Genomic DNA, 144,179 nt, shown 5'->3' with positions numbered 1-144,179 from the left:
GGAAACTATTGCTGCATATGGTTTGTTTGCTGATTTTGTTTTTAGCTTTCTCTAAGACATTACTTGTCAAAATTCTTTGATTTAGGCCAGGCAAAGCCATGCCAGGGTTGAAACTGAGAGGGAAATCCTGTTCTTATGAAACTCTACAACCCCATTAAAATTCTAGCTGAAAGGCAAAATTAAGCACATGCTTAACTTTAAACATTTAGGCAGACTTGTTTTGCTGAACTGAGGTCTAAAGCTCCCAACTTGTAATGGACAACATATTTTAACTTTAAACTCAGAAACACTGCTAATGAGATAATACAGAAATCAATGGTAAAACCTAATGGAAAGTGAGAACATTTGAAGTTTCATTTTTTCTTTTGTTTCCTTTGAATATAATTATTCCCTTTTAGTACTGTTTTTCCTCAGTCTTCTCTTACTACTATATCATAATTATAAACTCACATTTTAGAACGCTAATTAAGAACATATTCACAGCAAGAATAGTGAATGGGTGGACACACAGAAAGTATTCAAGTGCCAGAAAGCAAATTAACACCCATTAAAAAAGAAACAGAAACAGGAGGGAGAAAAAGAAAGGAAGAGAAAAAAATAGCTTGCTCTGTGCCAGTAAATAAAGGCAAACTGAAAATTACATTTTCAGAGGTACACCCATAGGCTTTTCTGTCAACATTGCACAAATACTAGTCACATGGTTGAACATTACATGTATTTTTTGAAGTTTAGAAAATTTTATGTTAGCATCTAGCAAAAAACTTAAACAACCCCTCTGAGCTTCACCCATAAAAGTGCTGTAATATCTGTTTTTGCAGAATAATGGGATCCTAAAGTATCCCTGGAAATGCCTGTTTACCTGCTAGATGGATGTGCACAGTCCTAAGTGTAGATACAAACCCTCCAGGAACAGCTTTTCAGGTGTCAGTTTAGTTGACGTTCAGTAACAGCACAGTGTGGCTGGGCAGAACCTGGGTTGCTTTGAGGAGACTGAACAGATGCAGAAGACTGACTGCAATTTTCCTGTTGTAAGGTCAAGAACTGAAATGTGTAGTGTGGAAAGACTGAAAAAAAAAAAACATGGTTGTAGACAGCCAGTATATCTTAATCATCGGTAATTCTGATGAAAAAAAAAGAGTCTTTCAATTACCTTGAAGAACGCTTGCTCTGAAGTTTCATTCGTGTACACAGATATTTGTATTCAGGTACATTAATTTACTAACATGGGATCATCCTGCTGTATCCCATGGTTATTAATATTTGGTAAACAGAAATACAGAAATGTGATTAGGAGACATGCTATCCATTTCTCAGGAAATAAAGAAAAAACACATTTGATCATATTTGATTTCAAGTCTTTTCTCAGCCTGTTCAAAAATTATATTTTAGACATGCGTGTAATCAAGAGGATTTCAGCTCAGTCTTTTTTTCACATGAGATTTAGAATTTGAAACCAACATTTTCTTAAAATTTAATTGCCTGGGAAAATATCTAAAAGCAATCACAGGTAATGTAGAAATAGCAGCTCCCTGTTCACACTCAACAAAGTAACAGGCACTGTGAGAGCATTATTGTTATTTGAAATGCTTTTGAAGTCTTCAAAACTATTTCATAGTGACCATCACAAACTTAGCCTTAAAAAGATGAAATGGAAGGTCAATACTTAGTGGATTATGTATGAGACCAGAGAAGACTATAAAAATGACAGAGGTAATTTTTATTTGGTTTTAGGGACGTATATATAAGAGACTCATTACAGAAGACACTACTATCAGAAAACATACATGCAAAGGACAATATGCTGTAAAAGGTGTTAAAATGTGCTCTGAAAAAGTACTGAAGGTTTGTATTGGCAGCTTCCCTAAATGCCAGAGCTGTGAGCTGTCAGGAAACCCTTCCACCTAGTTTCCCAAGTCTAAGATTGCTTTAAAGTACTGGTGCAGCTTAAATAACCAAATAAAGTTAAGCTGGACCTGTATCCTTAGCTGGAATTAAAGCTAGAGGCCCTCTCACACAGAAGAAGTTTTACTTTAGCCCCATTTTCTCCTGGAAAAATTGATGAGTAAAGTCCCTTTAGGGCAATGACATCTATAGGTTGAGCAGAGTACCAAACCTCACTGCCTTCTATTCCAGCTAAACAATCCAGTAACGATCTTCCCAAGGAATGCCAAACCAAACAGAAGAGACCCTTGTAATGAAAATGCAACCCTCCTTGCTGACACTCAGCATTTTCCACACCACACTGATATGTTCAAATTCTTTTTACAGAATGAGACTGCCTGCAGCAAGTGATGATTTTGAGTCCCAGAAGTTTTGATGCTGAATTTGTGAGATGCTGTAAAGGCCTTTCAAAAGAGCTAAGACTCCATTTCCTGAGAACTAGCTGCTTTGAAAATGCCTTAAGTTTAGGAGCCAAAACCATAAGTGTCTTAAAACTTAGGCAGCTACACTTTATTTAGTTTCTAATGGGGAATGCCAAACATAAAGCTTTTACAATATTTCCTAACAAGTTTGGTGTGGGGTTTTTTTTGTTGTGTTGGGCTTTTTATCGTTTTGGTTTGGGTTTTTTTGTATGCTAAACCTGGCTATGGAGACTACATGTCATGTAAAAATTAGCAAAATGGGCAAAATTAGAGGTAAAAAAAACCCAGATTTCATTTACCTCATATGTAAGGTGTACCAAGTACGGTGGCGTGTTATGCAATAAGAAAGCACAGTATGGCTCTGAAATATTTCCAGGGTCTTTGCAGGAGATACCAGAGAACTCAATTTGAAATTAGATATTTGATATTCAGTCTTATTTATGGACAAAATGTTTAATCCTTTGGCTTCAGACATGGTTTAGTGGTAGAGTTGGCAGTGTTAGGTTTACAGTTGGACTCTATCATCTTAAATGTCTTTTCCAACCTAAGTGATTGTATGATTCAAATAAATGTTCAACATGAAGAACATTTTAACTGACCCTTTGGTGCTCTTGATATGAGTCACTTCCTGATTGTACGCAAGTATCTTAGAAAATCAGAGTCCCAATGCTTCATTCACAATTCCAAATTTAATTGCTGTGATTGTTGCTTCAAATGGTCTGTTTTGACTAAAACTCATTGCCTTGCTCATAATCCCATAGAATCACATAATCACCAACTAACTCAGCCCAAATATGAAATAACTCAGTGATGGATGTAAAATATCCTCCATCAATTTAGACGACAAGTTTCTACAGTAAAAGTCCCAGGGTCATGTTCACCAGGACCAGCACAAGAAATCACATCCAACTACTCCAAAGACAGGAGAGGAGATTCATTTGTAGCTGTACTCCCTCTGCTCTCCCATTTACTGTGTTTCCCACTTGCAAGCACACTCCAAAGGACAAACCCCGGTGACCCACTGGTGTGTCCTCTGGCGATTGCTTCCTCTCACAGCCGAGGTGGCAGCAGCTTCTCAGCTTAATGTTTTTCAACACTGTCTCTACCTTTTTCCCTTCTACCTTTCCCTCCATTTTGAGACTTCCAGTATGAACATGACCCTGGGTAGCTGGTGGAAAGGTGAAATTTTCATTAAATAGTTTTGCTCTTTGGCAGTGAAAAATAATTCTCTCACCCATGATTCTTCAAACACACAAGTAAAGTAGAATAATTTGGCATCAGGATCCTTTCTTTCCCCTCCCCCCCCACCTCCATTGTGCCGTGTTGATAGATGAAAGGCTAATTTAGCCTCAAGAGTGTTCTGCGTCCACCCCAACTATTCCATTTCAATAAATAACCTTGCTGTGAATGCATTTTAATTAGTGATTTTGTTCTTAGAATTGCACAGTAGTGATACGGTAGGCGTGAGGATCTATTGAAATAGTATAAAAAAAGGCATAATTATTTTCAAAAGCCCTGTTGGAATAATGCAGGTAAAAATTCCCCTGCTGGTGTCTGTTTTCTATGTGCAATGTATCATTAGCACTTCACATTCTCTCTGTATTTAGAAAAGGGTAGATGCTTAGACTTCAGGTTGTACAGGATGCCCCCACATTCCTGGAGATTTTTCTTTCTTTATATGCTGTTGATTGCTGAGATCATTGTAATGAAGACATGATTTTTACTTCATTTGATAATTTCAGTTTAATTGACTGAAAGTTTTCACAAAGAAGAACAGGAACAAACCAATGAGATTCAGAGGGATTTTCATAACTCTATGGGCCTGGCCTGGGATATATTCATATGATGTGGAATAAAATAAAGTTGGCCTAGGAACAAAAAATCAAAACCTTGTTATGCTTGCTGAAAGCAGGCTGACAAAGAAGGATTTTTGAAGAAGCATTGAAAGAAAAACTTTGAAGAACCACAAGCTAATTTCAGAACTGAATATGAACTCACAAACAAGATGCTGGGCTTCAGCCTAGAGGAACGCCGTATAAAATTAAAGGGGGTGACAACATATAACATGATTCAATGAGCCATCAGTTACATTTACTAGGAATGCTGCTAAATTAATTTGGCCGTTGCTCTTGGGACATGCACTGTGACACAGAACAAAAAGAATGATAAAGGCCAAATGGATTTTTAAACACTAAGTTAAGCTGCATTTGATGTTTAGGTTCCCTTGATGGACCTGGTCTTTTTTTGCAAAATTATCATGTTTAAGAAAACTGCTAGAAATTCACTGGCATGTCAATGAAAACAAGAAAGTGTTCTCAAAATGTAGGCAATTTACACCTACTTACAGTAACTATAGTTAAGGAACACATACGTATAAGCTGTCATATCTACTCCCTTCAACTCCCTCATAACGTTGATGTGGACATTTTGGCAGGTTTCCTGACCCGCACACAGTCTGAAGGAGTAGGCTGCCTTCAGCTGCCATATGTGCTGGCATCTGAGTGAGGCTGCTCAGCCCAGGGAGCAGCAATACATCAGTAGAGAACAAGGGGAGGAGCAGCAGAGCGCCCAGGGAGCTCAGGAGGGACAGCTGCGGGAGGCACGGCATTGGTGGTGCTCCATGTCTCCCCAAAGAAGAGAGCGATGTGGTTTTCCCAGGCCGCTCCTAATTTCAGTGAAAAAGATGATGGTGGGAACAACCGGCAAGAGCGTATCTTTGCTTTCCCACCTCCCTTAAGCTTTCGGTCTCTCTAATCTAGGATTTAAGAGAGGAGGAAGCTGCATGGATCCAGCCCATGTCTAAGTTCAAATCCTTCTCTGACACAATAGCGAAGCCTCAGCTGGCTCTTGAGCATGACGGTGATTCAAAGTGGGAAGTTTCATGTTTGTGCAGCTGTTCTGCTATAGAGAGACCATGACAGTCCTCTGGATCAACAATGGGCTCAGAGTGGCAGCTGCCACTTAATGTAGTGCGGTAACATTACATATAATGCAACTGATGGCAGTAATGGTTTAGCCGGTAGCATGGTGGCTTTGTCACAGAGATACTGTGTTGATAGCTCCAAAGTGCCTACCAAAAGTCAATGCGGGGGGGTAAAGCTTATGGTCTCAAAACAAATTTGTAGGAAGGTGAAATGGGAAATTTAGTGAAATGGGAGCTTTGATATTACATTTGAAATTTTATTTTTTCAGAAAACAAGACTTTTAAAACCTTGTAAAATTACAGATTACAAAAGCAATTTACTGAATCTGCCATGCCTTTCAATGTCTCTTTCACTGAAAAGGCTTGACAATGCCTCCATTTACACATTCTGTTGCAATGCAGACCCGGCATTTGTTTTATTCATCCCTCATTTGTATGCCATTTTTTCAAATTGCTCCTGACCAGCTCTTAAGCTTCTAAAATTTTAAACACCAGCATTTCCAAATGAGAAGGGCCTGCCTTCCAGGGAGAAGGAGCTTACTTGTATACTTAAGGCAAGCACAGCAGCATCCCTCCCCATGGCAGCACATTGCTGCTAATTAATTACCCATACATTGCTCAAGGCAGGAAGGCGCTTTCATCAAGAGCACCAAACAAGTAGTAGTTTTGTTTCCAGAGAAACCTCAAGGTGTATTTATATACAGAGAGTGTCATGAGATCACCTGTCTGAATTTATCAATATTACCAGCTTTGAAAAAAGGGGAGGAGGGTTGGAACATGAGGACTGAGAGTTCAGAAAACAATTGGGTCACCCGAAAAATAGCAGTCCTACAACTTGGGGTCAAAAACAGGTGAAAAGGCAAAAGTTAAAAAAGAGGAGTCCCAGATGTGAATATTTAGTCAGTGATGGAAGAAATTAAGACTGAAGTGTATTAATCTGGGCTTTTCTACCAAATACTTGGGAAGAAATTTGAGAAACCTGCATAAATTTGAAAGGAATGTGTAATAAAGTAACAAGCCAGTAGAGAGTTCAGGGATTAGAGAGGGGTGGATGAAGAGATAAGATATAACGGTCACTATTCAAGGACCTCAAAATTCTGTATTGTATGCATTCTTGTCAATCTAAGTTTTAAAAGAGGAGAAAAGTATATTGATGTTACAATGTAGAACAGAGTATGATCTGGTTTGTGCAGATAAAGCTTACGAATTGTTGTGTATCACTGAGGAAAACAAAGCATAAAAGAAAGTTCTTCTGGGGAAAATAAAGACTGAAATCCAGAAATAAACAGGAAATAACATTTATCCACACCTGCTGCCTTGCACTTTCTGGAAATTTAACATCTTGGATGTGTCTGGCTGCACTGGGCAAATAATTGCTGTTTAGGTTCCTAGGGGAAAGTCTGGAAAGCACAGGGAGATCAAAAACCCTGGGGCATATCCTTCCTTTCCATAAAATACAGTCAATGAAGCTATGATCACTTAGAACACCTGATGACATGCCTCCCTAGTGACCAAACCTCTACCTTATGGCAATCTTAAAAATAGAAGAGCAGGAAAACTGTCCATTCAATTTATATGGCTGAAATCTAAGAACATGTACTTCTCATCCCCCAGGAAAATCGTTTCTCTTAATATCCTGGTAAGGGATTCAACCCTGAGAAATGTGTGTGCTCCACAAAGCTGTTCAAGAAAAGGCAGAGGGACACACTGCCTTTTTTTCCACCTCCTACTCTTTTCCTCATTTGACTCGCTGTGCATATCAGGAGTAAAAGAGAGAGGTCAGGTTTTATTCCTGCCTGACTTTTCAGTGTTCCAGATATGGGCAAATACCCAAGGCTGCACACCCATTTTAGTTCAAAGCAGCACATTCTGGTCCTGTATAAAAATTAATCCTATCCACCTTGAGCATTATGAATGCAAAATGTAGGTGATGGTCCTATCTGGCTGATTGCAAGAAAAGCAGACTGGTGAGGCACTCTCTACATTAGCACAGCTATAATTTTTGGGTCTCCAAATTAGGATGCAGAAGAAGAATGCAGTCTACCTTAGCCAAAAGCAAAGGGAACACTTTTGCATATTTTTGATATGTGATCTTATCAGCAGACAGCTTTTTCTTTTCAGTACAGTAAATCCTTGTAATTCCACAGTACAGAAATCTGACAGTACAGAAAGTAATCTTTATGATTGCTAAAAGTCTTTGCGCAGTATATATTGCAGCTTACGATAATTATTTATTACTAGTTTTACCATTACTGAGTGTTTAATGCACTTGTGGCCAGTGGGTAGAAAATAAGCAATACCTGATGACAACAGTAAGAACACACTTCTTCACAGGGCAAGTAACTTTTTAAAGTTCCTGTCAGGCTGTAATATTTTTCCTCTCCATGCAAGAGTATTAAAATAAAAACTTTGGATATATAAATCAGAGTAGGGAGAGTTCACTCCTGTGCCAAGAGGGAGGTGAATGAATCCTGTAGATGTTAAAGCTGAAAGGGGCCTCCTAGATCACTTTGTTCTGCCTCCTTTCCTATTGCTATTAACAAATGCTGGTGTCACAGGAGTAGAATCTTAAATAGCGAATGTACAAGAAAAGAAATACTTGGCTCTCGCCTTCATCTACTCATCAGTGCATTCATGTTTTCTACAAAATATTCACTAATATTTAATTTTTCTATACCTTTCTATTGTCTCATGTACCACACCTAATATTCACCTCATCTTACCTCTGTAGTGACAGTGAACTTTTGCTAGATAAATTGTTCCCATCTGAGTCTAATCTTACCTTAAGAACACCTTTTTCTTCTAATGCATAACATTTTTTTTTTCTAGTTTCAGCCCATTACATCTTTTAAGTATGCAATAATTTCTCACCATCTTTATTATTACTATAGTTAGATAATTATAGACAAGTAGACTCTTTCCTAATTGCTTCAGTATGGAGGCATAGAAGTGACAGCCATATGATAAACAGTAAATCCACTTGATAAACTGAACAATCAAGAAGGATTAGACTTTCAAAGGCATAAAGAGGAATTAACAATCCCAAGTGTAAGCATATGCGTATGCACACAAATGTGTAAAACAGGAAGGCAAAAGAGAAATTGTTTTCAGCATAACTAATAATCCCCTCTGAGGGATGTTTCTTTTAAGATGTTTTGAGAGAACTGAGATGTATCTATCAGCATAAGATATTATTTTCATATCACAGAAACAATCAAACTGGAAATGAAACAAGGCACATGAGATGATCCTGTCCACCTCTCTGACATTCAGCATTGCACAATAATGCTTCATGTTTTCCGCATTTGGCTACACAAGCCTTAAACAATAAGATTTCCCCAGCTTCCCTGTGTTAGAGACTGAGCCCAGGTTGACATGATCTGACAGTGTGTGGCCATGAGGGAAGCTCTGCTGTGCTTCAGTACAACACTACATGGCTGAACCAGGACCAGAGATACACAAGTGTCCATTACAAGCTTCATCCCCTTGTCTTCCAAGTCTTCTTCAGCGCCAGTGCTCAAGTCTTTTACTTCCATTTTCTCCTTGTGTGGAATTCATAATTTCACACATGACTCTCCTTCCTTCTGTTTTAATACTACCTTTATTCCCCAAAGAGGTTATTGAAAACATGTCCTTGAAAGGGATCTATCATGACAACTTTATGCTCATAGCTGACTGCAGTTCCTAGTTTTCCAAAGGGTGTGCTTTATTTCCTATATATTTTATCTCACCAATATGCTTATTAAAGCTTTTGAATATCTTTAAGACCATTTGCCTAGTATTGGCTTTCTGAATACCAGAGTACTTGCGTAACACTCTTTTGATATATCATCTGAATGCAGACTGTTTTTTTCCTATTATGCAAATTATCTTTTTTACTAAGAGTTGGATGTGTTTTCACATATATTAAAGTGTATAATAGCTATTACTGTTATCAGTAGCTGCAACTTGCATATATGCTGAAACAACTAATATTAATATTGGTGGTATAAGTTTAGCAAAAGATATTATACATAAAAAGTGTTGGGAAAAACAAAAATTGACCGCCAGGCTACAAGGAAATGGCTGGTTGATTCCTCAGACTGACCAATTTAAACAATGATGAATATCAAGTTTTATCCTCTATAAAAACTTTACATGATGGTCTCAAATTTGTTTTCAGTTTAGTTCAGGTCTGGATTTGGTTTTTTAAAAGGCTTTTTTTGCTATGATTCAAAGTGCCATAAAGTAGGTGCAGAGAAGGTAGCATAGCAACCACAAAAAAAGTTTAAACACTGAGAAAATGAGCTTTTTTGCTTTCTAATAACAAAGCTTTCATGTTCATATCTTCTTGCCGGGTTTGAAACACCTGTTTCGATTTCAGTTGACTTTGTTTATTTAATTCTTTCAGCATAGAAAGCTGTGTGGCGGTCCTGAATTGCAATTACATAAGCCTGTTTTCTGTGAATATTCTCTGGCCATCAACAAATGGTGGCTAGAATTTTGAATGGTCAGGAATTCATGTAGTTTTTAAATTAAATTAGTATTTCCTTGAAATATAAGTGGTTTTTGGTATGAAACACAAGTGGTTTCCAGGATGGGTATGAGAATAAACCTCTGTTTGGCTGCTGACTCAGGAAGATTATAGTGATCATATCAAATGAATCCAAGAAATGGCCACTGTGATTTTTAAAATCTGTTTTAAGGCTGTGTGTCCCCTGTCTTTAGAATAATGTGAACTCTGCCCAGGCAGGTGTAAGACTGAGGGTTCCATGTTTGACCACATTGTTGACTTCTTCTGTTTACCCGAACTGGGCTTAAGGCTGTGACTCACCTCAAACTTACATCTTTGTTTTACAAGTTCTTGGTGTCTGCAGCAGCGGATGTGAAATGCTGACTTAAGTAACATCTCTTGCTAGCGACATCTCATCTGCATGTCCGTGCAGCCACATAACAAGAAAAGCAGTGGAGAATAATCAATGAAGGCTTTTAAACTCTTTCTTTTTTGAATCTTCATTTAGTTAATCTTTAATAATTTTGCATTCTCTATTATATTTTTAATTAGGGTAACTTTTCCTGCTGATATATTAACTGCAACAGACACAAAAGATATCCGAATTGTAGAAAGTATACTATACCAGGTGCACCCCCGAACTGTTATTTATCGCAAAATGAATCAATTTCTACCAAACTGGAATCTCACAATCCCCACACTGCAGTTAATGACAGGTGAGGTTTTGGTCAGGTTTATCTGCATTTCCCTTCAATCTCCCCTCCAAGCTGTCAGCCTCCCAAACACACACGAGAAGGACTCTGAACATATACTAGAAAAAATAGTTCCAAATATGCCTTTGCAGATTTTTCAATTGTGTTGGCTTCTGTCCAGTACATTTGAAGTATTTTGATGGACTTGTGATTTTTGGACACCTCTGTGTTCCTGGTTAATGTGGGAATGTGTGAGGCTGAAGGGACTCGTTCATGGAAGCTGGGCCTCTGTCAGATGTATTGCAGTGCCTATGAAAGGCAAAAATGAAGATAAAAAGGCAGGAAATAACTGAATGGACCTTCTGATTGTTAAACCTGATGGCTTCACTTCTCTAGGACCTGGAGGGCTTCCAGACACCAGGATTTTGGATGAAAGGGTGAAGAGTTGACAGCTTGCTGTACTTGACCCCACGCAATTTCCCTACTGCCTGCAGGGCCCCAGCTGGGGACAAGGGTGCTCAGGGCCTCTCCAGGGCCATCACACCCTGATGTCCCCTGTCACTGCTGCTGTCACACAACACAGCTGTGCCAGATGGGCAGAAGCTGTCACACAATGGCAGCAGGACAGGTGGTTTTCTTCCTCTGGCAGGACCACAAGGCAGGACAGAGTTTCTGCAATGCCTCAAAATGAGCTTTGCCTCCAGGCTTGCATAAAATGAAAATAATTCTCTATTCTTGTACCATAAATACAAATATTATGGTCTCTCTCAAGTTTTTCCAGCACTGATTTTCCATGAAAAGCAAGGCAAAATTAGAAGTCCTTAAAGAGATTTTTTTCCCCATCAGTTTGAAGCAAAAAGCTGCTATGAGTTCAAAAAAAGCAACTTACAACTTCAGTGAATCTTTTGCATGACTAAGCTTCTAGGACACACTTTAGTACGTAGTTTTCCATTACTAATCAAATCTCTCTTTGAGTTTTCCTCTTCCAACTATAATTCAGTTGGCGGCATTTCAGTTGTTGTAGATGCGGTACTATAATACTTCACACCAACCCGTGCAAAGCCTTTAAAATTGTGGAGCTTTGCAATGGACCCAAAATTCTTATGTCCACATTACAGCAGGATTATCCAAAGCCCAGAGGTTATGCAAATTGGGCAAAGATATGCAGAGCAGAGCTCTGAAGAAAATACTAATACCCTTACTCCACCTCTCACTTATCTGATGGAAGATAGATCCACTGCCATAATTAGTGCTCTTATTTATGACTCACATAATGTTTAAATACATGCAATTGATATGTCTTCATTTTCCATTTATGTTTTGCATTGGGATGCAATCACTGATGACTTCTTAGCAGTAAAAGCTACAACACTGTTGGAGTATTACTGAAAAATACGCTGTTAAAAATGTGTTATTTTTTTTTTTTACAAGTGTATTAGAGTCAGTAGTTCTATAGTTAAAGCTGAGGTTTCATATTATAAGATTTACTTATCTAATTAATTTTTCAAATAAAATCTGTCTTGGAAAAATATATGCTTTGATTAGCTGCAATTTGCTAGAATCTGCATCCTGTCAAAAAATAGGAACAACTTCATATATTTATATAGTATTGGGGACTTTCTCATAGATTATTACATTTTCCAGTTAACTCTTGGAGGGAGAAAGGGAAGAGGTTCAGAAAGCAACTACAGCCCAGTCTAAAGTAGGAAGGAGAAAGGCTGATTGGAGTCCTTTAAAGCAGAACCTGAGTCAGAGAAAAACAGCAGACACTTTATTCTTGTCTCCCATTTAACAAACAGGAATAAGGAAAGAAAGAAAGAAAAAGAAAGCAGAGATTTCTTAAATCAGAAAGTTCTTTGTTCTTTTTCTCCCACATAACTAAATGCTAGAACTACCTGTTGCTCAGCGATAATGTAAATTTTCTGTTAAGGCCATCTTCAAATCCAGTGCAGTTGGAAGCAATTTCATTAGTGACACTGCATTTGAAATATCAGGCCTTAATTTAGCCCTAAAAAGAACAAAAATTATAATTGCAAAGCTTCCTTCTTTCTCATCCTCCCTTTCTATATGACCATTAAAACATGTCATTTAAGAAAGCCTTGAATAAATTTGACTTCATTTTTTAATTGTGATTTTTAATCCAATGTAAATATATTCTTATATTTCCTAAGACAGAGGGGTGATTGCAAATGTTTTCATTACTGCATTTATAAAAAGCTGTAAACGATAAAGTTATTAAACAAGTGTATAAAAATTTGTCCATGGAGAACATACAAATATTCAGCTCTAAGACGTGATGCAATATCATACAGAAAAACTCCACTATATTAACTAAGGATAATATAAATTGATAGATACAAATGCAACAAAATGTCATTAACTCACTTCTAAATAACCATTGAACATGCAAATTCATGAGACAAGAACGCTACAGAAATGCAGAAAAACACAATCTCCAGAATATTGAATTAGTTAACAGCTGAAAGTTGTCATTTACAGGACACAGACCTTCATATGAACTGTAAAGTTTCCCATACATTTTCTTTATCGTTGAATCTATCTGTTTTTGGAGTCTATCTAGTACAAACAGCTACAACCTGTTCTTTCAAGATTCCTGAAGTAGCAGAGGGCAGAAAATGAGGCTGGTGGCTCCTCAGAGAAGGTGCTGGCTGCCAGTGCACCTTCCATGGCAGCAAGTGGGGACCCTACAGCTGCATCTGGACCCCCAGGTGGAGACCAGGCTTTAAATACAAGATCTGGATGGAAATTTAATCCAGAATAAAAACATGCTCATTTATATGCCAAAATATTTGATAACTCAGATTCACTTTCTAGATAAAGGATTTTTTCACTCCTGACTGTACTTCTAGGGTGTCTCCAAGCCAGCTTTTGGGAACAGGATTAATCTTGGCACTTATCATTGTAGAAAAACAAGTTTCTTTGAACTTTGTAGATGTTATACAAAGATAAAGAAAAAATAAGAAAAGAGAAATAAGAATAATTTAAAAAACTTACCCTTATCATTATTAGATTTCTACACTAAACATCTTAGATTCGGTTTTATTAAAGTTGTTAGCACTAATGGCACTAAATACCAGTAGTATTTATTGCATAAACTTTAACTTTCCCTTAAACTAGATGTGAGATAATTTTTTTTCACATTTTTGGTGGAAGTCACTTCAGACTTGCTGCTTTCCCTGCATTTCTCAATAGAGTATTCTTGCATCTGATAGTACGTTTGTTTTCTGATGCCACATGGAGTGTGAAGATCATCATTGCTGATGAGCTCTACTTTGCAGTCAATTCTCACACAATATTCTGCTTTTCATTCAATCTGCCCCTTCTGTTCATCTCCTGTGATGCCTCCTTCTCATGCCCCACCCACCCCAGATGTATCACAGACTCATGCCTATTTGACACTCAAGGGACCATCATCCCCCACATACACACACACTGTGAGCTCAACTGAATGAAAACTCACGAGCAGAGATGGAGAAGGAACCCAGCAAACTCCAACAGGTTTTTCTATCCAAATGATGAAGGACCTTGAGGTGATGTCTACTCATCTCACATGTTAGACTCAGCTGGTGGTTTTACTCTCAGGAGAAGCTACATGCTAATAACATTAATAAAAATGCAGAAACGTGGCCCTAAGTGACCTAAACACATTTCAAAGAAGACATCTCATTTCCTGTCTAAAGCCAGTCAAGTGCAATGAATTTAAAGTATAGATCCCCTAGAACATAAGTAAATATTTCCCATTAAACAAAATTAATTTTTAATGGAGGTTTGAAGCTAAAGAGTACTACTCAGTACAATAATTATTACTCTTTAATTCAGGACACTTACATCAATACATTAACCAATCTGATTTCAGTCAAAATCTGGGAACATATCACCTCTTGAGACTTAAATAATTCAGTTAGATTGGAGATTACTCAGATTAAGATATTTATAAAGGATTTTTCTCCACAATAATTTTATTTTCATTGCCTGAAATAATGTTACCTGAAACACCGGGGACAATTCATAATTGTAGACATACAACTACGAGGCTTTTCCACTCTCCTGAAAGTTGAACTCACTTCTGTCCAACCACTATACAAGAACCTGGACTTCCATACCCTCACACTCACTGCAGACAATTTTAACAATTCATTTTGACACAACTATACAACAGTGCTTGTGAATCAGGCAAATAAGAATAGGAGAAAAACTGAATATATGAGGTCATTTTAAAGGAGCATAGATCATCTGGGAAAGACTTAAGTCCAGGGCCTTGTGCTGGCAGCACATCAAAATCAGCAAAGCACCAGACTAAATTAAAACATTATGATAAGTTCACCCATGCATTCCACAGGAAAAAAAATACCAGATAAAATACAGAAATGCTGATGATTTCACTGTACTCGAGACATATCTATCTAGAAATCCTCTTCCCAGAACTGAAAACACAAACCTGTGTCCTTTTTCTTATGACTTTGTTCAATCAACTTTAAAAGAGAGTACTTACTATGACTCAGTTACTGAACAGAAAATTGTAAGCCAAAATGTAACTTTTTTTTTTCCCCATTACAACCTACAATTAGGTAATCTACAAAATTAATTTCCTTCACCTTTAAAGGGGTTATTTTATGTGGTTTTGTGTGCGTTATTGTGTGTATTAGTCATAGCCTGACCAAAGGGAAATGCAGCATAAAGTTTATTGTAACAGTGATTTTCCTTAAAGTATATTAGCACAAATGAATCGGTAGGTCCTTAATACATGGCTTAAACTGATCTTTTATGCAATATTGCCCTCTATGGGAGCACAAGATGTAACAGTTTTGAAATAAGCATGCTGCTGTTCTGTCTTTGTTTTGTTTTTTGTTTTTGTTTTGTTTTGTTTTTTTAAGTATAATATCTACTTACTTAAAACATTTTTCTTTTTAATATAGTGGCTCTATGCCATCAGGAAAATCAACTTGATCAGCTTGGTATCCTCTCATCATTTATTCTTGTTCTTTTGAGCCTACATTTCAGGTTATAACAAATACCTCTATTACTGTTGTTTGGCTTTTATATCGTTATTTCAGTCCACAGAGTCACTGCTCAAAGTGTGCGTGCCTTTCCAACACTTAAAAAAAAATACAAAAACCAAACACTTAAACCAAAATGCACACAACCAAGTAGTCACATCAGTGGTATACTGAATTCTGAATACCATTCTGAATTCTGAATACCATTCTGAATACTAAACATTATTTCTAAAGTGTCCACGAGCTTTCAGAAAACAAAGAGATAACTCCAAAATATCGTTATAGACTGAAACACGTATTTTTAAATGTAACCTGTTGAGTGGCATGAGAAGGGAAGGAATGAGTATGACAAACAAGGATAGTGGTTAAGTCAAGTATCAAGAGCTTATTCAGTTGGAGTGCTCTTACTTTTGATTACTCGCATCCATGATTTTCTTTTATTATTTTAATTAATTAACCTTTATTTTATTCCCAAGATAAAAATATATTTCTAAAAGGAATATGAATCCAAAGGTGATTATTTGAAAAGTAATGATCATTGTGCATTTTTCACGCTGAACTGTACCATATCTTATCCCCCAAAAATTCCTTCTGTTACCCTACTAATTTTTTTGAGAGCACTGCTTAAAGTCTGTAATTCTACCTCAACAGAAATTAAACAATAATACTCAGACATTTAAAACATGGCTCTACCTTATTAACTCTGTCCTCCTTACAGACATTACAGAGACATTACATATTTCTAAAGAAAGTAAATATAAACATGAAATATTTATCTTGATTTCCTTTGTCAGACTACAATTTCTTAAAGTACATTAGCCTCCCTTTTGTTGAACTTAGGTTTGTGTGGTTTTTGTTGTTTTTGTTGCTGATGTTGTTTTAACATTAAGGCACAGCATAGTTTCATTAAATTAAAATAGACCTCAGAGGGAATACTTCGATCTTCCTGTTTCAGGGTTTTGTGTCACATGTCATGGTTTGGGGTGGCTTTTGTAAAGTGGCACAGTCCAGTGTAACATGTTGCAGCCCAGAAAAGAAATTAGAAGAGCACTCCCAGTGTACCACCATAAGGTAGAGCGTCTGCCAGGCTGGAGATGATGCCAAAATCCCTGCATAGTTTTGAAAGTTATGATACTGGAACTGTTCCTGTAATGAACAGCTAGTGGTTATTGTAACACAAAAATATTGTACCCAGAGTATTTATTTTATTTACACAATTAATCCCACTGAAGCTAGCAGAGTTATCTTGGGGAAACAAACATGTTCGCACATCTAAAGACAAATAAAATTTCCTCATATTTTTGCCAACCTTAAAACAAAAAGCTGTACGACACATTCTGGAGACCTTTCAAGTGTAAACGTTCATGTATCCAGAAATCACTAGGACCAAATCAGTTAAAAGAGGGAAGACCAAGTCTCTCCAAGTACCATGGCCCTAGCTCAAACCAGTGGCTAATTTGAAAAAAAAAAAAAAAAAAGCGGCAAAAAAGAACAGAAAGTGATTTACAAAAGTTTCATTCAGTACTGAGATTTCCCACACCACCTGGAGCATTAGCAGAAGTAGCTCATAAGCATGAGGCCTCCTCCTATAGGACTAGATGAAACAGAAAGCAAATGATAATGGGATTGTCTAAAAGAAAAGAAATTTCCTAAGAGGTGAAACAAAATACTCTGTACAACAGGATTCATTTATTACAATAAAGCTAGAATACCAGTTTGAAAGTGGTTTGATAATGGATTTTTCCACTTTGAGGGGGTTTTTTTTAGTTTCAAATTAGAGTATATAAAAAGCTATGTTTGTAAGATCTAGCCTAGAGAAAAGCTAATCCTTAAAATGTAATGGAAGCTTGATATCTAGATCGCAAGGACAGAAGAGTAAAAAGAGAAAGATAAATGCCCTTTGTAGTTTCTCCTTTGAAAATATCATTCCTGGTTTCACCTTTTATTCAGAAGTGGATTAGAGTATTTAGAGAGCCTTTGTAGACATGTTAAAGGGGACTCCCATTGGAGTTATAATCTAATTAGGTTACCTTACGAAACCTTCCACTCAAGTATTTTTTTTTTAATCACTTAAGATATTAAACCAAGATTTCAAGCTTCTTATTTTTTAATAATCAAGGAAGAAATACTTAGTTTTAAGATTTGTTCACCATCACTTAGTTTCATGGATGATGTTCTTTGTGATAATGGCTTTGCCGACAGTTGTTTTGGACTTCACTGTTTATACTGTTTGTTCTCTTGCATGAGCTGTTACCCATTGGATCTTCAAATAACTGACCTGCTAATTTATCCATCAGGAAAACAACATGCTGCAGTGATGTAAGCCCATTACTCTCTTTTTATTTAGCCACCAAGGCTCAGATATGCAGCTGGCACATGACAAGTGAATGTTGGTATTATACAGAGATAATTGTTCTCATCTTCCCAAGTGTTGTGATAGAGCAAGAATGAATTCTCTTTTTTTCCCCAAATAACATGGTAATTTTTTATATAATTGCTCCTTAAATTGCAACGGAAGAAGAAAGAAGTGCATACATATATTACTTCCCAACAGCCAAGTTAGAGACCTTTCCTTTGAGCACATTCTGGTTTCCTCCCTTAGTTCTATTTTTTCCAAAAAGAGGCCCGCTAAGATTGTACTGGGAGAAAGCAGAAAGGCTCGAAGGGCCTTAGCAGAAGAGTGGCACATCAGGGACCAGTCCCCCTCTACACCAGCAGCATTGCCAGGTCTTATTGGTTAGTTTCTTCCCTCGCTGCAGGCAGAGGTGAATTGGACATTTTTTACCTGGTTCTTATTGCAACATATACTCTGCAGGTCCAGGTGGATTCTTTCCATTTTATGGAAATCACCATTCGGTGCAAATCATTTTGTGTTGTCTGGAGATCGTCAGCAGATGGTAAATAGGTCTGCTAAAGTTCATGTCATAGAAGATGTACTACACAGATGTACAGAGAAGAATAGTACAGAGTCTTCTTGTAAGGAATTCAAGCTCCTGTAAAACAGTTCTGTACAAAATATGTTACCTGTTTAAACAAGTCACTTCACTGGCCTGAACTCAGGTTGTGGGTGAGCACTGGAGAACAGCACCATAGCTGATGTACAACAGGATGAAAGCACTTCTGCTGTTTGCAGGAGTAGGGATGAAAGAAACTATAATATACAATCCTCTCCAATGAAGGAAAACATTTGTGATTCACAGAGGATAAAGAAATACAGTAAATTATTCTTCATACTACCACAGACAGTGGAAATGTGAGCACCACTGAAATTTCTGGATCAGCCAACTTCCATATTTGTGACAGTTTGCAATGCAAACTGGACCAACTTTTAGTCTAGTACCTGTGAGGATTTACAAATAGAGATTGACTTACTTGTCAGCAAGAACAGTGCTCATGAAAGCAGACCAAATGAGATAAAGCTCCCGTACATGTCTAAGGTGTTATAGGTACAAATGTAAATGACAACAGGGCTGAGCAGAACATAAAACCTCTCTAGTGCTTTGGTCTCTCCCACTGCATGAAAGCGTGGCCTGAGAAAAAGCTCTTTTCTTTCTAAACTCCAGTCCTACCCCCATTTACTTTACAGGAACTTTCTGCTGACTTCAGGCCAAATCTGAACCCAGGAAGTACTATGTAAAAAAATTGTGGGAAAGAACCCAAAAGGCTTTGCAGGTACGCAAAGACATGTTTCTCTCACACAACATGAACTCTTCTCTCAATGTCAAAATGAGCTGAAGAAAGTGGTGACACAGATCAGACTGTGCATTAACAAACTCTTTATTTGCTTTGATAGTATCTTGATAACAGTACTTAAAAGACCAGAGTTCATATTTTTAGAGTTGAGTAATCACTTAAAACATAAAACAGTAACATAATTAGACAGATGTGGAGCATCTCTAATGCTCAATGTTAATGACCGTATGTTGGTTTAACAGATACTTCAACATTAGTATGTATCAACACACTCTCAGAAACTAATACATCCAAAGACTTACGGTAACAAAAATATACTAAGATATGGGAGTTGTTTTATAAAAGAATAAAAGGTTAAAATAAAGATCGTCACAGAGCTGAGCAAACAAAAACTGGAGAGTAAAACAGAAGCTGAATAAAAACTGCATAGCTGAAGAAAGTCAACAGTCAGGGAACCTAGTTCATATTTTTGCCTTTTTCTTTATTTTATTTTGCTTGCAGGACTTTACATCATTTTTGCCACTGATGCTGTTTCAAATCAGTGCTTCATGCTTAAGTGGACTACTAGCAGCATATTCTCCACTGTCATCTGGGAAATAATAATAACCCACGACAAGGCAGGCACTTTCCGAAGACACAAACGCTTCAACTGAGTTGTGATGCATGAAACTCGGCTCCAAGTGTATCTATATTTCATCTCTACTTTTCTGAGCATATAAAACCTCTAACACATTTTGATTCAGAGCCAAAATATTCAGATTAAAAAACCCAAAAACTTATAGAGGCATCAAAAAGAAAAAAAAAACCCAAGACAGACTTGTAAAGTTAAATATATGTTTGAATACTCAAAAAAAGCACGTTCTGCTATGCCTTTATGTTTCTTGTAGTTTTGATGTGAGTATAATTAAGTTCTGCATATCTTGAGGAGCTGTTAAAGAATTAGAGGCTAATCTGTAACTCTTACAAGTTGTCATAGTTCCTCTGAAGTCAATGGATGTTTTGAAAATTTACACTAGCTGAGCAACTACTCTCTGTGTTTAATAAAAGACACACAGTTGTTTAATTATAGGGAAGTTCAGAAGAAGTCTCTATAGCTTAAGTGAAACCTAGTCCTTTCAGCAAGTCATTTTTTGTTCTTTTAAACTCATTATGAACTTAATGTCAAAAGCCATATTTCTTTCAATAAAGACTGTAAGAATGTCTTTAGCTGAAAGAAACAGTTATATGTATCATAGTCAACTAGATTTTGAAGTTTGGCCTTCATGTTGCAAGGTAGTTTTTGAGAGAAGTAGGGAGAACTTGTTAAAACATCAGAGAACTGTAATAACAGGTGAAAAAAATGGAGACACAGAAAACAAGCTCTACATAACCACAACACAACAGCAAACCAAATATTTCTGTAAAAGTTTTCAGGTATTCTAGAAGGGTGAATCAGGGAGATATATACTATACTTACTAACTTCTGAGAGTATTTGCTTACTCTGTGTCATATTTCTAAGCTCAGAACTGCTGGAATTGTGTTTTTCTACTTCATAATGTGCTGTGAAGAAAAATACATTAAAAAAGATGTGCAGACATAATAGTGGTAGTAGAGTACTTAGAGATAACTATGAACATCAGAGTCTGCATTAAAGGATTTAAATAGAGGGATGCTGAATTTTCAGCTACTGCCTCTATTGTAAATGCAGATGCCCCTTTAAAAAATAAATCTGATTCAAAATCTTGTTAACTTACACAGTGCTAAGCAGAGAGTCTATGTGAAAGCACTAGGTTTAGAAAAGTAAAACATTTGTATGCCTTGTAATGTGTGTAAGCTCCAAGAACATTTGGATGGAACAGAGCAATGCTTGTATTCTGGAGCTGAAAGTAAAAACAAACAAACAAACAAACAAAAAAACAAACTTAAAAAGAGCTTCACACTTTTGAAAGATAACACCAGTTTGGGGCAGAGTACTAGCAGGTTTCGTCTATAACTTTTGAACTACTGAGGTAGGAAGGCTAGGTGGTCAAGATTCCCTACCTGTATACGGAGGAAAATAAATCACACAAGTTTTAACCAATACAGAATTTCCACAAGCTAATGCAAAATCCATGCCCCAAGTAAGACCCAGATAAACACATGAATGTGGTACCTCACTAATATGGTATTTTATTACTAGGATTTCCCTCATTTCACTGTTTCTCTTCATCCATACTTCATTTCTATTTCTTGCTGTCCTATTTTCTTTTCCGTATATTTTTTCCTAACGCAAAGCATGAGAATAATACCATGATTGAAAGGACATTCTAGGTAATGAGTGCATTTGTGTCTGAGCAAGAACAGTTCAATTCTCACTACTACCCAAATGAGAGAGAAGTGAAAATTCAAATTGTACTGCCTTTTTCCCAAGGGTTGGTGTGCTTTTTGTTCCAAGGAGTTGGAACAATTCTGACAACAGATTTCCACACACTTCTAATAAGGGCAGACTCTGGCAAGAAACCATAATAAGTCACCTGATACTCCACTTAAAATGAATCAGTAACAAAGCAAACAGATAGAGGCAGTGTGAATCAATGGCCACGCTTCTTCATGTTGAATTCATCTCATGTGGCACGCTATTAAGCTAAGGATTTAAGTTCAAAGAGCCACTTAAGCATCTGAATTAAAATACACCCTCAACAGTATGCATAACTACTTGGCCACCAGCCCACCCTGGGAACATCTATGGCAGGGCCTCCAGCTGTGGCTTCAAAGGGACAGACCACTGTTCCCACCACATCTGGCAGCAGCAAAGAGCCATCCTGCCGCACGCTCGCACTCCACAGCCCAACCCTCCCACCCATGGGATGTTTCTGGTGAAGTCCAGCTGGGAGTCAAGTATATGAGTAGAAAGGCGAACAAAACAACTGGACTTCATCTTTCCACAGAACTGAAGCAAGCCCATTAGCAACAGGAAGCTCTTGCATTTTTGCGGTTTTCTACCAATTGCACCAGAAGTCTTCCTTATGTTGGGAAGAAACTCACTTCATTCGGAGAATTCAGTTTATAGCCTGACGCAAGATCTGGTGTTCACAGGGGGTACAAGAGGGCACCCGCTCACCACCCAGCTCCAGTGGGAACCCCACACCCCACCTGCGCAACAGTCTTAGGAAAACAAATCCCAAATCCAGAGCCAGCCATAGGTGTAAGGCATTTTTAAAAGACCCCAGCGAGTGCTCTGTAATTAGAAATTGCAGGAAATTACTCAGACATACTTTGAGTTTTAATTTTCCCTCAGTTTCTAATTTAGCCAGAAGGAATAAATTAGTCCCCAGTTAGGAATACCCACCATCTTTGAAACTTGGATATTCACAGAGAGCAAATATCTCTTCATGTAGAAGGTCCCAGCTGAAGGATGTAAAAGGTAAACTGCATGGAACACCATTTATTTACACTATTTTGGAAACATGAAAGGTTGAGCTGACCCTCCTATGATTCAAATCAGAGTTTACAGCATCATTCATCATCTCAGAATGGGTTTGTTCCAGTCTCCTTGAACAAAACTATTTTCTCCTCACATTTGCTGCACAGAATTGGCTGAATTTCAATTCCAAGGTGCATTGTATCAAGAACAGTTTTAGAGTGAAAGGTGTCAAGCGGGGAAAAATTGAAAATTAGATTGGTATAAAATCTAATTTTTTTAAATATAGAAAGTGTTTAGGTTTACCTCTGTAATATAATTTAAAGTCGCATAACAATCATGTTTCTTGGCTATGGATGTAGCTTTCATCTCTAGATGGAGGAGATATAGGATTTTAATAACATATTATGCAACAAATAGATGGAATTTTTTTGCATGCAGTAGAAAAATACTTCACACCTCTGAGCACCACATTTTAGCTGGTATCCACCCAGAGGCTGTCCCAGGGAGAGCCTTTGTAACCAACTTGCTGGGTGACTTCTGCTTGATTGTGGTCATGCTATGCTGTTGCATTAAAACAATGTTTTGTTGTACCAGTTGATCTTATCAGTGACTTAACAAGAGCAGTCTTATATTGTGATTTTCCTGAGCCTTTCCTGAGCCTCATTTAGTATCCGGGGATGGTCTGGGGGCTCCCCTCTGCACACACTTGCCTCAAGCATTCTCGTGTCAGAAAATGACTCTTTCAACTTTTCCTTTTTCCTAGGTTTTCGGTCGCAAGCTCCAGGTGTACAATCAGAAGCTGCAAGTGGCATTTCCCTCCCGCATTTTGGGCGGGCGGGCAGGAGGGGAGGTGGTCCAACTGCACAATGACAGATTATGCAAATCCTCCCGGAGCATCTCATCAATCACGGCGTTGGGAGAGGAACGCAGCTCATCTCCGAATTAGCCTCCGTCGCGTTGTCCCGGTGTGAAGCATCCCCCCGGTTGGAATGACATCAGAGCAGCTCCGAGTCCTTGAAAGTCTGGGGGTTGATTAGCTGGAGGAATTGGCCGCTTCTGCCAATCACCACCCTGCAAAGCCGCCTTGATACTTGTGTAGATATGAGGGAGAGGGAGGCTGACTACAGCAAACAGGAGGCACAGCGGCAGCGGCACCAGCGGCAGTAACAGGAGCAGCTGGTATTTGGGTGATTAAATAGTTCTCATAGCCTTTTTGCTGTAGCTTGGCTGCTCCCTGGTGTAATCCTCACGTCCAAGAAGGAAGCTGCATTTTAACGGTGTGCTGAACAGAGGTTTGAATCATTCCAGCTGGCTGCTTGTTTTGAAAAGGACAGTCTGTGTATAAATGAGATGTGACTGTGCCGGTAGAGTTCAGTTGCTGGGGCTGGAGCAAGAGGAACCTTCCTGGGATGCTGCTCAGACAGCTGCTATCAATTGAGAACTCTCCCTAGTTTACCTGAAGCCATGTGAAGAGATTTGAATAGCAGATGTCTCTTTTCTGCGCGCTAGGAAGAGAAATTCTTCTCTAGGTAAGCAATTGTTCAGCTTCTGCACATATTGCTAAAGTAGGCTGTGCTTCTGGTTATGTATTCATACAACTGTATAGACAGTATCTGTACTCAGACAAGAAAAGAGTTCTTGAACAAGTATAATATCCACATGGTTTGTAAAATGGTTTGCCGAGAAGCTAGTTAGGTATAGCAAGTACCTCAGAAAGCTGCCTAGAGCCTGGCATTCAAAGGATTATTCGAAAGTTTGAGATCTTCTTTACCATGTTTGCATGCAAGTGCCCTCGATGTAAACACATGTACATCCTCTGAGGAGAAACAGTTGTCTGACGAAATATGTAAAAGACCACAGAAGTTAGAGCATGGGAGGTTATGGGGGGAAAAAAGAAAAAGGCTGCAATTCTTCTTTAATCTATTCCATATACTTTACTTTCATTTGCTACCATCTAGCCATCAAAGTTAAGCAAAACTAGTGTATTAAAATGACAACATAGAAGCTTTCTGTGAATCTATAGTAAGCATGCGCTATTTAAAGTAAGAGTAACTGTACAGTGAGGAAGCCAAGACCTGCAGATCTGTTCTCTATCAGTCAGCAACATTTTGTTGTTGTTGTTGTTGTTTTCTAAACAGCAGCATCATTCATAGTGTGGAAGCAAGGATTGTTTCGGGTAATAAGAGGTAAACTGAAGAAATCAGTGTTTGTTCTTCAGATGACTACAGAGTCAGAGCACAGAGGCAGCCCAGCGTTTTTATCTTAGGACTGACATGCAGTCTCCAAGTCATTGCTGCTGGGAATAAACACTCGAAGAAGAAATGTTTAGAGGTGAATAAGTCTCTTCCTACAAGCACTACACTAATACAATCACCCATACATACAAAAACCACATTAAGTTCTCTTTCCCCCAGGGAATTTACCATGGAATTTTTTTTACTAACTTCTGCAGCTCTTAATCACATTGATTGGATTCACTGTGAATAAATGTTTCAGAATCTGGCCTACCCCGTGTAGCCGGTTATTCTGCCTTTCCTACCCCTGAATGTCATCATACCAAAAGATTTAAAAAAACATATATATAGATAAGTAATTTTCACTCAGTTTCTTCAGTAGTTTCTAATTATGATCCTTCTCCTGCTATAAGATTTTCAGCTTGTGGAAGAATAGCAGAATCTCCTTGTTCATAAAGTTCAGACAGTTGCCAATGTTGCCAGGTGCTTCCCTGTCTTGCCCTATCATGTCTGTGTACTTTCATCATGCACGTTTTACCACCAGCCAAGCTGCACTGTCTGACTTGCTGAGCAGCTGACTTGCTGCTTTCAAGAAGGGGGTAGATGGGAAAAATGCCAAGTTGCATTTAACTAAGGAAATTCTTGGCTTCCAATTTTCTTCTGAATCTTATCAATCCAAATAACACGATCTTGCTCAATTAGATTAGATGTTCCTAATGGCATTGCTCTCTGCAGAAGTTTAGGGTAGTGTATTAGTTTTTGTGCCATTTCCTCGGAACATGGCCATTTTTGATTCATAATAAATATATAACATTTGAAAGCCTCAGAAATGAAAGCAGGTTTATCTTGATGTGCTGTTGACACCACTGTTTTCTTTTTTTGAGGCTGGAGATCCACTTCTCTTTCATTTTATAGGAGTAAATGAAATGCAAAATATTAGATTTAAGCACAGAACTGGATGCTTGGGTGACTGACCACTTGCACATACACATATATATACATACATTTATATACTTCCATTTCTGTCTGAACGCTCTTAACTCACACTGTAAAGTTCTGGAAGTCCTATTAAAACTTTATGGATGTTATGGTATCTGCTATATCGCTCTTTGTAATGGCACTGATCAGACTTAGCTGATTTGGCAGTATGCAGGGAATCATGACCTACTCTAGAGTTTGACTATCATTCAGTATGAATGGGGGAAAATATGCTAATGGTAAAGATTATTTTTTGAAGCCTTAGAGTACAGAAATTCTCTCAGAAGTATAATGAGATACTTTACAGAAAACATGGCCACATATTGCAAACCCAGGGCTATACTGATCAAAGAAAATGTTCATGAGTTACTGGGAGTCACGACTATGATTTTTCAGTTAGGCAAACAGAAAAACATGTTTAGCCACATACCAGAAAGAGATTTGTTTCTCATTTTATGAGAAGCAATAAGAGAGAATATCATGATCATTTACAAAAAAAAAAAAAAAAAAAAAAAAAAGTGTTTCAAACCTTTCCAATGTAGCCCACAAACAATTTTGATTTGACTGCTTCTGTGACTGTAGGGCTGGATGAACTTCAGCTGCATGTATACACTGATGTTTGCTTCCATCAAGTGTTTGCTTTTGCAAAGCTTTCAAGAAGCTGAAGCATTATAGGTGTATCCAAGAAACTGTTTTCCATACTTGCAAAATGGGCTTTTTTGAACAAAGCAAACCCTTGGCTAAGAGCAGCAAAGCATTTCAAGCTGGGGCTGAAGGAAATGATAACTCAGACTTGTGCAGAAAGCTGCAATTTCCCCAGTCTGTGGGGTCATTTCAGGAACAGGGCATTTTAAATGAGCCAAGGGCTCTCCACACTTCCCAGGGTGAGGGCAGCCTGGTTCTGAAACCCTCTGCAAGGATCAAGCAAGTAGTGTAGGGTGGCAGCTTAGCAGATCCCTTATTCTCAGGCCCAGGATGCAGATGAGGACCACTGAGGCAGATCAGTAGCACAGCAGCGCCTGGTAAGGAGCCTGGTTTGAGGTGTCAGACTATGGGAGAAGGAGGGTCTCTGTTTTGGAACTTGCTTGGAGCATTCAGTGTCCTGTCTCACATTTTGAGACAGGCTGAAGAACGTTCATATGGCAGCAACAAGTCTACTTGTCCTATTGAGATGTTGAAGCTATGCCCCTCCTGAAGTGGAAGCCATCCAGAAGGGTGCTAGATACAAATACAGAATTTATTTTCCATTTATGTTGACATGTAAATCAGAAAAATTGTTTGAACTATAAAAAAAATCAGGTGCTGGAAGGAAATGGAAACCATGCGCGTCAATTCAAACCATGTATTACAACTACTGTCAGTAATAATTACAAAGAAATCACAAATTCTTCTGAAATTAACAGTTGCCATAGAAAATTAATAATATTTTATCTGAACAGTAATGCTACCAGAATCACATGGCAACAGCACAACGGTGGAGAAACCATGTCAGTATTTGATGAAGAAAGCATGTTGGCAGCAGAAGTAATATATTGTGATTAGATGATTGAAACTCAATTCTGAAAGAAGCGGAGAAGTATTTAAACCTATTTCCTTCCCTCTGCCTACAGGAGGGGTCACAACTGTTTTCCCCAAGTGCAAGCAAGTGGAGCAAATTAATCCCCTCTCGTCTGATATAAGGATGTGTTTTGCAGAGAGCAAATGCAGTAGAAGGCAGAGCAGGGTGGGCTTCTTTCATGAAAAAAGCAGCAAAAAGGATTCCCTTTTCTTCCTTGGAAGCTGACAAAATGAAAACTGTACTTGGCTTACTTAGCTTGACCAAGGGAAAACCTGTTGAATCTCTCAGATGTTTTTCGCAACCTAGGGAAGTCTTTGTTTTCCCCGCTGCTTCTGTCACGTTGAGGCAAAGCAAGTTTCTTTCTACCATGCAGGTTTCTTTCCTAAAACATGCAAATACAAGGTATCCCATAGCACAGCCTCAAAGCAAACAGAATAATGTAAACAGCCGTTTAAAATCTGTACACATATATCTGCTGACACATTGGTCCCAGGCCACTAAACTTACAGAGCATGTGCTCTTGCACCCAGGGCTGCTGTTGCAGAATTTTGACCAGGACAATCTTGCAACTTTAGTTAGTCCTTAAGCAGCTGTGGGATGAGAAAAGCATCTGCCATCCTCTCACAGCCCACAAGAGCACTGAGAAATAGCTAGTGCCCAGGGCTGATGCATCTACATATATAGAGTTTTACTAATGGCTGGATTTTAATCTCCCATATGTATATATCATTAGAGACACACAGCAGATAGAATAAAGTGAACAGGATCTTCCCAGAGCAGAACTGTGCATGACACATTCTCCTGAAGGACTATCTACAGCTACTTATTTCAAGCCGCACTCTGCCAGGCTTCCATTGAAAGGATTGCATTTAGCTTTTAGTGTATAAATAAGTGCTCTGATAAATAATTAATAGTAGCTGCTGGCCATAAAAGAGGTGACTGTTTGGAAAGTTAAAACAGTCTGTCATGAAATATGCACCCACCTCTATGTTCCAGTTTCAGGGGATGTTTAATCCAACATCCCTTCCTTTTGCACGGTACATATTTTGCAAGGAGAAGGCCAGAGCTCAATGTGTAGAGCCTTGGGGTATTATTTGAGATTCTTTATTCTCACTGGGATATTTATCACCTCTTAAACAAACAGAGGGGAGGGCAAGTGGTCAGTGATTCACAGAGAAATTTTTAGATATGAGTGGAAAATACAGTGGCGTCTAGTCTTCTGGATAAGATATAGAAATTACACTTACTGGTCACTTTTTTTTTTTTTTAATTTAAACAAAAGCAGGGCCATCTGCCTCGACACTTTTGCCAGACTACCTGCATTATCCCTACCTAAACAGCTGATATAACAGGCTAGGGCATTTTTATTCATCACTAGTCAGCAGACCATATTTGTTGTGTCATTTAAAAAGGTTTCACTATTCTACCCCTGTACAACTGCATTGTTAAAGGTGGAATCATGCATGTACACACAGTTTGCAATCCCTTACTGCACAGGGCACTGCACAAACCAATAAATACTGTAAGTGAACATCTAGGTTGTTTTTGGTTTTTTGTTTTGTTTTTATTGATATAATGACCGCTCTTCCTTCTTAAGGTCTATCTCACTTGTAACTTAAAAGCAGTAATTCTGGAACTCCATCTTCTAACAAAACATCAACTGAGTCTTGTTTCCCCATATATTACTGTTTCTAAATTACCTGCAGGGGTGAATGTTACTGTAATTTGTACCTGAAAAATCACAACTAAAGGTCAGGACACCTCTGTGGTACATACTGTCCACATGAGAAGCAAAGCAGGCAGAGGTTGCCTCAAAACATTTGACACTCAGACTCCCATAAGACTAACTCTACATCAGTTTTGGAGGTAGCAAGGTCCATGTGCCAGCATGAGTCAGCAGCAGTCATTCTGCATATTTGTATTTTAAACAAAAGTACTTCTGAAAATGTTTTATCCTCTGTGGAACAGAGGTAGAAAATTAAATATCTAGCTATTTATATAATACCTAAGACAGAACTTTATGGATTACAATGTATCATTTTGTCAACTAATGAGACAACATTTGTTGGCTATAATCCCCTTCCAATAAACCAGAACGCCAAGCTGGATTTCCTCTTCCAAGACGCATCCTGGAAATGCATATCAGAAAACACAGTATAGTTGTGCACCCAGTCCACAGTAGAGAATAGGAATATAAAGAAATATAACAATAATCCTCGGCTGGTGCAGTGGCAGTATGTTCAGAAAGATTTTGACAAGTGGTTGGATTTGATTTTTTTAATTTTTTCTTTGGCGGGGGGGAACAGGGACATGGGGCAGGGAATAATTTAATGCCTCAGTAGTTCAATAAGCAGAGATTTTTCACAAAAACAGCTGTTTAGTCAAACCCTTGCTAATTCTATCCTATAGCTCTAATAGTATTAGTTCTATCTTTCCCAAAGTCTTCCAATCTCCGAGCTTAGTGTGACTCAACAAAAAAAATCCCTTGAATTCCCAAGTAGGACCCTTATCCTACTAGTGGCATTTCTAAGTTGAGCTTCATCTAAGCAAAACAAAGAATAAATGCTTTGAAAAGAAGCATTTGTTTATATTTTGAACCAAAAGAAAAACTGTACCTATAGGTCATAGATGACACACCAGAAATCTCAAAAGAGATCTTCCACTTGACTGACAAAATGACTTCTTTCAGAGAAAACCCATAAAACAGTGAGAGAAATAAACACAAGGACATCTAACCAGGGTATGAAGAATAAGAGGAAAAATGAAGTAAGCACTGCAAATATATTTGGCTGTGCAAACAGAAATATGGATTTCACACTTTCTTAAACGTACTCCTTTCAATAACTATGCTACGGACATTTGAACCAGATATGAAATGTCTTAGAACATTTTACAGATAATGTTCACATAAAGGTAGAAAAGGTATTGCTCCCACACCACAGACAGCAAAATTAAAGTACTGAAAGAAACCAGTGGCCCCCAGGGGGCAAAACACCATGTTGGTGGCAGGAGGAGACACAACTCAAAGTTTCATCTCCCTGTCTTATCCTCTGATCACTAGCAATTTTTTCCTCTTGATATGCAAACAACATCCATCCAATCATTTCAAGATTTTAAAAAAAAAAAAAAAAAAAAAAAAGTGATTTTGTAATAACATCTTCCATAAAACTTTCTTGTCTGCTTGGCAGTGTCTGAAATACTTAAATACATTAAAGTGAGATACAGTCTGTTGGGTATTGTAGTATTTTTAGTACATGATGAAGTTTCTCTGTCTAGATTAGTTTTACTGACAACCATAACATGTGCAGCCATAATTGGTTCCCACAAAAAGCTAATCTCTCCTGGTTTTAAGCACTGGTAAGAAGACCCAGGATTTTCTGCAGGACTGCCTGGAACCTGGTGTAGGGCTAGGAGTCCAAATTAAGCAATTCAAATATATATAGTAAAGACAGGATCAATATTACAAACTTAACTTTCTGCCCCCAAACTGTCATGCAATAAAGCAGTGATAAATGAAAGTATTTTATAAGCAAGGTAGAAGTGACTGTCTGAATTTTCCTTTTTAGAACAATGCCATTTGGAAGTCCAAGAAGCTATACACACACAGGCATGACTTCATTCACTCTGCTCACACGTCCTTGCTTGAAAGCTATTAATGGACATTATCACTTCTTGCTGGCCAGACCTGCCAGGTTGCCACATTATCCTGCCCAGCACAGACCAGCACCAGTGGCTTAGATGATGCTCTGGCCCACATGCCTGCTCTGACCAGAGGCTGCAGGGACCAGACTCATTAGGTATTCTACACCTTTTTCTACCAAATCCTCACAATGATAACAAAACCCTTCAGCCAACAAAGATGAAGATGGGGAGAGGGGACTCCAGTAGAGTTGACTTAAAGAATAAACACAAGAGAGCTGTTGAAGTACTCAGAGCTTGAAAACTGTCGTTGGCTGGCTGGAACCTGGCTTGAATAAATTCAGAATATACCTCTGTTTAAATTTCATGTGATAAATGTGCTGTTCTAATGATTTAAGTACAAAGTCTTTGTTATCTGGGTTTAAATAGACTTCTTTTGCAGTAGTAGTAGATCATTACTACGTGACAGCAGTAGTCTTTCCAAAATAAGTTAGTGGCCTCCTTTTAATTCCTAGCACAGATGTGACCACATTAGACTTTCTCACAACTAGTCCCTATGACAGGATACAGACACCACAAAACATGTTATTCAGTGAAATATATTGTCATTGATATAAGGGTGGAGACGTTTTAATTATCTTGTACGGTGGCAAACACTTTTAGGTTGCATGAAAGCAGTAGGAAAACAAAGTGTGGAAAACATTTACTATTAAAAAAAAAAAAGTATGAAGTCCAAAGAGTTTAGCATCTAACAAGCTATTACAGAGCCTGTGACTATGTCTTGTAGGCAAGGTGCCTCTTAATTAAAGAGAGCTTTTAAACTCTTTTGTTTAAGAAACCTCCAAAAAGTAAGATTTCAATAGCTATCCAGAAAATCTGTAATCCTTGGTAAGTTTACAAAATACATACAGAAAATCTGCAGTTATTTAGATGCTAATAGGACTATAAAAAGATTTTTTTTTGTCTTAGCTTTTGTACATTATCAAACAAGACATACATATTTTGACTATTGAATTGATTGACTTTAAGGAGTTCTAGTTAGGCAACCATTCTATTGCACAATGTTTTCTCTCAACTGAATTCACAACACAAATCATTCTATTGAAACTAGATAGCTAATTGACAGCTTTATAAAAGTAGAAAACAGTAACAGAATAGATGGATTGTAATAAAACATCTGATACAGCATCTCACAAAATTTTTATTTGAAAAGTTAAATGAATTCAAATTGGCTTCCATTGAAGCATTAAACTATGAATTGAAAAGTGATGAAGAGCCATTAACCAAGTGAGATGATAAGATTTGTTGCATCAGGTTAGGAGGAATGTTTTTCAGGCTGCCTCAGGAAAACACGTGAAGTGTTTTATTCATCAGCTCCATTCAAAGGGACTGGGGCAATCACAGAATGTTCATTACATCTGCAATCTCTATTAATCCCACTGGGAAAGCAAAGAATCAACTCCAAGGACTTGATCCTGTAGGTCACACACAACTTGCACCATGGGATTCTCTGCTGTATTTTCAACCACCACAACTTTCTGCCATGACATTTTGGCTCTGTCATCATGGCTTAATCAGTAAGCTTCTACCATTTAGATCATCTCTCAAAACCTTCTTTTCATCCCTGGTAGCACACTTTCTACAGATGTTATGAAGGTTGTAAAGACAGCTATCTGTTGAAAAGCGTGATGTAAGAACAAGTCGCTATTCTTTCCGGGTCAGCTATGGGTCTGCCAAATGACTTCAGACAAGTCAGGCCTCTGCCCAAGAATAACAATATTTAGCTTCTATTACCATCACTCAGGTAAGATGAACACTTGTTGGAAACAGCATTGAAAATGTTTTGGGTTTCTTTTAAATGAAATCGGGCCACATAACTAAGGTGCTTTGCCTGATGACATCAAAATATTATGTATATTTTGATAAAGTAATGTATTTTGCTATCACTACATAAAATTTTTGCCTCACATGAAGATGAACAAAAGATGAGCAGGGTCATTAACACCTACCCATTGTGATGGTGACTAGAGCCACTCTGTTAAGAAACAAGAGATATAGATACATATAGACATACACACACATATACATATATATATATATACATATATATACACACACACATATATATATATATAGGTTCTCCATTATACTTAAGTTGTTAGCGATTTCTTGGAGCTTCCACACCCGACATTCAAGGCGGGGAACACGATGGTGAGGACAGTCATTGCTTTCTGAGAAAATACTACAAGTACTTATTGTTCTAAAGCACTGAAGTGTTAGGTACTGATAAACAGTGACAATTGGAGGAAAGGTGACTGAAACATCACAATGGGATGTTTATGTGCATTTCTGGGTGCTCCAAAGAACCATGAGACTATTGGAAGTTAATGGATCAGAATAAAGAAATGTTGAGGCTGACCATGCAACATTCAAAGTGTCATCTAGTTAAGACTTAGAATAAATTTCTACTAGGAGTTAAGAAACTTGAAGCGTTATATACAGGCTGGAGAATCAAAGGAGGCAACAATTATGCAAGAGAAGAAAAAACAATACCTTCCTTATAGTCTCATTAGTTCACATTTATAAAAGCATCCCACAAACTCAGAATATCTTGGGGGGGATCTCACTAGCAGAGATTATAGTTACCTGTCTAAAAGCATCAATAACAAAGAAAACACTTGGTGATTCAGCAACTTCAGATCACATATGAATTAACAAGAACAAAATGTATCTGCTTACTTGCTGTTATGACAGTACAGCTATTGTACGTGTTCAAGAAAGTGAGATTTGTGGCAAGTTAGTGGTGGCTATGACACACACCCTTTGGAAGCACTGAAGCAAGGATGTCAAACTCATTTTCACCAGGGGTCACATCAGCCTTCCGGTTGCCTTCAAAGGGCCAAATGCAATTTTAGGATTGTTTAAATGTAACTACTACATTTATACGGTCCTAAAGGAAGGAACAGAGACCATTATGACAAGGCTTTCTTTAATCACAATTCCCCTATTCTGTCAAAAGATGGGAAAACACTGAAAACAAAGAAAACCCCTCCACTAGTATGCTTCAAATGACACCTGACAATACTAATTATGATAAAAACAGAACAACTTTGGTGGTCCTGGAGTTAAACAAACTGTTAGCTTTGCATGAATCTGCCTGCAGCAGTCAGATGTTATCAGTTTATCAAGTGAAGAGTTTGCAGACTTCTTAAGCACATTTACACTACATTTCCCAGCCATCATATATACATAGTAAGAGGGCTGTGTGTGTGTGTATACACACATATGTGAGAGTATGTATATGTTTAAAATCTATTGCTAAATACACCTATAGCTGCCCTTCCACCAGGGAGGGCTATTTTCCTTTAAAGTTCCAAGTTTTGAAATCATCTGGAAAAGTTTAAAGCCAAAGAAACATAGCTATCTGACCCCTTTGACTTCTACCTTTCAAGTATTGTTTCATGCGGAAGATCATGCCACCCTTCATTGAGTGCACAGGTTCAGGTATCTGAAACATCTTGCTTTATTTTCATTGATTATCAACTTCAACCTCTTGCGTCATTTAGCTTTCTGGAATCACACAATATTATATGTGCACTATAGACTGATCAAATTGCTGAAAATACTGAAAAACTGGTGTTTTAACTTAGAGATGATTATGCATTAAAAACAGACAAAAGAGGTGAAAGAGCTGAGCAGCTTCTCCACTCAGAAATGACTAGAGAAAGTTAGAACAAAGTCAGCTGAGAAGCTGTCCCTAACATTTAAAAGCATTTTGTAAAGCCTTGAGGTAAGCCATGAGCAGCTGGCATGGCCACCACTAGTGGGCAAAGCCAAATTTATAAACACAAAACACATTGTAACTTCATTAAGCTTGAAGAAGAAGAAAAAAAACAATGTTGCTTTCAAGAAGTACCCAAGTTTCATGAGCTCTGTAAAAAACCTCTTTGAAACCTTTCTTAGACAAAAAGCTGTTCTTTCTCTGCAGTGAATAGAAAGCCTGAATTTTTGCTAATGGTCAACAGGAGTCATTCTTCACTTAAATCAGTTTGCTTGTCTCTGTATTGAATGAGCAGTCATATGTAAGGCGCAGCAAGTAGGTATCATGGATCATTGGACTGCTAATAAATGGCAGGGGTCATATAAACTTAGAAAGGAAAGAAAAGAGGAAAGAGTTTACATTAATTTTTTTTAGCCTAAAGGGAAGTTTTATATATGGAAAATAAAGGCATTATGACTCTTGATTTATACGGGAATAAGACGAGAGGAAGACTCTGGCACATGTCCAGATGAACTACCTGCAGAGAATTCCACATAGTGCTGCACTCCAGAGCAGGCAGGCGATCAGAAATGACCATGTTATAGAGAACTGACAAGCATACTGCTCCTCTACTCTGTGTTGTAACCAGCAACACGCTCTTAATCTGCTGCAGATGTGAAGTAGGGTGGATAAACACAACTCTTTGCTTAACATTGAGATCCCTGCTCTCCTAAGCTGAACTAGATCAGAGATTCTGAGCCTACAAGGAGAGATGAGGAGCAGAGCTTGTAACCCTTGGCTCAGGCTGGCAACCCAAGCACCAAGTACTCTCCACTGTCCTTGTGCCCAAGCCAAACTGCTCAAGTGTCACATATTTCTCCTGACAGATGATGCAAGGCAGCAACTCCCACTCTTAATGGAGTTTTCCTTATTTACCCAGGCAATAACTTCATTATTTCAGCTACACCTCATTGGCAATTAACAGCTACCTTTGCAACATGTAACTGCTTTCTGCAGTGTCTGTATTTCCCCACTGATTAGTTGCACCTAATTTGGTCAAGATGCTTGTTAAATCACTAAGCGCTGTGAGAAGCTCTGTGTATAGTAACTGGATCATGAGACAATCGGCTTTAATTCCTGATGCAGTGTTAATAAGCTGTATTAATAAGAGGCTCTTTCTTTTCACTATTGTGCTATTGGTCTTAAATAGTTGAGTCCTAGCCTCCTAACCAATCATTTTTGAAAATCAGTATGCTTTGATCTTCAATCAAATCCATTTGTAGGGAAAGCAGGAGGTAATATTTAGCAAGGCAGCAGCAATATTTAAGCCTCTCTTTTTATTTGGCTGCCTGAATTAAAGAAAAAATTACAGTTCCTGCAGATGCCTATAGCATCACAACAGTTACATTGCAGATTTCTGCTCTGTCTGGGGAACAGCCCCACATCTAGGAAGCTGGCTAAACAAAAGATTGAAGATCTACTAAAGGATCAACTCTGGATGAATGTAACCTGGACTCCTTGATCAAATGCACACAACTTTAGACTCTACCCTTGAAGAGTCAGTGAATACTGACCAGTGACCACAGGACCTCAAACACCAGTTTCTAAAATGAAACTACATTAGTAACACTAATCAAGAAATATGGCCAATTTTCTTTTTTCTTTTTTTTTTTTTTTTTTCAAATTAGTATAGCCCATAAATACTCCAAAGGTATTTGAATTTCTGAGTGAATGTGAAGCTGTTGAACTTTAAGGGGGAGAGTTTCAAAGGCACAAATGGCAGTTAACTTCCAATTATGCCTTGGAAAATGTCCCACTAATGGCTAATATAGCTGATTTATTTTCATAAACTTTAATTACTTCACACTTTTTTTTTACTGAACTGTATAATCAGTTCAACAGAGCAGTTCAAACACAATGCACAAACTAAAAAGGGGATCTGCTCCAATGCCAGGTTTCCATATGAAAGTTTTAATTCCTTACCTATTCTATTACTTACACAGCTAGATCAGAGTAAATACTTGCACCTATAACATGTGCAATAAAACAGATATACTAGTTTCCATTAAGCCTGTTTGCTAATATTTTAACTGGAAAAGATTTTACCAGTGTTCCTTGGATAAAATAATTTGGGATGAAGACTGTATTTTTATTTTGTCTAGCAGAAAGTTAAGGACTTCTCATCTTTGAGTAATACAAGATAGGGTAGCAGCAAAGATGCAGCTCGCAAAGCATGTTATTTTGGCAGCTGATGATACCAGTACCTGGGACATCCAGCAGGACAGAGCAGTGAGGAAAAATGTGCAATTTTGGGTCTCCTTTGTGCTATTCCTTTGTGCTATAGATGTGCACTGAGACATTTGGTAAGCATTCAGTGTGATTCAGCAGTGTGATTTCTTATAACAGGATTCCTTTTCTTTCTTAATTTATCGACCACAAGAGTCTTAAGTAAGGTGTTTTGCCTGCTCTGATTTTTCCAAGACCCTTCCAGAAAGAGCCTGACCGCAGGCAGGGCTCTCTGAGTCCAAGTGAGAGCAGGTGCTGTCTGCCGAAAAGCAAGAAAATATTGCCCTCTAGTGCCGAAAGCAAGCAGAGGATGCAAAGTACAAGAGTGGTTTTTAATTACTGCTTCTAAGATACCTGCATATCTGATGCTAACAAAACTAAGGCTTGTTGCAATTAGCTGTTTTGTGGGCAGATTATGCACGCAGCAAGGCTGTTCTTCCCACGGAGACCAATTCTCCTCATCCGATAAACCCTCAGCGTCGGGCTGAGTGACTCATCAATGTCACCAAAACTGAAATGCAGTCTCTCAGAGAATGCTTCACTTGATCCAGTCTTATCTTTTGGTAAAATCTTAATTGAAGGTTTAATAAGAAGCAAGATCCTGACAAGCAAACATAACTGCAGAACAAGGAAAGCACCAAAGTGGGGCAGATACTCTTACAATTACCAGAATTATTTTAATTTCCTAGCAATAGCTGAGATTTCTTTTGTATTTCTTCTTTCATACATAAGACATCACTAAATATAGAAGACCTCTCTCACTTCTGTTCACTTCCATGGACCAACCACCCTCCTTGTTCACCTTTTTGTCAATCGCCATGCACTCATCATGGTCCCTGGTGGAGCAGCCCACCATACAGCATTATGAATTTCCAAGAAAGCTTCCAACTGAGAAAGGTAAAGCAGATGAAAACCCAAATCTGGCAAACTCACAAATGGCCTCAGCAACAACTCCCTCTCTCTAAACTGCCAGAGAAGGAACAAGCCACTCATGAGCAATAGACCTATTAATTCACAATTACCTCAGCATTATGTTCATTGCTTGATAAGCTCCCAAAAGCAGTATGGTACTCTAATACTGGGAGAGTGGCGTATGAGGCATTTAAAACAGAATTAAACCTTTTCCTAGTGTTTTTAAGATCCTGAACTGGCAAAATCAATAGGTTTCTTAGAACTGTACACCAGGGTCATTAAATATAAAATATAAACAAAAATACCTTTCTTACAAGCTTTTTCTTTTAGAAGTGAGGTTAAAAATGAATGAATATTTTCAGAATAAAACTGAAAATCATAATGTGAGTTAATGGAGAAGGACATGTCAACTGACAAGTATCTGCCTGGAAAGGGTGTTTCATCCTTGCAGTTCAAAACTCATCCATTGTTTACAGTCTCAAGTGGTTCCGATAGGCAAACAATATAAATAATTCAGAAAGATGTTAATTCCTATTTAAATCCATAGAACAGCATGGCGTATTTATTTAGGTAGCTTTAATTGCGTGTGAGTCACATGGTTTATTGTTAGCAACAATAAATTTTCATTAGTTTAGGTAGAACTACCATGAGCTGCACAAGGGCTTCAGAGCTGGCCAAGCAGTCTGGTTTGAGCACCTCGTGCTTCAGCCACACAGCCCAGCAGGGATGGACTGAAGCCCCAGTCCTTTAGCCAGAGGTGCCACGGCCCAGGGCACACATCTGCATGGCCACCCAGCACTCACTGGACTGCTCCTTTGTGGTTCAGCAGCTCTAATGCTGTTTTTGCCCCATGCCATCCCCTGTTCACCCCGGGAGGACAGAGGCAGGAGCATGCACAGGTGCATCCTGTAATTTCAGTGGCCTACTTGCTCACTTGGAAAAATCCATATGCATAATTTTTCTCATTCCAGACAGTCCTTAAACAGACTGTAAATTCAAGGTACAAAATAGAAACTGGAGAGAAAGAAGCCCTGCAAATGTTTCTTCAAAGTCTTCTCATGTCTTTCAAGTTGCCTTCATTAGTTTCACAGTCCAATACAGAATTGGTTATCCCCTTCAAAATACTTATCTGCAAAAGTACGAGCTTGACATGGAGCCCAATATTTAACAAATATTTACTTTGTCCTAATTTTGCCCTATAATCTTCTGTCACTCCCATTTGTAATATCAATGAAGCCTTTTAGATATGAAATTCCCATAAATGAAGAGATACATGTCCTCAAAAAGTTATGTTTACACTTGATTTTTATACCCTGAGAATATGGGAGAGCTGTTTAATGCAACTTATCTTAATACATCAAGAAAGGAAGTGATACTGAGTGCTCCTTGAACTGTTCATAAACTTCCATCGTAACTCAGATTACCATTATCCATCACTGTCTTTATTAATGTTTGGTTTTAATTGCTTCATGGATTTTATTTACTCTTCTTTTACTTCTTGTTGCAGATAATGTTAAGAGTCCTCTTCACTGATTATTGGCAGCTGCTGCATTCTGAGAAAACCTCTTTCAATTTAGCTTTCCAGATCCTTTGACTTCCCACTCCAACAGCTTTATAACCTCCCCAACAGCTTCATAAATGCACTGCAATGGTCACATGAACATCTCAGAAGAGGAATCAGCACCTCTGCAATTCCTCGTTACTATGGCACTTTAGGAAGAGAGAAACAAAAAAGCAGCAAGAACAACAGGAGCTGGAAGTCCTGCAAAAGATGAATCTAACCGTGAAGCTCCACAGAAGTTTCAGAACACTGGTCATTCTCCTGGCAACCTTCTGCTTAGCAAGTATCATCATTTCTGCCTATTACCTCTACACTGGCTACAAGCAGGAAATGGCACTTGCGGAAACCACCGGAGAGGCAGAGTGTGAAGATCTCAAGTTTCTACCTTACAGGTCCATGGAGCTGAAGACTGCCAAGCCAATCGATCCATCTAAAACTGATCCCACTGTCCTCCTGTTCGTGGAAAGCCAATACTCCCAGCTGGGGCAAGACATCATAGCCATCCTTGAGTCCAGCAGATTTCAATACCACATGGTCATCGCACCAGCCAAGGGGGATATTCCCCCTCTCACAGACAATGGAAGAGGAAAATATACAATTGTTATATATGAGAATATTTTAAAGTATGTATCCATGGACTCATGGAATAGAGAGCTTCTGGAAAAATACTGTGTGGAATACAGTGTTAGCATAATTGGTTTTCATAAAGCCAATGAGAACAGCTCCCCAAGTACAAAACTGAAAGGATTGCCATTACATCTTTACAATAATGTAGCCCTCAAAGACTGTGTGGTAAACCCTCAGTCTCCCCTGCTGCGCATCACCAAAGCACCAAGAGTTGAGAAAGGTCCACTGCCCGGTGAAGACTGGACAGTTTTCCAGTTTAATCATTCCACCTATCAACCTGTGCTTTTAACTGAACTGCAGACCTCCAGACCACCTCCTACGGCATTGCCAAAGGCTGCTGTGTATGCAACCGTTGTCCAAGACTTGGGGCTTCATGATGGCATACAAAGAGTTCTTTTTGGAAACAACCTGGCATTCTGGTTGCACAAACTGATCTTTATTGATGCCATCTCTTTCCTGTCAGGGAATAAGCTAAGACTGTCCTTGGATAGGTACATTCTTGTTGACATAGATGACATCTTTGTTGGAAAGGAGGGAACGAGGATGAACATTGACGATGTGAAGGTAAGGCAAGCATCGGGTAATACCATCCCAGATACATGTATGCGCAAATGAGTATTTTAAAAGAGACAAATTGTGAAAAAGGTGGCAGGTTGCATTTCCTGGTAAAGGCTGGAAGTGTGCAAGTGTAGCTAGCAGATACAGAAACCATAACCTGAGATTACTTTAGAAGTCTATTTACCCACATACATACAGAGATGAATTGATGTACGCGTATATACTTTGATACATAAAGGTGGCCTCACACAATGTATGTAGTGAATGTACTGGCTGCCTCTTTCTTATATAGGTCCTGCTCAAAGGCTTCATCCTGAGTACCCAGGTAGCAGAGGAGACTTGTTATACCTCATACAATGGAGATCTTTCTTAAAATAGAAGGATCTCTGTTCTTGGAACAATTTTGCTGTCGAGATATCCAAACTTTTAGGTAACAACACAAGTCCTATACTGCATTAATTTGTTTTTACCTATATGCAGCTAGACATACACATGTAGTAGCATGTCTATAAATACCATTTATAGACATTGTGTTTTCTTTCTTCCACTATTTCTGAGAAGCAGACAGAACAATAGAAGGTGTTTGCCTTTTTAAATCTCTCCTATTTATCACTAAATTTAAAAAGAAAAAAAAAAAAGAGCAAAGGAAAACAAAACAAAGACCATGAAAATGTTGCAGTCACAGTTTGACTTACAAGAACTAACAGGATAACTTTGATTAGCAGACTAGCAGATAAGTATTTAAAGTTACCAGTGACAGGACAGAAGCAGAACCTACACTTTAGCAAAAGACATAACTATCTGATATGGTGAAAAGCTCCCAGACTATTCTTTGGAGGCTCTTTTAAACTTCTTTTCATAGTCTATAGTATGCAGGGATGCCATTAGAATTGTTCAGAGTAATTTTCAAAGATGTGTGAAACTTGGGAAAAATAGACAGAACTCAATAGCAAGACAGTTATTTCTTTGCAATTTTCCACATATAGGAATTGTCATATTCAGAGATACATTGAAATTCCTAAGCATGTAACATCACAGTCTCAAGCCTTTATTCTAGAGGGTTTTTTTTTCCCCTTTGAATACCCCAATGCTTTCATAAGCAAGCCTTTTGTTTTTAAACACAGATTTCTATTTTGTTCCTTAATGCTTATTTCCGTTTCTACAACTTCTATAATGATCTGGAGGAGAAAGCAGATGAATAAGAGAGAGATTGAAATACCAAGCAAAAGCAGCAGTTTCATATACAATTAAAACAATTTTGCACATCAGAAATGTTCAAGTAATTCTATTATATTAGCCAAACCAGGTGTACAAATGCTCATCAGGACTGTTTTCTAGCACCAAGCACTCCAAGTGTCTGACATCTTGAGATCTGAACACTGTGCACAAGCTCAATGATCAAGTGCTTGCTCCCTCTCTGGAAATATATAGTAAAATGCTCCAAGAAAAGGCTTGTATACAAGAGGAAATTAACTGAAAAGCCAGTTGTGGAACAAGTTTTTCAGCAATAGCTTTCCACTCACAGATTTTTGAGTGTATTTTTCTGATGTGGTTTACTAAGGAAGTTTATTATTCTACATTGGTTTGAAAGCCCCTGTTTCTCTAATAAGAGTGCCCACACAGAGTCACTTGGAAATTCAAATTGTACTTTTGACTCAATAATCTCACTAGGCAGAAAAAAAGCCAAGTCACTTCCTTCACTATCCAGAAATTCACAACCTTACTAGGCAGACCTTTCCACCCGTGCTTGGCAGAGCAGCCATGCTTCATTGCTCATTATAGGAGACACAGAAGGAAACTCCTGATCCAGGGGCTTGAGTAGGAGCTGGATGGCAGAACCAAAGCTGTTAAAAGCATTCAGCATCACTTTTATATGCTGTTCACACATTTACCTATCTGAAAACCAAGCAATCCACACCGCTGAATACCTTGAAAATAACAAAGGAAAGCTAGGATCCAGAATTTTTTTAAAAAATGTTTTGTTAGAGGTATGTGTGGTGAGCCTTCTTTTTGTGTATTATGTTTGAGTTAAGATATGAAGGGAAGCTTTTGTTCTTTCTGCATTTCTCAAGTGCTAAATTAGCAGCCCATTTCCATCGCAAAACCACCAGCAGTGCCACTCATGGCATAAATTTCCTCTTCACCCTAAACAAGAAATCATGCCACAAACACTGACCATGGGAGAAATCTTTTGCAGGCACAAGCTCAGAACCAGCCTTTCCATCAAACACTCTTTTGAGGACAATAAAAAGTTTATCTCCCTTTTAGATTATGTTCATATGTAAAGCCACTCTGCAATTTGACCATCCATTGATACTCTGTACTTAAAGCAGTGCATTTCATTTCAAATCAGTTACCCAGTAAGGATTTGATCCTCAGGGTATTTCACAAACGCTACACAAATCAGTCCATTCTTATATACTGGATGTTCCCAGAATACATTAACATTCAAAAAGAGGATGCTTGCTAATGAACATAACACCAAAATCAGAGTGTACTTTGGTTCGTTTACAGTAAAGGATAATTACAGCAAGTCAGAGAACAATCTCCCAAGTCACTTGGGGAAAGAGGCAATTAGGAACCAGTGGGCCAGCCTTCACCCTGTAAGGTTGAGCAGCTTCTTTGCTTGAAAGGCAAAATAACAAAGGGAAACAATATTTAAAAGGCCAATATTTAAGTGATGTCAAAGTGGTGCCATGCATTTTGAAGCAGCTGCTGTGACCAGCTGCTCAGAGAGGGTTGTGTTTTCATGGCAGGTGCAATGGTGTTTCTGACACACAGAGGCACCATGAAATTTTGAGGTAGGTTGTGCTTGTCCTGTAGGTGCATTATAAGGATGGACGTGGGAATGGCTCAGATAGCTAACTAAATTAGCACAGGCTCTGTAAGCTGTTGAACAAGAATGTGGCAGAATTTGGACCATTTCCTTTTTTTCCTGAACTTTATATTACATGTATATTTAGCACAAAACAAACAAACCAACCTCCCACAGGCCACGTTTATAATGTCATGCACCTCAAAACACATTTCATCCTGTCCCGTGTAGTGCAACTTTAAAAGAGCAATATGACTAATATAATTTTTTTGTTATTTATACAGGTTTTTAAAAGCAAAACAAACAAACAAAAAAATCACAACACAACCCAAAAAAAACCCAAACCACAAACGCAAAACCCCCCACCACATCACCAGGGATTGTAACTAAACGATTTCTCAACACAGTACAATGCACTGCATCATGCCACCTCACTACTTCTCCAGTTCCTTCAGTTCTTTGCATTTTTTAATACAAGCAGCATAGATCACTTTACAGAGTTATACAGGATTCCCAGTTAGGCTCTTCTGAGGTGCCATGCACACCTGCATCCCTTGGGAATGCTTCTATACACACTAGACTACCAGGTGCAAACAAGAACATCACAATGAACAGTTACACACTTTCTAAACCATATTACAAAGAAAAACCAGCCAAACCAACACAAAAAACTCCAAACAACTAAATAACATTACTCTGTTCAACCTCTTCCAGTGACTGAATGTATAATAACTGCCCACCCAAAGGACACGTGACTAGAAATGAGTCTTCTGATAAGAGTATTTGTACGTAACAGTAATCAGACAAGTAACACAATTCTGTGTAATTACTTCCTGTAACTCAAATGTTTTTATTTCACTCACAAAGGCATTTCTTAATTAGGTGCTTCAGGGATAAGTATATATAGATATAGGTTTATAAAGGGTGGCATCAGCTAGAGAAATAGATATGAGAGAACAGAGTTATTATGGGCTCTGTTTGCCACAAAAGATCTCCTAGTCCCTTGTATTATAGAAGTTGTGCAAGGTCACATCTGCCTAAGTAATTAAACAGGAACTCAGCAGAGCCACAGAAAGCTATTTTCCTGAGCTTTGTGGAGATCTATCTTGAGCCCTGCAAGCCTCTGCAAATGAATTTCTCCCTTTCCCTCCTACCAATATATTATCTCACTGCTTGATTTTAGAAGGCAAAAGACTCCAGAACTTATCAGTTACTTGGCAGAATTACTGAATTCATGTACTTGTAAGTTATATGGTTTCCTGGCCACACAACAAGTCCAAGATCACTGCTGTCAGCAAGAAGAACTGAAAATGTCTGGTTAAACTGTATCTGGGATTAACATACAGGAAAAAAAAAAAAATAAATACCTTTAAATCTTCCTTCTCACTGAGCACAAACAGAGCTACATTACTCAAACAGGTAGTAAGAACTTCCTAAAGTCTCTCTTTTTTTTATTATTTTGTTGCTATAGTATGAGCTAGTACAATATTTACTCACCCAGAAAAAGCTCAATGCAGCAATCAGGGCTTTTTCAACTCCTTTCACAGACACACTTTCTTTTCTGCGAGTTATTGTTAACTCAAAACACACACAAAAAAAAACCCCAACCCTGCAAGACCATAGTATATGCTAAGGTTCTTTTTAATAACAAATACATAAACCAAAAAAACATTAGCCTTTCACTTTCTACCCTTTTTTAAATGTAGGGCTTGTACTGTAGCATGGCTTCCCTTCTATAGCCTTCTTCCAGGTGGACCCTCTCAGGAGCCACCTGCTTCTCTCTCTTCCCACACTCTGCCAGCTGGAGCTGGTAATCAAAGAGAAATTGCTCATCCCAGCAGCATCATATCACAAAGCCCCTTCCTCTAAAAGCCACGCTTCCCTTTTCTGTGTGCCCTCAATTGCTACCATAAGGGCAGGAGCATCCTTGTGCTTTCTGAGATACCGTAGAATGATGGAGCAGTGCTTGGGAGTGTCCTTTGTGTTACTGCTGACTGCAGTCCCTCCTTTTCCTTGCAGCACTGAACAGCCTGTCTGCATTCTCCACCATTCTTCCACCCTAAGCTTCAGTCCACTTACTTCAGTGGAAATAAGAATTACATTAGTCTCTGACACCTCCTCAGTTCCACAAGTCTGCACTTTGTCTTTGACCTTCACCATCATTAACATGCCTTGAACACTTAAAAGGTGTGATTTCTTGCTCATTTTAGTATTTTAAAAACCCGAATTCACTTTGGACTGCATCTTTTCTGATAATTCCAAATTAAAGAGTACTGGCTCAGTGGGAGGCTGAACTCAATAACTGAATCTCTCCAGCATATGCTTTTTCTGATCTTTCTGCAGGTACAATTGCTTTCAGGTGGAATAATTAGAAATGTCTGGGCCACATCATCAGGCGTGGCAGAATGATAGTCAGTATGAAGCTGCGCGTGGGCAAAACTCTCCGTGATGCTGTCTGCAAACCCTCCTCCCTAACCATGCAAAGTCTTTGAAAGAAGGAATTCAATAAACCGTTGTAGATCAATGCTCATTCCTACTTCAGTTCTGCTGGGCTCTTGTTTTTTGGGGTTGGTGGTGCAGACTCAAGATGGGCATGTGGTTAAGGTACCACTTATTTAACAAAGGACAATAGCACATTTCTGCATCCCATCACAGAATTTGACTTGTAGAGTCACAGAAGATACCCAGTTTTCTGTAGAAATTTGTCAGCAGTGGTCAAGACCAGAATTAAGAGTCAGGGAGGATTATAACTCAAGTTTCTGAAGAGTTTCTCTGGATATCCTGCTCTCCTGTACTCTTACTGTACTCACATGCAGCTTTAGGGAAGATTATGATGGAAGTTACAGCAACCAAATAGCTAAATCTGAATCCAGTTAGATCCAAATGTACTCAGTATCAGCCTCCAAAATCCCCAGTGCTTGCAAAAAAATTTGAAACTCCTGGTGCTACAAATAGGAACTAGAAACAAATATATATATATACTTTAAAAAAAAAAAAATCATCTGTGGCTTTTTCCTTCAGCAGAAGCTGTGAACAGCAATTGCTTCCTTGCTAGTAATGTGAGACACAGCAGTTACACCTATAGACTTTTTATAATAATAAGCTCCTGCAAGTAAAGTAACCACATCAATAGACAATACAGGGAGAAACAAAGAACAGAAACTGTGTGAGCAGAGCAAGTTAGAGGAGGCAGCCAAGTGCTGGCCATTATAGGCTAAGTCTTACTCTTGTCACCTTTTAAATCACTTGAGAGCAGCAGTGAAGGACACAATGAACAGAAATTCTGGTTTTCCCATTTTTGGATGGTCTTAAAGACTTTAAAAATGAATTTTAAAAGCAGCTGAGATACATTATAAGAAAAAATTAATAATCAGACAACCTTTTTAAAATGGGAGTGTCTACTCCATTCTGCTTCAGCAGAGATGACAGATCATTCAATATTTTCCTTGTTCAGTTCTCTTGAATCACCCAATTCTTTCTGCAATAATTTGAGTGTTGAATACTGCTCAAGTGTCTTGTCAAGACACATCACACAAAATGTTTCATACTTCTACTGTCGGGGTTTATGGGGTCTTTTTTTTTTCAAAAAAAAACCCTGCGCTTTCATTCAGAATTTCAATACTGATATAATTAAAAAAAAAAAAAAAACCCTTTGCCATCAGCAAAACATTTATTTTTCTCCTTGGCAGCCTTGAGAATAGACCGTTTGTCTGAGTACCCTGCCTGAATTGTAATAGATTTGGGGTTCTCTTATTTTCCAGGTTTCCCAATAAAGATACAGTAGGTCTGGACAGTGTTTTATACAGTCCCATCAGAAAGCAAATTCTGGTGACTCTAATTTTCTAGCTCTGTCATGACATCAGTTTAGACAATAATGTTCCTTCTATGTGTCCTGCACATTACAAGGCTACCTCTATCACATCGTCTAAGCAAGATTTTCTTCAATGTTTGAACACTCTCTCAGTGTTCTGTTGCAGAGGACATATTGGGTTTTTTTTGTCTGCATTATTACAAGACTCCAAGCAGTGCAATTTGTTGGTGTTTGTACAAGCACCACAGATTTATTACAAATGGGATTTTTTTTTTACAAGAAAATAACAGTTTGACCTTTCACAAAGAAAGAAAAAATAAATAAATAAAGGTTTTTAGTTCTTGGTCTAATTCAGAAAATATGCATTATCTAGTGCTTGTACCCTATGCTCAATATCATTGTCTTGTGACACATTCTTTTGTTTTCACTTCTACTCATTTCCTGGATTTTTATTGATTTCTCAAATACTTTCTCCAAAATAATTCTGAAGTCATAGGTTGTGTCATACTGGAGGATATTTCCAGGGGATATGTGGTACTCCACTTAACTTAGCTTAATTTATTTTAATTCAAAACATTTTCATAACATTTAGGGAACCCATAGGAGCCAAAAAATTGACTGCTTTATATCAGCCTCTCAAGAAGGCTACATTAACCTGAGTTTTAAAACAATGCATATTAGTTTAAAAGGAGCAATAACAATTGCTTCTTGTATAGAAAAATAACACTCTATGAAATTATCAAATACCTTCTAGAATGGGTAGCCAACACAGACTTAAAGAGCAGTCATAATTATTGCCTTGAAAGCACTTGATGCAGCAGCAAACACATTACAATAAATGTCATGTATAATGCAGCTACTTTGGTAGCAGTGTAACTTTAAATATGCCTTTGTCATCCAAATTTGAGCAGAAGAAACAACTGAGCAAAAGCTCAATTTAATATCATTAGCATTATTCAAATAATTTTAAAATGCTCAGAAAAAGGGTAGAAGGATGGGCAAGCAGATGAGAGAACAGAGAAGATCTCAAAGAGAAAAGGAGAATTTTGAAACTGAAAATATTTTGTAATAATTAACTGGGCACCTCTGTATCACAATTTATTATGAAAACAACAATTCATTTATTCCTGGTTTCAAGTTCTTAGACATCTATATGTACATACACATACATACATATACACCCACACAAACTGAAGTTGGTGATCTTCTTTGTCTCTTCTATTAATATGGCCATAGACGCCTTCAGTTAACACTTTTCATTATAACGTTATACATCTTCACTTATCTTCTTTCCATACAGGTAGAACAGTGCCAGGGCAATTAAGTGAAAGTTATGAAATTGCAGCTTATTCAGAGAGCAGAATAAGAGTCTAGCAAGAGCTGCACCTCAAACACTGGGCTCAGTGTCCCTTTCAAGTGCAACTTGCCTTCTAGTAGATGGACGCTGTCCATTAATTGCCATTCCCAAATGTAAACTTCATGTGCCAGCATGTGAAACTTTAAAACTCATAAATCACAAGCAGATTGCGATATGAGATAATAGAATAATCTTCAAGCGAATCCTCCTGTTTCATTTCAGAAAAAAAAAAATGCCATTGGCCAAAATGGAGGACGTGACCATTGCTTCTAGTGGGCTGCGTATTCATCTACAGGAAGATGTAGGCTTTCCCCATAGGGCTGGGCACTTTCCATAAGGGTTTCCTTTTCCTTTGGACATATACAGAGCCCAAATATTTTTACAGAGACATAAGAACAAATATCTTTCTCACTCCATTATTCAACATGAGTCATGTATTGCTCGGAATAGTTAGAATGAGTCAAATATTGCTTTCAGCAGAGTTTGCTGGGGAATGGTGCTTTGCATACAAACACATTGATTTGTCTACAGAGATTCACTTTGCAGGAAACCATTTTATTTAGGAAATTTCACATGGCCTGTGTGCATCTACTTTAATAAATAAACAAAAATGAATTATTTCATTGAACATTTGGAATTGTGACAGTTTGATACAGTTATTTCACTGCTGAAGGAGTTTTCTGTGCATCAGAGAGTTTATTGGGGTTTTTTTGCAATGATCATAAGCACAAACACAAAGAATCAAATTTGATGAGAAAAACATCTGGCCCTTTATGTTTATGTCACCAGGTAATATTCTGTGTCCATGTGGACTGGACAAGCAAAAGAAGACAAAATGTGCAAAACATTCAGGGTTTGCTGTGAAAGTGCTGGCTGCAATAAAATGCTATAATGATGCATTGTGGTTTTCCATCAGATCCTGACCAGTTAGACCTCACGTACTGTCAGTTTTTAACCTATGACCATTGGCATGGCAACTCTCCAGCCCTTGTGGGGACACAAATCAAAGTTCTCCACCTTGAAACCAAGAGTACCAAAGGCATTATTTGCTAGTGTTTAACGGATCTCTGGTGAAGGTATGCTACCTGCTTTTCATAGCCCTAATGCCACCTTCTGCAAATGTGTGCACATTTAGCAATTTCAGGCATCAAATTGTCTCTATTAGTCTCCTGCTTTATACCAGACCCTGTGGCAATGCAGTATGGTTCTGCTTTGCAAAGGATGATGGTAAGAAACTGCAAGTGGTTGGCACTCCAGATGCCTGTCTCCTGGATAAAGCTGACATCTGTACACACCAGCTTAGCGCTGCACCAGCAGCACTGAATGCTGATCCATTCATCTGTAGTGTTAAGTTCCAACGCGTTATGGTTTCAGCTGGTTCTAGTGTTTTTTTGTCATTGTCAAGTTATATAGGAGTCTGAACCAGAAATATGTGGGAGATCGCTTTGTTCTCTACCACCAAATGCCACAGGAACATGCCACTGCCATTTTCTCAGGAGAGGCAGACCATTCTCCGTGCTTAGAGAGCAGAGCAGTGCTCACAGCGATAAGGATAAAGCTTTTTTTCAATTTCCTCTGTTGTTTCCATACTAGGGTTGATTGGAAAGATTTGTACCAAGACACAGTACAGTACTGACATTATTTAGGGTTAGCAGTTTGCAGCACCCATGAAACTTTCCATGCTTGCACAAGTTACAAAACAGTGAAAATATGGACACTTCCTGAAAAATCTTCCCCTTTCACAGACCCCCCAGACTACCCTTGTTTAGGAATTTTATGAGATTGGTTTTTGCTGTGTGATGCATGCATGCCTGGAAACACCTGGTGGCGGTTAGATGTTAATGTGTCTCTGATGGGAACCCCCACTTCTCTATACGGGGCACCCCTGATTGCATTTGCAGAGATAGTTGTTTGCTACACTGCTACTTGGAAGCCGATCACTGAGAGGTACACTCACTGCTTTCAAGCCTTTTTGCTGCCATTACAGATCACTCACTTGCCAGGCCTGGAGATCTCTCGTTGGTTTACTGCCACACACACTCCGGCAGCAACAAGTTTCTCCAGTAAATCCCCCTACTTCATCATTGCCGTTATTCCCAGTTCAGCAGCGGGATGCCAACACCAGTTTTAGCTTACCCTTTAATTTCATATCGTGGCTTTAAGTGTCTTATCCCTACATTTATTAGCACTACTATCTACATGTCCCTTTCATGGTGCCTGTTGTGAATGCACAGCGGTACCCTTTCCCAGGAATTGTACATGGATGTGGCATCACTTTATATTCAACTATATTCATTTTCTGCAGGCAGAAAACACAATTACTACATAAATACAGGTGGCAAGAGGAATAAAACTCCACTCCTTATGGTCCAAATGCACAAGGCAATGTTCTCCAGAGATTTTCTTAGAGATAAGAAGTAATTTGAAGGGTATTGCCCACAGACCATCATTACCCACAGAGAAGCCTCCACGCATTACATTTTTATTGTGGTGGCAACCTCTTATTTTGGAAACATTGCCCTAATGAAGTAATACTTCTTCTTACAATTAACCTTCTATCAGTGCCAGAACAGACAGTGGTCCTAAAATCAAAGGTTTCTAACTGCCTGTGCGATTAATCTGCACAGGACCTTCCAGTATAAATGTTTTTTTGTTTACTAAAATCATATTTCTTTCCCGTTCTTTTTTTCCTATTGAATATGACATTAAAAAAACTCTTACTAGTTCCACAACATATAAAAATCTTCTTTTTTTTATTACTAGAATATGTTTCTCCAAATGAACACGACAAGAATTCTTTGGTGTCATGTAAGGCTATTTACTGATTTAAACATGTCATTTAATGTGGGCAAAAATTCTAAAATTATAGTAGAGAAATTAGGTACAGTAAATTATCATTTCAACAGCTACAATATTTTATACAAAATATTTTATAAAGGTTTTTTCTCAATAAATGCCAGAATGGAAAAAACAAACAAACAAACAAACAAACATCACCAACACCCCACACAAAAACACATGCAAAAAACCCACCAACAAACAACTTTTTTGTCCTTAATCGGACTTAATTTTCAAAATTAACAAAAAATAAATAAATAAAATAAGTTATTCACAACTTTCTCCAAACCGCATATTAGTGAAAACACTCTGGTCCTGAACAGTATTTTTGCACACTGGTATTTGATTTATTCCAACATGCTGCATGTTTTAAAATTTCCCAATTTAAAACTCCAGCATTAGTATAGCATATGATAAAAAGCTCCTCCATTTCAAGTTATGGTTGGCACAGAAAGACTGCTAAGGCAATGTGGTCCCTCAAATCTGAGAGTTTCTTTAAGAGTGACTTTGCCTGTTTAAAGGCCAGACTTTTCATACCCAGGTCTGTCATCCAGTCCACAGAGCTCACAAGCCTTTTTCCGTGGATGCCTTAAACTACACATGGATACAGATTGGGAAGAAAGTAGTTTCAACAAGTTTAAATTCCATTTTAAATTTTAAATTCAATTTAAACAGATTTAAATTAAATAAAGTTGAGAGAAGTTCTATGTTTTTTCCTAATTTGTTTTTTTTTTCATCCTAAATCCTGGATTCCTTTAAAAAAAATTCTCCTTTTTTGTCCAATGAGAAATTAGATCTAGCACAAGTAGCAAAGTTTACAATAATCTGTGCCTTTCTGTGGCCACTGAATTTGAATGGTAAAGGCATTATCCCACCTCTGGCTCATTTTAGAAAAACACAAACAGTGACTGGCTGCTTTAACTTTCACTTGAATGAAATGAATGCCTCCTTGTCCCCAAATACACTGTATTAACAAAACATCACTGTACTGATAATCTCTGATAAGATCTTTGACTGAGGAAATAGAGGCACAGAGGTTAGTTCCCTTTCCTTTTTTTGGTCAGTCCCTTCATGAGCACAAATTATAAACACCATTTACCAAGGCCTGACAGTTTCTCTAAGTATCTGTAAGCCTTACTCACTTTTCTACATTTTTGTTCTTTCTTCATATTACCAGCGCTCTTTTATTCTACTGTTCATTTTTGCACCCAGACAACACTCAAACGGAAGTGGGTTCTATGGTGCAATAAACACTCAGCTTCTCTAGCACATGACATCTATGCTGTTTTTAACACTTCTGATTGGAGAAGGCTGAAATAGTTATCCAAAAAAGTTTAGTTTTTTGATTTATGTAGACATTTAATTAGCATTTTTGCATTTACTTTTTAAAAATCACAAATGAAATGTATTTAAAGTAGTGCCATCTTCGCAATGTTTTCTGATCAAAGTATGATGAAATTCAAAGATTTAGAGGTTAGAATTTTAGTTTCCTTTCCTTCCAACTTGTTAGCCATTTATCTTTGGACTAAATGGGTGAAAAATCCTTCCAAAGCAGCAGTGTGGCAAGACAGGGGAAAATGAAGTTCATATTCCTGTTACTCAATCAACTGGACCGGTGCAGTGAAACAGTTTCCCTTGGCAAAATATTGATTTATTAAGTGAAAAATGTTCCACCAGCAGGTGATTTAAACAAAATTACATTCTGCCAGCTCACCTACTCTGGCAGGCTGAAGGAAAAGTGGGCAGTTTGAAGAATAATTTTTAAATCCAAAAGTGCCTAATTAAATGTAGATTTGGTATTGCTGATCTTCCAGAAAATTAAAAAAATCAAATAATTCTCTCTTCTGAGAGACTTTTTAAATATGAAAATATCCCAGGAAATTGATAACTGAGTTCTTTACTGCCTCTTCACTTTAAGCAAAAGCCAGAATTGTTAATGCAACTTTTACATTACATACTAAACCCAAAATATCAACACTTAAGCAACTTAGAAAAGTTGTCTCAATAATGTACTTGAACAGCATAGATTGAATCAGATTGAATCAAAGTCATAGGCTTCAAGGACCTATGGGTTTTTTTCACCCCAAAACTCAGACTTTCAAGTAAAGGCTGTATAAAGAATGTATGAATTCACATTTTTGACAGCATACCATATTTGCTTGCCTTCCCTGAAACCCATGAAATATTGGCTCTTAAAAGTGTCAGCGATTCTTGAAAGCACAAGTGCTTTTTTGGTTGGGGTCCAATTGTTTTAACAGGGTAAATTTCAGTATAATTTTCCATTCCCTGGAGTTTTAAACTCCTCAGAAGCCTGTAGGTCTGTACATTAGCCTGCTCATTAAAAGTGTCAACACAAAGCCAAGATCAGGATCGTTTTAGTTAAGAGAAGTTTTGATATTGATTTCAATACTGAGAGGATTTGACCTCAGAAATATTCTCTGTGAGAGCAGCTGCAGCTGAGATGTTGGGGCATTGGAGAGGGAGGAGGCCCCAGCTGGTCACCCCTGGGGTGCATGGTTGCTCCCCTCCTCTTCTCTCCTGTAGTGATAAGCACAGATAAAATAGTTACCAGCAAAGAAGAGAAGACAGAGCTGCTGCTTCTGCCTGTTTTATTCCTGTGAATGTATGAGGAGAAAAGAAACGCAAGGTTCATAGATGAGGAAGGGGTTGTACCACAGGGAGGTTGTAGGCGTGCTACACAGGGAGTATCAAAGCAGACCCTGTATCAGGACTACAGTCGCTCTGTTTTCCAGTAATATTTAATCCCTAAAGGCTGTAAAGACTGAAAATCTCCTTCATAATAATGTTTACTATAGGTATGTCAACAAATTAGCACAAATAGTTGGAAATTAATTGAACATACATGGAAAAATAAACTTTATATGTTTCTATAATTAATATAGACTAAATACTCTATAATCTTATTAAATTAGGAAATCTTTAATGGAGCTGCAGGCATAGTGTGAACTGGTGAGGCTATGCTCCGCATGGTTAATAATAATAATAATGCATTTCTCTAAAAAAAAAGATTCAGCTGTAGACTGTGAATTCTTTAATATAAAAGCTCTGCATGTGTCTTCCCAATAACATATCCCAAGATTTATGTGCATCATAAACAAATATGTCTGAGGTATTATAAAGTGTATTTCCATTGTATTTGTTATTAGGAAAGGGAATAAGGTTTCCCGTATGCTCTCGCTATTATTTCTCTTGTAAGTGGGAACATGTTTCTGGTACATTAGCAGGAAATAAAAGGTACCCATCGCTGTTGTGCATGTTGCAAGGTGGGTGTTACAAAGCAGTTCTCTCTCAGACTGGAAGGGGTTTGCTCTCAGCCTTGAGGCAGCAGGTACATTTCAACGCTCAGCAATAAGAGGCAAAGTCTGGGACTAGAGACACCTTTTCACTTGTTTACTTAATATAAGGAAACATTTTGAGTTGACAATATACATTTTGATTTCACGTGTATAGGAAGATGTTGGAGGGAGGTTTAGAAATTTCCAAATACCAAGATATTGGGTGAAACATGGATGTAAAATTGTCTGTGGACAAGTTACCCTTTTTCTCTGCTTCCAAGGTTTTGTGAATGATAAGAGGATGTCCCTTCTCTTCCCTCACGTGTTGAGAGTTCATATTATAGTAGACTAAGCCATAGGGAGAAAGGAAGTGCAGTGAAAGTGTAGTGTAGTAAAAGACACAAGTCAACACTGATTTAAAAAAATGCTTGCTGGAAATGTTTACTCTTCCTTCCAAATAATCCATTTTGTGTACTTATGGCATAGCACAGCATTCATCCTGCGCAATTTAGAAAAGCAGGGATGAGGATCTTGAAAAGAGCATAAGCATACTTTCCTAACAGGAAATACTTCAAAGACGCACGATGCTTGGGGAAATTCAATGCATTCCAATACCAAAAAAGGTTAATTGTCAGAAGCATTTTTAGGAGGCCTGGGGATAAGTCATCCCTGTCAAGAATGATTTAGCAGTATCTAGAAAGGGATGAGCTCCATCAGACAGTAGGAAATTCACCCAAATACTCTTTTTCTCGCTGGTGGCTGGAATTCTTTGCCAGACGTCCCACTGACAGGGTGAGGGAGCAGCCACTGTCCTTGCTCAGGGTCTCCTCCAAAGCCCAGTGAGTCAGCCAAGTCCTCTTCCCCACTCACCGGCCTTGAGACAACCTGGCTTGCCATGAGTACCTACATAAAATCAAGCTAGGAAGGCCAGAAGGGACTGTTGGGATAATTCGGTGTGACATCCTAAATAACACAGGGTGTAGAAACTCATCCAGCCTCATCTGTCACAAGCAGCAGAAGCCTAGACTCATCTGCTGTCCCTGGATCTGCCTTTGGTTGTGGTGCCAGTCAGGAGGGCTCACTGTTATCAGAAGTTTCCTTCCTCAACGGTCACTGGAAGCACTGAAAGAATTATTCATATTTTTCAACCATTACATCTTACTGCTTGGATTTATCAGTAAAAGGAAGGGTGATTTTTTTTTTCTTTTTTTTTTTTCTTCAGATGTCTAACTGAGAGTGATTTGCACAAGAGCAGTAATTCCATGTTGTTTGGGGTATAATTTTCCCACTTTTTGGAAAGGTGGAATACTTTTATATGATACTTTATAACCATACATCTATGACCTGAACCATCTCCTCTGGTTCTTACAGAGACTTGTTCTCAATTTTACCTAAAATAGTTTTATGACAAAGTAACCTACAGGAACTTCTGAAATTGTTGATTTCAAACTTGTCAGCCTCACTTGGTGATCTGGCTTGATTCTACTGGAGAACATACTGGCCTCTGATGTTTCTGTTTGAGAGAATTGAGTAGAAACTTAGCATGGGCATTGCCATTTTGCTTTGGATCTTCCAGCTCCCTTCTCTGGACAACTTACAGTGCTGTCTTCAAGTACTGGGAGTGATAACAAAGCAGTGGCAAGCACAAGGATTATCAGGGACAGAGGGATTTTGAACTCATCCTCACGGGCAAAACAGGCTTTAACTTCCTCTACTCTAAATGGGAATGACGTGGGGGCAGCAGAAGCAGTCTGACCTCTGGTGAAAGAGATGAGAGTGGTAAAAAGCAAGAACATTCGCCTTGCAATCCCCTTTTCATTTTACAGAAACTTCCAATACCAGTTAACAAACACGATCAAAACACCGAAGTGAGCTCCCTAGATAACGCAAGACAGCATCATGAAGAAGGGTCAGATAAGTTAAGCTCTGCTACAGAAGTATCAAGCATCTCAAAAGTATTAAAAAGCAACACTTAATCCTAGTGATTTTTAATGCATATCCTTACCTGTCAAGATTTTGCAAACTCAGTTTTCAGAATAACTGATGAAACCATGCAAGTCTCCACAGCACCACCAAGGAAAGTTGGTTGATAGGAGTTTCCTCGTGAGCTGTCCCTTTGTTCCAGAGCAAAGAAAAACCTTGTGCCTACTGAATTTTAGGGACACCAGTTTTAGCCCAGTTACACTTTTTACAGAGTGCAGCCAGATATCTAATTGCAATCCACTGGGGATAAAAGGGGACCTATAATACCAACAGACTGATTAACTACAATTTGGGCTTTCTGTAAAATAGAAACATTCCTAGATCTTTGCAACTAAATGGACAGAAGACTGTGTGATTTAGGTAAGTTACTTTTAACTTGGTTAAGAAATATTACACAATAAAGACAGCCCCATCCCATTCTTAAGGCATTTTTTTTTTACTTTGCCCCGATAGAATACAAGGAAATGTTTTATCACTTTGCTGCAAGGTATGCTCTCATTTACACTACAAGTAAATGATATTTTCTGCCTGTCCAGGATCTTCCTTCCTCTCGCCCACATACAGCACAATGAAATAGGTGGGCAAGGCTAGACTAGGAAGGGACTATGACTGCCATCTCTCTTCTTGCTCCCATCTATCTCCAAAGCTTCTGGGAGCATCTAAGCACAACCGTTGGTGTTTGTGGAGTTCACAGGGACATGGGTTTCTGTAGCTGCTGACAGAAGTGCTGTGTCTGCCCAGCAGCTGCTCTGCCCTGGGGATGTTGCTCCCCAGTATCCTATCAATTTAGACTCCCTGGTTTCTGACTTTACAGACAGGGTGGCAATGGACAGACTTTCAAAGGCGTTAAAAATAACAGACCACAGACAAGCTGGTTTATAGCTGCTAGAAGTGATGTGAAATGTATGTAGAAATTATTTGAGTGAACAATGTGAGATTCCCATTACTTAGTTTAGAAGGGGTTATAAGGAAAAATAGCAATTAATGATAAAACAGTAAAATTGAAAAAGACTGCACTGAGCGTGTGAGTTTAAACCTATCTGTTCACAGACAAAGAATTGCCCAGGAGAGATGTATTTCTCCTCTGTCTTTTAGGTATTTTGGACATTCCCATATTTTACCACTGACAACAGGAACAGAGAAATTAGTGACTGCTGTGTTTTTCTTGTTCCACCTCCATCCAAAAACTTTAGAAGCCCTTCATTTAAACAGATACACCCTCTTAGAAGCCACTAGTTAAATCCATCATCACATAAATACGCCCATTCTGAAAACTGAAGGACAGACCACAATTTTGAATGTATCACCTCTGTTCCAATCTCTCCTCTTTGATTGAATGTGTGTTTGAAAAACAAACAAACAACCTTAATTCCACCACAAAGCATATACATCAGTTAGTATGCAGTAAATCTAAAGTAGAAATTTGAGATTGCTGGTAGGACTTCAGAATTTTGAGATAAATGGATAAATGTCCATTATTAGAATTTTAAGGAATTTTTATTTTTATGACAAGGTTACCCAAATAAATTATTTTCAAGGGCAGTAAAGGAGCAGAAAACCGTTCTGATTAAACCTTAGTACATCCAGATCCATAAATTAAAGAATGTAAGTAAGGCAGCCTCCATTAGTCCACTCCTTAAATAATTCATAACAACAGAGTGCCCAACTATAACAGGCTGGGGGTATTGTTTTTTTCTTAAAGAAGCAATTCTGGACAACCAAAAAACCAAAGTAAGATAGTATATGCAACCAGAAGAAAATGCAGTTGTTGACGTTACTTGTCCTTTACTATATTTGTATTGTGCCAAAGAAGGGGAGAATTTGATATTTTTCGGCACAGCCTAAACATTACTTGAGAGGAATTGTAAATATCAGTCTGTGTTTTACCGTTAGTGGCATACAGCACAATGACTGACACCAATAGCGTTTCCTGCAATATGCTGCAACATGGTCAGGTTTGGTGTACATTAATTTTTTATTAACATACTATTTTAATCTTGATGTTGCCTCTTTAAAGCCTTGAGATGGTTTCCTGTTCAATATTTATTTTCATTTTTTTTTTCTGATTAATCAGAGCTAGATGATGGTTCTCCCTTTGTCTTTCTGGCCTCTCTCATGCTAGCACTCCGTGAGAATTAAAGAAGGATGAACTCCCCCTGCCTGGTGCAGACATAGATACAGGGCAAGATGTAAGATGCATCTCTTCTTTCCTCTGTGCAGTTGTTGTATTGGGCAAGCAGACCTGCAGCCATAGGGAGCTGGGGCTTTTTGCTCTCTAGAGACCACGCAGCCTCTGAAAGGAGTAAGAAACAGCAGAAAACAGCATAAGGCTGTACTCTGTGCTCTCCAGGCAGAAGCCAGCAAAATTATCAGACTAGAAAGAGAAACAGCCTTCATCTCCATGGAGGGTCAAGACATTCATTTGGCAGGGTAAAGGCACTTTCACCTCACAGCAGGGCTGGCCACATCCACGCTGGGGGAAGCACAGACAAGCTCCTTCCCCAAACTATCATTCCAAGCCTGCACTGGCTCAGGCTATGGGCTGGATAAACCAGCTTAGCAATGGGGCAGCACCCTGCCACCAAAATCTGCCATGAACTCAAAGGCTGAGGTGGGATAGCATAGGACCCCAGTTCAGAGGAAGATCCGGGCACAAGACAAATAGACCCCTGCGTTCAAGGGGAGAAGGAACCAGCAGAGAAAGCTGCAGACTCAACCCATTTTTTAGACCAGCATCTCTGAAGGAGGGACTGCCATTACTGATTTTGCTTGGAGGCATGAAAACCATTGAAGCTGAACAAATTAGAAGAGAGACATAGTGGGGAAATCTCACATTTCAACATATCTTCTAGCATGTTCTGCAACAACAGAAGGTTGTTGGACAATACATAGATTCTTCCTTTCCTTTCCAGAAAGCTGAGCTGTTATTACAGCCATTGAATTCTGGTTCAAATGATAAACAATTAGTTGCAACATTGCTAATGTTGATATTGCTGTCACATTACAAATGAGGAAGAAGGGGCCATGCCCTTGCAAGGACACCATACTTGGTTTATAATCTCATTCAGAGAACACAATACCACAGTTTTCCATTAAGTGGGGAGGTGGCCTGAGAGAAGGTGGGAGATCTGTTTAGGCTAGACCACATTCCTGATCATGCTGCTTGTTTTAAAAACTGGACCAAAAATGCCTCATCTACAGCTGGCAGATTACCTTCTCCTGATTCCCAAGCCTGAATAGCCTTTCTTCAAGAGATTTGCTGAAAATGCTTAATCTTTTCAAAACTGAGAACTGATAAGAAAGAAGCTCTAAGCCCCTTCGCTACATTGCTCGAAGCGGCAGAGGCTCCTGTCCCTGCTGCATGTGACCCATGGGGAGGGACTTTGGTCAGCAGCAGGGCTAGTGTCAGGAAGCTCTCCCTTCCTCATGGCCACAGGGACCAGTCACGCCTTCTTGGCTTGGGCACGTGCTGGTTTTCCTCTTCCAGGATTTGGCAGTAGATTTGGGTAGTATTCCTAAAAAATCCTTCAAAATCAGTAGTGATTTAGATTAAAGATCCTCAGTGATTTTCCAAATAGGCTGTAAATCTTTCCTGCAGATAACACTGACCCAAAGCAGCAATCACTGACAGAATTTAACTGCTGCAGCCATGCCCTGCTCCTTCGGTACCAGCAACAGGTCGCTTGGCTGCTTACTGCCATGCCTAGTGCCTTTGGTCTTCCCCAGCCAGCTACTGCTGGAGAATTGGTAGGAATTGCATTGACTCACCTATGTGGTCCTGGTTAAAATAAACCCTGCCTTTTATTGAAGCTCATTATTTTTAGTGCCATGCTAAAATGTCTCCTTGCTTTTCACTTGAGCTTTTTGTTGCAAGATCTTCTAACAAGTACTAGATGGCTGGCTATGAATTCATTTTTCAAGAACAGAGACTGAACAATAGCCGTGGCTATTTATTTGCCTGCACACACGGGTGCGTTTGGCCACGGTGCTCTTTCAGTGCTGGAGTATCTGTGTCACTGTCATAGCAGCATCATTCCTATACACTTAACCAAAAACAACTTCCTGAGTTCTCAAGTGATGTTATTAGCCAGTTAGCCATGAGTACCTAGTAAATTTGGTGCAATCACCCCACTCATCTTATTCAGCTGAACACAGCTAAACCTTTACTGGAACAGATGCATTCCTCTGCTGAATTAAATGCAATTAGGCTTCTGACAGTTTTTTGATGTTAGGAAGGAGTTACAAAATAGCATCAGAATTAGATCTGATAAACTGAGTATTCCACTCACAAAGAAAAAATAAATTCTTCCTTATGTAATAAACATATTACATATGAGTGCACAACACGACTGTTTTCTTGCTTCAAATAAACCCACATATCCTCTCAGACCTCACATTAAGATGGCCACTCAAGGGAAATGCTGAACAGACTCAAGTAATAGCTCTGTAATAAAAAATAGATCTGCAGACAGAGCTAGCTGTGTTCAGCACCATCAGAGACCTTCCTATTCATTATTTATATAGCACTATACATTAGCATAGTACTTCACAGAAATAAATACAAAAAGAAGTAGTAGTAAAATCAGTAAGGCAGAGCAATGGGCAAAGTGTTGCTCACCTTGCTGGGTGTGGTGAGTGGTCTGCAGCCAATACTTGGAAATACACCATTTGTATTATGTGAAAAAAAAGTCTTAAGAGGGAATGTAAGGCCGTGAGGGTTGACAGTTACCCATTGATCCACTGCCTGGTTAACAGCTACTCAAATCAGTTTTGGCATAGGGTAAACAGCATGAGAGATTTTAAAATCCCGTTAAGGATTTGACTAACTTTTACCCCTAAACTCCTTTCAAAATCTAGCCAATAAGTCAATAACGTGAATTCTTCATAATCTCTGTGCTATAGTATTAAAGAATTTTCCATCGAAATTCTATTATAAGCATGTGAAGCAGGCTGAAATCCTCACCACACAGAAATCGATGACTCAGCTTCACTGGGTTTATAAATTCATCATGGAGTTTTAAGAAGTGCAGATACAGCTGATTTAATTGCCCCCCTTGTGGCCTGAAGTTGTGCTCCAAACCAAAGATGAAATTAAGGAACTTGAAGTCCTGGTCTTGCAGTCACCCTGCCAGTAACGTCAGGCTAGACATAATTTTTTAAAAAATATTCATTTTTTCCTGTTCGGAAAACAGTGACTAGCTATTTCACACCAGCCTTATGATGGTTACTGTGATTATTACTGTTTCATGGTAGTCCTATGAAGATTGCTCTGGCTGTGAAGGTTGCCAAGATTACATCAGTCACTGTCGGATTTTTTTCTTAGTGTAGATTTCAGGAAGTGAACAAGAGCAGGAAGAAGAAATCAAAAATCACATCCTGATGGCAGCTGCCTGCAGTGGAAAGAAACATTGCTGAAAATACTCTTTGCTCTTTTTTTCTCTACAAATTTTCAGCTGGAAACCAAAAGCGAAACTACTACTTTGTAGTCTTCCAATTTTCTACAGACCACCAGCAAATTGCATAGAACAGCTTGGGAATGAACCCCAGAGTTGTATAGCTTCAAAAGCATTAGGGACAGGTGTTGGGAACAAAAATGAATAAATGCATTAAAAGAATTCTTGACTTTAATAACACATATGTACCACAAAAGCCTGAGAAAACTTCCTTGAAGTGAAAAATACAGGGAAAATCTTAAGCAAATGTTAAAATAATTAGGGTTGGAAGGGGTTTCTGAAGGTGATCTACTGCACACCCCTGCTCAAAGGACAAGTGACTTCAAAGTTAGATCAGATCACACAGGATCTTGTTCACGTCTGTTTCTTGTATCTGATGGGACAGAGATCTCCCAGCCTCTCTGGGCAACTTGTCCCAAAGTCCAACTTGCTAAGCAGTGTATATAAACATCATCTATAGGAAGAATTACTATAAAGAATATCTACGTGTATATATTTGCACATATTTTATACCTATAGATAAATAAATAGCAAAATGTATATAATGAGAATTTATGTCCACACACATTAAAAAAAAAAAAAAATCTGCAGCAGTGAATCCCTACACAGCACTAGGATGCATGAATGATGACTGAGTAATGGCAAGTTAATCCATTTCTGACAAGAATCTCAGTTATATCCCTCAGATGGTGGTGGGGCCACATAACCTTGACCATGTAGCCCTAGGATTCCAGATGTTGGCACATCCTCCCATGTCAGAAGCACTTCCTAGAATGAGTCTGGGGAAATAAAATAATTCATGATGACAGCACATTATAGATACACTGAAAAGCAGAAATATCTAACCTCCCCTCCTTCACTTGATGTACTTCCAAACTTTGTGAAGAGCTATATCCTTTCTCATCTATCTTCCACATTGCATAGTCCTCACAGACAGGCTATATAGTAATTTGGGGTCATACTGGGCATCTCTACCTAGTGGAGCATCCCATAGGCAGAGGACCCTGGGCACCCTGATGACACAGATCTCTGCCACAGACACAGAAACCTCCAAGATCTTGGGGTTTTGCTGGTTCCCAAAATTGACATTCACCATATTGCTTCTGGAAGGCCATATGTATGCCCAGAAGCCCAAACAAAACGTTTGGCTTCCCACTCCACATTGGGGTAATGTTGAGTCCTGCAAATTTCGGGTCCATCCTAGGCTTCTTGTGATGCTCTCAAACACATTCAGCAGCTTCAGGGAAGGTCCCTGAAACACCTGGAACAGTCACAAATTTTGGCTCAGTTTTACAGAAATAACTTTTAGAGCTGTTATAAGGACAATTTGGTAATTTAAGTGTTCATGCTACACAACGTCTATATTGTCCCAAAAGCAGGGTTCTTTACTTGGTGTGCATATAAATTAGCCAAATTTAGCACACAGAGATGAGATATCATTTATTACAGAGTTGCGCAAGGCTGGATGCTGAAATAAAGCCAGTATACCAGAAATAAAAGTAATAGCCATTATATACAAAATCTTATCACACTCAGGGTAGTCATGAAGAGCCGATTGTTTACACATTTGCATATTGCATTACATAATCCTTTTAGTGTATAATGAGCAGTGTTCAGCTAAAGGACACTTTATCCAACAGCCTCAAGATATGTGTTAAAGCAAGACTCAACTAATCAAGCACGCTTCAAAATGTCTAAAGCTGCAAGGTCAGTCTCTCTGATCAGGTGTTTTGCAAGTCACCTTTATCTTTGTCAGACTGACCTAAAACTGAAAGGATTTACACATCTTTAGGTTAGTAATTGCAGACAGGATTCATTCTTTTAAATTGACAGTGACAACGTCTATATTTTGCAAACTGCTAGGAATCACTACCAAAACCAGATTTTAAGTTTTCACCAGCTTTTCTCACAGACGCTGGCCTCTTCTTTCACAAATACTCTTCCCATCTCTAACACTATTACATGCATTGTGAGCAGCTTCTTGAATGAGAGGCACATGAAATGACGCTTGTTAGTCTGTCTTTAAGATGGTGACCAAGTATAAAATGTTAGACAAAGGACAAGGATCTACATATTAATTCCTCTAATTAGTCAAACCAAAAAAGGGATTAAAGTCTCCACTCTGTATTTTCAGAGAAAGGGATCACCAATCCTGTTTACATGCATATGCACACACACACAAACACATGGTTGCATATACCTCTGTCTCACTACAAACAGCCCTCAATATTGATCACATTTGCCTCACTTTCCCTGATAAGAAATATGGGATTAGTTTTTGTTGGCTTAATTAATCTGGCATCTGTCCTCTGCACCCTACAAGTCATTGTACATGCAAAGAAGGGCTCTTGCTTTAGCAGTAGTATTGATCCACACAGACCTTCGGGTTAGGAGTAAAGCCTCTTTAATTACTTTGGCTGACTTTTGGGTTACCTTTTTTTTTTTTTTTTTTTACAATGTCTTGGGAACACTAGTAACACATTTTAGCATTGTTATCACTTATCTTAGATTTGGAGTTTTGGTCCCCACAGAAGTATCTTCTACCTCAGGCTTCCCTGCCCCTGCTTGGCATCAAAATCAGAAAAAATTATTTTACCTTCTCTAAGGATTTGACAACCTCTTCACTTTCCTTAGCCAGAGGTGTTTTGACCTTTAATTAAAAGGAAAATTTGTTGTCTTCCATTCAGAAGGCAGCAAATAATGAACTCATTAAAATGAGGTTAGTGTTCAGGCCTTAGAGCAATAAGAGCTGAAGTCTCATTAGCAGCTAACAATCCAGAACATAGCACATAAATAAACCTAATATGGCAGAGCAAAATGCCTTGGTGCATTAAATTTGAGCAGAATCAAATGTTTACAGTCAATGATGTCTGGGGCATGAAGTTTTAATGTACTTAATAAGGAAAGTAAATTGCTTCCTATTAGGCTTGAAATGTTACTGCAGAAATTGCCCCAAAAAGTTTATTATGTAAATGAAGGATAGAGTTATAATTAACAAGGACATAGCAGGAAAATATCACTTCTGCTTAATAGATGCACCAATTATGAAGAATAAAGACACAGCAACTTCAAATCTACAAAAGGTAATTATATGGATTAATGCAAAATACTGCTGAATGTAAATGCAATATAAAGAAGAAACCATATCTTGTGGATGTCACAGAGAGAAGCCTCATTGACAAAACAAAGAATCAATTAATTAAAAAAAAAAAAAAAAGAGTTCTGAGAGATTTCAGGCAATTAAGATCTTTGTATTTGAAAGGACAGTTTAGATTACCTTAAAAAAATTCAATTTACTTGGCCTGGAACTGAGACACGCCTGTTTGCCATGTGCAGGCATGCTCAGTGGTTCTTTCCTTGGAGAACAATAACTACTTAGCATGATCTACTTAACTGTCCAAAAATATAACAACAGTGGGTTCCAGCTGTTGGTTTAACACACCCCTGTGAGTTCAATGGGGAATACTAATTGTATTTTCACATGCAAATAGCTTTCCTTCACTTACAGCTCTTTTAAGACTCAGACAAAAACAAAGACACACATGGGCAGATAGAACTTAAATACTGTGGTCAGTTGAAACATCAAGGGGAAAAATCCCTACAAGATTTGTCATGCTTTTTTGTAATCTGCATTCCTATATATAAATTTTGCTTCTTCTGAAGTTGTGGGCAGTGCCTGCCAGCCAAAGTTTCTCCCTCAGTGAAGGCAGCATAGTCCCAAGGTCAGCAAAGAGGATGGGGATGAGAGAGGGATGGGATGAGGGGAAGGGATGAGAGAGGGATGGGTGAGGGGAAGGGAAGGGAAGGGAAGGGAAGGGAAGGGAAGGGAAGGGAAGGGAAGGGAAGGGAAGGGAAGGGAAGGGAAGGGAAGGGAAGGGAAGGGAAGGGAAGGGAAGGGAAGGGAAGGGAAGGGAAGGGAAGGGAAGGGAAGGGAAGGGAAGGGAAGGGAAGGGAAGGGAAGGGAAGGGAAGCTGGGGGCACCATGGCAGGACCAAGGCAGAGTGTGAATAGCTGTGTTCGCACCTGGCGTTAGGTATGATTTCCAGCTGCTAAAATCTTATAACCCTTCCTCATCCTTCAAAACCCTTCAGAATATGATAAATAGCTTCTGTCTGTCTCCTCTTTTCCTGCCACGGCACTTCTCTCTGCTGTGTGCTGTTAAGGTCTGTACCTACAGGAGACAAAATTTCTCATTGTTTAATGTACAAAATTACTGATGAAGGCATTATGAGTCATTAGCAATTTTGGGTTAGTATCTATTTATTAAAAATAGGGAAGGCAAACCCTAATCACCTAAATAAATATTGGGTTTTATATTAAGAATGTGGAAGATGTCAACCACCCTTTACAAACAGGGACGTAGTAACAAAATATGTTTGGACTGACTTAGCTGATAATATCTTATTATTATTAAATTAGGTGAGGTCATGAAGATGAAGTCTAGCTGCATATTATTTAAGTTATTACGCATATATGGCAATTACAATAAAAAGTCTTTAGTACCAAGAAAAATTCAGTTTGAGTGGCAGATTTGCCCTTTAGACAGAGAAAAATGCTTGACACGCTGCAGGTTACAGGATTTACATCTTCATCCTTGCTCTGTGTTTTTAATGAGACCTCACTGGTCTGAAAGGTTTCTGCCTACCCTGCAGTTCTGTCATCTTATTGAGGCATGAGTGTTAGGGAAATTGAAGAGAAAAAACAAAGTGATACAGCAATGTTTGTTTCATGTACCTTCTTAAACTATATGTTAAGTGATGATAATTCTTTGAGGTGTTCTTTCCTCAAAGGAAAATTGAATTGATTTTGCTCAGCCCATCAGTCTTTCTCAACATATATAAAATGCTCTGCATAGCTTGGAGAATTATGTTCTAAAATATAATGACTCAGATTTTATGCTTGTGAGTTTTATGGTGTCAATTTAGTGCCAGCTTTTACCAGCTGGGGATTTTCTTCAATGTCTTAGCTAACAGATCTCTAAGGCTTTACATTTTAGTGAACATTTAGTTGTTATATATTATGTAAATATAGTCCCACATGTGAAATTGTCACAGGATTGAAATAATCAACATATTAAATGTCTGGCAAGATAGGCTGGAAACCATACTGCTATCTTGATATTCAATGCTAATACACAAGATTTATTGCCATTAGATTACTTCATTCCTTTCCTTCAGCATGGAAAGGAATTTGCCTGGTGACTGTTTGAGCTGATAACCACTATCTTGTTTTATATCTTCCTTAACACACAATAAATGTTTCTATTGAAAAAATGAAGACAGATACACACTGACAACCTTTTATATCATGCTTCCAAACTGCCTGGCACCCAGACGACGCCTCTTTAGAAAATGGCTGTTAGCAAATGATGCTTCAGAAGGGACTTGAGCTCCAACATGAACGGTGCTCAAATATATATCATAATTAGCATGTAATCCGTAACTTTAAGAAGTTATTGGCCTACAGCAAAGGCTGACTACCTGACAGCACCACCTAACCCATTGCAGTGCAAAGGACATATGACAAATCCTGACACCACTGAAATCCTACCTGCCTAGTTTGGTTCCACTCTGGACTAGGATTGCACCAGCCATCAGTCCACATCTCAGCTGCTTAAATCCTGGGCTCAAAATTTACTATGGACTAACTACTATACTTTTGGGGTTTGGTCAACAAGTAGAGGTTTTTGTTGTTTTTTTAAATTAGAGCATTGGGCTGAGCAAAAAGGTAAAACTAGTTTTCTGAAATGATAAGTGAAATTACTAATGACCATCTAAAATGTAAGCTTTTCAAATGAAAGGAAACATTATCTGGACTCGGACTGTGTATAAACCTTTGTGTTCATTTTGTCTTTGAAGTGTGCAAGAACATGAACATTCAATCAATAGAAATGTTATTAATAGATAATGGGAAAAGTTCTCAAGAGCCACATAATGGAGACACAGAAAATTGATTAAAATAGAGCATATAACCCATTCAACATTGGCAAGACCAATAGGGAGATAAATGCACCATCCATCTTACGTATGTAGCACGTCCAGATTATATGGGTTGGTGATTCAAAGTGGACAGATATCTGCACAGCGAGGACTATCTTTAGAAGCAGTGCAGAATCAACAACCTTAAATGTAGATAGCTCATGCAGACTGAGACACTATTTTTTCTCTTTCTCTCATGGTTGGAAACACATCCATGAAAGACTGAATAGGTGACGAAGACTATACTTATTTCTTCTATAAGCAATACCATTTTCCTCCATTTCATTTAGATTGGTCTTATCTTTTGCTTGGAGGAGAGAATAAAAATAAACAGACTTAATTTCTGACATGAGAAAAGTGGACAGTACTTCCGCCATAGGTCAAAACTGGAGGTTTGCTCGTTTAAACTTCAGGCTGAATTTGGTATTCAGGTAAGTACATCCCAACACCTCCACATCTGGATGGCAAGTAGTAGTCCTAATTTTACTTTGGGTGTTAAGCACATTTTATCAAGCTTCACGAATAATCCAAAACATGGGTGGCTTAGTGATTTAGTATATTGCTGCCTCTGAATGGCTGGAGTCAAGTCCTGTCACAGATCACTGAAAATAACGTATAGTATCTTGGTCCAAGTTACAAAATCATCACATACTTTGGTACTTAGGTGCTATTACTAGCATTGCTAGATCATCAAATTGATGGAATAAATTAAGCTCATTGTAATAGTATTTAAAAAAAAAAGCCCAAAATAAACCATGAAACATTTCACAGTATCTTTTTTTTGTATCACCTCAGTTGGATACAATTTTTAAAATGAGGCATTCCAAAAATTAATATCAATTTTTCTAAATCCATGTTAATTTCTTATTTATTTCAGGCTTTACTAGAGACTCAAAATTTACTGCGCACTCAGGTTGCAAATTTTACCTTCAACCTTGGATTTTCAGGAAAATTTTACCACACAGGTAAGAAGGAACTTCATGCTCTCAGGTAGCTACAGCTAAATAGGTGACAGGATTTTAAACGTAACATTAAACATGCCCTTTTTAAACAACTCATTGACTGAGTAGAATAGTGGGAAATACATGCTGCACCATTTTAATAGTATCCAGAATTTAATTCACTGTCCAAAGGGGCAAAGTAGGCTGCAGATGAGCTTCTTAGGAACATGTAGATGCTCTTTGTGTTTTTCTGAAAGACACATGGTAGTGAATCTTAGGGTTATAAAGGAGACAAATGAGCTAATAAGATCTCCGTAGTTCTGCAAAAGACAGGACAGCACAGAAAACATACGAAGGTTTTTCCAGTGTGATTGGTATGATGAAATATTTGAGGCTGAAAAAATCATGTCTCATAACCTCTGAAGAGGCATAAGTGTTTGAACGGGATGCATGAGACTTTTTTATGACTGAAAGGTAATCTATCTCAGTGGTCTGCAAATCAGGGGGGATGATAAAAGAGGAACAAGATGAATAGAGATTTGTGAAGAAACCCTGCTCCTTTCATACTCTATGCAGTAACAAGTTGCACCTCACTTGCACTATTTTATTGTGGAAAGTTACATGCTTTTACATCTCCTGCTTTCTAAGACTCCTTTCTGTCTTTTACTCCATTTCACCACAGCACCATCGGTATATTTGTTTCTTTGTTTTTCCCCCTTCTCCTTTGCCTTCTCATGAACACTTTGCTGCACCCCCACTCAGGTTTCCCCTTTGCTGCCACTGAGCCATGTTGCTCCCCGGTACTGCTAAGGCAAAATAACCCGATACACATTTGGCAGCTCACTTCAACAGGGACACCTCCTGTCCTTCTCCTTTCCAAACCCTATACCCTCCTCACCTTTGAAGACCAGTTCCAAAATCCTCAGCTGCCAATCCATTCAGCCACATTTAGTGACACTTAGTGAGTGAGCCTAGGAAAGCACAGAAGCTTATTTGGAGCAGAGGAGGCAGCATTACAACAGCAAAAAGATATGAGGATAAGTTTAAAATCTAAGCATAATGCAGTTCCAGCTGTAACGAGCCACAAGGCAGCTGTGGGGGAAGACAGATCAATGAAAGTCACCTCTCTCAGTGAGGGCATAGCAGTACTCTCTTCATTGCCAGTATATGAACACCAAACAGATGAGTTTACCCACCTCTTATATCTCTGTCACGACCCGTTGGGAGAGCACAGAGGTCCCTGGGAGCAGGGGAGATGAGGAAGCATTTGAGGGATGAGTACAGAGAAGGAAACCAAAATTATGTATTTGTATCACTGTCACTTTTGAAGTCCAGGCTGTTTTCCCCTTGCTCGAGCACATAATGCTAAGTAACTGCTGCCCAGGAAACCTTACAGACTAAAGATATAGGATGGAGAGCCTGAGAAAAATGAGAGGTAGAGAAAGATGGAATTACTTGCCTGGAGTCATATAACAAGCCAGTGGCAGACCTGTGATTAGAGAGCAACGTTGGACACAGACCTTCAGTATTCTGCTCACTTCATCTTGACCTGACTGTATAGGTATTCCTTCTGAAGATTAATTGGACACGCACATAACACAGCAAAATAAACACAAATAGCCCAAGGCTCTGAGCTGCTCTAAAGTAGGATGCTGCTTGGTTGTGGACACCTGCAGAGTACAGCTGGTATCAGTCATTACAGTGTCCACTGCAGAGAAAGGTAATTCAAGAAGGAGAGGAGATGGAGAAAGAGATAATTTATTATAAGTACTATTACATACTGGAAGAGTGGCTGGCACAAAACATGCACCCTTTCTATAAAATCAAAGCCCTGACCTGCCGATACATGTATTTTTTTTTGTTAATCCCAGCAGTTCCATGTGTTGTTACTGGTCCCTTGTGAAGCCTTCTCCAACCAGTCCACAGGTTTTCTTGCCCAGTTGATATAATTCTGACCAATTTCAGATTTGCTACTGGTGTAGAGAGAGAAAATAGGAGAAAGTGTATGTGTATCTATCCTTCTAAGGCTCTAAAGCTTACAAAAATAGCACAAAACTACTTAAGGAGTTGAAGCATGTCACTGTCTCCATTAAGGGACCTGCTGCTGTCCGTCCTCAGTGATGTATCTGAGTTCTTAAGTGAGCACTTCATTTATAGGTTGGTGGTGGCATTTTGTCATATCAGCTTAGCAGAAAGATTTCAAAGTATTCTCCATGCAATATACACTTTATTGACTCATTGTAAATGCACCATGGAAATGTATTCTTTAATTACTGTAAATGTGGCTTATTTACCCAGAGAGGCTTTTAGTAGCAGATATTCAACATGTTTTATTAGTGCACTGCAACTGGTATGTCTTATTGACTTCCTTAATGTGCAATTTTGCTCTCCTCTCCAAGACTTGGATCATTTTAAAACTACAGGAGGGAAATGAGCATGGAAACGTGTTGGCAGATTAAACAGTTAGAACATTTTCATCAAAAGTTGTTCCTGACATCTGTACCACAAATACCAATTCTAGTTGGTGTGCCTGTGCACAAGTACAATAGCTGACACATCAGCCTTACTGCTCATCGTCTTATCACCACCATTCCCTTCCGTGGCATGGATAAACTCTGCACTGTAGACTTAAGTCTGTTAGCAAAAAACTGAGTAGACCCTATTAGTTACTTAGTTTTAGCAAACATCTTCTACTTATTCATGCTGTGGAAATAGAACTTAATCTGTTATAAGGATTTGCATTTAAGATTTAGCAGATTATTGATAGCAACTTCAAACTTAGTTTCAGTTTTGAGCTCAAATGATAACAATAAATTAAAAATGTGGGATTATTTATTATGCACAAACTTTGAATCATTGCCTGTGTGAAGTACATACATCATCTCAAAACAGATACATGTTCACCTTGATTGTGGGCCTACTGTATTTTTCAGATTTTACATTAAAATATAGATAGAAAGTTGCATAGAGAAAGTTGATTGTATAAAAATTAAATCTTCAAAATCCTTAGTTTTGCCTCCAATACTCTTAATAAGGTATTTGCAAAAATATTCAAAAAATAAAACCTCACCAAATGTTGTATTATAACTTATAACCTTGTATGAGATTTTTTTTTTAATAACTCTACTTAAGGATTTATAAAATCAAACAACACTCATTTTAAATGCTCGTAAAGAAAATTATCTTCACAAGAAACACCACCACCACATGTTCAAACTTTTCTGTTCCAGATCTGCCATTACAGGGTGGGGTTGTTTTTGTTTAAACTGAAAAGTTTTAGCTTTATCTTGTTTGATCCTTTTCACAGTTAAATAAAAAAAAAAAAAAAAAAAGTGCAACATTTGATTAATTGCATGTGAACATACAAAGAAATTAGTAGGAAAAATTTAGTAGGAAATGAATTTTAAAATATGGGGTTTAATAATGAAATTATTAGAAGAATTGTACTCTACTTCAAATATTAATAAGGCACTAAATTATACTTCAACCTAAATCTTATGTTAAATGATTGCAGTTCTTTATATATTTCAAACATCCATTTTTTTTCTCTTCATCCCTACCTTTGGTTTTCTACCTTTGGGTTACCAAAGAGATCTTCAATGGCTTCACAGACTCCTATCCCTTTCTCTTCTCTCTGATTTTGAAAGCCTGTATTAGGTTTTTCCTCCACAATCACATTTCCCTTGCACATGTCGAGGTGACTACAAGTGAAACATGTACACCCTAAAACAACATAGTGGATCACTCAACAAACACACTGTACAGAAGTTTTGCACAAAGGAGCAGACATTCACAGGAAGAGCAGTCATCGGTTCTTTCTTTTCAATAAGGAACTACCTAGAAAACAAGGTTGTTCTCTTTTCCAGTAGCGCTCCTATCTGCAGGAGTAACTTTGTAGCATTCTATGAGTTCTAAGAAAGTACAAAGAGGGAGGAAAAGTGATTCAATGACACTAGGAGAAAGTTTCAAAGTAATGCTCTCCTTCAAAAAAACATTGCAGAAGTGAAAAACAAAAATAAAGAGCTGAAATGCATGCACTGAACAGACATCTCTGTATGTTCCTGCCTCATACCACAAACATTAACAATGAGATCCATGGAGTAGTTTCTTCTAGTGAGTTTTGAAAAACTTTGAAAAAAAAAAATCTATGTTCCCATTAGTAAACTGATTTTGTCAATAATTTCTTTGACTGAAGCTGAATAAGAGTATTTAAATGGTCAAGGACAAGAAGGAAGCCTGCTAATAAACCGAATATTGTTGGTTAACTTGAGGTGAAGTTAGTGAAATGTGACTTTGACTTTCTGATTTGGAGAAGCACTCTAGACACCTCTGCAGACAGTGGAAGTAGCATTGTACCCTTTCTCAGTTGAAGGTTTTCTTCATTATAACCATACATACTTGCTTCTGCCTGAAGCAGGTACTCTTCACTAACACAGAAGTTTTTATTATTTTTACTTCAAGATTGAACTTGGCAAAAATTGAATACTGAAACACAGGCAACAACATCTGGAAACCCCTTTTTGCCATTACATCATATGTTTTCCACCTGATTATATTTTGAACCTATTGCAAATGTATTTCACACTGAATCAGAAATTATCAGATTTTAATTTACTGAGGCTAATAATGAGGTAGGTAGGATTGGTGAGGCTGACAAGCCCCTAGTACACAGCTCTGTGATGCCACCCTCACCAGCTCTGGTTGCACACTGTCTGGCAGGACCAAAGCAGGTGGGTACAAGTCCATCCAATCTCTACCTTCATGGGGAGCCTGAACTTACTCCTAGTGCATTACATTGCACAACAGTGAGCCCTTGAAAATTAACTCTTGTTAGAATCTCATAATGATGCTTATAAAATGGGGGCTTACAATTCCATTAACACCATGCCAGGAATAGGAAAAGATCGGTACCACGGTCCATGGTAATTCACCTCATTCCTTTTGCGATATGCTAGAACTTGTCTGCAGCACAGTGAGACATCCAGGTCAAGGACATTAGGGTTTATGTCAGCCTCTCTTGTGTTTTTAAAAAACAATTATGAGCATTTTCTGCTGTTACTTTTCTACTACCTTTCTTTTTCTTCCTTCATTTTGCAGGAACTGAAGAGGAAGATGAAGGTGATGACCTGCTATTGAAATCCGTGGATGAGTTTTGGTGGTTTCCCCATATGTGGAGTCACATGCAGCCTCATCTCTTCCACAATGAGTCATCACTGGTGGAGCAGATGATTCTCAACAAAGAGTTTGCAATAGTAAGTAAAAGTTACCAAAAAGTTCACTAGGATATCTTTGTATATTATAGATATCCTTTACAAGATGTTTTTTTCTGTTTATTTATATTATACATGCATATATTTAGCTATATTTACATAGAAGTGCAAATAAGGCAGAAAGAATACAAACTCAGCTCAGAAAAAGCCTGTGTTTTAAACCTGGGCTGAATTTTGTCTTACCCTATTTCACTGACATTGACTTTCTGGAGAAGCAGCCCTTCACACAGGCAAAATACAAGACCATAGTGGACAGAAGCAGTGAAATCTCAGCAGATGTCAGCAGGCCTTCTGAGCTTTAGGAAGGGGTTTATATGCAGGTCATCAGTTTCCTGAAGTCTGGTGCAAACATCCCCATAGGTAGGGGGAAAGTTGCAGTGAACCCTAAATGTTGTGTGTTGTTTGTGTGAAATCCTGAAGCTAAAGAAGCAAATAAGTGAAGCTACTGGATCTCACTGTGCTCTTTCTTTTAGATGACCTGCTTGAAAATATGCTTTTTACATAGCTAACATGTTGCTAATATTTATAGATAATGATGTTCCATTTTTGTTCATTTGTGTTGTTAACTTACAAGAGCCATCCTGCTAGCATTCGCCAGAGCACTTGTACTTTGAGGTCATGCGGAAACCATTTAGAGTCCTTTCAGGGTAATTCTACTTGATTATTGAGCACGACAAAGAAAACCTGAAGTCTGTAAATGCTCACTTTGGAAAAGACACTGTGTGGTCTTTGACAAGGCATAGAAATGCCAAGCAACCAGAGCCACTCAAAAGAGCAGAGTGACACAGTTGGGCTTTCACTGCTGTTCAGGGAACACAAATCTCAGCCCTTCACAGCTCAAAAGGCCAGCCAGCAGCTGCCCCTTCCTCCCATCCCTCACATGAGCCAAGATGCATCAGGAAACCAACAGAGGCAGATGCCTGAACAAGCAGTTGGAAGCAATTTATTCCCTTGTTTACAAAAATATTTTCCTAACAACCTTTAAAGAAAATTCATTTTAAATGGCTTAACTGTTTGCTCTTCTTGCCAGACTTCCTCCCTTCTCATGTCCTGCTTGATAGGGTATTAGTACAGAGGAAATTCTGGATGACTTCTTGTCCTTTCTGCAGTTCTGCTTTACTATCAGCCTTCGTTCCTGGCATGGCCTGTTCATGCTTTTTTTGTAAGGTGACCCAGACAATCAAATATAGCCGAGTTTTTAAATGTAAGAGTAATTTTTTTAAAATAATCTGTATCTTAAAAACATGTGGTCCTTTCATCTTTAAGCCTATAGTGAAATTCTCCTAGTAATTTCAAGAAACATGAAGTCTCTTGTTTCAAACCACGTTTAGGAGTGAAATCTGTAATGTAGCCTGAAAATGTGACTTGTAATAGAGTCTGTTTGCAGCTTCAGCTACAGAAAGATAAAACCCATGTCCCTATCATCACTGAAGGGTAGAGATTCCTTAGGGTGCCTATAAATAAGGAGCTGATGTCAGTGAAAGGCTGCTGTTATTACAGTTTTATTTCCTGCTAACATTTGGACAGAGGTTGTACCAACCTCTTAACCTTGAATCTATATGAGCTGTACAATTTACTTATGAGAACATTTCTTTTCAAAAGGCTTCCTGTGAAATCCTCTCTGTGGGAGAAATTTATCTTCCTGATATGACAGCCTTCTTGATAGCTATCAGAGAGGTCCCAGCCATGACTTCAGAGTAGTTTTGTATCCTCCCCTGCTTTCTCATCCTCAGCATCATATCTTATTTGGGAAAGGAACTCCTATGAGGCCTCCAAATTTAAAGCAAACTCCTTTTCATTATTCTTCTACTTCACAGTGTGAATATAAAATTTAAACTGGAGATCTAGAGCAATGCATAGAAAAACAGCTTGATGTTATACATGTTTTATTTGTGCTCTAATATCTTTATGTAGTTTCATACCCAGGGGAACACAGCTTGATGCTGATGCCATTTTCTCTTGCATTTTCCATTTATTGCCCATATCTCCCCACCTCCAGTTTCAGTTGCAAGCAGAGACAACAGTTTGTGTAAGTTTCTGCAAGGAGAAATGCAATAATTATTTAATGATATGATCACATTCATTCTTCACCTAACGTGACATTTCTTTGTTCATTTCTTAAGCATGGGTAAGAAGGTAACAGGATCTTCCAAGATGGGAGAGCAAATCACTATACCTGAAAAGAACAGACAGGGTTGCCTTAAGATTCAAAAAAAAGTCAACAAAAACTCGGTTTATTAAGACCTTTTGTCTCCACCTTGTGTTGCCATTTTAGAAGAGAGCTAACACAAACCACACTAACCAGAAACCTGCACTTCAAGAGCCAAACCAAACCCCATCACAGTCAGCAGTTTCTCCATGCTTGGGCTTGGGAGTATCAGGCTTGGGATTGAGATTATTCACTGGGGCAAAAGATTTCATGAAAGGAATGTCCTTCTCTTGAGTATTGTGCATTAAAGTCAAGCTTAATAGACACAAACCAGCACACCTGAAACAGCATTTCATGGATATTATCGCATGGAGCTATAAATGTACATAAGCATAATTTTTATTGGCTCTTGTATTTACACTGTATGCATAATCTTTGGTTTGCAGGAGCTCAGTCTGCTGAATACAGGCAAGAAATACAGGTGTTACAGCTGGCAATAAGATAAAAGACCTCATTCTGTTTTACACAGATATATCCATACCTCATCACGATGCTTATAAAATAGGGGCTTACAATTCCAGCCTGCCTCAAACAGCTGTATCACAAAATACATGTAGAAATCAGGTATCTAAACAGTTTTGTACACATGTAACTAATTGCTAATTAGGTATCTAATCACCTTGATTTCAGTGCAGATATGTATACATCTGCATCCAGGGCTTAGTAAAAACAACAGTCTGTAAAGGATTCCCCTATATGTGAATTGCTTGTGAATCAGGAGACTACCTTCAACAACAGCCCTCCATTTTTTTTTTCTTATTGTATTTTGTGTCACTGAGATATTTATAATTTCCTCCTGTTTCCTGCTTAGTTGGTGAGAGAAAGAGACTTCCTCATATCTTTCATAAATTTGATTGCCCCCCTGCTCTGGATCTGGCAGAGAGGGTGGGAAGTTTTGCCTGGCAAAATGCTTGTGCACGTGTTCCTGAGAGATGAGCCCCACAGCTGCCACTATCCAGAGCCCAATTCCCCAGCCCTCACTGGCAAATCTCTTCTCAAGTGGTCTCAATACCCTCAGCCTCAGAGGAAGAAGAGACAGATTTTAACTCTGGTAAACTAAGATGCAGAATACTCAGAACTTTGCTATCCCAATGTCATCTTATTTACATAAATATGGATGGTATGTTTCAAAGCCTAGCTAAGAAAATGGAAAATTACATTTATGTTGATTATCAGTTGGGTTTTGACTTTTTTTTTTTTTTTTCTATCAGAGGATCCCAAAATCCTTTCAAGACACTAACGGATTAAGCCTTGGATTAAACTTTGCAAACTGATAATATCTGAAGTATTATTATCCTTGTTTACAGGCAATGCAATTGATACACAAAGAGGTAAATAAATTGCACAAGCAGAAGTCTCTGAGAGTACTTATTCCAAAAATAAAATGAACCAAGTTTTCACTGCCATCCTTTAATCACAAGGTATCCTTCCTCCCCCATTTTGTACATCCTTATCTGACAAACCAAGCAGAATATATTTAATCCAAAGCCTGTAGCTCTTTATTTTATACCTTGATTTTCTTTTGCTCGGTGATTATCTTATGTGCTCATTTGCAAAGACGTGCCCAAGGCATGGTAGAGATAGGGCAAAAAACTATCATCGACTATAAAAAGGTATCTGTGATCTGATATGAAGAAGTGAGAGAGACATGTACAAAATGAACTAATCGATTCAGAGATATGCATATACAAAACAAACAAATCAATTCAGAGCCTGTCTAGTAATGCTTCTTGGATTCAGTCTCCTGTTTCTAAACCAACTACAGACGCACATTAGCACTTCCTCTGGCTAAAATTTTTCAGCTGCCCAAACCACAAAGAGACCATGAGCTTTTAATATACCAATTAAATACCAAGAATATGAAAGGTAGAGACCACATAACAAATGAAATGTATCTACATGTGATGGAAGGAGAGTCTAATTTGTCCCATTATTAATATCTGTAGTAAATGTTGGGAAGGAGAGATGCCCACTAGAGATTGCCTCTAAAAATATTCTGTAAATTATCTGCATATATAGAATGACATTGTCCTGTACAGAAAATATGAGATTTATTCTGCCTAACTTTAAGGTCCTTCCTAAATAATTCGTCTTCATTAGTGTTTTTCTCCATCTCCATAGTGTGCTTTGACAGCAAATCCCTAAGACTGCCTCTACTTTCTCATCTTTAGTTGGTACCATACATATGAAGAGTTTACACTTTTCCTGGTCATGTATAGCTTCCTCAGTGCCAGGCTGCCTTTCTTCATTTCACATCCTTAGAAATCTCTGATTTTAAACCACAACATCTTCTCTGCCTCTTGGTAGCCTGCAATGGTGAGAAGCATGCCTAGAGCAGGAGTCTTGGTATCTGGGAGGCCACAATGTAAAACTGGCAAAAAGCTGGTTTTTCCCATGTCCCTGTCAGTTCTGTATCTGACACCAACACCCGAGAACCCACTTCATTAAGACCCTTGTACTCCCTGCTCAGCTCATGGTACAACTAGACAGCAAGGAAGCACATCACAAAGATGACAAAACAATGGTGCAAGCAGATACAAACATACAGAGCTAGTAAGATTTGTTACACTTCATTAAAAAAATACTGGAGTTGAAGTAGGAACCAAGTTTCAGTCTGCTAAAACTACTTACTGTGGCCTAACCTTGTGACAATTCTCCAAAGCCAACTGTGCTCCACAAGATAAAGCGACAACAAGCTCTATGCTCCTACAGCTAGCACTTCTGCAGACCACCAACCCCAGTAATCTATAACAGCTGCAGTCACTCAAACATTACATACCATTCCATAAAACTAAAAATCATATTTTAACTTCATACAGCATAGATTCCTATATCTCAATAATAATCACTGCTCATTTGCTGAACCGTCTTGTCAAGCTAGAGAACTTTTAAACAGATTTTTGAAGTTTAGAATTGAACTAAAAGTAGTTGGAGGCTGAAATGCTCATTCAATAAAAAATATCCAGACACGTAAACCTTGTGAACAAAAATTATGTGTCCATAAAAGATTAAATATTACACATTATTGTGAGTGCTGACAAGAACGTAAATTCTTTTACTAAATAAGAGAAACTTTACTAAGTATTTTAAACATAGTAATGTATAATCTCTCAGAGGAAAGCTCACCCATCTGCAGCAATATTAGAAACACATTACAGTAGTAAAAATACATCAGACATGTAAATCTTTTAACTTTAGAAGGTGATACCTCAAAAAGTGTTGCATTTCCTCTATCACCTACCGTTGGACAAAGTCAAAGAATTTAGCAAACTTATCTGAGGTTGTATTAATCTAATAAGTCTTTTACACCAAAGGGAATGCTGCACTTCAAGTGACTGTGAAAAGATCAACAGTAGACATAAGCTTTAGTAAATTAAATGGCTGCTTTTTTAATTCTTTATCTAACAATGGTCAATACTAGATGTTTCTGTGAAAAAAGAATCACCAGTAATCTTTAGGAACCAGAATGTCCGTTGCATTATAACAGTTTTAGGTTTTGTTTAATTTTATTTCTTACTGCTTTTTAATGAGGACATGTAATATTTGGTGCGATCAAAAACTGCGGGGTTTCTGTTGGATAAGATATAAATACCAAATCTTCTACATGCTTTTATGTTCAAATTTCCAACTACTACTCACAGAAAAACTGCTGTAGGAATGCAAGCTTACTTGTCAAGAATATACCTACTTCTGGAAAGCAGTGCCTATTCTGTATTACCTGTGCTTTCCTTAGCAGAGGGTTTTTTGCAGATGCAGAATAAGCACATGCTTCCCCATGGCAAATACAGCCCATTTCTGTACAAACAGGAAGGTCAAAAGAGGTCAGGAGTTTCAAGCGAATCTTTACTTGCTTGAACAAACCTGGTAAGCGAGAGAGATGGGAAGCCTTGGCAGATTGCTTCAGTTTTCCAGACAAAAGCCCCTGTCCAACGTATGGGCGCTGAGTAAGGTAACTCTAGGGGTGCACAGACAAACCAGGCTGCATTGGCCAGACTCTGAATTTCCAGGTCCCTCTGCTCTGGTTTGGGTGCATCAGCATCAGCATGAGACAGGGACTTCCTGGGCTCTGCAATGTAAAGCAGCTGCCGCTGGCCAGATGTGCTGGCCAGATGCAGGCACCAGAGGGAGGGTTATTTTGAGCTCGTGTCAGCCCAATCCAGGTAGTGCACACTCACTGGTGCCTGGAGAACATGAGGTGTGCTCCTGGAGAACATCTTCTAATTTGGTCTAGCCCTTGAAACAGGGCAGGTTTTGTGCCTCCAGACCACACAAACCAGTGCATGGGAAGTAGGGATGACTTGGGGAATGTTTCTGCCCAAAATGCAACAACTGTTTTGATTGACTTCCCTTCATCTCACAGCTTGTAACAGTGATTCTATTTAGCATTGAACTCATCCAGACACTGCTGCTGCTTCGGATTATGCTGTCATTTAAATTAGAATTGAAAATCTCTTAATGGACAAGTAAAATAAGAATACAAGTTTAACCTCTCCAAAATTAATCTGGGCTCTCAGCTTAAGCGTGCAAAGGAATGTAGTGCTGTTTTTCTCAGTGCCAAAAAGGTCCAGATGTTTTCCAGACTAGACAAACGCATGCACTAAGTTCTTGAACAAATTTTTAAATAAAAATCAATTGAAGTCTTGAATGTAAAAACAACCTAATAAAATCTTGTAGGAAATTGTCTCTTAGAATGTATAAGTAAATATGCTCACTAAAGGCCTCTCCTATTTTTGCCCAACAGCTTGGATTAAGTCCTCTTGGACTCAAATGCATAGTCCTCACTGCCAAAGTAAATTATATAACAAAATGAGAGAAAAAAGGAAACAGAGCAACAGAAGTCACTAAAAGACAAAACACAATATTTAATTTACCAGAGTAAACTGATCATGGAACTGACCAAAGAAAATGTGATTATTTGTTTGCTCTTGTTTCTTCTTGAAGTTATATTGGGTACCTGAGTGACTGACATGTATTTATGTGACAGCTATGCAGTGTGCTTTTTGTATTGAGAACTTATGAAAAACTCCCTTATTTTATTTGTGAATGGTCAATTACCATTTCACCATTCTGTTGCTATGGCAATACCAGCAGCAAATTGTAAGTAGATAAACAGGATTTTGCATGTATTCATCCAGGTACCTACTTTTGGACATATTCAGTGAAGTGTTCTTTATCTAGTTCAAGACACATTTCCCTTACATTTACTTGTCTGTATACTCCCTAACACTGGTTTGGTGAAGGCTCATAGATTCAAGTTAATACAGCATATTTAACAGTATATTGACAGCATGAGCATCACAGACTACTCAGGCAGAATAATACATTGCCAGACTTCAGAAATCTTTAGATACAGCTTTTTCCTTTCTACACGTCTATGGCAAAAAAGTAGAGAAGAGAGTGATTTGACACTTCTCATTATAGAACCATTCGTCATTTCACCCTTAAACTGAGTCATGCCTTTCAGGCAGGTAACAACATTAATAAGCACAAATTACATTTTCCTCTCAGTAAATTATGAAACAATGAGTTTGGGTTTCTCTTTTTCAAGATCAGCTGGTAACTTAAGATCTCTACTAATAAGGAATGGATAATTTTAAGTGGTTGCATTATGTGATGTATGAACAAGTGTTCCCCACAGATTTAAATTAATTTTTGTCAATGAACCAAAAGCCTTTATTTGCACAGTACTTTAAGATACCCAGAAGAACCTGCTGTTCCTGGAATTAAAGTAATCAACAGTTCTCAGATAACGTGGGCAAGAGGAAGGACAGAAAAAAAAAAATCATCAACTCACATTTTAGCCATTTCATTTAAAACTGATGTTCAGAGGGAACAGAAAACAGCTGATGTATCCAGGTCACTTGCCCAGCATTATTCCACACTGTGCTATACCAGGAATAAAAGGAATTTGGTAAACATCAGAGTGTGGGCAGCGATCTACAGTGAGAGCCACTGCAGCAGGACACCCTGCAAATCTGGAGATGCCGTGGGACAGTTGAAATGGGCTTTTACTAAACCTGCTGGAAATGAGCCCTGCAGAAGGGAGAGGAGGCAGAGCACAGCTTTCCTCTCTGCTGGTAGCTGGTGACCAATGCTGGATGCATTTCTGAATAGTCACTCAGACCAGTGAAGTTAATTACCTCAATTTCACATGTGTTGCTTACACTTCAAATAATTTGCTGTCTTTAAAAAATGTTCTGGTCTATATCACAGAATGTCAGGGGTTGGAAGGGACCTCAAAAGATGATCTAGTCCAATCTCCCCGTCAGATCAGGAACACTCAGATGAGGTTACACAGGAAGGTGTCCAGACGGGTTTGAATGTCTGCAGAGAAGGAGACTCCACAACCTCCCTGGGCAGCCTGTTCCAGTGTTTGTCACCCTCACTGAGAAGAAGTTTCTTCTCATATTTAAATGGAACCTCCTGTGTTCCAGTTTGTACCCACATAGATGTGGTTATCAGGCCTTGTCATCAGACGGGTTCTTCAGACAGCCCACATTAATTCAGGAGCAGGAGGGATGAGGAGCAGAACCGAGGCAGGAGAGCATCAGGAACAAAGTGAGCAGATCAGCACACACCTATTTAAGCATCTTCCTTAATTCCTTCTGGTCTGCACATTAACTACTTCATTGTGCCATCAGGAGATATTTTCAAGATAATCTATAGATTCTATCCATGAAAATGCACACATTTCCTCATAGAATCTTAATAGAATCATAGAATAAATATTTATGAAACAAAAAAGCTGTCCATCACTGTCCATCAAAGTCCAGCTTTTTTGCTACTACCCTAGTACTATGGAAAAATATAAGCAGATTCAGAAGCTATTGGGGATACTTATTTATTTTTAAATCAGGAAGGAATCTTGCTCTTATTCTAGAAATAAGAAACAGAAAAAAATCCTATGTATGTCATTGTAATGTTTTTTCCTTCTGTTTACTGCTATTTGATAGCTTACTAAATAAGCAGCATCAGCTTACCAGATTACCTTTAAAAAGAGCCAAACAGGTAGGACATATATTAAAATAAATGTAGTATGTAATGAACAAGCAGGCAAATCTATGCCATATAACAGTAACTCAACATAATCCTAGAGGATTATTTATCACTCTGCAGTTATCAAAATGTAATTCCAGTTTCCCTCCTCTGTCCCCCATTTTTAGCTTGTGCCACATACAAATAGATACAAGTCTGTCCAAGGACAACAGCTTCTCTGATGCTGCAGTCTGCAAGAAAAATAAGCTTTGAACAATTATATGTTATTTTTCTCTTCCTAAATATATTCCTCCCTCTGCTGTGTCCCAGGAGCACGGCATCCCGACTCACATGGGGTACGCGGTGGCTCCGCACCACTCGGGGGTCTACCCGGTGCACATCCAGCTGTACGAGGCCTGGAAGAAGGTTTGGCACATCCGAGTGACCAGCACAGAAGAATACCCACACCTGAAGCCTGCACGGTACAGACGGGGCTTCATCCACAATGGCATCATGGTACACTGCATTTCCATGCTTCATAGCAATAGTACTTTAAGCGACTCAAAAGTATGCTATTTTTACCAATGGCTTCAAGTTTCACAGCAGTCATTAAAATTCTCCACTATCAAGGATTTGTAAGGATGCCAAAATAGTGCATTTGTTATGCAGTCAATTTAAAAAAATAATTAAAAAAAAAAAAGTCAGGCAACTGCAAATGTAATCCTCAGAAACTATACGTAGTTGTAGTCCAACCATCAATTGAGTTATAAACGCATACTTTGAAATTCATTAAACTGCCTAAGACCTGTGTTTCAAGATCTGGTTCACCTTTATGCGTGAAAAGATTAGAAATCCACCACCTGGGAAGGTGAACAGGTATAAGTAATCTCCTCCAGCAAATATGGCACTTCTCTCAGGCCAAGATTTCCTTCTGAGCTTCGTCCCAGACCCAGGGACGGGACATGTGCCTGACTCTTACAAGATCATGTGTTTGCATGAGAAGGATGCTCACATACACATTTCAACTGTATGAAGGGCAGGAAAATGTACAAAATAATTTGACCTGTCTTACTGGCCAGTTACAACCCCATAGGTATGTGAAACACAATTGCAAAAATTGAACATACCTAACTTAGAAATATTTCAAGGACAAGTCCAAGGATGCTTTAAAGTCCCAGCTGACTTTAATATTTCATATGCATATAAAGTCAAAATTGTGATCCCCTAAACAAGACAAAAGAAACATCTTAATCAAAACAAGATACTTCACAGAGCCCAACTACTATTGGAATAGACTCAAATTCAGCAGTGTATTTACACATATATTAGAGTGCTCTGCTGAATGTAGGTCTTATTTGTTGTTTTAACTGAGTAGAAAAGCAAAACCACTGACTGGAGGGAAACAAAAGTCCTCCCTCAAGTGAATTATATATCTGCATACATCAGGCAGTATCCATAAGCCCTGACAGTTGTTGTTTTTACTTGCCGTACCAGAGCACTTTGATAGTAGCCGGCTCATAATGTAACTAAAACATCTAGTTCTCCAAGATGAGTTTGTTTTCCCACATCTGCTAGCTCACTTTTCTGGCACACAGTCTCTTGATTTATGATGGGAAGGCGAGTTGACCTTGGGCCAGTTTCATGCAAATATCCCACCAGTCCTGTGCACATGTCTCAAACAGGAATGAAGGGTTCGGTATGGTTTTCAGGACTGAGGAAATTATGAAACAACAGGTCTTTCGTGGACTACAGCCTTGAATACAAATTCGGTTCAATGTCTCAAGAACAGTAAGATTAATTGCCTGAGATAGCTACGATGGCCAGGAAGCACTATTTATCTGTTAATAAACTAATCTTGCTAAGGGAAGAGAGTTTTGACTTTTTGTTTTCTTCCCCTTCCAAATAGCAAGAAACAAACACTTAATTATGGCTGTATGAGCTGAATAAAAGTCTGCATGAAAGCTCGGGGCTTTTGTGTTGCAGCTTTTCAGCTGACATCTGGAAATCTCCACATCTGCAGGATAGTGTTTGCTTACCATGAGCATACAGAGGGCACAAAGGAGCCCATAAATAAACACACCAGAGCACAGAGGCACAAAGGGTTGCACTTTTGTTTCTTTGAGTTGCTGGAGGGATTAGGGTGGATGTACAAGGGTAAGTTTGCAGAAATAAGTTAATGTCACAACAGCACTGTTATTTTGTTCTCAGGTGCTCCCTCGACAGACCTGTGGCCTTTTCACTCATACTATTTTTTATAAGGAATATCCTGGGGGTCCTCAGGAGCTGGACAAAAGTATCCAAGGAGGTGAACTCTTCCTCACCATCCTCCTGAATCCCGTAGGTACCTTCTTTTGCTATTTTCGGACAATCTGAATAACGGGGAGGTGGGCGGGAAGAAGATCAGTTTTCTTTCATCTTGTTTGGGAAATAAAAGTCAAGACCACTTGCTCAGAGGTAACAAGAAGTTTAAAAGGAAAGATGCAAAATGTCTCCTGTTAATTTCTAACTATGGAATGTATGCAACAAGTTACAGGAAAATGTGTTCATTTCAGCTCCAAACTGTTTCCCATCCTGAAGCTGAGTCCCCATGAGGGGAGAGCTGTGTAGTCTTATTCCACCTTTCTTTTTTGCCATAAGCTTGGCTCCCTAGGCATTCCTGATGTAGTTCGATAGAAACCCCAGGGCTCAGGGCTGATATTATCCCACCACTGGCTCTTAAAATAGATTTTGGGCAGCTAAAGAGTAACCAAGCAGTACACAGCCTTCTAATGGCCATATATCACTTAATAGTTACAGGTGAAGAAAAAAAAAGAAAAAGAAAATAAAGAGAAAAAAAAATAAATAAAAAGAGATTAAACTGGCTAAACATTCCTAGTATGTTGAGACAAGTATATATAGGCAAGAAAGGTGGTACTTCACAAAAACGACTTGCATAGCAGCATCAGAAGCAGTGTTACCCAAGAACACTTGCTTTGCTCAGTGCTGCTTTTATTTTTCTCAGTCAACATTACATAAACTATTAACTACATATATATATATCTATATGTGTGCACATACACACATACATATGGCTTTATCAAAAGTGCCACAGACTTTAAGGTTGATTTGCATCGCTATAATGTAATTTTGTCTCTCAACTAATAAAGCAGTCCAAACTGTGCTGTGCTAACCGACACATGCACACACACACGACAACACAATGTACATATGTGATTGTGCTTACCAAGGAGGAAAGCTACATAACCGCAAACACTACATTTTGAAGTCGTAGTTCTCTTGCCTGTGAACAACAGACTGGTGCCGTGTAAGACAGCAGTCTAGAGGTAGAAGGAGGAAGAACAAGGGGAAAAAAATAGATATATGTATTTGCCATTGTCCATCCTTCTTCCCATTTCACCCATACAAGCTATACTACTCACAAGATAAATGTACTGTGTCTTGCCAGGTGGCCTAATTTTTGTAGGTTTTAAACTACGGTACTCATTGACTTGTCTGTAGAGTTAAAGAAACCTCAGGTGGAGCCAGCTCTCAAATCCAGGTCACTTTATTTAGAGACCTAAATATAGACCTAAATATTATATAATTAGGTGCTTGTGGGTGAAAATTTTGGCTGGGGAGCTAAACTGGTATCTGAGTCAAAGAATCAGTGAGTTTAAAGAAATGGAACATTTCTATTATGATTTTTTCTATATCATACACATGACACCTAATTTGAAAATAAAAAATATCCCTGTTCTTTGTCCTGTCTCTCCATTACCTACAGTTCCCTCAGACTGGCTTTTCTTCTCATAGTTTCCTTAAGTGTAACTTGGCTCATCACTGTCTTTGGATGCTGCTGGAATTTATCCTTAGCTTTATCATACTTCGATTGATAGATTCCTTCAGCTTTAGGCAGTTCAGCAGTCTGTAATAAAGTATGTTCTTACTCCATAAGAGATGCTCAGAATATCCCGAATTCCTCAGTCAATCACCTATTCCGTGTCCAAGCTTGTGAGAATGTTAAGACCACCCTGACTTTCCTCTCCTACAATTTGCCTTTGCCCCGATTTCTGTTTCTTCTTTCTTACTGACAGCAAATAAGCAAGAAGCCACAAGCTCATAGTTGCTCATTAGGAATTTCAGCCTTTGGATTTTTTGAACAACTGTGTCCAAACATTCTTTCCAAAGACAGGTAGAGGCTATGGGAGAGGGTCAGCCTTCAGTTAGTCTAAAAATTATTTTAAAGGCTATTATTGAATTCCAAAAGAAACCAGATAGGCCTCTACCACCATTTATTACACTCTCCATAATTCATTAGCCTCGCTCTTCCAGGCAATTCCCAAGCAGGACCAACTTCATAGGTGCTGGAGCATCTTCCTTGTGGGAGCTCTGACATACCAGCTCCTTATGCCAGGCCCGCAGGAGGAACCCCCTTCCCTCATTTGCTTCCCCAGAAAAGGGCCAAATCCCTCCCCAGACAAGTCCTGCAGCACAGATGGGAAGTCTTGGTGTCCCGCTGAACGTAACACAGATACTTGAGAGCAGTTCTGCTGTCTGCCTTTTACTGGTAATGAGGCTTCAAAGAGTGATGCAGCAGAGAAAGGACCTTTCCTAGGAAGACAATACGTAACAGCAAGCAAAGTTTTCCAGATTTAATCATGCATCTGTGGTGCTCACAACTGAGTTAAAAGACTGTCTTTCAAAAAAAGGGTGCGTGAGGGGAAAGATTTTCTTTGGTTTCCTTCAGTACACGAGCTTGTTTTGATGGAGTTATGCTCCAATAACTGGAGAGAGCAACATATATTATTGGGTGGCATTTGAAAAGAACAGCTTTTCTATACTGTTATTCATGTTTGATTCCCCCCTCCCACTTACTATTTTTTATCTTTACCTCATCAAAACTGATATTTTACTGAGCCAAGTGACACAAGTGAAATAGTGACATGCAGATCCCTAGCTCTAAGCATGAATGTGTTCCAATATAGGGCTTGTTCAGACAGGAAGAAATATAATTTAATCATGAGTGAGCTGAAGTAAGATATGCCACAAAACCCCACCGTCATTCAGGTCAGGTTGGTACACTACTCTATGAAATATGCACTGACTGACAGCAGTAAAATCAAAATCTAGCCTTATCTCAGAAGGAATCTGATGTGACTAGGAAACAAAGTCATCTATATTCATATACCCCTTTTTCCTTTAAATAACAAGTTTGAACAGCACACAAATTAAAAAATTGAAAGACCTTTCTTTTATTCAATATGAGAGGATGTAGTGTTTTGATGGTTAATTTGAAACTGTTTGCAGATAAGTATTTCATAATGTAAGGTATCTTCTGAAAAAGATCAATAGAGTGCTTCTTCTACTGGCCAACCACAAATTCAGTTGAATGAAAAAACATGTTTTGAATCTGTTGTGTTCTCCAATCTGGCAGCAGTGCATACTCGAATAGCAAGGAAAGACTTTCCATCCTATAGCCTAGAAGCTTTTCACACATCTACATTCATTAATAAGCTTTCTTAGTACTAGGACATCAACCTGTGCAGTTCAGTGGTTTACCAAGAGCAGTACAGTGTAAACCAGCACAAGTTTTCCAAATAGATTATGGAAAAGAGCAACTGTCTGGAATGCAAAGGCTTTTTCAAAGCCATAATTTAATATTTTGTTGCTGTTGAGTCATAACAAATGAGATAGCAAACATAGATCATGGACAGAATCCATATCCATAAAATAAAATCCTAACAAGAATGCATCACCTGCTGTAGTATGCAGGCTGCTTTACACAGTGTTGCAGTTATCCTACTTCAGGTTTTGCAGGAAAGGAATTACTTGTACCATTGTTGATTGTTGCATTATTGACACTGTTTAATAAAAAAAAATTGTCTTTTACTCTTTAAAAGCAATGGCAAAAATTTTCTGGTGTGGAGATGATCTGCAGGAATACAGTAACTCCTGTTAATTCTACTGACACAGAGTTGCATCAGTTTCCTGCTCAGTGGGGTCTGGTCTCAAGCAGGTTTGTGCAATTACCAAATGCATTTGTGCAAGTCATGTGCACACAACAAGGGGAAAGGAGAGCCCCTCCATATGGGGGTGCACTCTTCCGTAGTGCAAAGGTGGTATAAAACTACTTCTGTTTGCTGAAAGAAAACACATGCAATTGCATTCTCACAGTGCCGCCAGGCTACCATGACAACTGAAGTTACATACAAATTATGTGTGTTATTACCATAAAAGATCATATTCCCGAGCCAAAGAATGGCCCGGGGTTAGAAACCTCCGTATGCATCTAGTTAGTTATCTGCCCTGTTCTGCATGGTGTCCTTCACTATGGCCACCTGGTTGGAAAAGCACAGGGCAAAAATATAAAAGGAAGATCTGTTTTCACAAAGCCTTTTCTACAGCTACAGCAGACGATCATTTTTATTATCATATGAGGTGTCTTCTTGATCATCAAGTAACTACAAGTTAGAAGAGGGTTTCCAAGAGAATTTGTTTGTGGTCATTGCCTGCCCAATTTTTGTGGAGATTCTTTTCTCCCTTTGCCAGTTTCTACACTTATTTTTCTGCAGATGAGCCTAACACAGTAGTGGGACAACAGTTCCAAGTTAGGTGTAATTTATAATAACATTTTGGGTTTAGATCCTTGAAAATCTAGACTCTTTCCCTATAAAAACAAACTCACTCATAAATAGTTGCTAATGTACTTTTTAAACAAAAAGCCAATCAAACAAACACAGGCTGTGTCATTCAATGACATCTTCTCATAGCAGTTAGGGTAAGGGCTGGAAGCAGCAAAGCACAGTCCCCCTTTTCACAGTCATATCTCAGATAACTAACACTTTTTCTAGCATATTTGAGAGCTTCTGTTTGAGGTCTAGTTGCCCTCTGGACGACCCTGCCTATGAATAACAGTATCAAGCCTGCACTGAAGTATAGTTGTACAGATTAACACCAAGCTATAACAAAGAGGTAACAGGACTAAAAATCCTGGAAAGCTGTGACCATACCAGTACTCTCAGAAAACATGGTTCCCAAGTTCACTTTGATCTCCCAAACATTGCACAAGTGTCTGTTTCCTCTTCTGGCTTCTCTTTTGAAGGTCATCCAAATCAAAATCCAGGTCCAATTCTGAAGATGAGACTGTTCTCAAAAGCCAGTCTGGAAAAGGGTACACTGGCTTTGGCTCCCTGCAGACCTCCGACACCATTCCCAATAGGCTTTCAATCCTCACATCTTCCCTCTCTTTTACTCTATGTCCTTGAGCATGCAAAACATTACCGGTGTCACACATAAAAACCACCACTCTAAAGCAACAGCATAGTTCTTGCACTATTTCAGATACTCTGAGCTTAAACAGACGTACAAGATAATTGTTACATTTTTGAACTGTACGTACAAAACCACTATGTGGTGGGAGCAATGTAAGCATGAGCTTGCTCCATGGGTGGATACAGAGGAGCAGCACACTCCACATCTCATACCCCCACCTACACACAAGCATTGCTGCTGTAACGCATTTCCTACAGCCACCTGAAAATTACCCAAGTTGTTGGAGAACTAAAAACAAAACTTCTCTCACTCTTCCAGTTCACCTCATTGATGAAAGTATTGTGAATCTATTGCTTGTAAGAAGTAGACTAACAACACTAGCTAAAAAGAGCTAAAATAGTTACTGTACAGTTTGGGCCCTCTTTCCCTTCACTATCCAGTACAGACTCACCAGCCTCCTTCCTTCATCTTACTAGTCCAACAATTGCCCCTTTACATGGACCATTGCCATAAATATTCACTAGTTAGGGAGGACAAGAGTACAGCTGAAAACAGTTCAGTTCATGTCCACAGCTGTTTTGAAAAAAAGGCTTCCAGAAGTGAAAAGCCATACTTTACTCTCCAGCAAATAGGATTATTACAGGTTTTCCATACACACTTCAAGACAGCCTTTTTCAGACTCTTTCAAATTTCAGAAATAATTACAGTGCCTTGATTAAAATCGGCACACCACCACCCTTTGCTGTGGATTACAGCTATTTAGCTGTCTAAAACCAGAAAATCAACTCTTTCTGGCCTTCTAGCTTAAGATGTCAGGGACAAAGAAACAGAAACCTGAAAGTCCGTGAACAAGCAGTGTTATAAGCTGCTCTGCAGAGATGCAGAAAGTGGTTAAGCATGAATATAATAGCAGTCCAAGCACAACAGAGCCAAAGCCAACATGAACACCAGCTTCCAGGAGGACTACCTGCTTTCCAACCCCATCGCCACTGACCTAATGCCCCCTCTGCATCGACATCTATACATTAAACAGGTCATTAGTCAGTCACACCTAATTGAAACAGTCTCCAGCAGAGTTAAAAAACAGGTAAAAGATCGTGGTTCTCTCCATTGCATGGGCATAGCACATGGACTATAATCCTACTTTGTTTAGGAAGATACCTACCCTGGATGACATGGAAGACCAGGGTTTCCTGGCACAAAGCAGTGACTCAATTTGTCATTGTGTTTTTAACAGGATTTCAGCAGTGAATATGGGTTGTGAAGTATACCACAGAGAAGTCCATGTTTCCTTAGGCGGTTATGCCATCCATTTATATTATTTTCTCTTCCCTCCAAACAAGTACAAGTAGGAGCACAACTTAAGCAATCAAGTTTTGATTAAACACTTTTTCAATTAGTTTGATTACTGAAGCACATTTCAAGAATAATGAAATGTGGGGAAGCAAATTCACTAAATAGGAAGAATTTATTTATAACTAATTTAGGGTCAGATTGCAAGTCTCTTAACGATAACAGTGAGCAGTAGCCTGCATTGACTGCAACACAATTTCTTCCATCAGTACATATTCCATGTACTTCACATGTGAGAATTTCACAAAGCAGCTTCAGCAGGGAACAGGTGGGAAATGGTAAGGGTTTTGCATAGGGTAAGGAACCTGCAACTAAATCTTGAAAAGGGCAAGAACCAAATTTCCGCCAGCCTTCTATAACTTTAAAACATGTCACCAACAAAGGCTGCAGGCAAATTTTCTTTCCTTTGCCCTCTCCTAAGCCTCAACAAGCAAGTGACTTACAAAACCCTATCTGTTACTCAGCTTGGAGTCAGCAGTTTCAACAAATGTGTGAGAAATAAATATTAAGCTCATATCTAAAATGTTTGCACTTCCATAAAGCAATACTACATAGATGGTTAAATTAGGAAATGCCCAGGAGTCATTGCATTAGGATAAAGAGTTTACAGAGATATTCTTTTTTTTTTTTTTAATGGCTTCTACCAGATACTCTGTGGCTCAAGAGAGATATTTTCACTTTCTAATTTATGAATCCTGAAGATGAGTCATGTCTGGCAGAGATGATTTAGTAGTATGCAGAGGAGGGATAAATTCCACCAACATGGACAGAAATCAAACTTTCCTTTGAGTTTTAATGAGGATTACAAGAATCCCAGCCAGACCTTTCCAGGACCCAACCAATGCAGAAGGCTGCTCAAGTCTACAGTTTGTAGTACTTATTCTTTGTATATTCTTTGCACTTCAAAGCAAAGCTCATTAAAGTTAGTGGAAAAAGGGAACAGACAACTCTTTTGAAAGGTATCAATCTAGCTCCTCTCTGAAGGGTTTCATTCATTTGGAGGCTTAGAACAATAACAAGAAGCTTCACATGTATTTACAAATAATACATACACATACAGTCTGGGACAGAAAATTAGACATTACAGAGGTCGCTGGAGTTTTTGTTTACCATTTGATGCAAGAAAAGCAATGAAACATGTAACTGAAATATTTTTTCTCCCAAAGCTAGCTGTTCAATCAGTGTTATTATTACCATCAATGTTATTTACTCTGTAGTTTGACAACATCAACAATCAATTATTTGCTAAATCCTAATTAGTATGGAATTCCTAAAAGTTGTAGCATCAGCACTTCCGTGTCAGTGGTAAAAATAAAGCAGTGAAACCACCACAATCAGTAGAAAGAAGCAAGGGAAAAGGGGGGAGGAAGTGAAAGACATCTAGAACATTTATCAAGGAAAGAATATAAAAAAAAGTTTTACAAAGCTGCTTTGGAACTAATCTACTTTTGTTAGTAAAATAAGATTCAGTGACAACACATATGTCTGTATTGTAGTTAGATCTTCAAACAAGAAAGTACACTAGTCAGGAAAGCACATTGCTACTCAAGACATATCTTCAGGAATCTAATACCAAAGAGCTGTTCACCCCTGCCCATCCCTGCACAGACTGGCCGTGTTCTTCCCAGAAAGGAAAGCTCTGGTAGCTCATTTCTGGTGCTTCTCTTTTTCCTTGTCTCTCACAAACACTTCAAGCTGGAACTAAAGACCTCGTGAGGGTGTGTGTGGTACAGGGGGAGTCACAGCTGGCATCAGTCGGCCCAAAGCAAAACTCACCACCCAAAAATCAAAGAATGTCAGACTCATTAGGAAATGTCTATTTTAGCCTAGTAGTTTGGGGCAGGATTTTTTGATTGTTTTAAAGCATCATACAAGAGAAATACCATGTCCTTAAAATAAATGTAATACTACTCAGCTACATAAATATGACAGAAATTATCTGGCTCTGACCAGAACTATAACAATGCAATTCCTTGGGAAAAAATATTTAGGTTTTCTGCAGGTGTACAGCATTTCACTGCTTCAACAGGAAAAAACAAAGCCAACTTAAGACTTTTTAAATTTATTTTTAAACCATTTCGAAAGGCATGATTTCCTTTTCTCTCTTCCTAAACCATGCCAATTCTTTAGTAACTTTTTGCAGTGCTTTGAGGTGCTTTCAAAGAATTGTTTTAAAAACTTTGCTTCACTGGTTTACATAACTATTAAAAAAATTAAGGCAGATTTTATCTGAAGGAGTTCAACATTCCAGTCATTTTCAGTCAGTATTTCTTTTTATTCTGCTTGTCATTTTCTCATTATTTACTTCACATAACTGGCCTCTAGAATAAATTTATCTATTCTCAGGTTACATTTGTAAAATCATCCTTCCCCTCTGTCTACTTCACCAGTGCTGTGCCTCCTTTTTTTTATTTTAAATTACTTCCCATCAAACGTTAACCAACTTCATGTGCACTTCTGTCTGTGATGTACTCAGTACACAGAGAAAACAAGTGACATTAAAATTCACCTATATTAAGGTACCTTCTTTCTTTTGAAAGCTTTCGTATGAAATCTGTAATGTGCCAGTCACGGCAATATATTTTCTAAGGCACACTCAGTCACATCACCTGCTATCATGAACAAACACAAGGCATGAGGTAGAGCGATTAAATGGGATGAACAGGGCAAATCCCCTGCCGTGCTTCGAAATGTAACCCATGAAAATTTATAACTTACAAAACGTTCATAACATACACTTCCCAAACTGAAATACTTTCAGCAGCAAAAAGCAGGTTTCTTATAAGAAAAGCTAGCGAATCCCATTGGAGTTTAAATGTAAGGAGGATTTTCCTCATCCACATGGCAGGCTCAAAACTAAGTGGGTTCAGTCCATGTTCTCTGACCACTGCCCTTCAGCAGTCTCCTGAGAAATGCTCTGACATATTTAAAGCTTGCTCTTACAAATTGTTCCATATATCACATCTTCAGTATCCACAAGGTCTTCCAGTATCTGTTTTCTAGTTCATCTCCTTTACTCCCCTGTTTCACAGATGATAAAGAACAGTCATAAACATTTAACAGCCAAGATAAGCTAATAAATACAACCCTAAATATTATTGCTTATAAAAACAAGAGCGAGAGAGTAATTTCTCCTTAAAAAACAAAACAAAAACCTCTGTAACCCAGACAGCTTTTTATTAAGCCAACAAGTACCAGCACAAAAAAGGACCTCAAACGCTAAAGCAAAAATAAGTCTATGAAGCTTTGAGATGTGGACCTAAGGTGGGACCCCCAACCATCTCAAGGCATTCCCATCTCTGTCCTGGTCACAGCTGAACACAATGAATTAAGATTATCTGTAGCCTGAGCAAAGAAGGTCAGCCATCCCTAGAGAGGTGGTTAAATTGAAGATGTCTACCAAGAATCAGATTGTTCTTTACATCCAGTCTCTTAATTCATGAGATGTTTCTCTTTTCCTATTCTTCCTTCCTTTTTCTCCTTGTTACACACATGAAGCTGGCTGGGCTAACCCTTCCCTTGCTTCTTACAATGCATTTTAATTCAGTCTCCCACTGTCTCCTTTTCGTAGCTCTACTGTAAAGAACTTGCATGGGCCATTCCTACATATCTCTATTTATATCTGTCTATCTATCTTTACTCTAGATTTATATCTATATCACCACATAGTGTATCGAGATACATGCATACCCTGCACAAACCACTTATTGCCCTCAAAGCCAACAAAATAAGAAATATATACAACTGACAGATCAAGTCATTTTTAAAGTTTAAAAAAAAAAAAAAGAAGCAGAAAAGGAGAAAGACACATTTTTTTAAAAATTCATTTTTCTGCTTCAATCAAACATCCCTAAGAAGCTTTAACCTGAGATGAAATGTGGTGTATGAATTTTAGGAAGATTAGCTTCTTTTGTGGGAATTTGGTTGTGGAGAGTGAAATCAGATTTTTGATTGAAAGGTAACTTTGAACTCAACTCAAGAGAAGCTATAGACAGTCCATAATAAGGTACATTATTATTCTAACTTTGAACAAGACATGATCACACGCTGCAGAAATAGGCAAAAATCTTTGTAAGTGTCATGGGATGCTTTTAATTTTGAAGGTCACTTAAATGCCTTTACATTTTTGAATGTTCACCCTAAAGGGTTATTGTTCATATCCAGTCTGTCGATCTAGATTCCACATGTCCCACATGTGCCATCCCTTGAACATTTTGTTCTTATTTCTTGCTCTCACTTGTCACACAAACAGATGAGAATCACACGTTATTGCTTCAGAATATTAAAAGTAAATGCAGAGAGAGGTTAATTTATACCTTCCACAAGAGATGTGGGAGTGTTATTATGAAACATCTTGAGTGTTAATAATATTTTTCTTTTTATTTGCTTTGTTTCTCTGAGCATAGCTGTAGAAAGAATAAAAAATAACCTTGGGCATTGTAGGAAATACACTGCAATCCAAAAGTAATTCCTAATGCAGTTCTAATAAGGGCCCTGTGAACAGAGCATCTCAGCATGTTTCAGGAACAGGAAAAAGAAAGTAAGCAACCTCCCCACTACAAAAATGTCAATACTTGTTGAGCCATAATTAGCAGGCTACTGCCTGTAGGGACAGGAGTGTCCCTCTCCAATACAAGAAGAATATGTTTTACTGAATTAAAATGTTATTAACCAGCTATGTCAGAATTCGTTTTAAAGGTCACAAACATACTAAATCAAATGAAAAAAGGGAGTTGAGCCTTATTCTTCTTTGTACAGGGGCTGTTCATCCTACTTGGACAATGTAAACCTTATTACCACATATAAGTGAAGGTTACAGTAAAGCACAAGAGAGTAGCCAGATGCTTGTCCCTGTGGAAAGGACCATGAGGTTGACATCCCAGCCAGAGCCACCTGTGCAGGCAGTATAACCGCAGGACACAGTCATCAGCTTTTGCCTGAGGAAGAGGGTGATATCTTTATTCAGAAAAACCCTTAAATCCTATGCACGTTTGGAATTGTAAACACCTTGTTTTCTTCCTGCCACAGCAAGTATTAATGCTCAATACAAACAATATACATTTGTATGGAAAGATAGGATGCTACAAAAGTACCTTTACCTACGGTTCAATCACCTCTTCCCCTAAAGATATTTCCGGTTGTAACTGAAAGTCCTGTAAGCACTGATAACATGATACAAATATTATAATACAAACATAAAAGTTGAAGCCACTTTTATCATCCAAGTCTAGGTGTATGATTAAATCTACTCCAACCTTGCTCAGGCTTTGGAATATTTTTTCCCCTTTATAAATCATTCTTTTTTCCTCCATTCCACATAGTCACCCCACCTGCTAAAAGCTGGTATAAGAAAATAATATCCCATGGAATCTCAAGCCTTCAGCAGCATATTTGGAAATTAATTAGCTTAAAACTCAGAGTGTGAAGAAAATATCTCAAGGATAACACATCTCCTTTCTTTCTTTCTTTTGTGACGTTTTCCTTCTTTATGAAAGCTGATACCCCACACCATGCATTTTGGTACTTTATCAGAATTACTTCCAGTAAGTTATGTGATCGCAGAGATGGTAATAAATGACTGCGTGTCAACAAGACTGTTATTGGGTAAAGAGAAAAAGAATCTGTTACCTTCAAGCACACACCATACGATAATTTATTAAAGTGTCAGGAGCAAGCCTTTAAGGTAAAAATGAGCTGACTCAGAATTCTCTGATTATTGAAAATGAATCCTTAATAGAAGTAAATGGACAAGAACAAAATTTCCTTGCTGTGTTCGCTATTCAAAATTAATTGGAAAGTGACTGATTTGAGAATATTATATCCTCTAGTGAACTGAAAATGCTGTATTTTTTTTCTTCTGAAACCAAGAGTGGAGAATTAAATTAACTCTGAGGTTTGTTTGCTCAGAGTAGGCCACCAAAATGGATTAATTAATCATCATTTATGAATACTCTATAACATTGAGCAGTCAGCTCTTCATAAAACTGCAAGAATAGCAACATGACAGTAGAAGAGTTATAAAAACAAATGATAAATTTCCTACATCTCTCCAATCTATATCAACTTGCCTAGCATTTCTTTCTTTGCAGTCTGAAAGAAAGTATCGTGGTAAAAACACTTATTCAGTGTTTATAGGTGACTTCAGTTTAAACAAGATGATTTACACTTGTTGTACAGATCTGTGTGCTGTGCAGGATTCTTGGTAGTAATTTTCAGAGGGAAATGTCAGTATTGCTCTAACTTTACCTTCCTCTATCTGGAAACTGTGAAGTACCATGCTAATGGTAATAGACATAATTCATTCCATCATTCAAAACAGTCAGAACCAGATCTCGTTTAAACACATCTATAAAGAGAAATGTCAGAGAAACAGTCATTTATGGATGCTTATCCAAGCTAATAATCATTTTGATCATTATTTCCCATTAGAATATACATGAGCACATTTCTCTCAAAGTTCAGCTGGCTCAGAGGATTATGTTTTAACCAATTGATTGGAAGGGTAAATAGAGAGAAAAATTACCAAAGACCCAGTTTAAAAAAAAAAAAAAAAAAAAAAAAAAAAGCAGCACTCTGTCACTAGGTTGGGCTACTATTGAACTTACTGAAGTCCTGTTGAAACGAATAGTGCAGCTTGCACCTTTGCCTGTTGTCTTGAACTGTGATCTGGGACATATTGCACATCCTCTACTGCTGCTAACACAGGCCCCTGAGCAATATACTATGCACCTACTAAAGCAAGTGCTTTGTTTCTTAGGGTTCCCAGTCTGCCAACCTTAAATAAAAGAAAAGACTGGGTTTACTTCAGGACTAGTTTCATCCTGCCTAGAAATACCGTTTTCCCCATAACCTGCCAGACTAGTCAGTGGATACCTCCAAGCTGTGGGATGAGGAAATTTACCCCCAGGTCATTGCAGGTGGAAGAAATTTGATGGAGCATTCCCAGATGACCCACAGTGCATACACAGGGAGACCAGAGTCAAGTACACAGCTTGGCTCAAATGCAACTTTCATAAATATTTATTACCACTGTTATTAGCTACTTGGCAGCGTGGCCACTGCTGACTCCCCTGGCTGAATGCTGTCTAGTTGTTTACACAGATTCCTGAGTGTCAGAGTCTCCTCTTCTTATCCAGAAATCACAGCCATAAAGGTACTACATGAGTAGAGCAAATTCTCTTAATTACGTATCATCATATCCTCTGTGGTCTGCATAACTGAGGTTTAATGTTGCTTAAAACATAAGCATCACATTTAGATTTCTTCAAAGTAATGAAAGAGCTGTTTATATCCACTAAAATAAAAAGTCAAACAGGAAAAACATTCTGACTATCTTCCACTCACACAACTAAGAAGCCTCATAAGATATTTTAGAAATTCTGGAAAAAAAGTAATTACTTTTGCTGTAAAGATATTTAATCTACACTAAAAAGTGATCCCTCCTGGATTTTCTGTAATATCTACATGGTATCAAAACATGTCATTAATCAGATACTAGGTATTTAGGAACAAGTATACACCAACAGAAAGCAAAGCTGACCCTTCCCTAGAAATAAGGCCAAGCAGTGGGAAAACTTGGTGGGTGCAAAAGCAGGAAAGCCTGCAAGCTGGTCAATGGTCATGGCTCTGGCCTGAGCACTCATATCAGCTGTCACCCCCCCATACACGTGTGTGCAATGCCAAGTAGAATATTTTTATCCATATCCAATCCAGCACTTTATTTAACCAGAGGGTTTTAACACCACTCAACAACCCTTGCCTGGATGTCCCTTGAAGAAGAACTAGGCTGACCCATTGCGCCTTCCCCACTGCGTACAGCCACTGGGCAGCACTGCAGAGCGGGCATTACTACTCCAAGTAGTTTGTCGCTAATTAGCACAGTCCTCCATCACCACCATGGAGAGGTTTAGATCCAGCTTCCACCTGGACCTGAGATTCAGCAAAATGATGCAGTGTGAATGATCAGGCAGCCTGGTGCACAGGACATACTGTTCCTAAAGGGGAGGCAACCACAAGTGTTCTTGTAAGTGCCAAGAGTCCCCCCTTTTCCAGTTGACATATCTCTTCCTTCTCAAATCTTAGAAACTATATTTTAGAGTAATATATTTCCACATTCAGTGCTAACATCACTCCCACAGACCCAGAAGTAAAAATTTTACTTTACCCATTAATAAAGAAGAGGCACATCGTATTATTTTTTTTTTCTTGCGTTTTTCCATGTTGTGATAAATACAAAGCTTGCAAGACAGCCCTGTGCACAGGTGGTGCCTACAGCACAATGCTCAAAGTCATTGCAAAAGACCTCAGACTAATGCTGGCCCATGGTGGTCATTCACCCTCCTACTGTGACAGTGGTGCTGTCAGGACAGTATTTGTGACATTAAGAACAGTAAGGGAGAGCTGCCATCATTTCAGTGCAGTCATAGAGCAAACTTCACCATTTTCTGTAGATGGAGTTAACCAGAGCAGGTGATAATTTGGTATCATAAAGTGATGCTAAGGAATACTCAAATTATTCATTGGCACAAAATAATTGAAGCTGAACTGATCTTTATCTGCAGAGGATTATGACTAAAGTGGTTGACAGCCTCAACCAGTATCTTGTTATTTGAAAGAAGTTAACAAGGATCATAAGACATACACCATCAGGGAAATGAGTTATTGATAGCTATTTCCTTATACAAATTGCTTTGATCATCTTTGAAAGCTGAAGAACGAAACTATTCAAGATTTCTCAGAGCTGTTTCTTTGACAATACTTTCATTACTCTGTCAGAAATAGTAGGTGTACAAATCTGACTTAAGTTGATAGTACCCAAACACTTTTTCATCTGGTTCATTTGTGTAATTAAAAGTTGGGTTTACTCTTGAGTTTGAATTGAGTAAGTTTGGGTTTTGGGTTTTGTTTGTTTTTTGAGAGGATGTTCTTAGCATAAGGAAGTCTTTCAATAAGAAAACATGGATGGCAACAAGGCAAATTCCTACATCATGAATTTCACTTAAAAAATGCACATATTTCCTTATAACAGGAGGACCAAATTGCTCTAGACTTCTGTAAAGACTTCATGAGGCCCAGAGATGTAACTGGCAGCACCATACCTGTGCAGAATTCATTAAACTTTAGCCACAATTAGCGGTACTGCTGATCACTTATACAAATGTAACAAATTAACAGACAAAAAAAAAATCCATTTTTTTTTTCCATTATAATTCAGCTACGCACTGATTGCATAAAGTCATCAACAGCAGCACTTTTTCATAGGCTCTGAAAGCATGCCCTAGTAGTAGAAAAACACCAACCTTACTTTCTCATAATAGCAGGTGTAAAAACAAAATAGATACATAACTAATGGAGTGGAACCTCTAACCGGCTTTTTTATCTAGGACCCCATACATCAAAAGTGTATACAACATAGGAAAGAGTTGCTGAGTTGTTGTATTGGAATGTGAGTTGAGACTTCTGTGGATATTAGACAATAAAAAACAGACATATCAACTTTATTCTCAGAGGGAAAGGAACAACACAAGACTTTTCTGTCAATAATAAAGAATTCATTTAATCATACCAACTAAATAATGGAAAAGTAGAAAGTGTTCCTGGGTAAATGAGAAACTATTTTGCTCTTTGAATAGGGAATGTTAAAACAACACAGATACACTACAGCATCTGTACACTTGTCTCTGAGCCATGTACCACCACTGATCGACAGCAGCTTCCCCTCCCATCACTGGGAGCATTTAGGGTGGAATACAGCCACTGTAATGAATACAGGCATGGGAAATAAAATGTCATTCAATGGTTTTGTTTCCCCTTCAATCAAAGACAAAAACATTTCTTTGCAAACACTGGCTTTGTTGCTTTCTTTAGAGATACCATGTTTGGAAAAATATTTTATTATCCTGTCAAGAATACTAAAATATAAAAAGATATACAGAGTGGAAATAGAGTAAAACATAAAAAAAAGCTATTTTGCCTCAGTAGCAGAAGGGTCATGAATATGAATAGTGCTGAATTCTAGAGAAACAATTTGTCATTATTAAAATTAGTGCCTCGTCAACACAAAAATCTCACTCCCATCTTCCTTTTTGTGCTGCTGCACAAACAGCTGCATTAAGAGCCCAACTGTTCTGGGATTCATTATCAGTGAATGGGGCTCTGGCTCATAAGGTACAAGAAAAGTCTGTAATCCATAATAGGAGGCTGTCAGGATGTGAAATATATTAAACACTCGAAATTGAAAGAGGTATTTCTGTGGTCAGCCTAGCATAGAGCTACTTGGTATTAGTAAATGGACACTTGACAGTTTTGCATTCCTCAGCCATGACATCCCATTTACACATTCAGAAATACAACATGCTGCCATCTAGATTCAATTATGAGAGCTTGCTCTTGGAGCAACTGTACAGCATTTTCTGAGCACAATGGAAAAAGACAGAATAGCAAAATTCATTTTTCTGGGAAGCATTCATGCAAGAGAGGAGCAGAGAAAAGCAGTAAATACGCTACCACATTTCTACAAGAACAGGATGCTTGCACCATATATTACCCAACACATCTTGGTTTTGCACAAGGTTGAGCTATACCCTCGGCTTATTTTGCATGCGTTAATTACTTCCTTCCTGCAAATTTTATTTAAGAGGTGGAAAAAAGTAAAAAGTTGACAAAGACTGAAAAACAAGTTCATTTTAAAGGAGCAGGATTCACACACAAGACCTCTCTCTGTTCCCAGGCTTTCCAGAAGCAGGGCAGAAGGATCAGCAGAAGGGAAGTACCTAAGAGGGAATGTCACATCTAATTATTGAGTGTCATCACCAGAAACATTCAAAGCCAGGGTGGATGGGGCTCTGGGCAACCTGATGTAGTTGAAGGTGTCCCAGCTCATTGCAGGGGGGTTGGACTAGCTGACCTTTGAAGGTCCCTTCTAACCCAAACTATTCTATGAGGAGATGGACCATATTTATAGATAAGTTTTGTAATTTACTTTTTCATTGCAAGAGCTAGCTTGGTGGATAGGCATACTTTTGAATATCAGCATAAAGGTATCAGTCAATATTTGATTCCGAAGACTGGATAGCCATCCTTGAGACTGTCCAGGTACATCAGTGAGATTGGTTGTGTTACACTTCAGCTGGAAGGTGGAGTATTAACAACCCTTTCTCCAGGAATTTCTGTTCTAGCATGTGAGCATACATTATCCTCAAGGATAAACCAGAAGCTTTGTACTAATTTTGTAATTGTTTTAATTAACTAGGATAGACAACAAGGACATTAGTGGTTATGGAGCACAGGCTCCTGGGGAACAGAGGAAGCAGACTTATTTAATACCAGCTCCTGTATAGATCAACAAAACTGCAGGTATCTTTTACTCAGGCTGGAGGGATTCACACAGGGCTGACCTTCAGTCTTCCACAGCTTTGAAGTGAGACATCAAATACTCCAGCACTCAAAGCTGCATGCATAGCATAAACAAAATCCTGTAGTAAACAACATATGAACACAAATGATAGCGTTCTAAAAGCAGTTGTGTCCTGGGTTTAGAACTCAGTTTACCCTTTGACAGTCAGGATAGTTGTGTCGCTGGTGGCCATATACACTATGGATTTTAAGCCTCTGAAAACATTGCTAAGTGGCTAATGGGATTTTCATAGTTACCTGGTTACTGCTAGCCAGTCTGAAAATCCCACTAGAGCTCAACACTTTTTGTAAGCTTCTCTTTGAAGCTATGCCCCACACTGCAGAATCTACAGTGGTTTGCACTTCTCTGGGATGATCCACCCAAAAAAGACAAATATGATCTCTGGTGTTAGACAAGCACCCTAATGCCCCCTGGAGACAGGTAGCTAAACTACATCCCAAAACCTACTGGCAGGAAAGTGGGACAAAATTAGAGGTGAGCTTTACAGAAGTAGCTTCCCTGCAAGATGTTGACATTATTCTGGCATAGTAATAACAAAGCCACAGCCGACAAGTTTGGAGGTGAGTCTGAACACAAGTTGATGTGGCGGAGTGAGGATAGCAGAGGTGACACAGTTATCAGTATGCCTGAGGTCATATCTACAATTGTAAAAACATGCATGGACTCCCATCTCTAGGTACACTACTGCAGACACTCCCCTGACGTTTTTAGGATATGGCACTTAGGTACATACATGGTGCTTAGCAAAAGTACAGTGTTAATGGAGACATAAAAGGTAAAACTTCCAAATCTAATAATCATTATATGCTGTGTTATAAACCAGAAGCCTTCAACCAGCACTTCACACACACACAATAACACAATATTGTTGTGAATATACTTACTGGTAAGGCTTCATTAGCTTTACAGAATGTTTCTACTGGGCTCTGTGACAGCAATTCTCACTATTTCTGCACATTACTAAATTCAACTAAGCAATTGTTAAAAGGTTTCCAAATATGTGTTAGTTAATTGTGGATGCTCTAATGCAGTCATGAGTGGTTTTAGTTAAGACCATACTGAGTTTTGCACTTACAGGAGGAAATAAACCTCTATATTCTGCATTAACAGGTACATAGGGCTGTTCATCTGCAGAAAGTACACAAACACCCTAATTACAGAATACAGTTTCTAGGTACTTCAAGCAGATCTAACATGGTTTATATTCCAATAATTTTGAAACAAGTCCTTCATTTTTCCCTACTAGCTAATCTAGATTTAATTTTACATATATAAACACAAACATGCATATACAAACATTACATGCAGAGAAAATGCCTCTATAATACTGGATATAATCAATTTTAAAAACTCCTGAAAACAAGAACCAGAGAATAAAATGGTGCAATGCTCTGTCATTAGTTTTTATACAATCTCATATCATAGGTGTGAAAAGTATGGACTCTTCATTTCAGTGCAGTTTCAGTGGAGATTCAAAACAATGTCTACCCACATTACCACCCCCACCCCAGCTTCTTATCTGTGTTTCTTCAACATATCTGCAAGCACTTCACATTACCACCCAGGCATGTCCAGGCAAGGGGCTGCCTGGGGAAAGCCTGACCCTGCTAGACATCCCTGGGGAGGCAGCAGGAGATGTTGCCCCTCAGAGTTGCCCCACCAGCCCATTTGGCTCTGGGGTGGGATGGCAGGCATCACCTGCCCCTGCCACCAACTCCTGTGTTGGGTCAATGCCACAATGAGCAGCTCTCTTGCAAAATCCAGCTCTGCATTAGGCTGTGCCTGAAGCCCTTTCACTCTCCTCCCAAACAGGCAGCCAAACTACTCCCCCAGAAGCTTGCACCCACCTTAATTACCCTCTGCTTGGGGTGTATTGCCTTTTTGATTAATCAGGCCTGTGCTCCAAGAAAAATGGGTGGTCATCCCATCCTGCTTCGAAACCAAACAGGAGTTGCTGGTTCCCTGGCCCTGCTGCTCCAGGAGTCACTGCTGGCTTCCCCAGAGCCTTTTCCATGCTCAGATGTCTTAGGTCAGATCAGTTTAGGTTGGTTAATGATTCACTAACCAAGTATTATGATTTGGAAACAGAGGAGCTGGTAAATAGCCAGATGCAGGGTGCAGCTTTCTGTTGGATTCTATCAGGTGGAAGAAGTTTGAAATACCTTTTTTTTCCTCCCTCCTCTGCCCACCCAGCCTAATGGAAATAAAACAATTTACCAATCAGAATGGTGCATTACTACACAGGCAGTCTGAGAAATTTGGGCCTACTGTTCTCCTCTCACCTCTCTCTTTTAAAAAGAGCAAAATTGCAGACCCTTGTGGACATTTCTGAAATGTTAATACAGAGCCGGCAACAGAAACCAGCAGAAAAAAAGCCCATTACAATAGTAAAATCAGAATTTCCACAGTCTGTGGGCCACACCTGTCAGTTATTTCCCATTTAATACAGACAGAAATAAGATGCTCCTGGGAGCACTGCAAGGGCAGACCAGCCCAGCAGCAGCTGCTGTGGCCAACGCTGCACCACACACCACGTGCCAGCTCCATTCTGGTCTTGCACAGATTTGAACAGTTGCAGCACTGAGCAACAAAAAGCAGGATTAAAATATGCACATTTTACACATAAACACATTGACATTAAAAATACGTAGGGCGGGTCATGCCAATCACTTTGGCCCTTAAAACTCCTACCCATTGCTGTCAGTGCAGGCAATGCATGTTAATTCATCTCTCCATCAATGGAGGATAGGCTTAAGAAAGGAAATCCCATTGACTTTAACAAACAGCTGAGACAGCTTTTTTCTTAGACGTAAAAGACCTCTCTTTATACAAAGAGCTCTGCCCCTTCAAGCTTAGGCTGATGGCAGTTCTTCCAAACAGAGACAGCTCTCATCTTTCTGTCAAAAAGTTATGAAGGTGGATAAGAGGTTATCATTCATCAGCCTAATGATTAACTCTTCACAAATCACACCATCCCTCTGTATCACAGTTTTGTCACCAACAAAATACATATCTCAGAACTCCCTTTTTTGTGCAAATCTTTGACAGCCATAGCTAAAAAGCCATAGATGTTCCTTATCTGCTTACAATAACTAAAAAGCCATAGCTGCTCCTTATCTACTTACAATAAAACAGGGATTTAAAAGAATGATAAAAAAAATAGTGCTTTGTAACAAAAGGGCCCTGGCTACAAAAAAGGCAAAGTGATTTTGAGAAATACATGATGAATATATTGAATAATACAGGCCCCAGTACTGACCCCTGAGGCACTCCACTAGATACAGGCCTGCAACTAGACTCTGCCCTATTGACCACAACTCTCTGGTTTCTTCCCTTCAGCCAGTTCACAGTCCACAGGAAAGCATTCTGTGATTTTACATGGTATGAGGAAGCAGCAGCAACTGAGATCTGGAACACTGAGTAGATAGCAGAAAGAGAGAAGAAAGCATAAAGGAAGTTTTCCTAGCTACACCTTCAGCATCCTTTTCCCTTCACACCTCTCAAAATATGAGTCATCAGTGATGGGAACAGAAGGAGAAGTGAATTGCCAAAGTTAATAAGATGCTGCCTCAGTACAAACTACATCATCGTTTGAACACTGCTGTCCTGCAAAGTGCCTGTGTGCTGCCACCTCTGTGGGAACATGACCAGCACCAAAGTTATACTCAACTGACCTCATTTCACATATTGTGTTGGCTATAGATTGTACAGTGACAGCAAGGGATTTTGCTCAGTGCCTCCCTGCACATTTGTTTAACCCACACAGCTCATGCTAGTTTAACCTTAAGAGTAACGCACTGCAAACAGAGCCCTTTCCCCAGCCTCAGGAATCTGAAACAATTTATTGCCTTTGTACTGCACCATTTCACAGAGCAGTATCCTGCCTCCCTCCTAAAAGTGTAATCCCTACCTTAATGAAGTGCTGCCTGCTGGTTACTGTCAGTCTGTGTGCTGTTGATTGCCTTGTTTCCATGCTTTCTATGACAAAAAGTAGTCTCTTTTATTCACCAATTTTAGTTGAAGCACTGCAGGAGGGAATAGTCCTTGGTTTTTACTCCTGCCCTTGAGGCTGATTCTGAAGCCTTTCTGTGTCCACCAAAAAAACACAGCAAAGTGGTGCAACAGTGCTATCACAGCATCAACCTTGATGCTCCCAGTAGCATTATGCTAGCTCAGCACATTTCTAGACTACTGCATTTTCTGTGTATTGATGCAACAGCATTAAAAGGCACTTTTGTGTCCATCCATGCCATAAACATGAACACTTAATATCCATTGCCTTTTCTCTCAACTGATTTGGAGATAGACAGCAAAGAATTACATATGGTTTTACCCCATGTTCAATGCATCATATTGTTGGGTTTTTTCATGTCAGATAAGATCAATGGAGCAAAAAAAAAAGTCAGGAGAGATACCTAAGATCTTTTGACTGCATAAAGAATGATCAATTGGAGCTTTGGGATTGGGCAGCAGTATAATGAAACTCTTAAAATAAGCTAATATCCATCTCCTATAAGCACATTTTAACATTAAAAAAAAAAAATCTTGTCCATATTCAAGTTTAAAAACCCCCAAAATAAAAAGTAGATGTACTTACATACTTTATTTGTTACAATAATATTAAATGTCATTGGCAGACCCTTTAGCACTTATAAAATAAACCCACAACTCAGAGACAAGATTATATTCTCTATCAACATTTCCTATAAGTGTTTCCCTTTTCATTATTTTAAAATAGGTTGGCGAAAGCACTTGTCACATTTTTAGGACCTGAACTCTAAATTAGAAAGGGTATGTTTACATTGGGATTTTTTTGATGGGTGAGGGAGAAAGTTAGTAGACTGGAAACCCAAAAAAGATTGATTACCTTGCTTATAATTTTCTGTAGTACTACATATGGACATGCACAAAGTTCAGGGCAATTTTAATGTTCACTCCACTTATGTCAAGCACTTTCAGCCATAAAATGCATAGGCACTGAAATCCAAAAAGTATGGCTGACAGGAAAAAAAAAAAAAAAAACACAAAACTTAATTGTATAGTTGCCAATCTTTGCTCAACAGAGACCTAGAACCAAATAAAAGTGAGTAATAAATTACCTTTTGTGCAATGAAGAGGGCCAAGCACAAACACACTGCAGATGGGCCATAAGGGACATTTTCTCCTTAGCTACATCCATCTTCAACTTATAGAAGTACTAAAAGCCTTGTAAATAATTTAACAAACTAATGGACATGTTTTTAAACATTATGAGCTGATGCTTAAAGAAGCACCACATTGGCAGAGCAAGATGGTGAAAGTGGAAAGATTGCAGCTTTGTATTCTGTGGTTATTTTGAAAGGCAGATCAGCACAATGCACTACAGGCATAGTATTTTTACCAGCAGCTCTTTCTTCTGCTAGAGCTCAAGCCTGGGACCACAAAGAAGCAACATACTGAAGGGTAAACTTAATCTTTAGGTGGTCATAGCAGTTTGTTTTGGAAAGGTCTTCACAGTCAGCAGGACAGAGCCAGGTGGGTTGGTGGTAATAACCTTCCTGAGAGATAACTGGGCATTTTGCAACTGTTTTAGGTGTGAAGGTCCTGAGCTTTGAGGCTCAGGTCTTCCCACCAGTTCAGCTGCTCTGGGGGCTTGGTTGCCACCCAGCTGAGACACAGGTTTCCAGGGCTCTAACTCAGGGACTAGGGTGCCACTACCCCACCTCCCTTGTTTCCCAGCCATAGCCTCCCCCCTGGCAAGGACAGCATCCATCCTGATATCTATAGCATGTCTAATTTATGTTTCAGGCCTCAAAAGAGGCTAAACATTGTCCCCTGCACCTGGGATGTGCAAGGCATCACCCAAACTACACCCAGATCCCTCAAGACATGGGGCAGGGCAAGGGGTGGGGGGGAAGTTCACTGACCTGAGCACACCCCTGGAGCACTGGATCTGCTGCTGTATCTCTCAAAGGGAGAAGGTGTCTGTGCTGGTGCCTCCTGCAGCCCCCTTCATGCTGCCTGTACATCACTTTATAAGCTCACACACAGTACCATCAGTCCCCAGCTGTGCTGTCAGTTCCCATTCTTAATCATCCAAAAAGAGACTCACCTGGCCATAGGTATCTATCTGTAAAACAAGCAACTTATCTGTGAATCAGGTGTCCTCATCACTGATGACTAATCTCTTTACAGTCAGGTGCTTTGGATCCCAAAATATGCATTGCCTATATCCCCATCCCTGCCTGCAGACCTGCATCTCGGCTAGGTAACGCAGGTGACCTAAGTGGCTTAGCAGACTAGCTATTGCTCATGTTGGTCTTCAGGTGCCAACCTCTCTCAAGGCTTCACAAACCAGCTGCCTAAACAAAATATGGCACAGGAAGGCTAGAAGATGGAGTGCTGAGCCTATGTCCCTTTTCTGAGACCAGTCCAACCTGAAGGCAGATGGACCTGTGGTCTCACAGAGTGCACATGATCTCACTGTGTAAAGAGAAGGACATAAAACACTGTCAGCACAGTGAGAATCTGATCTTCCATGTGTTAATGCCTGCTGTTCAGTGTGGTTTCCTCTCATCACCAAGGGCCTGGCTCGGGCCACATTTTGCTCTCGGGCTCAGTTGTTCGGTGTGACATGAGGGGACACTTCCATAAAGGCCATCCATACATCATTCCTATATGGAGATATTTTAAACCTCATGTGAAGGAGGACTTCACATGCAAGGTCACTGAAGATACTGTCTTTGTGTGGATTCTTCATCTCCTCTGTGAAAACCACAGCTGTGGTAGACGCACAAGACTTTGGGAAAGCGAAACTCCTCTGGACTATGGACACACTATTCTAACCAAGAAAAATCACTGACTTCACAAAGCCTATGCTTTTTTTTGACTGTTCAGACATTTCCTACATTAAGGCAGGACAGCAAACTGCTAAACTTCCCACCAGCATATTTTGGAGTTTGCTGCAGCCAGCGTTATACCTTTAAATTTTTACTACACGTCAAGGCCTCCATGACACGTGATATCATTATTAAGAAGTGCACTGCTTGACATGCTGTTCTGTTTAATTGCGGTGGTCACATTAGTTAATTTGTACTTTTTGCAACCTGCTGCATATTGTTGATTGTCAACTTCAAAGCTGGTAGTGGAAAAGAAGACAAATATGCACAATTTAGTTACCACAAGGATGTTATTTCATTATAACAGTGCAATTAAATTCCAGTGTCATTGCACATCCTATCTGAGGCCAATGTCCTGAGTAAAATAGTCAAGTAACAACACTCAGTTTGATAGTATCTTCATAAAACTAAATAACGACAATCTACAGATAAACCAGGCCTTTGCAGCCATGAAACCGAGTTTGATCACCTCATATAAAGAAAATACAGGGAAATGTATTCTTCACATTATTCTTACAAATTCTCTTTATCCTTCTGAAAGAAATTATGAGATATACAAATCAGTGGCCATGTAAAGGATAACCATAGTAAGGCTGATAAAAAGGCAGAAGTTATATTTGCTTTAAGGAGAAATCAATGACAGTGATATTTAGCTGAGATATCATCATTCGCAAAGGCTTAAAAATTTTATGTTTCAGAACTTGTTTACCTACTAACAGGCATACCATTTCAAATAAAAAAGACAACCCCGCATTCAGAGGAAATAGCATATTAGTCAGATTTTCAAGTTAAAATCAGAAAATAAGAAAAAAAGACCTCTGAACGAATGTCTTAAATGCTGGCCTGTGGGGAGCCCACAAGTGAATATAACACTTCAAATAAGAAGGAGGATTTTAAAGAAATGGCACATACAAGACAAGTTTGGAGATTTGACTCTCACAGAGAGCCTAGTAAGTGTGACTAGATTAACATTTTAATTTTCTTCTTTTGTGTTTGAGTAGGGAAAAGATGGTTTGGCAAATCTCCCAGGAGCCCCTGTGCCTGGCCTTCCAGCCAGATGCCACCATCTCCTGATGTCCCATGACTGAAAGGTTTCTCTTGTCTCTTAGATCAGCATCTTCATGACCCATTTGTCTAATTATGGGAATGACCGCCTGGGGTTGTACACCTTTGCAAACCTGGCCAGCTTTGTTAAGAGCTCGACTAACCTGAACCTGCAGACGCTGCCCCCAGTTCAGCTGGCTCATAAGTACTTTGAGCTCTTCCCGGAGCAGACGGACCCTCTTTGGCAGGTAATGTCACAACCTCTTCCTCCTCCAATTACAATCCACTTGCTGAAATAAAGATATTTCCCTGATAAATAAATAGATTAATTAAAATGCACTTCACATTCAGGTGTTATTTCTTCCTGCATGCCTTTTTAGATTATCTAAATTTCACTGATAGACCACTCATTTTGACTAGAAATGCTCTTTCTTCCACTCACCCACGATCAGGCATGGTAAAAGCACCTAACTGCCATTTATGTGAGAGAAAGCTTTCCTCCCTGCCCCTCCTGTCTGTAGTATTGTTGATGCATCATGTTAACCAACAGTGTTGCATTAACTAAACCTGTTGCACTACTGGGGAGATGGATGTAGAAGGCAGGTAGCGAGAGCTATCTAAAGGCAAAAAATGAAGCTTCGTTGTGCCCATTACAGGAGAAATCACTAATATTGAATCACTGCAGCATCCGAGCTTCCTTCAGTGAAACAGCAAGGAAAAGTGAGGGTGGGAGGGGTCAGAGCAGCAAACACAGATAGCAGAACAGGCAGTTATGTTAAGAATGGAAAAGGGTTTCTGCACAGATTGACTATTTTCTAGCTCTGTTTCAAATGCACAATAGTGCTGTTTATAATCTCACCACTGTAATTTCCTCATCATTGTTACACATATCTGGCACTTCTCTTACTCAGAATATGATGTGCCACACTGTGCTTTTAGCTATGCAGGCATAAATCCAGACACCATGGAGATCTGTGCAGTTATTTTAGGGCTAGGCTGCTAAAAAGGAGCAGAAAATTTCCCTATTATTTTTGGCCCAGATGCAAAAGAAGTACAAATCTAGAATATTTCCACTGAGTTTAGCAAAGCTGCAGTGATTCACATCAGTTAATGATTCCCTCCATTATATTTTGTTAACTTTATTCACTAGCAAACTGTATCTTCTATTACCAGCCAATACTATGCAAAAGCAGTATCTGTATGATAACTGCTTTAAAGAACAGCCATTCCTAACCTTTTCTGTGGAGTTTTCTGTTCACACATTTTTATTCTGCATTCATAGCTAGTAAAAAGATAAGGAGATGAATAATATCCCACATTTCTATTTTGTCCTTCTTATGTAAATTAAAATTGGCACTAAGTCCTATGCATCTGAAACCATTTTGTCCCCTAAGAAAGTAATACCTTGAAGCTATTCAAACAGAGGTTTCAATTTTAACTTCAATTGAAAACTTGATTAAATCGATATTTGAATCTTTTTTTCTTCTTTTTCTTTTTTTTTTCTAATGACTGAACTTAAACCTCAGTCATGTAAAACCATTATAAACACATTGAATTTTAGTCAAAGGGACCACATATGTACATACCTACATCCTATGGACTCTGAATTTATGAAGTGAGCCTAAGAGAGGAAAGGAAATGCAGTAGCCTCACAGGGTGTAGATTTTGACACCGTTCTCTCCAGGATTTACATGACTGTGAAGTGTTCCTGACTTCACTAGGACCCCCCTAAGGATTGGTCCTGAAGAATACCCAGGAGTTTGGTCTCTGTGTACCTGAATGCTCAACCAAAGGGCTTCCATGAGTCCACACCGGAGTGCTCAGCATGTGTCACAAGCAAACTCTTATGAGGAAATGTGGGATTTTACAGCTTAGTGTAAGGCTCTGGTGTCAGTGAATAGCATTTAGATCCTGCAGAGACTCCTGTGCATTTAGGGTATCCCCAGGGTAATACAACTGCCCTTTTCCTTCTTCAGAATCCATGTGATGATAAACGACACAGGGATATTTGGTCCAGAGACAAAACTTGTGACCACCTACCAAAATTTCTCGTGATAGGACCCCAGAAGACAGGTAAGAAGTAATAAATTTGTAACCAAAGCTAGCCCCCCAGATTGTATCTCTGTGTGTGTCCTGTAGCCAACTCCCTGCTATAGGGACCGTGCATTCCCCATCCCTAAGGGATTAGGGCAGTAACTCCTTCACTGCCAACAGAAAGGGACAACTGTATGTATAGTAAAATTGCATTCTCTTTCCTCTACCAGACACAGCTACCACAAGTCTTCCAACAGAAAAGCACAAAAATTTCACAGCAATCTCTGTTCTAATGGATATTATTACTCTTTCCTGATGTGGCATTTGTTTGAACAGGGAAGGTTCAAGTACAATGTATTTATTACGTTCAGTTACAATTTTCTTATTAAAAACTTAATAACAGATGCTTTCTAATATATGAGGATCTATTATTTTAGGGATAGCTTTGGTTGGTTTCTTTTGGGGAGGAAGAGTCAGCTCAGGACCATAGAGATCAGCCGCCCTTGCAGTGAGAGCCCAGCATTTCTGCTGCCGTTCCAGGCTTCACTTTGAGAATAGGATGAAATTCCCCTCAGTTCACCTGTTTGCAGGAGATGAAAAGGACTGTGCAGCCATCAGGTCTTCATACTGGTGCGTGACAGCTGTATACATCTAATTTCACTATAGAATTTAGTCCATCAGTAATAAGATGCACCAGAAAGTCATGTAAACATTCACCACAAAAAAAACCCACAAGCTGTCAGAGTGTCCTATGTTAAGTTTGTTATTAAGTTCTTTGACAAATTATTTCAACATCTTTTGAGACCCTAATTGACAATAAACATAGTTACCAACTTGCAGGTCTCTGAGGGTCTCAGGGCATTATTTAAATTAAGCCACGTATTCTCGTTCCCAAGATAGCTATTACTGTTGTGGATATATTAGAGAAAGTGGATCTGAGGCAGAGAAACAAATGACTAATCCAAGATTATATAGAAATTGTGTGACAGTGACAAAGAGATGGCAGGTCTTGTTTCAGAGTTCAATGCAAGTTTGCGTAGCATAAAATCATTGAAAAACAATTTCAAAGACACATTCTCCAAAATTTCATTTACCATCATGTATCATTTCCAGTTGTTTTTGTCAAACAACAAAAGTATTGTTACTGGGATTTTAAAGCATACTTACTACAAACAGGTTTGTTGGCATTGAAATAGAACAGCATCACTTGAAAGAGTTCTTATTCCTCAATAGCAGACCCCCATGAAAAATACACAGAGGACAAAAGTGTGGTTCTGAGAGGGAAAAAAAAAAAAAGGTGGAAAAAATAAAAACATAATCCTATGATTAGTGCTTTTTAGTGCTTTTGAGAAGTTTTGTGCAACACAAATACTTGAAAAACAAATGTGTTCAGGCCAAATTCCATCACTGGTTAAATAGACCATCAAGCAAGCAATGCCATCAACAGCCATCTCATGCTTGGGTCAGAGGGCAGAATTTAGAGTCTGGAAATAGGAAAAGCGTAATGAGCACAGAATTCTGCACATATTCCCTGCTCCCTCTGAAAGTCCCTTGTGCTTACATATGCTTTTCATGAATAGGCAATTTTCTTATAAACAGTAATCTTTCTAATTTTCCTGTGTATCTCAGTGTGTATTGATTTAAAACACTTTCTTAAATGAATAAAGTTTAAGATTTTTTTCTGTTTCCTAATGGCATCACTTTTTGTTGTTGTAGGAACAACAGCACTTTATTTATTTCTTCTGATGCATCCTTCCATTATCAGCAATCTCCCTAGTCCAAAAACTTTTGAAGAAGTTCAGTTCTTCAATGGAAACAACTATCACAAGGGAATTGACTGGTAAGAAGAATAACAAAACAGAAGTGTTCATTATTAATACATGGTAAATCTCAATGAAACAATTACAGAAGCACGTATGACATCTACATAATTACTGGATGAATTTGTTATGCTTGGCATTATCAGACAGAGAAACTAATTTGTAATGATGGGACATTTAATCAAGTCCTTAATTTTGTTTAGATATTACAGTAGCAAATTTCTTCTGGTTTTCACCAATGAATACAATAACCAGCTCAGTTAAGATGTCTGTCTTCATGTTGAATAGCACCCCTGTCTTTTCATGACTGTATCTGTACTGAATTATATCCTTCTTCTTCAAAAGTGGCTTTTCATAAAGTAAGATTTGTTTCTTCATGAGAAAAATAACCCACTGTAAAGAATTTCACCTGGTACTCCTATCACAATTTTAAATATTGTTTTTATTATTTTTACTTCAAGAAAAACATTTTTGAATTTAACTTTCTATTTTACTTATTCTTACTTGTCTTACAGACAATTTTAAATGGAAAAGTCCATTCTGAAAACACCTAAAAGAAAAGATTTGTCACTTCCAAAATGAAATATTTCCACAATGTTAAAATTAAATGGTTGACATTTTGAAGCTTTTCCCATTTTTTCTGCAGCAAAAACTAAAGTCACTTCAAACTGGTGAAAGATATCCCTTTGACACTGAATTTATTAGCAAAAATCCCATTTGTCAAAGGGAAACCTAACTAACTGTCTTCATGGAGGCTTTAGCTATCACCAGTACCATGTAAGAGCCAAGATACGTTCTCCCTACTCCAGTTCTCAAGTGAGCTGAGAAATTCAATTTTGCTTCTTGAGAATTATGTTTGAAAATTCATCTTTTCACCTACCATAAAATGGGAAGAACAGGGTCATGACTTTTTGGGATACTGCTAATTCTAACTAGTTTCTACACATCTCAGGTACATGGATTTCTTCCCCACTCCTTCCAACGTCACCACTGACCTCCTCTTTGAGAAAAGTGCCAACTATTTCCATTCTGAGGAAGCCCCTAAACGAGCTGCTTCTCTCATCCCCAAGGCCAAGATCATCACCATCCTCATCGACCCATCCGATCGAGCATACTCCTGGTATCAGGTACAGACCATGCCTTCAAGAAACAGATAGTCAAATCAATGGCAGGGGATGATAGCCAACATCAGTGGGAATTTGTGTCCTTGAGCAAGAACGGGATTCATTGCAAAGCATTTGCACTGTGTAGAAGTGGAAGGATGCTGAATGCCAACTTCTGCAGTTGGCACCTATGACACCAGTGTCATAAATGATGAAACTTCTCAGTGCAGAGCTGCCACCAGCTGTAAACAAACAGTTTAATCTCAATTACAGCTGACACTGCATAGAGGAAAAGCTGTGTTCCTCGCCCGGAGAGATACACAGGGGTAAATGAACATGGCTTGGCTAGAAAATCAGAGCTCTTGATGCTGAGAATCTGGTACCTCATCCTGTCCTCCAGCTTGTAAATTGGGCAGTATGCCACGATGTGCAATGTATGCAGTGTCTTTTAAAGTTTCATAGAATCACAGAATAGTTTGGGTTGGAAGGGATCTTCAAAGGTCATTTATCCAACCCCCCTGCAATGAGCCGGGACATGTTCAACTAGATCAGGTTGCTCAGAACCCCATCCAACCTGGCCTTGAATGTTTCCAGGGATGGGGCATCTACCACCTATCTGGGAAACTTGTTGGTGTATTTTACCACCCTCATTGTAAAAATTCTTTTCCTCATGTCTAGCCTGAACCTCTCCCCTTTTCATCTAAAACCATCACCCCTTGTCCTTTCGTAACAGGCCCTGTTAAATGTCTCTCCCCATCTTTCTTATAGGCCCCTTCTAAGTATTGAAAGGCCACAATAAGGTCTCCCCAGAGCCTTCTCTTTTCCAGGCTGAACAACCTCAACTCTCTCAGCCTGTCCTCATAGAAGAGGTATTCCATCTCATTTCCAAGGAGTTAAAAAGAGCTGTACCTGGAGAGTATTTTCTTTTTCCCTCACTGGAAATGAAAGAAAGCCTGTTGGTTTTCCTAGGAAACTCTAGGATGCTCTTTCCTGCCTTTTACTGAGCCCACACCTTCCCATAACAAAGTCTGCAGTGGGTTTTTAAAGAGACATTTAAGCATGCATGCAAAATATGGTGTAGTCATGTAGGTAAAAAACATACTAAGAACCATGTTCAAAGAGACACAAATAAATATTGTTGTAATACGCATGTCTGATACGGTTACTACGGGTTCTGCAAGGAATAAAACGTGGCCTGGGAATGCCATCTGCACCCTTGTTAGTACCTCATTTGCACTTTTACAAATGCCAGTGTAAGTGCAGTAAAAAAATTGTGTCTACTTTGACAGCATTTGGCTCCTCAGTTGTCTGTCCTCAGGAGGACCCTTGTCTGAATGGTGGCTCCATCCTGCTTTCAGGCCTCCCTCACTCTTATCTAGCAGAAGTGTCACCCATGGGGAGCTGAGGGGCTGCTGTGGGCTGCAGCTGGGCTGGCACTGCCAGTTGACGTGTGCCAGGAGAACAGCTGGTGTGGTGCAGGAAGGAAATTACGGCTTCACGGCAGAGAGGACAATATGTATTAAAACTAGATGTGATTGTCTAACCTGATACAGGTAAGGTGCCCACGCATCTCCAGCGCATGGCTCCAGCGTGAAGCACGCAGAGGTGTAGAGCTGGATAAGCCCCTGCCCTTCAGCTCTCAGCAGGTTGGAGGGTCTGGACTAAGCACCTCAAGAAAGGAATTACAGGGCATATTTGGAAGGAGGCATTTAGGACGCACATTTTTGCTCTTCATGGGATTTAGAAGTACCAGAGCAATTTGCTTCTTCCTTTTTTTTCTCTTTGATTATGGCGTAATCTTCAGCGTTCTTGTGACATGTGTCTACATATCTTCCACTAGCATCAGCGATCCCATGAGGACCCCGCAGCCCTGAAATTCAATTTTTATGAAGTCATTACATCAGACCATTGGGCACCCTCAGAGATAAGGACTCTCCAGAAGAGATGCCTGACACCAGGATGGTATGCTGTCCACATCGAAAGATGGTTAACTCACTACCCTGCTTCACAGGTAATTTCCAAACTGTTTTATCACCAAGCTTATCGATTCTCAAAAAGTCTCAAAATCAGTATGGCCTTAGCATTAGGGGTGACGGGAAATGCAGATTTGGCAAGATTTGGGATATTTGGGAGAAGTGTGTTGATTTTATTGTCTTCTGATGGAAATCGTGCAACAGAAAAATGCTACAAACTCTGCCCACATGGGCTTGATGGGGGGCTTTGGGGTTTCCTTGCAGAATCGACCCAGGTTGTCAAGGCTTCAGGGCCCCAAGAAACAAGCAGCTGCAGTGTAAGACACTGTAGGAAGGTTTCACAAATCCATTTAGAAAAGGCCAAGGCTTTTTCTAAAAAGAAATTTTATTCTGCTTCCCACTCACTCCTTTTCATAGGAGATTTCACATTTGTTTGATCCTGATATGGAATTAGCCTCTCTCAGTGTTAGAGCAGAAATTCTTCATTTTGCCCAGTCTTCCTTCAGATATTTTGTTGAGTTGCCTTTTATAATCTTTCCTCTTTCCTGTGAAAATTTTACATCAACACATAGACCTAGAAAATATTCCCATTACTTAAAAAAAAGGTTTCTGGATATAAACCTAAAGCAAACATTTTAGTACTATGAAAAATATGCATGAGCACTCTTTACCTCTGGATATGCTCCATAGCTCAGTTCACATGTTTGCCTATTGTAAGAAAAAGTTGTTGAAGAGTATTTAATGAGCAAGCATAATGAACAAGCATCTCCAGAGATTGTTTTACATGGGACATGATTTTGCCAAAAGGATGTAGAACTGCATTTTGTCTATTTAGTCAAGGGCCATGGAAAACAAACAACAACAACAAAAAAAAGAAATATAAGCTTTGTCTTTTTGCAATCCTCAGTTTTCTTTTTATACAGTCTCAGCTGTGCTACAAAGAGGAGAAGCAGGTCAATCCCATTTCCAGTAGAAAGGAGAAAGCCTCAGTCATTTACTTACTTCTTTCATCTCTGGTCTTTCTTCTCTTTCTTAAATGGGAAGGGAGTCCTGCCCAAAGAAGTTGGTCTTGCAGCAAGAGCAGTCCCCAGGCAGCACTGCCCTAGGACCAAACAAGGCATGTTCTCCTCATCGGCCATCACACCCCAACTTACTCCTCTGAAGTAAAAGGGGCTGTTCTGGCAAATTTGAAGCATGCAAAGGCTGCTGAACATTCTGTACCCTGTTACCTGTGCTCCTTATCTGCCCTCACCCCATGCTGCTGCCTCCTCTCATGAAGATTATTCTCCTCCTGCCATAGCAAGGAGCAAATGTAGCCTTCTTATTAAACATGCAGGGGCACATTGACATATTTCTTGTAAAACCGGTAACCACTCATGTTTCGTAGTTATAGTGATTAATTTTACAAGATACACAACAAAATGCACTCATTCTTAATCAGGCGCACACAGAGAATGCACTCACGGTGCTTACTAATGGGCACTCAGTAATGTGCATTCAACTCAGCCTGTGCACTCAAAAACTTAATAATTCATAATAAGCCTTCACCATAAATATAAAACACATCCATCCAGAATAGTTATTAGTAATACTGTTTGGTACTCTGGTAGACTTTTGATACATTGTCTTAACATTTGCCTGTGGAAGTCAATGTACCTTTACATCACATCAATCTTTAATTAAAAACAAAACAAAAAATCCTTTGCTAACAATTTTGTAAGTGTATAAGGTTGATGCGCTGGTTGTAAGTCTCAAATAAATTGCCACAATATCACTTTTGAACATGCAATTGTATAATTTCTGAACATTTAATTCTAAGATATACATGAGCTTTTTGTTATTATTCTTATTCCATGCCTGGAATATTTTCTATTGATACATTGTAAACCTTTGCAAAAATTTTACATTCCTTCCTTATCTCTTTTTCTCAGAATTCTCTGAGACCAGGAAAAGAGAAACTTGTGAGATATGTCTCTTGCATTTGAACAATGTGCAGATAGAGAGTTACAAGGTGCCCATGTATACAAATTCAACATAATAAAGTACAAAACTAAATCTAAAAACCAATTCATCCATATGATTTATATTAACTCAGTACAAAGTCACAAGTTAATTTTAATCTATATTGTCACAAACAAGGTCACAAAAAGGAAATAGTGTTGTTCTTTCATAACCTCATTCCTGTTTTTAAATGGCTAGCATATTTACCTCTACAGTTGCTTATTATTGATGGACAGCAGCTAAGAAGTGACCCAGCTACTGTGATGGATGAAGTGCAGAAGTTTCTTGGAGTCTCTCCTCATTACAATTATTCTGAAGCTCTAACGTGAGTCTGTTCCTTTATTATCTGCCCTATAGAATTGCAGTGTACACCCCTTCCAAAAAACACATTCCAACAATGATGATTTTGAAAAATTTGTTTGCTGGGGTTTTTTTATGTTTAACACCCATCCATTTTTCCCTTAACTTGCATACATATAAGAGGTTACAGAATTTAATTGCACGGTTGCGTACATTTCCACATGTAAATTTAGTTTACACAACGTACAGAACAAATGACTGCTCAGTATTTTGTATTAGATATAGAACAAAGGCCCAGATGCATGTAAAAAACATCTGCTCTAGTTTGAGTGTTCAATTGGAGGTGCCCAAGACTCATTTTCTCAGGGGACCTGGTTTTGTTTTCATAGCTGTACAACTTTAAAATGTAGGTTCAGTTGATGTGAGCTGAGCGTGTAAGAGCTCAGCACACCTTTCCAAATCAGACTGTTGAACATTGTGACAGTCTCCAGAAGGTGAAGACCACCTAGTGTCAGGTGCAAAAATTCTGTCTTAAACATTTTTATCACATTCATGTAGGAGGCTAAGGACAGAGATTGGGTTAGATGCATTCAGTGTGATAGGATTCACCTGTCTGTGTGGCTTCTTTGCTTGTTTGCTTTTAATGTGGACAAAATATATTGTCCCCTAATCCCGTTTTCATAAACGATTGAGCCATTTTTGCTGGCGTTTTAGCTGGTAGTAGCCAGGCACATGGCATAGAAAAATTTCAGCTGTACACTTACAATTTAGTAAAATAACTAGATCCCCAACCTGGAAATGAAGGGCTCAAGTACAACACCTGTAGTGTGGGGGAAGCTCATAGTTGCCTGTGAAGCACAAACCCTTGAGCAGACTGACTGTTCATGCGCTGGCATGTTGCTGCCAAAACTGTAGGTGCTCTGCAGGAGCCCAAATCAAGGTCCCCTGAACTTAGTGAAAGTCCTTTGACTTCCTACATTCTTTGGTTCGGATCTAGCAAAAGCAGCTGCAATAAGCCCAGATCACATTTCCCACCACCACCCAGAGGATAAGGCTTTCCCTGAAAGGAAATTAATGGCCTGTGTGACACTCTCTCTTTGACATTTTTCCTTCCCCACAGGAAGGCAGAATCTCTGCGGGGGCAGGAAAGGGCTGAGTTTCTCTCTCCCCTCTTAGTCAAGCAGAAAATTGTAAGAAGCTTTTCCACATGTGAGGAGCATCATCTCATTAGAGGCAGAAGCTCTGTACTGGGAGAAGCCGGGGACATCCATGGGCTGAGCAGCCTGGTGCCGTGCTGGAGGTTCTCCCAAACCAGTGTGCAGGCATAGAGCACGAGCCCTGGCCACCGTGCAGCCTGCCCATGACTGCACAGGGGCTGGGATGTAGAAAAGCTTGTACCCCACCTTCCCTGCAGGCTGTTCATGGGGAAAATGAGACCATGGACTTCCCACCTACTCCATGCTGTCTCGTCTCAGCTCACAATTACTCTTTAATGTTTCCTTCCCTGGGAGGGTTATGGCTATACATATATATAACAGGTACAAAGTGAGAGATGATTGCTTGTTGTTCTTTGAGTCTTAAGCATGCTGCCTTGCCAAAATCTTTTTAGAGAGGAAAAATTTTGGATTTCAGAATGTAATTTTTTAAGTCATTGGTTTCTGAAGTGGATGAAATAAAGGAGGAGTTTGAATACACAGCTGAACTACTGTCATTTGAACAACTGCTGCTGCACATCTGCACTGCCTTCTGCTAGATTTTTAAAAATACACACCCACATACATATATCTTCCTCTCTGTAACTAAATTAAAGTCAGTGGAGCCACACACCAGGAAAAAATTTGGCCTCTCATATTTGTTTGGGCAGGAAAAAATTGATTGTAAACAGATCTATAAAATTATGCAATCACTGTTTAGAGGCATAAAGAATGCAAATGTACTGTGGAAGCACAAATTTCTGTACAGATTTAGGATGGAAAAGAAAAATGCATTAAACTATGTAGTGGCTTTGTGTTAGGACTGTCAAAGCAAAAAAAAAAAAAATGCATAGGATCACTCCTAGTCATTGCTGCCTAGTAACTGTATACCACACATTTTTAAAGTTGTCACAAAGCAGCCTAAGGACCCAGTCCTGCAAACAGTATTGAGCAACAAGTTCATCACCCTGAGTAATTACATGCATGTCTTATAGGAGAGCAAAATCAACCCAGGTGGAAGGAAGGCACTAATCAGAGCACCGGCCCCTTCCCACCCATGGAAAGAGAGCAGAGAGGCGACAGAAGCAGGGCTCAGGCACAATCAACTAAGGTTGCAAGGCTTTTACACATAATACCATCAATAGAAATACATTGAGATCCCCAGATAAACTGCTAGGAGAGGGAAACTCATCAGTGGTCTTCATGAAGTTCCCACTTAGGCATTGAAAGGATGTTTCCCACCTCTCACCCACCCATTCATTTCCACAGGGAGTGACTGAGGCCTTAATTTTTTTAAGTATCTGAACTTAATAAACAGAAAACTAGGACATGTGGAACTAAAGTTACAAAAGACCTTTCCTTTTAATCATGGGAGGTCCCTATCAAAGCTCTGCTGACTGTTAGTAAGATGTATTCCATGCCCAGCATCCTCAGATGACTCATGGTCCAGGATAGCATGGGCTGGTGGTCTCCTCCTTTCTGTGTTTTTCTCGACAGGCAGCAAAGGAGGGAGGCAGGACAGGGCCTGGGTTTGGCAAAGAGCAGCCAAAATGACACCTCCTCTGGCCCAGGTCCTCACACCATGCGCTACCCAAAGGGGCAGCTCCATGTCCAGCCTTTCAAGGAAGATCTTCCCCCAGCGGCACTGTTCAGCCCTTCCTATGAAGATCACCGAGCAGCCCGCAGCCAAGGGAAAATCAGCTTGCTGGAAATTGCTAAGCACCAGAGCCAAAGGAGCAGCAAAACTCTGAGCTTTTTGCATAAAGAAGTAAAGCTTGAAAAAGAGACTAGTCTGGGTCTGAAGACCAGGTCCTCACTGGCACCCACCCCACCCCTAGCATTGGGTACCCACTTCTCGATAGATGCGGTGGGCGTCCAGGTTCAGCCCTGCATCTCCCACAGGCTGACACTGCAACCCCCAGGAAGTGCCCTCCTCTCCTTACAGCTGGTTCCTGTCCACGCTGTGCGGCCGTGGCTGTATCACCAAATCTGCCGCTGTTGAGAAAGGAAGGGCAAGGGTGTTCCCTGCATTGGCCAAAGGGCAGAAACATAACTGCGTCTGGAGGAAAGGTTTCTGCTGACTGCTTTAAAAAGCTCACTTGTAACTTCAGCCTTAAGGCTATCACTATTTTTAAATAAATACTTCCATTGTGCCCAATTACATTATCAGGAGTCCTGAAAGTTTCCTAATACCTAAATGCAGTGGGTTGGATTCAGTCTGAGCTGTCTTACCCTCTTTTCCCCTATGCAAATTTGCACATTCTCTTAATAATTTTCAATATGCTCCTTCTGAGTGGAAATATTGTTTGAGAGATAGTTCTGCAGTTTTCCTTTTACCCAGCACACTATATTGCTTCTTCTCTTGGGAAATTACTGCAAGACAGCTAAAGTACTTCACTGTACAATTAGCAGATGGGAAAGGCCAAAGTAGAAATGAATCTATGATCAATATATCCATTTAATCAATGATTTATTTATTTTTAATTGATGCAGCTACTGAGATAATTTAGGAAACAAGGGTCAGGCCTGAAATATGAGGCTGGGCAAGAAAAACAGGTGAAAAGGGTTCACCCTTCGCCAGAAATTAGTTCACTTATGTGAACAGCAAATTGCGGGTGCACCTGTGTCATAAGGATAAACCCAGGGCAAAAGGTAGTCTGTAACTAATTAACTCTGTGTTCCAGCCAATTATACTTCATCCTTTTCAAACATCTGCTGAATAGCAGAAACGCGAACCTTTTCAATGTTTTATGCATGCTGCAATCCCATAGCAATAAATTCAAAATGCTGCATGTTGTTCATTCCTTAGTGAATACGTTTTAATGCCTTAATCTATAATTCCTATAACTTTGAATTTTAGACATCAAAATCAAATTGCATATTTCAGATAAGACTGCTAAGACAGTGTTTGTGCTATAATGCAGCCTTTGGAATGAAAATCATATTTAGATCTAATGATACAGAACAACCAGCTTCTCAGGTGCAAGTTAAATTATCAGTAACCAATCAGCAGTTCTTTCAGAAGACCTAAATATGGCTTATTTCACTCAAAAATCAACATAAAATATTTCAATAGTATATGTCTCATCTTTTCGTACATATGCAACAATCACACTTGTGTAGAAATAGACTTATCAATTGAGTCTGTGCCTCTTGAAGTCAACAAAAAGATCTGCTTGACCCTTTTAACCCCTCTCACCTTGACAGTACTGACCTGCAACAGCATCAGCTCCTACTGGTCAAAGCTGCAGAGCTTTCCGTGAGCACGGCTGATAATGTTCTTGCAAATATAGCACATAAAATTCCAGAAAAAGAGCTGATTAGTATTTTTTCAACAAAACTTTATTTGTTCAAGTGTCAATTGATCAAAACATTAGCAACCTGCAGGGATACACAGAACAGTTTGACATGAATGAAATCTCTGATCAAAACCAGACAACAAAACATGAGTCGCAGTCTGCAGCAGAGACACATAAGATCCTTGAGACCGAGGCTGAGGACCTTTACTGACATCCTATGGATTAACACTTGAAACTTGTACTCTATATGCTGGACTACTTAGGGCAACGAAGGTGATTAAGGGAGTGGAGCACCTCCCTTATGAAGAAAGGCTGAGGGAGCTGGGTCTCTTTAGTTTGGAGAAGACGAGACTGAGGGGTGACCTTATTAATGTTTATAAATATATAAAGGGTGAGTGCCACAAGGATAGATCCAGGCTCTTCTCGGTAGCAAACAATGATAGGACAAGGGGTAATGGGATCAAGCTGGAACACAAGAGGTTCCACTTAAATTTGAGAAAAAGCTTCTTCTCAGTGAGGGTGACAGACACTGGAACAGGCTGCCCAGGGAAGTTGTGGAGTCTCCTTCTCTGGAGACATTCAAAACCCGCCTGGACATGTTCCAGTGTGACCTCACTTAGGCGTTCCTGCTCCAGCAGGGGGATTGGACTGGATGATCTTTTGAGGTCCCTTCCAATCCCAAACATACTGTGATACTGTGATACTGTGACTAGTAGAATAAAAATTAGATAATGTAGGTAAAGTGAAACGTGAAAAACGTCTTGCCTTGAGGCACTCCCATGGCGAATTTTTGGAAAATATAAATACTTAGAGCTTGCACAACAGAGAAAAGCTTTTCCTCACTCTGTCCTCAGTATTTCAGTCATCTAAAGAGATGTATGCAGCAATCATCTTTGGCTTACACTCATGTTTTAGTATCCAAGAGATTCTTCTGTAGTTAGATATTCTAAAAAATAAAATCCTTTATAGGTTTGACCCTCAGAAAGGTTTTTGGTGCCAGTTACTGGAAGGAGGGAAAACAAAGTGCCTGGGAAAAAGCAAAGGTCGAAAATACCCACCAATGGACCAAGAGGTAAGTGTTTTCTGGAGATTTAACTTAACACTTTTAATAGGGACCCTGTGTTTGACTCCTAAAACAAACACACTCTTTTTTTATTATTATTATTATTATTTTCATGGGCTTTATATTTTTTAAAATCAGAAACTTTTAATGACCTTTGAGTGATGGGAGATTAATTGCCTCCTGTTAAGAGATTCTCTGTGTGAGTGGCGCATAGCTCTTGGGAGGTCACCGCTCTGCGGCACAGACACATGCTGAAAACTGGGATCATGTGGGTGTCCTTGTTTGACTGTTGTTTTCTTTTCACCCTCCTCAGTCTCGAGCGTTTCTGTCACGCTACTACAGAGACCACAACGTGGAGTTGTCCAAGCTGCTGCACAGGCTGGGGCAGCCCCTGCCCTCCTGGCTGAGACAGGAGCTGCAGAAGGTCAGGTAGCACGCAAGGGCAAGGGACCCAATAAGGACAATTTCCTTCACTGTCAAACCCCTTGCTTCTCCGACTCACTTGTGATCGTCAGTTGAGGACCTCATGAATAATGCTGTTTCTATTAAAAACAAACAAACAAAAAAAAGCAACCGACAACTGTTTGTATGCACGTGCTGACAGTGATTAGCATCGACCCCTTTTGTCAGCTTCCAGGAAATAATACGGAGCTACGTGGCATTACTCTTTATCCGGACTGGGATTCGTGCATAGCCTAATTCATCTGTTCACCAGGAAGCACCAGAAACTCTGTGTAGGACGGATTGACTTCGTTGTACATGACAAATTGCAGTCTGTCAGGACACAAGCAAAGGATGGGAGCATCTCTCACTGGATTGTGAGGTCGGTCATCCATTGGGGTTTTTCCACATTTATTTTTGCTCTTTTTTCCACCCAAACCGGCAGGTTTTCCTACCATTTTATGGGTGGATACGCAGCATTTTGCAGTCAGGATTCCTAATAGTTATACGTAGTATTCATATATTATCATTGCTTTCTCCACAGAAAGAGGTGGTCTAAACTCTTGCCTATCTTCCCTGGGACTCCTGCAATAACTGATGACAGTCTATTGATTTGTTTGCGGTTTGGTGGGTTTTTTCCCTTCACAAGAAGGTGTGTGGGTTGTTGAAGTGCAAGGCAGTGAGGTGGCCCTCCTCCCAGATCCCAGTGAAATCTACTCCCTGTCTTTTGGATGCAGCTAATTTGCCACCGTTATAAGTTTTTTTATTGCATCTGTTGGGTTCCTACAGCAGCTGTGACAGAGCTATGAGATGTAAAATCATTTCAAGTATTTTGCCACAATGCCATAGGGCTCTTTAAAACACTACCAAAGCCTCCTAAACTCTAAGCAGGCCACACAAGCAGTGTACTGACTATAACCTAATATTGACAATTTTGTTTCTATCTGGAAAGCAAGCTTTGTGCACTGAAGCCTTCAAAGTAAGAAATTAGTTTAGTCATGTAGATGCTCACTCTGCAATATATTACAGGGAAAAAAAAAAAAAAAAACAAAAAACAAAAAACAACACTTTTAACAACCAAAGGTATTTTTTAAGGTTTTGAAAAAACTACAGTCTGTTGAAGAATAAACTCTTTCCATAGACTTTAACTGTGTTGAAAGGACAAGTATATCCACTACATATCACATGTGCATATATGATGCATATATTTTTATGCCTGCATATCTATCTATTTGGATCAGACCTAAACTTAATTTTAAATATATGCTTTTTGTTCCTTTAGGTAAATGAAAGGGTGGATTACAAAATACATGCTATTATGAACTGTGCTTTCTTCTCAGATCTGTGTGGACAAGGTCAACAAGACTGGGCCGAAATGCACTGGGAAATTTAATCTGGGTGAACAAATACTATTTAGGCACTTTAGCCTTGTAACACTTTTTTTTTCAAGAAAAAAAAATGCTGACAAAGCCTTGCTGCATGTTCTTTATGCAGCACAAAATGGAGCAGGTTTCAGTTATCAAACTTCCCCATCTTAGTTCCCGGGCACAAGCCATGTCAGGTGCTGCAGAGGTTTTGTGCTTTCCCTCCCCATGAATTTGACGCTTTGCTGACAGCTCAGGAAACAGAACTGGAGGTTGATGTTGCACCATGAATTCAGACTAGCGAGACATAGCCTTGGGGAGCGCAAATTAGTGCGCATCACGGATCGTGGTATCAAAGGGCACCTAGATTAGTTCATTTAGGCTTCAAACCAGGTGATACACGTAGATGTCTAACTTAGCACTTCCAGACTCCAAAAACATGAGACTGTCCACCAAGACCATGACACTAGGTTATTTTGGACTGGCAAGTCCAGTGCTTCCCAGAGCGATCGTGGTGCCACCCGTCCTGCTCCCAGCTGGGTGGTGGTGGCACTTGCCAGTGAGTGTCGTCTGACACCATCTGTCTCCACAGCTTTTCCTTGGCCTCCATCTCTCTCCTCCATCACTGCCCTTCTAAGTGTGCCTGGCGGTTTCTCCCCTCTGTACCATTTCAGCCCTTTTCCCAGTCCCAGCACTGCCCTGCTACATGTACCTCATCCACGTGAGGAGCTGGCGCTGCCCTCCTTGGCCCCCCCCACACACAGAGGAGAGGCCGAGGTGTAACCAGCACCAAGTCCCTGCACGGCCCCTTCTGCTCCTGTTCCCCACCTCAGCCCTCACTCCATCAGCAGGAGCACCCAGGGCAGGGGTGGGAAGAGCCCAAGAACAGGTCCCCCCTGCCCAGCAGCTGCTCAGCAGCAGCATCACCTGCCCGGCCCCCCCAGTGCTGCACCAGCCCGTGCACAGCACAGAAAAGCCCGAAATACAAGTGTTACCCTGTATCATGTTTGCTTTTAAATACTGAGACGGGATTAATCTCACATAAGTGAGACATCTACTTTATTTTGGAGGTGATGGAGGGAAATAGGGCTTCGAGGACACCATTCATCTGATCACAAAGCAGACTTCTTAAATGTGCGAGATTAATCTTGCCTCTTCATCTCTGTTGATTGTAAAAGGACAATAGGCAGCTTGTTCAGAGGAAGAGCTCAGCTGTGTAGGTCTAAAATTAGGTGAGCTGAAAAGGACATGGCATTTTATCTCACGGCGATAGTTGTTAAAGATGAGAGGGAGCTAGGTGAGTCTGAGGGAAGGTTATCTCTTTTGTTTTGTTTTCTTGAAGTAATTTTCCTAGTTCTTATATTTTGACTCTTCAAAATGAGACAGGGTAATCTAAAGGCCAAATAAAAGGAACATTATGTGTATCTTTTTGTGTTTTTTTGGTTGTGGGGGGCTGTCAGTTACATGCTTTGTTGCAAATTCACACTCTTTTAGCACCAATCACACCAAAGACAACTAGTCTGTTGGGAGTCTAGCATAAGTAAGGTTTGGTCAGAGAAGAATATCTCAATGAACCTTTGATAAAATTTTAGCTGTTAAAATGCATTAAAAGTGGCTCATCATTAAATAAAAGATGACTTTAAAACTTCTTGACTAAAAGTGAAATAAGCATAAAATTGGTTTCAGGAGTTTTTAAGGATATAAGGCAAATGCCATAATATCTGGAAAATTCTTTCTTATTCCTAACTCTTTTTTTGTAAATGAAAATCTAAGTCTTTCCAACTCTCAGCTCTGTAATAGCATCATGTCCTTAAAACACACTGGACATTTTTATACCTCGTTGTTATTTTTTAAGTTTGAATGGGCATCACATTTCCAAGAGATCTCGTGCTCCATTGAAAACTGACATTTGAAGTGACTTCATTATGTGTCATATAAAGATGAAATAACAGTATTTCAAAGCTTCATTCCTTCCACTTGTAATAGGATCCATCAACATAGAATTTCTCTAGACCACTGTATTACAGAGAAGCCTGTGTGAACTAGCTGTAAATGATCTCAATTTCTTTTATGCCTTTCATATTGCTGACCACATAATTGTTGAGAGTCTTAAAGACCAGCAAAACAAATGCAATAAAAATGAAACATTTATTCACAGCAAGGGGGCTGTAGCTGGGAAAGATAATACTGGCCCTTCTTTCCTGTTCATAAGCTGCAGGATTCATCTCCACAATACCTCCATGTGGTGCAGGCTGTAAATCAATAGGAGTTTTACATACTAAAGGTCTGCAGCTGCAGTTTGCTCCCATTCCTCTGCAAACAGTGATTCCTGCAAAGGTTTGAGGGAGCTTTGCAGCACCAAGGACTTGAATTACTGCCTGTGGAGACCAGCAGGAGTCTTTGTATTAATTCCAGCACACCCTGCCTGGCCCCCAGGGGCCGGTTTCATAAGGCACAACCCATGTGGTTCAAGCATCACGTAGCCCTATCGCTGCTGGAAATCCATCACTAGTTTGATTTCTATTACCGAGCGGCAATTTCTTCCCCTCCTCCCACCTTCTTGGTCAGTGCTATGCCATGGTTGGGGCCCCTGGTCCTGCTGCCGGCTGCAAGCCATCCCCACCATCTCTGATCTTGTCACACCACGTGGATCTCTCGCCATCCCATCCTCCTGCCTCAAAGGCTATGAGAAATAGAAAACCCTATGGGCTGACACAGGTATCATGGTCTGTGGCAGCATATTTGATGATTAAAGCAGGACTCCAGCCCTCATAAAAGTGAGCTCGTATAATCGAGGTTGTCTTTGAGCGAGAAGCAATCAGAACGGAATCCAAAAACTTCTAAATTATGCATTGACCTCTCAAGGTCTAAAATAAAGTTGCCGGATTAACTGCTCACAGATGTTTTCTAATAAAACAAATTTTCTCTCTGATAGGGAATCAGACTGCTGAGTGCCCCCAAAACAAATTAAGATGGCGGAATTATAAATTCTTGGGGGAGGAAAATGTTGCGTAATGAAAGTGCTGATGGGTCTAGACTCTCTGATGTGATAACAAGGCAGCGGGGACATGCCCTGAATACAAAAGCAAAGGCTGAATATTTTCTCTTTCCCTCACCTTTCCTCCTCCTCCTTCCCATTCATGTTAAATTTTGAGCCAACACACCACATCTGAAAAGCACAGGATAGACAGAGCCTGTGAGACAGGGGAAAACTATTAATATCCAGAATGACCAGCCAAGAATAACTTGAGTACAAGTTGCTCATTTCACCTAAGCTGGGCCACCTTAGAGTTAGACATCAAGTCCAAGCTAGTCATTTAGTTTCTATCAGTAGCAAATTATGTTTATAATGAGTTTAAAATTGATGTTTATAATAGGTGTGTGAGAGCGTGACAGCTGCGTAAAACAGGTACATCCTAGGTATATAAGTCAGCAGAGACCCAGTGTCTAATTTTATTGTAGTTAAGATTAAGTTTACTGCTGGTGTCAGGAGAATTTCTCTTTGCACATGCAATTTAGCTTTGCCATTTTAGGTCTTGGATTATAGTGCCATCTCTTTCTTTAGCAGTAGACCCTTCCTTTCTCAAAGAGTTGAAATCACATATGATCACCTCACTATTTTTGTCCTCATTGGTATCACCTCCTGAAACAGCTTTGACAACCTCTCAACCATCATATTAGCTCATACACCTCTGCACAAATTTGCCAGGAAATATTGTTTCAGAGATTTATTAGTAGTAGTATTAGTATTATGTAAGTGTATATTCCTGGCATAGGAATTTCCCTGTAAGACAACATTTCTTATATTGTCTTTTTTCTTTTTCCTTTCAGTTCATCCTTTTAGCACGACTGCAAAGGTGTGGACCTGTCTACAGATTCAGTTCCATCATCACTATCCTACCCAGAAAAGCTACCAAAAACAAATAAGGATTTGCAAGTGATACAAATTCTGAAGTATTCAATGCTTCAGTGACTGGACAACTTTTATAAGACTTAGTATCATTTCTGTAGTATTTCAAATCAAAATATGTCCTCTTGACAGACCTGAGGAAAAACTTCACTGTCTTGCCCATGCCCCACATGACGACAGCAAATCCAGTTGAACAAATACTTGGTATTGAAGAAAAAGGAATCAAAATAAATTTTGAACACTCAAAGTATTTTTGTTTGGGGGTGGTGAGGGAGGTAAAAGTCTGTATTTGCTGGAATTGTTTTAAATAATTGATGTGCACACCCCTTATTATTAGTTCTTCTCACTGCCGCAGAATAAACACTTCCGATGGTGTATTATAGAGCGAGATTTCCTTCTTTCCTTCAATTCTCTTTCCTATTTCCTGAGCCAAAATCTGCTCTTCAATAAGCTCTGCAATACATTTCAAGTTGTGCGATGACTCCGCTTCTCCTGCCTCAGCATCACCTCGAGGCTTCTACCTGTCCTCAACACGCTGGCCCCAACGCTCTGGGATTTACAGCAGCTGCTTCAAAAGTGTTACCTGCCTGCACTCGGTGAGAGGTGTGGATATTCAGCTCACCAGATAAGACAGCCCTTTGCAAACTCTAACTATCACACCAGGATTTTTCACTGTTCTTTCTGAGGAAGCTTAAAAGGACCTGGTTTCAGCAGATGCAAATTGCCTTAAAGGTGCCTTAAACCATGCACTCAGAATTAAGAGAGATCCTGATACTTTTTTTCCCCTAAAATATCATAACACTTCTACATTTTACTATAACATATTCATTTGTTTTACAGAACTATGTGAGAACGAGGTTAAATCATATCAGAGTCAAGAATTCTTAATACAAGCCTTGCAGAATACAAATTACACCTCACTAGAGCTTTTCTCATTAACCAAATTAGAATGGCATTACAGATGTCTTAATACTGGTTTTGGCTTCTTTCTGGATTTGCTTGATGCTTTCAGACAAGGGAGATGTGGCAGATGGTAGGTAAAACTTTTAAAATATTTTAGGGCTTTACATCTGGTTTAAAAAAAAATGACTTGTAGGCCCTTAGAAACTAAAAAGCAATTGGCTTTCTGTCATAATTATTTGTTACCAATTGAATTTGACAAGCACTTTTAAAAGCCCTCACTGGCATTCACCTGTCTACAATTTTCGATCCCAAACACCTTTATACATTTAAATAAAGAGGCTACTGGAAAAAAATATAGCCAGTTTTTCCTGTCTCTCACAGATCCCTGTTCTTTTTTGGGCTACCTATTGTATATCCTTGGTGGGAAAGGAAGTAATATGGAAATCATGTCTGAAACCCGCCAGTGAACCTGAATGATGCTTAGATTTTTGCCTAAAACTGAAATCATTCCAGGCTCGTTGAGTTTCCCACCTGAGTCTTATTCAGTAAAAGCATAACAGAGTTCTGAAAACTTACCACTTCTATTAAATTCATTAAGGTTTGCATTTTCCCTTCTAGCTTCTGGAATCAGACCACTGGAAAGCTGGAAGCACTAAAACTTCTCAGCTCATTCTTTTGTGAAAAAGGCTCTTTCTATATGCAGTTCAAGGGAGGAGAGGTAGACCACTTTTTCATGCACGTAAATATCCAAATTCCAGTTAGAAATTGACTTACAGAATTAGATAAATTACTTCTATGTGTAATTTACAACCATTTCTGTTCATGAAGAATTAAAGACTTCCTAGGGAAACTAGATTGATATTTACATTTTGGTCAGCTGCAGCTGCTAGGCGGAGAGAAAATTATTTAAAATATCTAAATAAACCCATAGCTTCCAGTTTGGGTTTACAAAACCATTTGTCCTGATACAGCTAAGACTAATCAAACACAGACTAATTTCATAGTACTCCTATTCCTTCTGAAATAGGAATGTGAGATATTAATATACAAACCTGTTTTCATCACGTAAGATCAACTAGCTTTATGAGCTGTAGTTTGAATCATCTTGGGGTTTTTTCAGAGTATTTTTTCAGCCAGAGGAAGGTCAGCAGTGGGTGGAGTGGGATTCCTTAATCTGTCTACTTGCAATTCCATAAAATTCTATGGGGCTTGAAAAATGCACTTTATAATTTGGGAAATAATTGCCTGTCGTTCAATTGACTTTGTACTTGATGCTGTTCTAACTCTGGTGTACGCTCTGCTGTCTTGCAGAACTTATCTGTGAAACACATTCCCTGTTGGGTAATTTAACTTGCTTTCATGGTATGATCTGAACTACAAGAAAGAGCCGGATATATGAGACGATGAGTTTTTACAGAACTTACTGTGAGGCAGATGCTTATTTACCGAAAATTCCTTTTTTTGTTGTTTTACTGAGTTTGTCCAGGCCAGGGAATCATCTCAGTATTAATCTGCGTGTCCTCCAAAGAAATACAATTCCCATTAGCATCAGTGAAAATTAGATATTCTCGTGAAGGAAAGAACAAATCCACCAACAGAAAATGTTTTTAATGACATTGTAGTTACAGCACATCTTCCTGCAGAGCTTTGTGTAATCACAGCAAGTAAGTAAAGAAATTCATTCTGCAATGTGAAGCATTTAAAATTTCATAAGCAATCTGGTTTAAAAAAGCAAAAAAAATCACCTTTCAGTTGCCCCATCATGACTTGGGACTGAAGGAACCCAGTGATTTTTATTGATATGAAAGTCCCCGAACACTATGTAGCTGTAGGGGCATTCAGATCGAGATCTAAAGCCAAACTCACTATTGCTCCGTTTCATCGCAAGGTAGAGAACCCGTGGCTTCCAGCAACCCAAGGCACATCTAAACCAACATACCACAAACTCACGGTTTGAGAGGTCATACATTTAGTGCTCTGGCTATTTTCAGCAGCCTACGTCCTTATTATCAAGTCATTAGCCTCCATAGAGTACCCAGATGTAAAAGTCACCAGGCCATTTGCTTAACGCTCCCATCTAAATCCATGGACTGAAGGTGGATCCCTTTCTGTGCAGGGGAGGCTCTGGGACCCCCAAGCCGCTCCACAAGGCTGGGAAGAAGTTTAAAACCTGCCAAGCCCCAGACTGTGACCACATCTACTGCTGCCCGAGGTGTCTGTACTGCACCTGACAATAAGAACCAATTTGAACTGAAGGAAGGGCTTTTTATACAGGAAAATCAAAACATGTATTCAAATAGTCTTCACTCATATTTGTTGATTATACAGATATACTGGCCTCATTATTTTCTTATTTAAGGAGAAAGTTTTCTGTCTTAGATGTTTTTTCCCCTCCTAAAGGCCATCTTCCCTGCCGTACTGTAGCCTGCTTCCACTCCCTTTCCTCTTACCTACCCACCCTCCTTGAGGCTACTTCTCACCACCAAACCCCATTACTTTACCTGTAAATCTCATTACCAACTGATTTTTTTTCTGTACTAATTTCTTGTGCTCCTGGTTTTCACAGAGGAAAAAATGCAAGTCTCCCAAGTAAGTATCATCTTTCGTTTTCTAAACTACACTCGCTTAAATTACTTTTAAATATCCTAGTTAATGAAGGCAACGTGCACTAGGAGCATGCTGAGGTTTTCTTTGATGTTGCTAGCTTTTCTGCATTATTTCCACAGTTTTTCCACTGTTCAGGTGCCCAGAATCAATTCAGGGAAGCTACTTGGTTACAAAGCAAGGCAGACTTGGATGGCACCACGTGTAAATCTGCCACCATTAAGTTGGGAGCTGCAGTTAAATTATAAATTGTCGCCTTAAGTAGGAAGAACATTTTTATGGATCTCAGCTCATCCTCTGCAGACTTCAGCTATTTCCAGTAACTGCCACACAGAACATACTAAAATTTGTCAGCTACTTGGAAGAAGAGAGAGCTGAGCCTGGAGACTTAATTCCCTTCAATCTTCTGAAAAGATATGACCCAATACCTCAAGATAAAAACATTGCTAGCTTAAGAAGATACAGGGAGGCAATCCAAAGCATCCAAGACAATCAGAATGGACAAGCACCCCCATGCAACACTAAAACTCATTTTTCCAAAGGTCAGATGCACAGACAGGGAGCCACCTCTTCCCTTTGCCTTCGTGTTAGAAGCTCTAGCTGAAGAAGAAATATTTCAGGGCTTGCTTGGATCACTGTAGGAAGCTGTAGTGTAAGCGCTATAACACAGACCATGTTGTCATCGTCTTTCTAAAGCTCATTTCACAAGAAGCATTTTTTTTTTTGCCCACATGGGACAAGCTGAGGCAAAAAATTTTGACAGAGGTATTTTATATTGGTGACATCTTGCAACAGTGTTTTTGCTCTGGCATGGAAAACACCCATATATAATGGAGAATTTTTATGACCACAAGAGCCTGTTCAGCAGCTGAAAGTTTTAGTGCAGATCCTAAATCACCATTTCTGTAGTGCTGCAGATTTTTTTCAAATACCCCTATATTTTCATGAACCCCAAGTACTTTTCCTTAAGTTTTAGCATGTTCATGTGATAGACCCAACTACTAATCAGGCAGCAAAGTGAGTTGTGAAATGAGATAAAGCATCCACAATCACAGAATCACACACTAACAAGCCCATGCTACCCTCACGCTAATAACCACATCCCCCAGGCCCATAGGAGAGGTGTGCACAGCAGCCGAGCAGCAACCCCATTGGAAAAACGAGGATGGGGGCTCAACCCACCCTCCCACAGCAACCGATGAGAGACAGCGACACACAGCCTTTGAACCCCAAAACAAACACTTTCTCACCATGGTCTGGCACAGGGGACATCCCTCATCAATTGGGACCCCGCCTTGAGCAGAGCAGCTGTAGCATTTCAGAGACATTTCAGTGCCTTTGGTCTCCCGATACAGCATCACTGGTGATAACGCAGGTTGAGTCTGTAAGTGAGCTTAGAACAGAAGCAGAAATCAGAAAAATGCTCTAAAGGTGATTTTGTAAATCAGAAAAAAAAGTGCTTACTTTAAAGGGAAATCTTTACAGAAGATAATCATGTGACCTCTTGGAAATTTCAGCTGTGTTAATGACAAATTATGCAAAGACTTCACTGGCTTTACAGCTCGGACTTGTCTGAAAACTAGAGCTATTAGAAACAGTCAGAAAACTAACATCCTGTGAAATTTCTCACCCTTCTCTCTGCAGTCAATTGCTGACACACCTGAAGGCACCTGGGGTTTCCAATCCTTATGTAAGACAGGCATTGGCACCAGAGATGTTCAGACCACAAGGGTCTTTTGTCTTGGGTACCACAAAGACCCCTTGCACATGGGCATGTCCATGCTATTTTCATGTTCCTTTGTAAATAAGAAACTAACTTTTGTCCTTCTTCAGAAATATCATGCTGGAGAATTAAGCTCTGAGGAGAATGAAGTGAAGCATTTACCAAAAGCCTAGTCATCACTCTCTATTTCCATGTCTTCCTTAAGATATCATTTGACAAAATGCGGAGTATTAAAGCAGAAATAGCCTTTGCAGACTTGTCTTTCCCATGGACCTATTTAATACTGGCACATTAAGCACGGTTTTATTTTACTCATTAAACAAGAAGAATTCTGGACACTTAACAGTAACAATGAAGACATTATAAAATCCGATAATGTGCAATAAAGCTACTTTCATAAATGCCCAGCCTTAGGTACATCTACTTTTTGGTTTTCTTCCAATGGTGAGTTCTGCACTCTTGAACCTTCAATTACAGAACTTAGAGCCAGTTTAAAGTGATGTGTTTATCCACAGGTAATTCCATTTCATATTGGCTGCCTTTTTCACTTGCCACCTGTTGATTAATTATCTTAATAATTAATTCCTTCATAGTTTTGTGGTATTTTCAATAAAAGACAAGTTGAATTCTGGGGCAAGAGGATACCCATTCTTTTTCTCTGTAATAAAAGGGCAAAGGAAACTGCTGCAGTTGTGTGTGTCTGGATTACAGAAACCTTTCCCCCAAGAGCCAGATTGCCACACCACTGTCCTACCCACAGAGGCTGAGCACTGCGGGAAAATGTCTTCCCATACCTGACTGGGAAAGCTAGGAGATCCAGTTTGAACCAGTCACTTCTTAGTGGTGTCGTTAACAATAATCACCATAATTAGACATCTGTTAATGAAGAGGAGACAATAATGATAACAAGAAGTTTTTGAGAAGTATAACCAGAGGGAAATGACTAACACATCCTGACACAGAAAGTGTTTCTTAGGGAGAAATTTTCATATGGCAAAGCCTTGAGTCCTAGCAAAACATCTCAGGAAAAGCAAGCCCCGTGACTGCCATGTTAGAACCACCTGACAGACCTGATAGGTGTGGCAATTCCCGAATAAAAAAAGCATATTCTAATCTGTACTCACAGCAAACAGGCTTTGTGAACTTTGTTAGAGGGTTAAGCCTGTGGCTAATTTAACAGAGGTGAGTGCAACCTATTACTTTGGCAGGTGAGAGTAGCAGAAAGCTGGTGGCAGCTTGAAGCATAGTCCTCAACAAGTGGAATTTAGCAGCAGAGAAATGAAATGTCCTACCTTAAGAGGTACTTTTACAGGCACTAGATCAGAGGAGCAATTGCCATGTTTAAATACTACGTATTATTAAATGCTTTAGCAGTGGTGGAAGTGGGAGCTGTTTTCAGGCACAAGCCACCTTGCTGGAAGCAGAACCAGGAGGGCAGAGTTTCACCAGAGATTTGCACTGCTGTGGAAGCTCCGGGGGGACTACCACGTGCATCGACCATGGAGCCATGGACAAGGGACAGCCCTGGAGATGCTGACCCATCCGACAGCCTGCAAGAGCATTTTTTGTTTGTGGACTTCCTGGGAAAGCCAAAGCTTGTTTTCTCCAGCAAGACCTACCCCTTCCAGTGAGTAACCTGCATTATGTGTGTCTCGTAATTAGCTCAATGGATCGCACCATCACTCGCCAGCTTCCAGAAATAATCAAAGCCCGTGGGAATCCCGATCTGATTTCAGAAATGTTTCTCTGAAGCTGGAATCATTCCAGATATAAAAGCACAATCCTATTATGGTGGCAGAGTTTAAACACTTTCCCTTAGTCGCCAGAGCAAAGATTACGGCCGGCTCAGTGATCAGATGCCAGCGGCACAGCCCTCAGACCGGCTGGAAACGCTTTGGAGGAGCCAGCTGAAAATGCAGCCCGTGGCTGTGGGTACAGCTGGGGCAGAGGGGGACCGTGCCCAGATCCGCACTTCTGGCAGCACGGGAAGGAGAAAATAGGGATCAGAGGAAAAAGCCGCATTAATCTCAAAAATCCCAAATCACCGCTTCAAGAATAAGAACTGTAACACCCTAAAATCCTTTGGCTTGAAAAACACAGGATGACTCAAGGGTCTTGAGTCATAGGCCACATAGGAAAATCCGCTCAACTGAATAGAGCTAAATGGAATAAAACTGAAATAAGGTGATTAGAACTGAAAATAACTGCATGTACTTGCAAAATTAAAGAGTTTTCTCAGCTGCCTCAGCTGAACGTTATTAGATAAGTTAGATACAAATAACACAGACCTTAAGTCAGACATTGTGTCTCAAAGCAACTGCAAACTCAAAATGGAATGACATACAATAATGCCAAAGTACATTTTCTTTGCTTTGTCTCCTCATAGCATTTTGTGTTGGTGGGTAATGCAAAAAATACATTTTAATTGTATCATTAACTTAACATACTAGAATGCTATCTAGTATATAACTCTGACAACAGCTGTTTGAAAATACTTGACATGAACTACTTACTACCCTGGCATTAGCTATTATTTTCTGAAGACAGCATTCTAAATGTTTTAGTATCAGTTTGGGAAATAAATAAAATCTCTCCCTTAAATCTAGGAGCTCTTCCCCACTCTTTTACATGCATTGAATATTGGCTGGACAAAAAGATTGTAAGTGGTGCATTTATGAGAGATGTGAAACAGGTAACCTTACCAACTTTGTCCACATCTAATGACATGGATTTCATAGCATCTTGCAAGTATTATGGAAAATACTGATTATGACATGTTTTATACAAGGCATTAAATCTATTTAGGCACCAAGCAAAATTTTTTCTTCCTGTAACTCTATTTGAGTGCAGCAGAGCTGCACAATATATGAACTTGGCCCAATGTTTTCTGAAAAGCTGATTTTCTTCTCCACTGATGCTTCCCACATTCCGCAAAAACACCAAACGCTTGGTTTCTCCCACCCTGGCACAAAGCGCTCTCCAAAACACAGCACCGGTGTGAACACAATGTTTCTTTCACTTGTCCAATTACCTTTTTCTTATCTCCATGCAGGTTTTCATGCTTTGCACCAACTCCATCAGGTGCTCGAGGAGCAGAGTAGATCTGCCCTCCTCCCCCAAACACACAGCTCTCGGGAAAGGGTCAAGTGATGCTGCTGCTTCCATTTCTGCTAATGAAGCTGCTTTCACACCAAACAAAAGGTCCAAAAACAAATGGATCACTAATCATAAAATGCTACTATTAAAACAAAAACAGGAAGTAGGGGAAGTTTCACCAAAATGTTAGCTAGAATTTAGCCAAATTTAGATAGAAATTAGCACAGTATTCAAGTTTTTCTTTCCTTCCACCTCTAAATATCTTGCAAATGTTTAACAGCACTTTTCTGAAATAACCTTTCACTTTTTTAGACTCAGGATAAGTATTTCTTTACATAAGGGAAGAATATAAACTTTTGGTCCCAGAACACAAAAATGGGGAGCCAAAAAAAAAATATGGCCTTTTGTGTGTGTGTGTTGAGAAGCTGCAGGCATGCCAAACTTTGGTAAAGTTGGTTTCTCTTCATGTACCTAAAAAACAATCAGTCGAATCTATGGATTTCAACAGCTGTTATTTGAGAAGCATGTCTGAAGCAGATCAAGGACTGGAAACAAAAAGAAAAACGAAGATCATCTAAGCCTCATGGCATGTGCTGCGAGTAGACAACTTTCAAGATATTTCGATTCTATCCGTGTTGTTGTACACCATTGCTGGCTGATATAATGATAGTAAGCAGTATGCAATTGATAGGATTTACATTTACAGGAAGAAAATGAGGAAACAAGACTTAATTGAGATTAGTATAACCGTGATGTGCTGTATGTTAAGAGGGAAACTTGAGTCCTCGGCCAACACAGAGCCCTGTGGAGGGGGCTAAGGTCCCACAGTCTGGAGAAAGATCAACCATCCACCCCATGCTGTGAACCATGACTAGCAATGATTGCCATATCACCACCAGCTTCCCCAGCAGTAGTGAATGAGTGGTCCAGGATCTCCTACCCCAGAACCCTGTCAGCCTCCAGGTCTCACCAGTCAGTGTCAACTCGCTCAAGTTTTCTGAGCTCTGGGTCGCATCTAAAGAGGAAAAACCAAGCTGAATGATGTGTGGTACTGTGGATTTTGAAGCACTTCAGAAAGCGGGCACCATCCAGGAGAGGTCTTCAGGGAACCTCATCCAAACTTTCAGCAATGCAGACAGGACCATTTCCTTGTCAGATTTTCACAATATTAGAATAAAAGTTCACCCACCAGGAGCCCTGTAGATGCTGAGTTTTAGAGGTTAAAAATAAGATTCCTCCAGATGCAAAGTTCCCCCGTGTGTCAGCCTTAATTTCACTACCAGCCTAGCAGCAGAGGAACTTTTAATTAAGTGAAAGACAAGTATGGAAAACTGAGTTTGAGAAACAGGGAGGAATAGGATTATTATAATCCAATGAGACATAATTAAATGCAGAAATCAAAGGCTTTTAGTGGCACAGAACTTGTTAGAGCCTTGAAGCGGGTATTTGCACTTTAATCTGACATGCTGCAGCTTCTTCAAAAAACAAAGCTTTTTCAGAACGAATGAAGCCAGAGCCGTTTGTAAATCATTTAGAAAAAAAAAGGCAAAATGAGCAAGAAATCCATAGAACTTTACAGTAAAAGCTTGTTCCTTCTGCCCAAAAAAACTTCAAGCCTAATAGCACTGATGATATTCTTTTGAAATCTATTTTCCTAATTGCATCTTAATAATAATCTCAATGTAACAGTATCAGAAAAAAAAAAAAATAGCATAACTTTGCCTCAATGCATCCATCACTGGTTACCATTCACCCTGAGCATTTGACCCAATGGACTCAGTGAAATACAGACTTCATCCAAAGTTTGCTTTGAGTCAGTATCAACACCAGATCAGCCCCGCCGTGACACCACTTCTGGCCCAACTCTAAAAATTGCACCCAGGCTTAGACAGCTGTGTGAAAAGGCTTCCAGCCCCACACCCCTAAAGCCCCACATCCCACCTGGCTTCCACCACTTACATGTGCTTTTAGGATTTGTGGTCAATGTTGAAGTGGACATTAGAGTGGCAAGAGAGGCAGGTTCTTGCCTGTGTTTCTGTGCTGCTCCCAGAAGATTGCGGTTACCATTGCAATGAAAGTCAGGGTGGGCTGGACTCAGAGTAAGACAGAAATAAAATCTTCGACTTCCATAAGCCATGCATGAAGCCAGCTCAGCATTGGCCATAAAAAATTCAGCTAAGTACCCGCAGGGTTGTAATATATACTGTTATCAGCTAACAGTAGCCATAATTAGGGGGAAAAAAAAGGAATCACTAATGTCACATAGTACAGAGATATGTGAAGGTTATTGTACAGATTAAGGGGATTAAATTTAATTGTTATTTCCTCACATTCACCTTTTATTTACACTTTCAAGAAATACAGCCACAATCTTTTTCTCAGACTATGCTCATTGTAAAGTTTAGTTGTGGTTACCACTGGAAAGAGATTAATGAATACATGGTCAAAATATGGATTGTAACAAAAATATGAATGTCTTGAAAAAGGTAGTTTCTAACTTTATGCTTTTCTGGGTAGAAAGAGCTCACAGGATACTTCAGCTGCTTTTATTCCCTAATAACACAGACTGTTTATTTTTAGTAGCTAGAGGGGTCAGATTGGGTAATACAAAGGTGCCATGAAAGAGCAGCACTTCGTATTGGGAACAGCAATGATAAAGTTTCAAGGAGGAATCTATGAGGGGAGATGATGTAATTTCAAGTGAGCTGTGCTGTAGATCGGAGTCAAATCATCATAACAAAACTATAGACATTTCTCGTCCTTTTTTGGGAAGGAGTACCCAGGGTTAAGGCTTAAGCTAGATTGCTCACATGGAGTGCAAAGCAAACATGAGTTACCGCATTCACATGTGCAAGAAGGATTCTCCCATGAGGGAAAAAATGTTTTTCAATCTAGCAGATTAAACAAAGCTTTGATTTTTAATAGCCATGATGTATTTTAAGATGCAAAGGCTCAGATTCTCCTTTCTCTCATAGACATGATGCTATGGACATCATTAGCATAAATATGTGTGGATTTGTGCTTTTCCATTGTGCACCCAAAACCATACAAAGCAGACCAAAGTCCCCTAAGCTGGGGTGATCCCACCCTCCTTCAGTCCACCAGCCTTGAATGCAGCCCTAGGCAGGGATGGTGCAATCAACATTTCATTTCTGCAGAGATGATTCAAAGCACTGCCTGGGAAGCAAAGAATTTGGGATATAAAGTAGTAGGAAACTGTAGAGTCATGAATTTGCAGATACATTTTGTGTCTGAACTCAAACTTTCTGGTTTTGGGTTTTTTTTTGCTAGAATAGTCTTAAATCACCCAATTGGCTCTTTTGTGATGCCTCTCTCCCATGCTGGGGCTGTGATCCCAGGAGAGCAAGAGCTTCCCAGCAATGCCCTTGGGCAGGGGGGTGCAGAGCTCCAACTCTCCTTCCCCCTAAACCCCAAAAGGACAGCTGCCTCTGCACCCATCAGGCATCCCCAGCCTCCTCTGGCTCCCCACACACACAACTCAGCCTCCTGAGGAATGATCTGGCTCTTTAATAGACATACTTTTTCTCTTTTTTCCTTCAAAGACACACCTGACTATTTCCAGCCGGTGCTTAGAGTTGTTTCATACAGCACTGGAGTGTGATTTAAAACAGGGTCGCTGTGTGCCCATCTCTGTGTCCGCAGGGAGAAAGGTTGAAATGAATGTGAGAAAAGTAATCAACAGTAATTCGTCAGAAGTCTATCATTAAATTTGTCATTAAACAGAGTCTGCAGCTACCTGCCTGCCCAGCCACCAGCAGCAGCAAGTTGTGCGTGCCGTGTAATGGC

General features: G+C 39.2%; 1 protein-coding gene across 1 annotated transcript; it reads left to right on the top strand.

Annotated features, from left to right (window-relative positions):
• The first annotated feature begins 39,587 nt into the window (after positions 1–39,587).
• On the top strand, positions 39,588–126,770 carry LOC309439181 (bifunctional heparan sulfate N-deacetylase/N-sulfotransferase 4). Its single transcript, XM_082051375.1, has 13 exons — positions 39,588–40,683; positions 69,086–69,173; positions 74,247–74,401; positions 83,934–84,119; positions 85,812–85,940; positions 111,611–111,793; positions 113,522–113,618; positions 115,296–115,419; positions 116,352–116,526; positions 118,343–118,513; positions 120,692–120,801; positions 126,238–126,340; positions 126,645–126,770. Exons 1-13 carry the CDS (start codon positions 39,703–39,705, stop codon positions 126,762–126,764), a joined length of 2,622 nt encoding a protein of 873 aa, XP_081907501.1. The 5' UTR covers positions 39,588–39,702; the 3' UTR covers positions 126,765–126,770.
• The last annotated feature ends 17,409 nt before the right edge of the window (positions 126,771–144,179 follow it).

The sequence above is a fragment of the Streptopelia decaocto genome, assembly GCF_964273445.1.
Source record: "Streptopelia decaocto genome assembly, chromosome: 4".
In the NCBI taxonomy this organism is placed as follows: Eukaryota; Metazoa; Chordata; class Aves; order Columbiformes; family Columbidae; genus Streptopelia; species Streptopelia decaocto.
This window is presented reverse-complemented; position numbering and strand designations above follow the sequence as displayed.

Coding starts and splice junctions, on each gene's coding strand:
- LOC309439181 (XM_082051375.1), top strand. CDS start 39,703: ATGAATCTAACCGTGAAGCTCCACAGAAGTTTCAGAACACTGGTCATT. Junction 111,794..113,521: donor AGACGGACCCTCTTTGGCAG/GTAATGTCACAA, acceptor TTCCTTCTTCAG/AATCCATGTGATGATAAACG. Junction 126,341..126,644: donor ACCCACCAATGGACCAAGAG/GTAAGTGTTTTC, acceptor CACCCTCCTCAG/TCTCGAGCGTTTCTGTCACG.